This window comes from Lissotriton helveticus, unplaced genomic scaffold, assembly GCF_964261635.1.
Source record: "Lissotriton helveticus unplaced genomic scaffold, aLisHel1.1 SCAFFOLD_511, whole genome shotgun sequence".
Lineage (NCBI taxonomy): Eukaryota > Metazoa > Chordata > Amphibia > Caudata > Salamandridae > Lissotriton > Lissotriton helveticus.
In genome coordinates this window covers 24,374-168,552 of record NW_027611818.1, presented here as the reverse complement: position 1 = coordinate 168,552, position 144,179 = coordinate 24,374, and the positions used below count along the sequence as shown (strand labels likewise).

Sequence of the window (144,179 nt, the reverse complement as noted above, 5' to 3'; positions counted from 1 at the left end):
GAGCATCCCGCAGAGGGAGAATGCTTACAAGCCCCTAACTCAGTGATACTACACTCCTCTGCGACTGCATAAGATGTTCCCCAAAGTTTCCTCATTGTGCTGGAGATGTCGGTCTGCAACGGGGGATTTTGTTCACATTTGGTGGTCGTGTCCGCTCTTGACTGTATTTTGGAAGGAGGTCCTCAGCCACGTTAGGGGGGTGTAGGGGGGTGTTGGGGTTCCCCTTACCTGAAGCCATAAGCACAATCCTACTTGGCCTACCTTAAGGCACTTACCCGCAGTGACTGGGTTCTGGCACTTCAAATGCTGGGGGCGGCCAAGCAGCTTATAGCCCTATACTGGAAGAAGACTGAAGCGCCCCCCATAGCCTCTTGGTTCGTCCGGCTCTGGCATGTTTTAGCTATGGAACTACTGACTGCGCGAATACAACTGCGCGACACTCACTTTGGGACAGTTTGTAAGCCCTTGGTGCGTTATCTTTGCTCATTAGAACACGCGCGATACATGCCCACTAGACTTCGGACTTTACACCTTTTCGATGACGCTGTCCTTCCCACTGACCCCTACAGACTGCTCCCTTAGACATCCTACAGGACGCGGGAGCCCCTGCGCCACCCCTGCTGGGCACCTGCCCCCCCCTCCCCTCCCTAGAGCAACATACACGCCCAGCTTGCATGACACCCTCCCGGTCTTTCGCTTCCTACCCTTCTCTTTCTTTCCTATACTCATCTTTAACTCTCCTTCATGTTTGTTGGCCCCCGTTGGCCATGTGTGAGTGCTAGCCTTGTTACACGCCTACCTGCTCTTACTGTCCTGACGCCTGGACTTCAACCACACCACATAGGCCTTACAGTTGTTTCTATGCCACGCGGCCGGCCCTGATGGGGTTGTAGGCATGGCGCTGTGTTAATTCGTTCCTATAGGCGGGTCATATAACCTACTTGCTATTTTATACGCGGCCGGCCTCGAAAAAGAGGTTGTAGGCTTATCGCTGTGTTTCTTGTGCCCCTGTCCGGGGATTTGTTTAAAATAAAACAGACTTGGTACAAAGAAAAAAAATTTAAAAAAATGCTGCAGTTGTAAACACATATCAACTACCATTTGTTGTGTTTGAAACATTTTATTGAATAATAAAACCTAATAAACATAAGCTGATTATTAAAGCAAACAGATCAGTTGCCTTACACATAAGAAACGAAAGTTGTACATAAAAATCAACAAACTGTAACTTAGCAAAGTTAGGGAGAGCACAATTCTTAATTTCGGGCAGTCTTTGAAGTTCAACAATAGAAACGTTCATAAAGAGCAGGAAAGGAAAGAAAGAAAGTGGGATACAGTGGTTTCATTAATGTAATGCTTGCTACATATAGAAAAACAAATACTAATTATTTTCCTTAAGCAATAAAGTCCTCACATTAAAATACTAAGAGAAATATATTGAACAATGAACATTTCATGTGTAATTAGAATTCAATTTGAATATTTTAACCTTCTCAGCTTTATTTGACTCATGATTACAACCTGAATGCTTTCTGGAAAGGAACCACCTCATGGGGTTCAAAATTACATCTTTTCTAACAATAGGATTAAAATGATAAACTTGAATTTCAATTCGATTTATTGATTTAAGCCTTTTTGGAGATCAACAATTTTAATTATATACAAAATCCATACACTTTTGTAAAATTGTCACCTAAACTTGAATTCAATCCACCTTTTGATTAAACACTTCCTATTCCAGCAAGCATCACAGGACCACGTGTTGTTATCTTCCCAATTAGTGATCATGTTTCAGATGGCAACAACAATAAATATGTTTAGAATTTTACGTCCGAAAGCAAAAACATGTTATTTCTGAATCATGGTGCACAATAAAATGTAGGAACAGAAGGGCATCTTTAGGTATAGCATTCATTAAGGTTTGACCAGGCTTGAAATTAGAATTCCTGAACTTTTGGACATTTAAATGTCATATTTTAAAAGAATTCACACAGACCCAGCCTGAGCTCCGTGAAAAATTGAAGATGAGTGAATTGTACTGTCATATGGTTACTACGTTTCTATATATTGTGTTAAGTTAGCATGTGCTTATTAAATGTTTAAACGCCATATTTTCTTTCTGCTTCGGTTTGCACACGACACCTAATTGTTATTGTAGCTTTCAACCTAGACGAAAGATGTGATTTATTTGAGAATAATATGTTATTACCCTGGTATCAGTCGTGCTTGGTACACTTGGTACAACTGTCTGCACACTGAGAACTGCACACTCTAACAATAACCTAACACAAGGTTGCTGAAGGCCTGATCCTCGCACCACGTTAGTCATAACACAAATAATGTTGCTGCCAACATTGGGCTCTACGTGGGTTTAAGATAGAGTTACAGGGAATGAAAAACACACTTGATGCTTCGCATGCTGAGAGCTGATAGCGGTTGATGTGATCTCCTCCTACTGAGAATTAGAGGTATGGGTCCGACCTGCTAAGAACCCAGATGAGACCTTCTTAGATATAATATAATATGCTAATTAGGTTGCGCGAAATATAGGTGATACAGAATTCTATAGATCTTTGCATCATAACATGCTATCACCTTTTGCTTATTATGGATTAGTGACTATGCTGCTAACTCTGATTTTTATAATATGTATGTTGATATTATATAAGATACTGCGTTTGAGAATGTTGCATTGAAAAATAAACATTTCAAACTTGCACGTGTGTTCTCTGCCTCCCAGTTTCGGTTTGTAATGATTATATAACGAAAGAGTGTTCATGTGTTCCACGATACCTGAGGTATTCTAAGTTCATGTTCTGGATTGTCTAAGTCATTGGGAAGTATTTACTACCGATGAGACACTGTAGCTAGCTTGGTAAGGGGATTTCTGAAACAAAGGTGAGTTCTGGGTCACCCTGACTAACCCAGGTTCTAGATCTCTGTGCACAGTTCTGTGGGAGAACGGAAACCCTGCTACATGGCGCCCATACGTTGGTTGGCCTTATATCATGACACTCGAGTAGTATAACATTCAAACCCTAACGCCTTCATTCCCGTTTCCGGAAAACGGCGGTGTCGGAAAAACCTACCTATTTTTGAAATAGGTCTTTTTCAAGCTTGAATCTATCTGTAAACGGTTTCTTTGAATTACTACCCAGTTGTGCTACAAAGTAATCTTTGTGTTTTCACTTTCCTGTGCTGACATGGCACAAGCCGTGGACATCCCGCAGCATAGTCGCATTGCGGTGCGTGACCATTTGCGGATGTATGATGTTCCTGTGGAAGGTTTGGCTGTCGTTCTGGTAGTGAGTGCGGAACATGCTTACCCGTACGAACTGTTTTATTCGTGGGTGACGTTTCCGCCAGTGGACGCTAATTCTGGAGTGTTCCATTCATACACTGCTACAGCTGTACCGGCTGCGTATGCTCCGTACAGAGCACTGGAAGTTCCTATTGATGCATGGCAGCATGGAGTTTGGTTTGGTGGCGCCCTACCACACTCATTATCGGCTTCGAGGTTAGGTCCTTTGTCCATTCCGGGCACACCTTGGCCCGCTTTGGCTGGGTTCACTCCTCACCCTCAACGCGCCACTTGTAACGTGGCTGATCTGCGGTGGCTTCATGAAGTCGCAGTGGCAGTGATTAGAGCGCTTGTTCATTACACTAGCCGTAATGTTCAGGACGCGCCCCCACGGGGCGCACAGCTTTGTGCAGAACATGCTGGTCTGAAAATCAATCCGGTCATGGTAAATTCCGTGATGGGTAAAAAGCCCCAGGAAAAGGATGATTTTCCGTTCTGGCTTGCTGAGAAATTCGGCCAGCTGGAAGCTGTGTTTCCCAACACGAGTCCGGGTGATAAACACCGGATTCTTACTCTAAGCTTGCCGAAGGATTTGGCTCCTGAACTTGTTGACTGTGAGACCTGGGGCAAGACTGTCGCAGCGGTCTATTCGAGGTGCTATGGCTCCCCGTCTGTGACCGATCTAGGTGGGGTCCTTAAACGTGTTCAAGACGAACACGGACCGGAGTCGGCTGTTGAATTGGGTATGCGCCTGTGTGGCTCCTTTGATGTGGTTTGCGATCTGATCCTTGCGAATGTCAAGGGGGATGCAGTGAACTTTCAGGTTACTAACGCATTGGCGTTGGTTCCAGAGGCCGAACGACCCCGACGGTTAGCAATGATAATTGTAGCTGCTTACAAAATGGTTGGCCGCAATGCAATGGGGGTTAAAGCTTTTCCTGATAAGGAGAAGAAACAGCCCCAGGGTCAGACTTCGGAAACTAGTGGTCAACAAAAGTCCAAGAAGCAAAATTGGCCTAAAAAGCAGAATCAGGGTAAGCAACAACAACAACAAACACAGGTTTCTGCTCCTGCGTCTCCGTTGCCTGCGCAGTCGGATCGTGTTTATGATTTGCGCGACCGCGCGATGATTAAATCGCCTGAGAGGTTTTAGGCTTCTGACCAACGCTCTCCTCGTTCCTTTCAGGACTCATCGGCTCCGTCAACCGGTGGTGGAGGGGGCGGCAGGGGCCGGGGTGGCCAGCAAGGACGTGGTCAGCCCCGCCCGCGAAACAGTGGAGAGCAGCAGGAAGGCTCTACGCCCAAGAGACCACAGTTTGCCACGAAGAAAGTCGCCGCCCTGACAGCGCATCGTTATGCCCCAGATAGTGAGAACGCGGCTTCGGAATCTGACGTGGGCTCTGACCTTGCTGGACAGCGCAGCAGAGATTACCATAGTGAGAGAGGCCCTCCGTCCACTGTTGAAGGTGACAGCGACTGATACTTATGTTGTAATTGAAACTGCTGACACGCATGTTGCTCCCCCTGAACGTCTTTTTGAAATTGTCCTGTTAATTGAAGGCAAACTGTAAAAGGGGTATTTTGGGAAAATCTCTCGTCTACGTATGACATTTTGCTTTCGGAGGCTGACTGGCCCCCACCTTTTGTTCTCGCAGCTCCGCGAGGGGAGGAGGTAATCCTACCCAGTTTCGCGCACACTGTGCCGAGAGTGGAAGCGCTGCATTTTGCAGAAGAGTGGGCTCTGGCGCTTGCGCCAGCTGTGTACCGCAATCAGTGTGGCTGGGATAAATTATCACCGAGCCACGAGATTCCTTTACGGTCTCAGCCACAGCCTCAACCTCAATATCCCATACGGCGTGAAGCCAAAGCTTCAGTTGCGGCTATCCTTGAACAATTGGAATATCAAGGTGTAATTGAAACGTGTGTGTCACCGATGAATAACCGCCTTTTCACTGTAAACAAGCCGGACGGCTTATATCGTTTGGTTTTGGATTATAGGCATTTGAACTCGCATTGCCGTAACTGCGCAGTACAGAATACTCATGGCTCTGCGTTAGTGAATAGTCTTGAGCGTAAACGGTTCAAAACCATGCTTGACATTTCCAATGGTTTTTATGCCCATAGATTAGACGGTCTAAGTTCCCAATGGACCAGTTTTACATGCGGCGGTGTGCAAAAAATGTTTTGGCGACTCCCAATGGGCTACAAGAACAGTCCTGAAGTATTCTCCGCACGCATTGTCTCTCTTCTGGAGAGTTTCGACCCAGTTGCTTGTTCGTATGTGGATGACATTTATCTCACAGACGACGATCTTTGGGAGCATCTGTGTCGAGTAAATAGCATAATTTGTAACTTTGCTGACATAGGTTACAAGTTTAACTTTGCAAAGTCGCACATTGCAGAGTACACAGTGTTGTTTCTAGGTTACGAGCTTAACAACGAAGGAAAGGGTTTAGCACCCCACTTCCTGGAGAAATGCGCACAGTTGCGTTCTCCGACAACACTGAAAAAATTACAATCTCTGCTGGGCTTTTTGAATTTCGGGAGGACTTACATTCCGGAATATGCCCAGCGTATCAAGCCTTTGTATGCTTTGATACAACCATCTTTTTCCAAATCATGCTGGCTGCCTGAGCATTCGGCCATTCTACAGTCTTTGCAGGCTGATTTGCTCGCTTCTGAATACTTACAGACTCGTGATAACCAGACCAACCTGGTGATAAGGATTATCCCTGGGGCGGTGGGTTTCACGTACCTGACTTTTAATGAAGGAGATACAGTACCTATTGCTTACAAGTCACACTTGTACACTTCGGCTGAACTGCGATTTCCCACTGTAGAAAAAGTTTTAACGGCTGTGCAGATGGCGATTCTTAAGGAACGTGCCCTGTCACAAGGAAAGCGCATGTTGGTTGTTACCCAGTGTCCAGCCTTAGAGGCGGTTACGAAAGCCAGTGTACCTAATTCCAAAGCTTTGCACCCTCGGTGGATTCAATGGGCTGCATCCTTGACGTCACAAGATTTCACGTTTATTTTTGACGCCACTTTACGGTTGCAGGAGTATTTACAGTATGAATTTGTTCATCCTGCTCCTTTAGCAATGCGGCCGTTGGAGGATTTCCATTGCATCATTTACACTGATGATTCGGCGCAGGTTGCGCATGGCTCTAAACATGCCTACGTTTCCGCTTGCGCCATTGTGGTCGGTGCCATGGTGAACGATGAGTTCAAGTCCAGTGTCGTGCACACGCAGACGCTTGGGGACTGCACCGCACAATTAGCAGAGCTTCGTGCTCTGATGCTTGCATTGGAGTACGCAGATCCTAGTGTGACGACTTTGATCGTAAGTGACTCTTACTACTGTGTCCAGTCTTACAATGAAAACTTGTTCTTTTGGATTCAGAATGAATTTTGTGACTCCAAAGGTAGCACAATAAAACATAAAACGATCTGGGTCCGAGTGGCGGAACTTAAAGAGAAGCTGCCACTTGTGTTTGTGATTCATACTCTCGGTCATCAGCGCGTGGGGGTCCACGCTGTTGGCAATTCGCTTGCTGATGAAGCAGCGAAGTCAGCAGTATCAAAATACTTGGTTGCAGCAGTCACGAGGTCCAAAAGCAAAATAGATGATGACATCTTGGCAGCTGTTGCTGCAACAGAGAAGGGAAGTAAATATCCTGCGGGGTTCCCTTCTAAATACACATACCACTTAAGTCCCGATAAGGTTCCTTATGTGAAAATCCCTGATGTTGGCGAACGTCTAGTTCCCAACTCGGATCGCAGGGCTGCTTTGATTGCAGCGGCTCATGAAGGTGTGGCGTCTGTGCATGCGGGCGTCTCAGCCACTGTAACTCAGCTACAACAAAGATTCTGGTGGTGGGGACTGTACAAACAGACGCGCGAATATGTTCTTCTATGTGACATTTGCCAGCAGATTAAACCTTCGACTGCTGCGCGTCCGCCTCAGACACAGTTGTACATCTCGAATAAACCACTTGGATGCGTTTATTTGGATCACTGCGGTCCATTTTCCTCTGATACTGCCTACAAGTACATCTTAGTAGCAGTAGATTCATGCACACGCTTTGTGTGGGTATGGCCACATCGGAGCGCTGATTCACGTACTGTCATTAAGGATTTGCGAGTCTTTGTGGGAATTTTTGCCTGTGGTACCTTCCATTCGGATCAGGGTCCGGCTTTTGCCTCTAAGGCATATAAGGATGCTATGGTTTCGATGGGGGTCCAAGTCAAGTTTTCGAGTCCCTACAGACCTGAGGGTAACAGTGTAGTTGAACGAATGAACCGCGACTTAAAGCAATCTTTGACAGCTCGAGTTATAAGCACTGGCAGAAACTGGTTAGCCCACCTCATAGGCGTGCAGCGTGCGCTTAATAATCTCCCTAGAAGGTCTCTGGGTGGGCGGACACCATACGAAATGCTCTTTGGTATCAAGATGTATGTCCCTGACCTCGATGGGCTGGACTGCAAGGCCCAGACCACGGCCTTTGACGTAGATGAACATTGCAATGTTTTACAGAATCTACAAAAGACCAGAGACAGTCTTGCAAAGTAAATGTAAATGTAAATGTAAATGTGGGATACTTGTATAGCGCACAGTTACTCTACCCGAGTGTCCCGGCGCTGTAGACCGCTGGGGAACCCGTCCTGGTTTTCCCTGTGAGATGGTCCCTTTTGGGTATCTCCAGGGTGAAACCAGGCATCCCTGGCGTCTGTGGGGGGCCGTTGTAGAGATGAGGCAAGCTAATGCCCAGAGTTGCCGAGTGTGCTCCCTGGTCGGAGTGGGCACCGATGCGAGAATTATCAGTCCGCTGATCCTGGTCCAAGACCCTGCCGCGTCGGGAATCGAACCCTGGTCCCGGGCCGTTCTCTGCACTCGGGTCTGCCGCCTCTAACCAGTGAGCCACACCTCAAAGGAACATTTGCCCTCCACATCGGATGATGCGCTGCAGATCCCGGTAGTTGGCTGGCTACCCCAGGTTGGAGAACTGGTTCGAGAGAAGATCGATAACAAGAAAGAGTTTGGTCCCTCATATAGAGCACCGGTTCGAGTTCTTGGAGTGAAGGGCACAAGAACAGTGATTTTACCACCACTTCCAGGTCGTAAGGAAAACAGATTTATTTCTATTGACAATGTCAAGACACACAGGGTGGCCGATTCTTCATAGCATGACACCGGCTGTATCCTGTCCTTCCATGGTGAGGCACTCTGTACTAGCAATAACATCTGGCGCAGAACAGGAGGTGTCCCTCGAGATGCCTGCCATATCCAGTCCTTTATTAAATACTATTCCTGTTACTGACATTGATGAGCTGAACTACACTTATCCTGCTGATTTATCGATGCCTGATTTGCAGACCCGTTTGGCCAACCAGTCCAGATTCTCTTTTGACTCTGTTTCGGAACCTTCAAAGAAACCCTCAAACATTGCAAGATATGCCACGTTGTTTAAAAAACATTTTTTAATTCCCCCTTGGACATACATTTGGTTGATCCTATTTTCATTTTATCTTTTTATGTCAATTGGTTTTGTGTTTTATTTTTTCCGTCTGATTGATGGTCACTACGTTAAAGAAAGAACAGGAATTCGGTACCTTAATGGAACATTGGCCCCTCTTTCCTCTTCACATTCAGCGCACAGACTGAAACGAAACTTAAATACAGTTAACATTACTGCTTGGCCTGTCCTTGATGGAATTGTGTGGGATGCGGTTAGGTTTCAGATACATGGGCCCACTGAAGTGATTAATGTTCCAAATGTGCTTAGAGTAAACATGGGAGATGTAATTAAACAGAATATACGTTCTGATGATTGGGATATTCAGGCCGTAGAAGCATTATTCTCTGATTTGAAGTATTATGCTGCCTTCGATGCTGAGGATCTGTACACAGATTCTATTAATTATGGTGATTTGTTTTGTTATCAACACTATGGTAATCATTTTTTACATAAGACAAATTCCAGGAGGGTTGCTGTAAATTATACACAATGGGAACATTGCCCTGCTCCATTCGGTGGCAGCTCCAATACGTTTCTGAAAAAATACACCTATTTTACAGACTTTAATCAATCTAATCCCGAGTCATTTTATTTTAAAATGACACAAAAGTCAATGTCCAAAGTTAAACTTACCAATACAAAATTGCTGTATTCGAAGTCCTTTCTAGACAACTTGGCTGTAGATGGCTACGAGTTTTGGAAAGGAACAATTGACCTTAAATCGGTTTGGGGTACCAAAGATTGGCAGGTACAAGGCACTGAGGCTTTGCACCGTGCATGTCTCATCCCGAATCACATGTTGTTTTTAAATTCAACCATTTTCCAAACAACATGCTTTGGATTGGCTACTTCTAAAAAATTAAATACACAGGTTGGGGTAATTTTACTGATTTGTCCATTCATGAGTTGCAAACTCTTTTACACAATTCGTCCTTTAACATTTCCAGTTTGGATTCCAAGGGTTGGCTGGTGTGGCATAGGAGTGCTGATTCTTGCCACCGCCGTTTTCTGGGTTTGGCTGAGGGGTTCACAGAAGTCAGACTCGATCCCCTTTTTGAAGAAGACTATACTGTCACGACTTATTCTGTGGGGAAGCTGTGTCAGAATTGGTTACAACATTCCACATTAGCTGCAGTTAAACTACATCTGTCTCTATTAAATGATAATGTGGATTTGAACGATTTTATAAAAGGCCCAGCTAAAGGTAGATCTAAACGATGGCTGTATGCGATTTACAATGAAATTTGGAAAGTTACCCAGGTTGAGGCTGCTAAACGCCTGAGAGCTATTGATCAAGCAAATTTAGAAAAGGTGCTTGCAGTTGTTGATAACAGTATTAACACGCTTTCTTCCCGAATTTACACGTTGAACAATATAGTGTCTTCTGTTGTTGACATTGTACATGATGAAGTGTCCGTGTTATATCATGGTCAAAATCAATTGCGTTCTGTGATGCAGTTTGCTTGGACACTTCAGACTCTTAAGTCTGGTCGAGTGCCTTGGAATTTTATGAACGTCTCATCACTATTTGCCCCATTTAATTTGACTGAAAAACAGCGCATGCTATCAATGAGAGATGCGACATTTTCTATGTTACACATTGAAAAATTAGAATCCTTGCCCTTTTCTGTGGCTGAGGTGACCGCTGCTACATGGCTTATCCATGGTGTTATTACCTTACCTTTTGCTTTGTATAAATTTACAAATTGTATGAAATATATAGCCATTGGGCGATATGAACCATTAGGCAGTGCTTTCCTCCATGAGACATGGTCTTTACCATACACTTACAGATGCCTAAAAGAGGGAAATGAAGTGAATCTGAATGGTGAAGAATGTACACAGTCGCCTGACCGCTCACTAATATGCAGACACATCCAGTTGCATGGTTCTTGTAATCAGGACAAACCTAATTTGGCCTGTGTTTTGAAAGGGACACCAGTTCCTGCAATAGTTCCCACGTTCACTTTGTTGTCCAACGGTAGTTATTTACTTTTGAATAACGAATTTTGTTGTGGGTTAGAGGCCGGTATCGCTTATGTGGTTACCGTGTCAGAAAGGGTGGTTTGCTGCAAGAATGTGTTATATCCACCCACGCATGGGAATTCAGATGTTTTAATTTGGCCAAGAATACCAACCTTGAGAGCTGAGTTCAATGGTTTAGGCCGTATAAGAGCCCTATTGTCTCAAAAGCAGGTGGCCCTGAGCTCTGCCCGCGAAACTTATGTCCTTCACATAGCAAACACACGCACAGAAGTACAGGCACTTTTAAGTACTGATTTGCCGTTTCATTTCTGCGAGCTGGTTCATCAAATCTTCAATGCCTCCTCCACAACGAGCCTGGCTCATTTTTTTAAAATGGTTAGCAGTGGTCTTGTGACTACATTTGAAAGAGTATTTGGTATTATCCCTGCGTTCTTTCATTCTATATTCGCTAGCCTGTTTGGCGGATTTCCTGTTTTACTGGCTTTGGCTGCAGGTGTTCTGGTGATATTTTACTTTATAAAACATGGATGCCCACCCTGCGCAAGGAAACGCTCAGCCCCTACTGATGCAGTTTCGCAACCGGATGCTTGATTACTATGGCTCCTTGCCGCTTGCGACTTTAAGCACGGCTTTTGGATTATCCTTCAGATTTTCCTATTTCACATGTGTCCAGCCAGTGTTTCATTGCCTGAGCTGTGATTTCGACTGGGCCATTGATTTGTGTCTCTGTTTACCGACTTCTCCTGACGTCAACTTTGATCAGCTGATGAACCCCGTAGTGGCTCACGAGCTGGTCTGTTCTGGCGAAAGGGTTATGGCTGTGGCAGCGATGCATGGACTAATGGGTCAGTGGGACATATTCGCAGCGGCGCATGACTTTCTGGCACAGAGCGTTCTCGAGAACCCACTGAGTTGTCCTCTGATGTTGCTAGAGGAATCAGTGTTGGAGGAGCACGTATGTTCTTTCCCATTGCTTAATTGGATGGCTGAACTGTTTTCGGATGATGACAGTGATTTCATGTTGGAAGCTGTGGCTACCTATTTTGCATATTCATTCAACCATGAGTGACTTTGAAGACTTCCATCATTATGGCACGTGACTTTTTAGTAATTCTGAATGGTGCCTTTTTCAATACGAACATTCGATTTTTTCATATGTTCTGGGCCTATTAACTGAGAGTAGGCCTTAAGTTCGACTTTTTATATTTTGTGTGGCCACTATAGGCATTCATACATAAATTTTGTTTTTAAATTTTACATACATTTGCATACATTTAGCTTGGCTCAATATCATTGAACTCTGCTTTCATGTCTTGCCTCTCATAGAGTATTGGCTTATATTTTTTCTTTTTTAACCGTCCTCGGATCATTGGGGGGGTGTCATATGGTTACTACGTTTCTATATATTGTGTTAAGTTAGCATGTGCTTATTAAATGTTTAAACGCCATATTTTCTTTCTGCTTCGGTTTGCACACGACACCTAATTGTTATTGTAGCTTTCAACCTAGACGAAAGATGTGATTTATTTGAGAATAATATGTTATTGCCCTGGTATCAGTCGTGCTTGGTACACTTGGTACAACTGTCTGCACACTGAGAACTGCACACTCTAAGAATAACCTATCACAAGGTTGCTGAAGGCCTGATCCTCGCACCACGTTAGTCATAACACAAATAATGTTGCTGCCAACATTGGGCTCTACGTGGGTTTAAGATAGAGTTACAGGGAATGAAAAACACACTTGATGCTTCGCATGCTGAGAGCTGGTAGCGGTTGATGTGATCTCCTCCTACTGAGAATTAGAGGTATGGGTCCGCCCTGCTAAGAACCCAGATGAGACCTTCTTAGATATAATATAATATGCTAATTAGGGTGCGCGAAATATAGGTGATACAGAATTCTATAGATCTTTGCATCATAACATGCTATCACCTTTTGCTTATTATGGATTAGTGACTATGCTGCTAACTCTGATTTTTATAATATGTATGTTGATATTATATAAGATACTGCGTTTGAGAATGTTGCATTGAAAAATAAACATTTCAAACTTGCACGTGTGTTCTCTGCCTCCCAGTTTCGGTTTGTAATGATTATATAACGAAAGAGTGTTCATGTGTTCCACGATACCTGAGGTATTCTAAGTTCATGTTCTGGATTGTCTAAGTCATTGGGAAGTATTTACTACCGATGAGACACTGTAGCTAGCTTGGTAAGGGGATTTCTGAAACAAAGGTGAGTTCTGGGTCACCCTGACTCACCCAGGTTCTAGATCTCTGTGCACAGTTCTGTGGGAGAACGGAAACCCTGCTACAGTACTTAGACAACATGTGCTGATTAGTAATCTATTGATGTAAAATACAGTGGTCAGGCAATGCTTGTGGATCTAATCTATTCAGATTTTAACTCCATAGTTTGTTCAATAAATTGACTTTGAAGGTCCATCTCTCAGATCAGTTCTATTACAGTTTTATTTGCGATAACACTAAAAGAGATCAATGATAAATAGATTTTAAAAGCCATGGGTGGAATAGATCCTTGGTCTAAATCTAGATTATTGTCTGCAATAGAAACCAGTACAAACAGATCAAATCTAAAAGCATTGAAAATGTTTATTATAGTGGTTTAGAGTAAACACAGATAACACACATTGTTCCTGGAACTCAGAAAATGTATCGAAAGATTAGGATTACAACCTATTTTATGTCCAGAGACCGGTTTAGATTCTTTCCTGTTTAAGTGGCAACATTTGCAAATATATTTAACAAAACATTAAAGCTGGATGTCAGAAATTCTGTCTTTAGGTATTGTGTAAGAGTTATGTATGATGGTTTTTATTTGATCTGAAGCAACACTAACACTAAATAGGTACGTGCACCGGTTATCATTCAACTAACATTATTAGGAAACTTAATTTGGAGGGAATTGAGAACAATTGACTCATGTACCAAGAGTTTTATTGTTCAAAAATCCACTAGTTCGGTAATTCACAGAGTTTGCAAATGCTAAACCGCTTTTTGAAATTTACTAAGCCCATTTAACAATTCAGAATTTGGAAGGGGAATGTTAATAGTGTCCCTTCTAAATACGTAATACATCCTTAAGGTATGTATTAAGCTTTGAAACTATACATGGGCTGAAAAACAGTAACAGGAGGTAGTAACCCAAGGGATCATTTGTGAATCTGAAAGTAAAATGGGGTGCATTAAAAATGCCTTTATTTAAAAGCAATCGCAGACACAGTAGTGTGCTGACTCCACAAGCAACCAGTTTTACCAAATGGATTATTAATACATGAACCTCAGTATTTCCTATATTGCTGAAATGTAGTCTCTAATATTTTTGTCATGTGGTGTAAATATTTGTTTCTATTATTTTATTTCCCAATTCCATATTGTCATGAAATGTACCTATTCTTTTTGTCAAACATATTGAAATATCTTTGTCACAATTTTTGAGGCATTCTAAAAAGTGTTTTCACTCTCTAACTTAAAGCTTCCTAAGAAAAATACTGACGCGTTGTGGAAATTAGCAAAATTAATGTACCTAAGCGGCGTTCATTTGCCCCCTCCCGTCCCCCTCCCTGTAGGCACCACGTATACCCTGAAATATTGACCGTATCACTCCGCCAGTAAAAGCCCGTGCCCATATGTACATGACAGCCATTTTAGGCACCTTGGCCTCTTGCCCACTCATTAGAATCACTGGCTTCCCTCCTGCGCGCATTTGAGCACCCCCCTCCCACTCTCACATGCATAGACCATGAAACCCAGCACTCTGCGCGACCCTGCTATGAAAGGCAACCCTCCTGCTTGACCCAGGCACCCCCCCCCATTTCCCTCTTGAAGAAGCATCCTTCGCCTCAGCCGACATAGCCCCCCAGCTGTATCTGACTGCCCCTGTTCTCTCATGTACGGGTCATAAGACCTCTCTCTCTCTGTGCGACTCTGACCCTGCGCGCACCCTGACCCCCCTCCTTCTCCCTCACATGGACAAGTCATAAACCTTCCTCCTCTGCAAGACCCTGTCCTTGGGAGTCACGGCCGCGCCTGACCAACACCTCCTTTCCTTTCATGAATAACCCCTCTGTTAGCAAACCCTCCCTCCGCGATGGACTGTCCACACATGTCCGAGGCCATCGCCTAAGCCGGGAGACACTGTTTACTGCCCTTTATTGTATGGAGTCACTCCTCTTCAAAGGACCCACTATTGATCCTGGCCTCCCCACCCCCTGGGCTACGATCAGGCGCACACATCCTAATAATCAGCGGAACATTCAGCTGCGTCATTGCCCCCTCTCTTATCAGCAGGTCAAGGGTCCCTATTGTGAACACATGTGGGGTAGGATTGACACGAGGATTATGGGGTTGTCTTTTCTGTGTTTCACAATGCTGTGACTGTAATGCCAAGTGTTTTGTAAAGTATAAAAGACAGAGTCTCAGCTCACTTGTTAGAGCACCTCCCGATGGCACCTTGTTTCGTGTCTGACATGACAGGCTCTCCTCATGAGAATTAAACTCTGTTCTTGATTCCTGCTTTCAGCGCCCGTCTCTTTATTTTGGTAATTATTCAGAATGGGAACTAAGAGGCGTCTTGCGCCAGCAGCCTGCGCATCGATGGTAATATGGGCTCCTGTTCCACAATTGGCGTCCCAACGCGGGGTCCATCAGTGACATAAGGTCCAGTAAGAGAGATCCAGACGATGAGGTGAACATCTAAATGATCGGAGTATACCTGCCTTGAGAGGGCCCTCGTCCGGCTGCCGATTGAATGAACTTCACCAATTCTGAACGGACCTCTCTTGAGTGACCTACTGTCCTGACTGGAATCCCACAGGACTGCTGCGGTAAATTCATGGAGTAAGAGAACGATCGGGCGCTGGAAGGAGGAAGGCGAAGAACTGCCCACACGGTCCGGTCCGGGTAAGGTCGCATAAATGCGACAAATTGTGAAATGATCGTTTGTTGGATAATACTAGTATTACGCTTTTGTTGAAACCTCTGGAGATTCACCGTCTGCAAACGGAGAAAAACAACAGGCTCTCCCTTTGCAAGCAGTGAAGGATAGGTAACGCAGACTTTTGTCCCCGTTGTAATCCGTCGTGCCTATCTTCCTCCCCCACTGTTTCCCGAACTGTCGTTCGTGGATTATTGTCTGGAGATTCTTTGTCTGCAAACAGGGAAAGAACAAGGTCTCTCTTTGCAGGTAGAGAAAGAGTGGGTAGCGATAACTTTTCGTGCCCACTTATTCTCCCCACTGAATTGTTTGATTGGCCGATTATTCGGTATTGGTTCGTTTGAGGTATTCACCGCCGCCAAACAACGGAGAATAGAAATATTCTGCTTAGTCTTTGCCCGCCGTGATAAGATAGGTAATGCAGACTTTTGTCCCCGTTGTAATCCGTCATGCCTATCTTCTCCCCACTGGTTGGTAGCCTGTTTAGCCCGGACCGCTTATTAGAGTTGAACCATCCAGCTCCACTGGAGGGCACATCTAATAAGGACCTGTTCATTAAGTGTGGACTAGTCGCTATAGCTTATAATAGGTTATGGCATAAAAAAAAAAAAAAGAAAAATACAAGACAAAGGAGTTGAGCGAAATCAGTAGGCCACTGAGGAGTTATCAACTTCGCTAAAAATAAAATAAGAAACGTTAAGAAACAGCCCGCAATAAGAAACATAAAAATGGCGAAGGAAGACAAGCTTGACACCAAGGCAGCCACGAGGTAGCTAGGTTCCGTTGCCTATTCCTGCCCTAAACATGTTTGCCTCATTGCCCACCACGCCCAAATAACGGTCACATGAAATAGATACAAATCAATAGGTACCTACCCCTATTCCGGAAACTCCCGAAGTGCCACAGGTCCGCGGTTACGCCCATCCGGTAGGCGAGGCCTCGAGGCATGCGGGGCTCGCCTGGACGCAGTCGGAAGGGGAGGCTGTGGGGCGGACGGCCCAGAAAACCGTGATGGCCTCTCCTTCTCTCCTCTTCTGCTGCCCTGCAGGCCACGGGGGGGGGGGCTGTCTTGCCTCAGCCACCGACCACCCCCCCCTCTGTCTCTCGCCTGGTCCGACCCGCGAAGAAGGCCGAAGCCAAAAGCGAGAACGGCGGCGCTTACAGGTAGTCCCGCCACATGTCAAATTCCTGGATAGTTACAGGTAGTCCCGCCACATGTCCACTCCTGGAGAGTTGGAGGTAGTCCTGCCACATGTCAAAAGGAGGAGGGGCTGTCTTGCCTCAGCCGCCGACCACCCCCCCCATCTTCAATAGCTGGCACGGCCAATATCGAAACGACGGAGCCGAGGATCGGCGAGGGGTCGCTGGAAGGGGGAGGCGGCGCGAACGAGCCTCCCCCACCTCCCTCCAGGTGGAGGCTTCCAGCGACACCCCAACGCTCTTACTTAAAGAGGGTCCACATCGAAAAGCGGTCTTTTGCCCGGGGCGGGCACACGCCCCATGCCTTCTCTCCTCAACCTTGAAGATTCTATGAGAGCCGGGGGGGACCCCCGACCCCTCCGCATGGGTGCCCCCGTCCTCCCCACTGGAACCGCGACATCGGCGCACTCCTGCCGGCGCCAGCCTCAGTTTGGAAATGGCTAAAACACCGCCAAGGTACAGACTTGTTCAGTTCCGGTGGAACGCCAGAGTGACCCGGTAGGAAAATTGTTGTTGCCCTCCCCACTCTTTGACTGATGGTCCATATTGTTAGACTGTTACCACATTGCGAAAAACTTTTTGAACTGCCAACGGAAGGCTCTGGTCCAACCATGAGTCGCTGGAGGCATTCTGACTATACCGAAACCTGCCTGACCTCGCCCAAAATGGCGCCGATACACGAAACGAAAAACTTTCGAACTCCCTGTTCACCTGGATTGCTCGAATATTGATGCTCTGAGATATGTATGCAATGGAAGTCGATAAGATGGATAATGAGTATGTGTTTAAAGAAAGAAGCAAATGTAAGACAGATATTGACCATGTGTTTGGACAATGAACTGATTTAGGGTGGGTACTAATTATGAATGGGAACTATGGATTGGTGTAAATTAGACAGTGAACGAGCATCTGGATAATGAATTAATGAATTAATTGAAAAACTGAATTCTTGATATGCATCATGCCTGCTCTGTAGTAAAGTTCGGTACGATTTTATTGCACTGCCGCACTTTATGCAATAAACTGCCACCAACTTCTTTCTCCCTATGTACAGTTCCAATCTGCTCCGTGTTGGTCCACTGGGTTGTAGGCCTGTATTTTATACACCAGCACTTTTTATTAAAAGCATTTTTGAAAAAGAAAGCATAGTTGTAGTGGTTGCATTAATGAGTTTTGAATGTATTACTACTGAGAGCAACGAGAAAAATATGATGAAGGCTGAAGGTTAAAAAGGACCCGATATTTAGCAGCTACATTATGTGTGACAGGCAGCCGGAAAAGTGTTTTAGACGCTTTTAAACGACACCACAGAAACACCACCTGACCGCCACCCTTGCACACAACCTAAAGGGGTCGCGACCAAGTAACTCATGTAGATACGCAGATCGTCAATGATTATCTATCTGACACTACTGGTCCCTCTGGGCTTAAATGCCGAGATGGCAAAGAAATGCACCACGTGGAGATAGTTCGAGTATGTGGTAGGTAAAAACATTTCCGGATTACTGCATGCTGATGAGGTTTGAATGCTGCCCCCCCACCCCTTCTTTCTCCTCCCTTCTGCAGGTCGCGTTGGAACATCGGCTGAAGTATGGGAGAACGATGATCGAACCACCGACGAAAAAGGGAAGGAGGGAATATGAGCATAGTCCTTATGACGATAAGTTTTTAGAGACGTAGACTTAAATATGACTGCTCCTCCATTAGGGCATAGCGACTGGAAAATGGACTGACATGGAAACTCGACGGGTACTGTATGACGGAAATTGACTGGAAATTAGCACGTTAGAACGTCTGGGAGGAGGGACTAAACTTGAAACTCGACGGGTACTGTATGACGGAAATTGACTTGAGATAACACGTTAAAGAATATAACTAGACGTTTAACTAGGTAGGGAAAGGACAAAAGAAAAATGTACGGGTAAGGGTTACCAAGGCTACTGCCGTCTGGGAAGTTAGAAATGTTGCTAATGATCAAAATATACTGCTCCCCCCCCTTCTCACACTCTTATAGATCTAGCCAAGCTGTCCGACTGTTCTCCCGATCAATACTTGCCGTTGCCTCAGCCTGGAGAACTTCCCACCAAAGGAAGGAACTGAAAAATGGTTTAAAATCCAACCATGGGTAAATAGCGCGACCAGGTTAATTTCAGATCGACTGATCGAGGTGTAAGTATTGGCAATTGAGAACGCTCGCAGAAATAACAAGCGAGAGGGAAAAGGAGGGAAAGGTAAAAAGAGCTAGGCACGTAGATAAATAGGATAGTAAAAGATAAATGGGATTTAAAAAGAAGATTTTGTTGGCCAACTATTGTTTTCTGTTTTGTTATGAACGTCTTATATATGTAATACAGGTACTGTCTACCTTCGTCTGAGTTTTGTGTGTGTGTGTGTACTGTAGGGGTTTATGTTCTCCCTCTGTTTGCGTCTCTCCTTTACCTGACCCCCCTACTGTTCTGTGTTATGAACGCACTAAATGACCTATTTTTGTACACGTCTCTCCCTCTCTCTATCTCTCTCCCTTTCTCTATCTCTCTCCCTCACTCTGTCTCTCTCTCTCTCTACATGTCATACGTGTACCAAATGGCTCGTTTAGATTGCGGACGACTCTCACTCTCTGAGAGTCTCCCTATTTCCTCTTCCTTTTTATGGTAAAATTGTGCCTCGCTGGCACCAGTCTGATTGGATACTTATTGAACGCGAAGGTGTTCAGCGAAATTGACCGAAACTAAAATGATTGTATCTCGCCATATTACTACCTCTCCTTTCTACAAAATGAATGAACCCGAATTGGCTGAGAAGGAAAGGACAGGTAAGACGACTAAGGTCTCCCAATTTGGCCCTTTTTTTAGGGGGAACTGTAAGTCAATGGCACCTTATTTTTCTGTTCATTAGAGACAAGCACCAACGTCTAGATTGACCCCCAATGCCCAGATTGCCCCACCCCCTTTGCACCCAAGCGCGAACGCCCGAAGCATCCCCGCCCCATTTGATAGACCCCAGCTGCTGTTCCGGATATAAACATGATGACCATGAGTAACTGCCGTCCCTCGAGAAAAACCTGTTTTACCCTGACTCTCGATGATAGCGTCCCCGCCCTGTTTAAAAAGGTTAGCCAGCCTTGAAGGGAAATGTTCCGAAATGTTGAATATGGTGAAATGCACAGTTGATGGGAATCTTATTTATCCCTGCTTGAGTTATAAATAGGACGATGAATAAACTTGGCATGAACTCAGTAGGAATGCCGACATATGCACTGCTTGGTAATAGATCTCTGACTGTGACCGATGAGCGTATCTCCCAAGTGCATAGATTCGAGGGAGGAATTCGCCTGCATAGATGACTTCTTCTGTCAGTTCTCTAAAAACTTGTTTTGTACTTATTCAAAGATTTGCGATCACCGGAGGAGAAGGGTCGGACGTGCCTGGCTGCAGATCTTGAGACACATGCGACCTCGACCCAAGGTGGAGCTGCAGAGCAACAAGATACGGGACGAGACAGCAATTTCAAACGTGGAAAATGAAAAATGACGGGCTGCCCTGAAGCCCTCCGTCTGCTAACCCACGTGTGCCTGGAGTCTCCGTCCCCCTTCTTTGAGCCCGATTGATGGGCCTGCCTGCTTGTTATCCTTTGCTCCCTTGGTCCCTTTTGTGTGTCCCAGGAACTCTGACCCAACCCTGCTCTCTCTCCTATCGACTATTCGAACCACACCCCCTTTTCCTTATGACTTCACGCCAAAAGGAAGAACGGCATTTAGATGGGAAAAGGGTGTTGCCACGGAAATATAGGTGCCGAGCATAAGGCACCACTAAACGGATTGGTTAGGGAACAGGACTGTGGTCTAACAGCAGAGGACTGACTGCACCCTGCAACGCGTAAGGATAAGACCCGAGCTGGACCCATAGCTCCACCACCGGTGCTCAACAGCGCCAACGAAAGGACACGGACTAGAGCCTACCAGTGATGGCTCACTGCTAAAAGACACTGTGACGAAGAGATCTTGTGTATTGAACTGAATTCCGCCCTCAACTGCTTGGTCAAAATGTTCATTGGTCACATTTTTAAGTCAGAAACATTTATGCTATGTAGTGCTTTTGAAATGATAGGAACTCGACAAATGCAATTTCCTATGTGCTGCATTCTGCCCATCACATCAACTGTTCATGATTTTTATGCAATATGTTAATATTGACAAATGCTATTTCATCAACCACATGTTTATATGTACGCCCCTTAACTAGGAAGAATAGGAAAATGAACTCGCTTATGTTAAAAGCGGCGACTGTGGAAATTAGCAAAATTAATGTACCTAAGCGGCGTTCATTTGCCCCCTCCCGTCCCCCTCCCTGTAGGCACCACGTATACCCTGAAATATTGACCGTATCACTCCGCCAGTAAAAGCCCGTGCCCATATGTACATGACAGCCATTTTAGGCACCTTGGCCTCTTGCCCACTCATTAGAATCACTGGCTTCCCTCCTGCGCGCATTTGAGCACCCTCTCCCACTCTCACATGCATAGACCATGAAACCCAGCACTCTGCGCGACCCTGCTATGAAAGGCAACCCTCCTGCTTGACCCAGGCACCCCCCCCCCATTTCCCTCTTGAAGAAGCATCCTTCGCCTCAGCCGACATAGCCCCCCAGCTGTATCTGACTGCCCCTGTTCTCTCATGTACGGGTCATAAGACCTCTCTCTCTCTGTGCGACTCTGACCCTGCGCGCACCCTGACCCCCCTCCTTCTCCCTCACATGGACAAGTCATAAACCTTCCTCCTCTGCAAGACCCTGTCCTTGGGAGTCACGGCCGCGCCTGACCAACACCTCCTTTCCTTTCATGAATAACCCCTCTGTTAGCAAACCCTCCCTCCGCGATGGACTGTCCACACATGTCCGAGGCCATCGCCTAAGCCGGGAGACACTGTTTACTGCCCTTTATTGTATGGAGTCACTCCTCTTCAAAGGACCCACTATTGATCCTGGCCTCCCCACCCCCTGGGCTACGATCAGGCGCACACATCCTAATAATCAGCGGAACATTCAGCTGCGTCATTGCCCCCTCTCTTATCAGCAGGTCAAGGGTCCCTATTGTGAACACATGTGGGGTAGGATTGACACGAGGATTATGGGGTTGTCTTTTCTGTGTTTCACAATGCTGTGACTGTAATGCCAAGTGTTTTGTAAAGTATAAAAGACAGAGTCTCAGCTCACTTGTTAGAGCACCTCCCGATGGCACCTTGTTTCGTGTCTGACATGACAGGCTCTCCTCATGAGAATTAAACTCTGTTCTTGATTCCTGCTTTCAGCGCCCGTCTCTTTATTTTGGTAATTATTCAGAATGGGAACTAAGAGGCGTCTTGCGCCAGCAGCCTGGGCATCGATGGTAATATGGGCTCCTGTTCCACAATGTAGTCCTGGTTTCTCCTAGATCATTTCGCTTTCTCACTAAACCAAGCACAATTTTCCTTTGAGAGAGGTGGTTATTGTAGTTATACGCACTGGAGTTAGTTTAGAAAAGACAAATATAGAATTTCCTTTATCTTTAAAAATAATACTTGCAAAAGTATATGTGCAATAATTTTAGATAAGTTACTGATAAAGATATCAGATAAAGATCCCCTAATTTCTTATACCTTGTGGTATTAATAATCTGCTTGAATTAACAGACTTCTCTTCTAGATAAATCCAGGTATGAGAAGGTATTAAATGCAATTATCAACTTTCCGTTATTTTAACACATTTTCTCAGTTCACAGAGTATTTTTCCTACATTGATCACAACATTTCAAGCAATGGTCTGTGCTTAAACGTACAATGAAGGGGTAAAAATGTATTTCTACCACAATCAAGAAACCCTTGGGTCTATGAGGATTACTGTTGCAAATGAAGACCTAGCTAAGATGAAATATCCCTTTAAAGGGAAGATTTCCCTCACCCACCATAGTTGGCATGCTTCCTCATTCAGAACCTCCTCCCACCGTTATACCTAGTTACAGTACAGGGTACAACCCCCTCACTGAGAGGGAGGAGTTCAGGCATGTTTTATTATAGAGAATGGTATACACAATACCACAAAAATGAGCTCAGGGTAGTGGGGGCAGCAGAGTGAAAGTTAATAAGAGGTCAACATGTTTCAGCCTATTAACCCTCCAAAGAGGTGTATGCGGCTTTCTTCAGGACCTAATCAAAAGTGCTGATGCTCATTGTACTCAATCAATAACAAGCATTGGCATAGCCAATAGGTCTCGCCTATGGGACCTTATAAGTGTTTAGCCATGCAGATCCAGTAACAATGTGAAATAATTTCTCTTAAAAAAGAAGACTATAAACTAACTAAGCTAGACGTGACTTTATAACTGGTTAATCAAATGTTTCTGGAGGTTTAGTATATATAAAGAACTCCTTTTTTCTATGGCGTGTCATATAAAATTGATGCTCTAAATTTTGGTAAGAGTACACAATATCAAAAAATTCAATACTGCTTTTATTTCAATTTACTTTTGAAAGCTTGCAGTGAAAGAGAATTCTAAATGTCATTTGCTTATGAGTAGGCGCTAATGACTTTTTCCGGATGACAATGTAGTTAACATTTTTTTGTAAAAGATGTGTTAGAAGTATGGGTAGGGAAAATGGCTATTTTGGCCAAAGGCTCACCTTTCTTTATGCATGCTAGTTTTAATTTGTACACAGAATCACCATTTTTTTATGTGGTACACTATAATGTTAGATGAATTTGTTTTACCCTTTTGATAAGCAAGAGATGACAATGAATAGGTTTTTCGTCCCTGGGTTTAAATGGATTCAGGTTGGAACAGACAAGGTGTTGACTGCCTCAGAAAATAGTTGTTTCCCGCATGCTGCTTTCATGCGACTTAAATCTCTTCAGTCGAAGAGGCGGCTGCATGCCTGCAGATATGGCCAGATCAGTACTTGGCTGGTTCAGTTCACCAGTGGGGCTAGAATAGAAGCTGTTAAGGGCAGGGGCTTAGCTTCCTATTGGTGCAGCAGGTGCAGTGGCACCAGGGCCCAGACGCCTTAAAGGCCCACTGAACCCTGATAACTGCTGTTTGTCACAGTTCAAACAAAGGCCTGAGGGGCCCACTGAACAATGATTATTGCTGTTTTCCACAGTCCAAACAGAGGGCAGGTGTCACATTTCCTTTCTTGCCTTAGGGCCCAGGGCACACTGGCTAGGCCACTGGTTAAGGATTCATTGGGGAAGAGGTGGGGAGACAGGTGGATATTTAAACAGCTCGACAATGACTTCATGCCTGGGTATTAAAGTATTCATTGCAATTAAGGACTGAAGCAGGAATAGATCTCATAATATAGGGAGGCCTATGTACAAATGCAACTCGATTAGCAGCTGCCTTTAACTTCTCACTTATCACCTCTCCTAATTTACAGTTTTATTTTAGATGCAGACTTAAATCGTGACCTATGAATATGTTTTATCTATCTTTAGGTTCCAAATGGCCCATCTTTTCCATATGCAAGTATCAGACAGGTCGGGAACACCCAATGGCTTTGAACTTCATAAAGCCACATTAATCACTGGTCTTGAAATGCAAATGGCAGCATTAGGCACGCAGAGGTGTAATCTACGTAATCTCATTATGTTCCGGGTACGGGAGGGTGTTTAGGGCGTTAAGACTTTGACAAAAACATTGCTGCCACCGTAGAAATTCAATCTTCCTTGTCCTACCTTAGTATACAAGTAGTACCACATACTTTGCATACCTGAATTAAATAGGCACACAAAATAGTACAGTATTTAAAGGCCCAGTTCAGAATTACAGGGAAGGTGCACTGTCCCAGACTACACAACGGTGCAGTCTTTAGCGGGTGCTGTCATGTCACACAGGGGGAGTACACCAGATTATGCTGGAAAAAGCATGTAGTGCCCCAACGTAGGTGCAGTTGTAAACCACAAGTCTGATTACAAAGTAAACCGTCTGGCAGCTATTAAACAAGGTGGCATGTTTCTCCTGCAGGTGGTTGGGGTCTGTCACCATCCTGTCAGGTGGGGGTATACAATCAGTGCGCCTCCTAACTGCCTGTTTGCCCTTTTGCCCGTGTCAATAATACAGTGCAGTCGCAAGACAAATGGTTTTCCCACATTTGAATGTGGCCATGCCCAATACAAAGGAAAGCATGCCCGCTCAGAATCTCTCCTACGTGATCCACACTACATAAAGGGCTATGGAAGTGTCTGCAGCCTCTTCTGTAGAACAAAAGACAAAATGCCCATGGGACACAGAAAGAGGGTGCACCCCCATGCTTCCTTATGTACGAGGACCTTTGGCGTTCGTCTGTACTAAGCGAGTGACAGAGTTAGTGGAGTGTTTTTTGCCCTCTATGTCACTCTACTTCTAAGCACCTAATACAGCTTGTACAGAGGTTACTGTCATCTGTTCACCTACATTATGCTTAATATAAATAGTGCCCAATTTCAGCGTTTGTGTCTGCCTACAACGTGGACCTGATACAAATAGCAGTACCTACAAGTTGGATGGTACAATTCAACAAGAGTCTAGGATACTCAAGCACAGATGACTTTGCATCAACATTACGGGGCATCAGTCTTGATGGAAAGCCAACTTTGTATACATTATTATCAGAGACTATACTTGCCTCTTAGATACAACTTTACAACAGAATGTTATGAATTTTCGTACAGTTGAATTAATATAATAAAACAACCTACCCACAATAATTGATCTATCTATTCATCTTGTTGGGTTCTGGAGTAGCAAGCTACTCGCTGAAAAGCACTTCAACACTTCATCAGGGGTAGCAAGCGCTATATAAATTTAAAACCTTCCCTCTTCTATCCCTCCACTCTCTTCTTCAACCCAACTAACAGAACAACATGTCCAGCTCTCAAATACATTTTATATTTCCCTACACTAATTCACCACTAATCATTTTTGGATCCTGGAGTAGCGTGCTACTCGCTGAAAAAGCGCTTCAAATTGACCCTAACGCACTCTGCTGCTCGCAGAACTCTGAATTGAGCGGTTGAGTTTTTTTGACACTTTGCCGGGTTCTTCATTGCGGAACACCGCCTAGGCCTAATCTTATCATGAAAATCTAGATTTCAGTCTTATGTTAAGAAACAAGTGTGAGTAGAAACCTTTTGGGTGGAGAACATTTAAGACATTATTATTGTGAATTTTTTGTTAATTAGTTGATTTTTGCAAGTACGAACACTTCTCTGTGTCAAGTAAAGACCTTGAGAGTTTTGTAACTTTCAGATACTCAAATTGTGGATTCTGTTGCAATTAAAATATTTCCAGGAGGTTGCATGCGGGCAGCCTAAGTTATCCTGCAAGAGTTTCTTGATGAATCCTATTGCAACTACAATATGTGCTCTCTCATGTAAAGTCAGGTTGTTAGAAGCTTTTCTGCAACTCAAGATACGCCTTACTTTTCACCTTGTGTGGGTGCATTTCTCATGTTAAGTGAGATCTCATTTCTGAGTATAACGTTTCTGGCTTTCCCCTCCTGTATAAGGCTTTAGCCCAGTGTGAATTCTCTCATGTGAAATGACATTGTATTCGTGAATAAACCTTATCTAACATTCCGAACACACATAAGGCTTTTTTCTCCTGTGTCAGATTGCTCATGACAAGTGAGATGTAATTTGTGACCAAAACTTTGCTTGCATTTCGAGCACTCATAAGGTTTTTCCCCAGAGTGGGATCTCTCATGAAGCATAACTCTGTCTTTCAGATTCAAGCTTTTATGGCATAAGGATTTTCTCCAGTGTGGAGTTTCTCATGGTTTCTCTGGCATTCAGAGCACTCATAAGGTTTTTCATCAGTATGGAGTCGCTTATGGTTAGTGAGGCTGTGCCTATCAAATAGGAATTTCTGGCATTCACAGCATTGGTAATGTTTTTTCCCTGTGTGCGTCTGCTCATGTAGAGTGAGATTGCATTTAAAATTGATGCTTTTCTGACACTTGGAGCACTGAAGTATTTTTGATGGTGTGTTTTCTTATGGTGCATGTAACCATCACTACCTCTGAATCTTTTCTGACATTTAGAGCACTGATAATGTTTTTTCCCCAGTGTGGATTCTCACATGTGCAGTGAGATCAGATTTACAGCTGAAACATTTTTGGCATTAGGAGCACTGATAAGGTTTTTCCCCAGTGTGGGTTCTTATATGGTGAATGAGATTGATTTTTTCACTGAAACATTTGTGGCATTCAATGCACTGATAAGGTTTTTCCCCAGTGTGGGTTCTTGTATGCCGAGTGAGTATTCTTTTTTCACTGAAACATTTCTGACATTCAATGCACTGATAAGGTTTTTCCCCAGTGTGGGTTCTTGTATGTGTAGTGAGTATTCTTTTTTCACTGAAACATTTCTGGCATTCAATGCACTGATAAGGTTTTTCCCCAGTGTGGAATCTCATATGTGCAGTTAGAAGTGATTTACAGATGAAATGTTTTGGGCATTCAGAGCACTGATAAGGGTTTTCCCCAGTGTGGATTCTGATGTGCTTTGTGAGTCTACTTTTTAAACTGAAACATTTCTGGCATTCAGAGCACTGATAAGGTTTTTCCCCAGTGTGGATTCTTATGTGCTTTGTGAGACTACTTTTTAAACTGAAACATTTATGGCATTCAGAGCACTGATAAGGTTTTTCCCCAGTGTGGGTCATTGCATGTTGAGAAAGACTTTGTTTTTTACAAAACCTTTTCTGGCATTCAGAGCACTGATAAGGTTTTTCCCCAGTGTGGATTCTTGTATGTTCAGTGAGTCTGAATTTTACACTGAAACATTTCTGGCATTCAGAGCACTGAAAAGGTTTCTCCCTAGTGTGGGTCCTTATATGATGAGTGAGACTGTTTTTGTCAATGAAACATTTCTGGCATTCCGAGCACTGATAAGGTTTTTCTCCAGTGTGGGTTCTTCTATGCCGAGTGAGACTGTTTTTGTCAATGAAACATTTCTGGCATTCCGAGCACTGATAAGGTTTTTCCCCAGTGTGGGTTCTTATATGATTTATGAGATTGTCTTTCGTACCTAAATATTTGTGGCATTCAGAGCACTGGTAAAGTTTTTCCCCAGTGTGGGTCCTTGTATGTACAGTAAGGTCTCTTTTTTCACTGAAATATTTCTGGCATTCAGAGCACTGGTAAGGTTTTTCTAAAGAGTGGGTTAATACATGTCGATTTAGACTCCCTTTGAAACTAAACCTTTTCTGACATTCAGAGCACTGGTAAGGTTTTTCGCCAGAGTGGGTTATTACATGTCGAGAAAGACTTAGTTTGTTATAAAACCTTTCCTGGCATTCAGAGCACTGATAAGGTTTGTCCCCAGTGTGGATTCTGATATGTTCAGTGAGATGAGATTTACTGCGGAAACTTTTTTGGCATTCAGAGCACTGATAAGGGTTTTCCACAGAGTGGGTTAATGCATGTTGATAAAGTTGCGATTTGAAACTAAACCTTTTCTGGCATTCAGAGCACTGATAAGGGTTTTCCCCAGTGTGGATTCGTATGTGATGTGTGAGCCTACTTTTTAAACTGAAACATTTCTGGCATTCAGAGCACTGGTAAGGTTTTTCTACAGAGTGGGTTAATACATGTCGAGAAAGACTTTGTTTGTTACAAAACCTTTTCTGGCATTCAGTGCACTGATAAGGTTTTTCCCCAGTGTGGATTCTCATATGCTCAGTGAGATAAGATTTACTGCTGAAACTTTTTTGGCATTCAGAGCACTGAGAGAGGATTTTCCCAGTGTGCATTCTCTCAAATTCAGTGAGATGAGATTTATGGCTTAATCTTTTTTGGCACAGGTAACTTTTTCCCCAACTTGGGTTATTTTGCTTTGATTGAGGCAGGTTTGAACACTGAAATTGTTCTAACAGCCCGTGTTTTTAAAAGGTGTATTCCTAGAGTTAATATCTCTACATTTAGTTTTCTCTTGCTTATATGCCACGATAAGAGTGAACCCGATTTTAGAGTCGGGCTTGTTTAGATAATGTTCAGCATTTATCTCTAAAAGATATTGTGTTTAATCTTCTTAACACTTGCATTGAGCAAAATATGTCTGGATGCAGCCCTGTAACACCTGTCGAAATGTTTGTAGCAGATAATAGTCTTTTGGTTATAGCCTCTCCGGCAGCAACTTATTTTGTGATTGAAGTTTTTCTCAAATCTATTTGTATAGGTTCTCAGCAATGCAGTGATAAGGCGTTAGTCTGATATTTAATGATTAAACTGAGAAGTACCTTTTTGCACTGGCGTAATGGCAGTAACTGAGAGCATTAGAACATGCACAGTAATATTGTAGCTCATCAGTCACAGAACATCAGTTCCTTTTACCCGTTCTGTGTTTAGTGTACGGTTAAGGATTGTAGTTATGAAGACGAGGATTTATTTACATTAGCTATAGCGCAACGGTGCTCATTTAATCTATTTTGATATTTAACAGTTTTACATATCATTCCTGCACAACAGATAAGGTTGAGGCGATTTACATAGAATTACAGAACAGTACACAATAAAAAGGAAACAATCTGAGATGGTCATGAACAACACAATAAAGTGGTGAATTTTTAAGGTTTTCGCCAGAGTGAGCAGAGTGGGTCGAGGTGTTCTATCCCGAGGCAGATAGACTCAAACTTGCGTAACTGGTTAAAAACAGTTGTTGAACAAAGGTGATTTTTCAATCTTTTGGTTGTTGGTTGTTAGCGTGTCAGCTTCGGAGTCTTCTATCAGTGTCTTTTCTTTGATGGTTTGCAGAAGAAACCTTTTGTTATATCTTTCTTTTATGCAGTGTGTGCTTCCTCTCTGGAATTACATGATGCTTTAGATCATGCGTGCTTTAGATGAACGTTATTCTGTCATGCTGAGGCAATTTGTCTTTCTGATAATATTTCAGATGAGGATGTTGTGATTGGCTGGCACTATTTCTGATGCTGTGTGGACAGATATGACTTTGTTCTGGGTTAACGAAATGCAAAATTAGAGACTTCACTTACAGGTATAGTACTTTCCTCAGCTCCCACTTCCTCGCCACACCTAGATTTTGGAAATTGTTTAAACTTAGAATGCTGGATGTCCTTCGGTTTTTCAAAATAATCCTTCTTATGGCACTAACATTCAGTTGGCTGGTGCTAAATCTTGCTTTCTTCGTCCGTAATTTCAATCACCTATAGTATTAAAATTAAATAGTTAATACATGTAAATATCCCAAAAATAATTTACAAGCCATATCAAAGCAGAATTGCAGAATTTTGAAAGTGTTGAGCTGTTCTTCAGACAGAGCAGAGTGTAGAATGGTAGCATGAGAGTACTTGGATGTAGGAGTGAGGAATTGTAGAATGTCCAACATTTCATTAAGCTCGGAAAGGATGCATGTACCCTATGGACTTGTAACATAGTATCCCAAAAGCAGACATTAAAGTCATATGGACTGGCACCAAAAAGATATTTAAAATAGAATTCTAATAATTAATTTTTAATGTAGATTTCTAGGATGGGAATTTCCCCTCCACGGACAACAGGCATTTCGCCCTACCCTGAGTTACCACCTACTTGTATCTGGTAACCTGACTTTTGAGCTCTGGCCTCTGCCGCAAGCAAATCTATTGTGTGTTGTGAGGACTATGCCTAGACCTATCCCTCAACTATGGTCCAGAGTATGAATCAAGGGCAATGAAATTAAGGAGTACGTTCATGTGTTGATTTTATTCCACCTGATTATCAGTTGTTAGGCTTTTGTGCAGAAAAACAGGACACCATTTTTTTCCAGACAGAAAAATTAGACTGAAAAGACCCACAAGACTCTGGGTGCAGCAGAAGCAGCCAAGACTTATGCTGTTTTTCTTACTAACTGGGGGAAACACACAATTCTTCCCTCTGTTAGAAATATCTTTCCCCTTCCCTCCCCTGCTTCGCCCATCTCCCCCCCAACCAACCACATGCATAAAACAAGTGGTAAGTAAAAGCAGAAAAACACTATGAAATAGTGAATGGCATGTGGTTTGACAGGCAGAAGAATATCAGACCATTCGCTGGTGGAGGTGCAACTCGATGGTCCGGTTGGTATGAATTAGGTGACTAAAAACGGTTCTGACATTTGCAGGTGGTTCACGCTCTGCAAGGTAACATCTGGGAAGGGGGGGGGAAGTTGCCTGATGCATCCCCACTGGAGGACCAGCTGCTAACTAATCCCCTGACTGAAAAAGCAATCTCAACCATCTATAGGAAGTTGATCTACAATATGTGTAGTAGTAATGTGGCTCACTGGTTAGAGGCGGCAGACCCAGAAGCAGAGGACGGCCCGGGACCAGGGTTCAATTCCCAACGCGGCAGGGTCGTGGACAAGGGTCAGCGGACTCGATAATTCTCGCTTCGGTGCCTACTCTAACCAGGGGTCTCACTCGGCAACTCTGGGCATTAGCTTGCCTCATCTCCACAACGTCCCCATCAATGCCGGGGATGCCTGGCTTCACCTTGGGGATACCCAGGAGGGACCATCCCACAGGGAAAGCCAGGACGGGTTCCCCAGCGGTATACAGCGCCAGGACGCCGCTCGGCAACAGTGCGCTTTACAAGTATACATTACATTACATTACACCACGCTTGTGAAGGAGTACCCTGCTCACCAAAGTCTAAATCAAGACCTTCATCTTGTCTGTGCTATGCATGTATCTCTAGGTCCGCTTCATTATGTCCATCAGTCTTTCTATGATGTACCTGTTATTGCGGCGTGTGTGTTTAGTACAGGTTTAATCTTACGGTGTGTGTGGGGGTTTATTTGAACCCTGTGGTTTAATCTGCACTTGTTGCTTATGCGGTGTTATGTGGTGTTGTCACACCCTTGTAATTATAACAAGCATTTGCAATGCAATAGGTCTTGCATTAGGAAAGTTTGAGCTATTGGTATTGTAAATGACACATTTTTTATTTATGTGTTGGTTTTGAAAATAGCGAAATTAATAGCTATGTCATTTACAATGCCAATAGTTTTAACTTTCGCAAATGTGACACCTATAGCATTTGTAATGCAATATGTGTTGTATTTACGTGACTTAGATTATTGATGTTACAAATAACAATGGCTTTTAATTTTTTTAAATAATTAATACTTAAGTAAAAGTTATTGTAATTTATAATGGCAATTGCTTAAACTTTTGTAAATAATTTTATTGTGACGAAAATCCAAGAACAGAAGTGAAATATTAACATCTTTTTGTGACATTTGTAATAAAGCTTGAAACATTGAGAGAACATATTTGAACTAGTTGTTGAATTGTTGCACAGATTGCTGCTGTGGTGGCGCTGAGTGATGTTTTGGTGGCGCTGAGTGATGCTGTCGCGTTCAGTGATACTGTGGTAGCGCATAGTGATGTTGGGGTGCCCCTGAGTGATGCTGTGGTGATGCGACAGACAGACAGAGGGAGGGAGGGCGACAGACAGAGTGAGGGCGACAGACAGAGTGAGGGCGACAGTCATGTCAAAGTCATTAGATATGGTCCAAACTCCAGACAATCAGGCGACAGCACCCTCTGGAACCTTCACCTCAGAGGCTCAGGCTCTCCAATTTTTTAGCACAAGTGTGGCATAAGAGCCAAGGAGAAGAGGGGAGCCTCTGAGGGGAGGTGGGTGAGTCACATGTGAATCTATGAAAGATATCAATACTGGAGAAGCACAGTTTTCAGGTAAGTAACTTATGTTCTTCTCCAGTATTGGGGTATCTTTCATAGATTCACATGCTTGAATCAGAGAAGATAGGAGTAATTCGAGAACTGTGCATAGTAAGCCATACGTACATTGTAAACAGAGTACGAGAGAATACATATACGTATATTACAGTATAGCAGTAAACATGGGCACATCTGCAAAAAGCAGAAATATATACATGTATACAATGTGTGCAGGAGGAGGTAAGAAACAGAGGCTCACCTTACTTAAAAAGATTACGTAGCACCGCTTGCCCAACAGATGTGTCAGCATTGTTGGCAGCTTCCATACAGTAGTGCTTGGTTGCAGCTCTGCAAATCTGATGAAGAGGCACACCAGCAAAGAGAGAAGTAGAAGAGGAGACTGCTCTAGTAGAGTGCGCTTTAATCGTTGCTTGAAGTGTCTTGCCTGCTTGCTGATTGCAAAAGGAAATTGCTCTAGATATCCAACGTGCAATAGTCTGTTTAGCAACTGGAGGTTCTGTACGCATCCTGCCGTAGGCTATGAAGAGCTGATCAGTTTTACGGATACTGGTTGTTCTTTGCAAATAAAATGTCAAACATCTCTTAACATCTAGAGAATGTAAAGTCTTTCCTGCTGGCAACTGTGGATTAGGGGAAAAAGTCTTCAAGATGACTGGCTCATTCAGGTGGAAATCAGAAGGAACTTTAGGAATTAAGGCCGTATTAGTGCGGAGCACCACAGCGTCTTTGGTGAATTGAAGAAAAGGTGGTTTGATAGTAAAAGCTTGTATCTCGCTGACTTGAAGTAAGAGCTAAAAGCAGCGAGGTCTTCCAGGAGATGAATTTAAGATCAGCAATACGAATGGGCTCAAATGGGGACTTCATGAGTTGTGCCAACACAATGTTCAGATGCCAAGGAGGAGGCGGGCGTCGATTGGAGGGAACATCTGAAATAAGCCTTTGAAAAATTGTTGAATAATTCTTGAAGAATAAAGAGAATTGGAGCCATTGTGCTGGAATCTGGAAACTGCATCCAGAAAAACCTTCAGGGTAGAGTGAGAGTGGACGGATTTTGCTAATTGTAAGATAAAAGGCAGAAGCTGCTCTGGCGTAGAGGGAACAGGGTGAACATTTATTTATTTTTTAAAGTTAGCAACTGACACCCTATGGGTAACCTGGCGCTGTGATACAGGCGACTAGATTAGGGCCGAGAGACTGTGTCCCCTGTCAGGAAGGAGTTAGCAGGATGCCAAGGAGCCTACTCGAGGGTAGAGCCAGGTTTTTAACCTTTTTCTAAACTGCAGGATGTTGTCTATTTGTCTTGTATCAAATGGAAGAGTATTCCAAAGGCAGGTCTCCGACGCACTGAAGGCCCTACCTCCTGATTTGACTTTCCTAACTCTAGGCACACTCACCAGATTAGCCGATGAGGAGCGCAGTGCTCATGAAGGGACATACCATGTCAGTTTCTCCTACAGAGATTTGGGCCCTTGACCATGTGGAGCCTTAAATACTATACATAATACCTTAAATCGTATCCTCTGCAAGACTGGCAGCCAGTGTAAATCTGAGAGTGCCCGGGAGGCGGAGGAGTGGCGTGGTTGCACTAGTACCATTTTGGCCACCATGGTCTGTACTCTCTGCAATCTCTCAATCAGATATTGCGGGGATTCTAGTAACAGGGCATCACAATAGTCCAGCTTACTGAGGATGGTGCTCCGGACTATCATCGCTCTGTTCTGTAAGAGAACATCGGAAGGATTTTCTGAAATGATCTGATCAGAGTAAAACCACTTCCAGCTGTTTTGTTGACAGTTTTCTAATGTCAATTTGTTGTCAACCATGACTCCCAGATTATGTACCACGCTACTGGGAGCCAATGGAGTAGCAGGGGATGTTGGCCAAAACTCAAGCGGAAGTTTAGGAGGGATTCTATCTACTGCACAGTGTAGAATCTCTGTCTTCTCAGAGTTAAACTGAAGAATTTGAAGCTTCACACCAAAGATAGAACCGTTTCCACTTGAGTTTGTAGGTTTTGATAGTGGAGGGTGCTCTAGCGTTAGTGAGGACCTCCCTGCAGTCTGGAGGAATAATCAAATTAGAAAACTCATAGTGCTCATGCACCAGTAGGATTCGGATGGCAGATCAGGCCATGGTTCATAGTAAGAAGATTCGAAATTGGGCGCAGCCAAATTGGATTGCACTCCGACAGAAGGAGGAGCTCCGTAAAACAGAACTGGCGAGGCCATCTGGGGGCTATGAGAAGAATGCCGCAGGGTTCTTTCTGCATTTTCCAAAGTACCCTTGCGACTAGAGGAATCAGTGGAAAAGAGTGAGCATATATTTTTGACCAGTTCATCAAAAACGCATTTCTGCACGATTCTGAGTGGGGAAGCCAACTTGCATAGAATGGGCATTTGCGGTTCAGGTTGGTCACCAATAAATACAGATTGGGGTGTCCGCAAAGCTGAAAGATGCGGTCCAGCGTCGGCTGATGAAGTTCCCACTAGTGGTTTGACGAGACCGACCTGCTCAGGGAGGTCGCTAGAAGGTTGGACACCCCCGGAACATGCACTGCTGTGATCTGATGTTGAATCGCCCAATCCCAAATTTGCTGAGCTTGTAGGGATAGCAAAGTGTATCTCGTGCCCCCTTGTTTGGTCGAATAATGCATTCTTTTTTCTTTTTTTTAAACAGATTTTTATTGAGTGCATAATAAGCAAATATTCTGTAATACTCTGTCACCCAGAGTCAATCACCATCATCATGAAAGTTGAACACATATGCAGTCATTTTCTCGTGTTACATTATAAGGAGATGAAAAGAAAATGCAATGCAAGGATACAACAAACTGGTCCCTCCCCTCCATCCCCCCACCACCCGTAACTCCCTCCCCCTCCCTATGCGCTGCTGCCTGCTCAACTGGGTAATGCACTTCCAGTGCACAGTGTGGTACTGCCACGGATCATTGTTCAGTAGTGCCAAGGTAGTCCGGCTACATTCGAGGCTGCTCCGTGGTGTCATCGGGAGGCGGGTCCAGTTCCAGACCACGATAGTCCGCCCACCGCTTCCACACCCTGTAATGTTTGAGCGGGCACCCCCTGGCCACAAATACATGCTGCTCCATCCCCATGCAGAAGTCCATGCCCCGCTTCCATGCCGCCAGAGAGGGAGCCTGGGGTGCTTTCCACGAACGCGCAATGTCTCGTTTCGCCAAGGTTAAGCCCAAGAGGAGCAAGTGGCGCTTGTACCTGTTGCCTCCCACCCCGGCCATAACATGTAGCAGAGTCAGTTTAGGGTCCCTCTGAAGTACCTAGGCTAGAACCTCATCCAAGCACCGAAGCACTCCCGTCCAAAATCTCTGCAACGCTCTGCATTCCCACACTGTATGAAGCAGCGTTCCAACCTCTGTCCCACACCTGAGGCAATCCGGGGACGCAATCAGCCCCGCCTTCCATAAGCGCTGCCTAGTGTAGTATGTGCGGTGTAGGTACCTAAATTGTATGAGTCGCAGGCGCGTGGATATTGCAGCTCCCCTTGGGCTCTCCAGTGCCTCCACCCAATCCTCCTCATCCATGTCCCCAACATCCTGTTCCCATATTGTTCTAAGGTGCTGCAGGTCTGTGGTACAGTGTCGGACTACGGTCTGATAAATTCGGGACAGTTTCTTGTCAGGTAGCTCCCCCATGAATAGTTTTGCCTCTATCGGGCTAAATTCAGGCAGGTCATCCAACCCCACTATATATGGTGTCAAAGCATGTTGGAATTGAAGATATTTATAGAACTGGGTTCTCGGCATCGCGTATCCTACGCGCAGGTCATCGAAGGACTTGAGCACACCCCTTGACACAACATCGCCTAAGGTGGAGATGCCGATCGCATCCCATCCCCGAAAGCCCGGCAAGGTGTCCAACTGAGGAAAGCGGCCATTATGCAAAAGTGGGGTCTCCCGGGTTAACACATTCCACCAACCCATTCTACTTAGCGTCTGCCTCCACGTTTGAAAGACCACCTGCGTGGCTGATGGCAAAGCCTTCCTGAGCGGCGCTGAGTATAGAAGCGTATGGACGGACGCGGTACCCATCAAAGCCCTCTCCACCGCGAAGGCGGGGTCACTCCTGTCGGTATACCACCAGTCATTCAGGACCAACAGGTGGGATGCCTGGTAATAGGAAAGAACATCGGAGGTAGCCAGGCCCCCAGTATAGGTTGACCGGAAGCAGGTCCGCAGGGCAACGCGCGCCGTGCCCCCCTCCCATAGAAAGCGGCTGAGCGCCGAGTTAAGGCGCCGAAACCAACTCTGCGCAATCAGGACTGGGTGATTCGGCAGCTGGTATATCAAACGTGGGAGAGCCACCATCTTAAAAATGGCCGACCTACCATGTATGGAGAGTGGCATTCTGGACCAGACTTTAAAATCGTCTCGGGTGCGCTCCCACACCGGGGTGATGTTACGTTCCATAGCAACAATGGCGTCCTCCGACAGGAACACCCCCAAGTATTTCATGCCGTCTGAGGCTATTTGAAGCTCCCCCACCCAAGTCCCAACAGGCTGCGAGCCGCCTAGGATCCACAAGGTAGATTTCCGAGGGTTCAAGTACAATCCAGAGGTTTCACCAAAGATTTGCAGGATTCGCAGGAGCCTAGGCCCCGAGCGCTCCAGGTTGGTGAGGAAAAACAGTACGTCATCGGCGTACAGCGCTATTCTGTCAGTCACTCCCCCCGCCCACTGGAAACCCCTGAGCTGAGCGTCTATTCGCACCCACGCCGCAAGGGGCTCCATAGCAAGGGCAAACAGATATGGGGAGAGGGGGCAGCCCTGCCTCGTCCCACTTTCGAGCCGAAAGGAGCGGGAAATCTCCCCCCCCCACCCGTACCGCCGCCGTGAGGTCAGTGTATAGGAGCCTCACATAAGCCAAAAATCTAGGACCCAAGTTGAGACGTCCCAAAAGAGCGAACAAATACGTCCAGCTCAGGGAACCAAACGCCCTATCCATGTCTGCTAAGAACAGTGCAGCCCCCTCCCCCAGCTGTCGCCAGGCCGACACTGCAACCTGCGCCCGTCGTATATTATGACGAGTAGCCCGCTGTGGCTTAAAACTGGCCTGGTCTGGATGCACCAGATCGGTAATGTATGGCTTGAGTCTATTGGCGAGGGCCTTAGCTAGTATCTTGGTCTCTGTGTTGAGCAGAGATATCAGACGGTAGGACGCATGAGCCTCTGGAGGTCGCCCAGGCTTCAAAAAGACCACCACCTCTGCGTGGCTCCAGTTCGGAGGCAGCGAGCCAGTCTCACGTGCCTCCTCTATGACTGGGCGAAAGTGCGGGCCCAACTGAGTCACAAAGTGTTTGAAGAACTCGCTAGGGAACCCATTCGGCCCCGGAGCCTTGCCCGGGTTCAGTTCACCCAGCGCTGTGGCGAGCTCCTCATCCGACAGGGGGCGGTCTAGCACCTCACGAGCCTCATCGGTGACTGCCTTTGGAGGAAGGTCATCTATGAAGCGATGTACCATCTCCACCTCCAAACATTCACGTGGCGCGTAAAGAGCCTCATAATATATGGCGAAACTGTCAGCCAACGCCGCTGGCTCCATGAGGGGCTCCCCATCCATTCCCACTAATTGGGGCAGTGGCTGGGCGTGCATGACGCCCTGGCACAGGCGATGTAGCATTTTACTGGACTTATCGCCCCACTGATAGATACGACTACGCGTGGCTAGCCATGCCTGCTTGGCCTCATCTAAGATAGGGGTAGATAGACTAAAAAATAGTAAACAATTTACACCCTACAATATTTCTTTGCTAAACGTCAAGCACTTGAGAATTTGAAAAAGGATACCTCTATAATATTCAAACCAGCTGACAAGGGGGGAGGAATAGTAATACAGGAAAGGACTGATTACGAGGCTGAAGTGAATAAACAAATCTCTGAAGAAAAGCATTACAAAAAACTCCACCATAACCCTCTAAATGAAATTCGTGAAAGGATTGTGTCTATTACCAAGGAAGGATTGGATCAGGGATTTCTGACCAAAAAAGAATTTGAATTTCTAAATTCCACTAATCCTAGAACCCCTGTCCTCTATACTCTCCCTAAAGTACATAAGAGTACAACACAACCACCTGGGAGACCGATCCTATCAGGATGTGGCTCGATTTTAGAGCCTATTGGCAAGTATATTGATTTTTTTATAAGAGACTATGTGCCCCTACAAGCAAGTTATGTTCGTGACACAATGCACATGATAAACTTAATAGAAGACCGAGCGTATAACAGAGACACTGATTGGCTAGCAACTCTAGATATATCAGCACTCTACACAAACATCCCTCAAAAAGAAAGCATTGAATGCATACAAGAACTACTTGACTCTCGACAACGACCATTTGATGTTCCCACTTCTTTTATAATTTCCTTATTAGAAGTGGCACTTCAGAGAAACTACTTTGTCTCAAATGGACAATATTATGAGCAATGTGGTGGCATGAGCATGGGAGCAGTTTTTGCTCCAAATTTGGCAAATATCTATATGAACAAAGTAGAAAATGATCTTGTACTGTGTGAGAAGAATCCTTTCTATGCCAGCATTAATTGCTGGTATAGATACATAGACAACATTTTTTTCATTTGGAGAGGGAATGAAGAGGAGTTTAAGAGTTTTGTTTTATATCTGATTACCATTCAAATACATTTGACCTTCACATCTACCATACAGAAAGATACCATCCCATTTCTGGATTTAAACATCCAACATGATGAGAACAAACTATACACATCCCTTCATAGAAAACCCACTGAAAAGAACACTTTACTGTCTTATAAAAGTCAACACCCCAGGGCATTGAGAGATGGATTGCCCTTTGGACAATTCCTGAGGATCCGTCGCAATTGTGCCCGTAGAGAGGATTACCTGAAGGAAGCAGAAATATTGAAGAATAAATTACTCTTAAGAGGTTACCCCAACAAAATAGTCAAACAATCGCTCAAACGTGCCTGGTATTGTCCCCGAGAAGAACTGTTGATCACCAGACCAAAAGCCAAAATGGAGAAAATAGTATGCGTAACGACTTTCGGAACTCATACTAACAAAATCCGGAATAGCATTACGAAGAATTGGGACATCATACAAAGTATTGATCCTACAATTGAGGTGCCCTTGTTTGCGTACAAAAGAGGGAAAAATTTGAAAGATCACTTAGTTAGATCTTCCAATGAAAAGACCACTAAGACAGGGAGCACATTAGACACACTTTGGAATCTTCCACCAATTCTAGGCCACCATCCCTGTGGAAACTGTGTGATCTGTCCATTGACAGAAAAGACAAACATCTTCAAATTTGGAAACTCTGAACATACACTAAAGTTCTTTTCCAATTGCAATACACGCAATGTTGTATACTGCATTTGGTGCCCCTGTGGTCTGCCCTACATTGGACAGACGCAACAACCGGTTAAGGCGAGAATAGGACAGCACCGAAGTCGCATACGAAAGGCAGTTCTGACAGCCCCATTGGTATGCCACTTTCAAGAAAAAAATCACTCTGCAGACCAGTTGAAATGGCAAGTCATAGATATCGCTACTGTACCTGAGAGAGGTGGTGACATTTCACAAATACTGCAACGTCGTGAATGTCACTGGATTGACAGAGTCAATTCCATCAATAATGGGCTCAATTCTGCTGACGAATGGAGAGGATTTGTCTCCAGCTTGACAAATTAATTGTGACCAATTTTTCAACTATACTTCCCTGTACTAACCTGAGGTATAACTATATAATGTAGGGTGGTTTACTGTATGCATGGAAGAATCATTGTTCTGTGACGAGTACATTAATATGATTGGTATAATTTTAATTCTACATATTATGCTGATTTAATCATGCTTAAAACATCTTGTAAATGTGGTAGCACATATTACTGTTATAACTGTTTTGTGCAGCCTTATCCTACCAACAAGTGATAATGACTGTTGTAATTGTAGAAGATAAATGAAGTGGTAATCCATGTTTTTCAGGTTGATATAATTTATGCAATTGCGGTAAAACATCTTTAAATCGACACATAGCCACACTTCATTATCAATGCGTGGCGAGCTGCCTTGTATATTAGTACACATCGCACTATCTCGCGCACCCGCCTCCCATGCATAAACGCTACCTGACAACAATGACGCGCCATGATTACTCCCGCCCTCCTAGATGCGCGCGCACAATCTACGTTATAGACGCGCTGACGCACTGAACCCGGAACTCCACTGTTTACCAAACAGCCGACCGGGAAAGTGCGATCGAGCGATTCCGCGTCCATAGAGCAGGTAAGCTCTGAGACACTTTGTCCAATACCACCCTCTCCCGTTATTAGACAACATTCTTACCACATGGCCCTTTTTCACCAGGTATTATCCTGTTTCTCCAACCGCAACCTTAGTGCCAACAGACTGAAATACCACAATCAACCACAGTGGTAAGTGGCCTTACTATTCCATGACTGGCCCAATGGTAACCTTGTCCCACAGCGCTCGTGAATCTTAACCAATGTTTTACCTTTTTCCTCAACAGTGCCCGGCTGGGTACACTGTAAGTCCGATTTAATTTATTTTATCACGCATGGGTTGCGCCACGTCAAGACACTACGAGGTATTACAATCCCCATTTTTTAAGTCCACACAACACTGTAAAATACAGCAACCACACCTATTAACACCCACTCTCACCTTCTCCCTAGATGTCCCCCACTGTCTAGTCCTGACGAGACCTCCATCTAACAGGTCGAAACGCCGTCGACGCTATAGGGAAGGAACCCATTCAGCACAGTGATTTGTGATTTCATGTAGTCACTGTTAGCAATTATTGTATTATATTGCTTGGTCCTTTCCCTGTGTAAAATACCCAAAACGCAAAAACTGTATAGACCCTTTATTATTTGTGTTTGTTCTGGTTTTTTGTTCACAAAATCACTTGGGACGCACTGCACTTTTCACTGTATATACAATCTTTTGTATATGTGTTGCTGTTGTAAATATGGACACTTTTCATGAGTTGAAATATAAGAAGCCCTTCTTATAAATTTTGCATATGTGTGTTTCTTTTTCTGCCAAATCCTTCTCTGTTACAAGTGAATATTGCTTATTTAAGCTGTCAAGTATTGTATATTCTATAAATTCGTATGCCACAGGAACCATTGTTCTTTGGATATACACTTTGCCCTGGTTCCGCTGTGAGTAGGGTTCCCTTGTTTCCCCTTTTCGCATTTGGCCTCATCTAAGAGCACCGCTGAGTATTGCTGCTGAGCTAAGACCAACTGTCTCCTGGCCGCCCCTCCATCCTCCTCTATGCCCCTTCGCTCCAGCGCCTCTAAGTCCGCCTCGCGCCGCACCAGGTCCCTACGCCTCTCCTTGCGCGCAGCCGCACACCATGAGATGTCCACACCGCGCAGCGTGGGCTTCATCGCCTCCCAGAGCATCGCCGTGGTGTCCACTGTGCCCACATTCACTGACAAATAGTGTGCAATCTCACATGTCATATGGGCCCGATATGGTCCCTGCACCAGTTGCCACAGCGACAAACGCCACCTGAACGGCTGCCGGGCTCGACCAGTGTCTAGTATTACGTACACCGGCGAGTGGTCAGACAACGCCCTCGGCAGGACATCAGCGGACAACACTCTATTTACCATGCCTTGGAACAAAAATGCAATCCAGCCTGGAGAAGGAGTCGCGCGCTGCCGAAAAATAAGTATACTCCCTGCGCATGCCATGTTTATGCCTCCACGCGTCCACCCAATCCAAGCCTGTGGCCAAAGCCCGCAACCGGGACGTGTGACTGCCCCCACCCGCCGCTCCACGCTCACCATCCACACTACGCCATCTATCCATTGCAACATCCATTACGTCATTCCAATCCCCACCCACGACGGACAAGGCGTTTGGCATGTCAACCCATAGGGAAAGCAGTTTCTCTACTAGGGGCCATTGTAGCGGTGGTGGGGCATACACACTACCAATGAGGACCGGGTCACCCCTAATCTCACCATGTACAAACACAAATCTACCTTGTGGGTCTGTTCAGGTACATTTATGAATAAATGGGACCCTTCGATGGACGAGGACCGCTACCCCCGCGAACCCCTAGTGAACCCTGAGTGGTATGCATGTACGAACCCATTCCTCTGCAGACACAGGGCTTTGGTACCGAGAAGATGAGTTTCCTGCAGGAGGAGTATATCCGTCCCCCTCCTCTTGGCCCATGTAAAAACAGCCCCCCGCTTCACTTTATCCAACATGCCCCGCACATTCCAGCACAAAAGTCGTGTCCCACCCGGGCCTAACCGCACCCCCTCACCCGCCATAACCTTTGTAGTAGTGCAAATTGTCGCAGCCTCACGCTGCCCAAGCAACCCCGGCACCCACCTGGACAGTCAGCAAGCAGTAGTTTCAGCGCAACCCTACCCCCCCTTCCCTCGCAAACAAACCCCAACTTCCCCCCTCCCACCCCTCACCCCGCACCTGCCAAACGTGGAAGCACCTGTTGTGGTCGGAGCATGATCTCGGCCCCAACTGGGAGCCAAGTACCACCCCCTCCAACTGAACCCCTCGCAGCAGCCCATATAGAACTGGGCCGTCGCCCCCTCCCAACCAACCCTTGTGGGAACACCAGCCTCGACAGTTAAGTGACCGGTCTCTACACATACAGTATTTAAACAAGTTATTAGTCAGGTCTCACATAAGTCAAGGCACATCCCCCTGTGCGTCCTGGGCTCACCCGTCTCGACGCGTGGCTGATATAGATTTCGAGCTGCGGCTTGAGCGTGAACGGCCCCTGCGCTTACGTTGGCTTTCCTGGTCTCCCCCTGCCGGATTACTTGTAGAGGAATCGGACTCTCCTCCCTTTGCTCCGTTGGGCCGAATTTTCAGTCTCATCCGTCCATTGAAAGACCTCCTCTGGGGTGTTGAAGAAGAAGGTGCGAGACTGAAAGATCACCCGCAGCTTTGCAGGATAAAGTAGGGCATATTGTAGCTGCAGACCCCTTAGGCGGGCCTTAGCCGCTGCGAAGGATTGGCGTTGTTGTTGCACTTGCTTGGTGTAATCCGGAAAGATCAAGATATTGGCATTGTCATAAGTCAGCTTGCCCTTCAGCCTCGCCTGCTTTAGAATCACATCCCTGTCTGCATAGTTCAGGAGTTTAGCAATCATGGGGCGCGGGCGCTCGCCAGGCGGCGGCTTCTGAGTCAGCGCCCGATGGGCCCTCTCGATCACAAAGCAGCGTGAGAGAGCCTCAGGTGGAATCCAACTCTCCAGCCATTGTGTAAGGAAGTTTTCAGCATTCCCCTTCTCACAGCCCTCCGGGAAGCCTATAAACCTCAGATTACTACGTCTTGCCCGTCCTTCCGCCTCCTCAGCCCGTTGTACAAGGCCCTTCTGCGTCCTCTCCAGGACCATGACTCTCTTCTTCAAGGACGTAACATCATCTTCCACCTCGGTTATGCGCATTTCTGTACCCGCTATCCGCTCCACAGCATTCCGCAGGTCTTGCCGGAGGAGCGTAACATCTGAGCCCACTGACCCGATTTTGGCATCCAGGACATCCCGAGACTGCGTGATGGCCGCCATTAGCGCCGCATTGTCCGATACCTGCGCCGGAGTACCCTTCGTGCCAGCCGCCTCCGTGAACTTGTCAATGGGCTCCTGCTTACTCTTGCTGCCGTTACCCCTCGTCATGTTGGTTTTTTTTTAAAATATATTTTTATTGCGAAAGTATAAAATAGGCACAAAGTACATGGTCATCGAGACCGCTTATATGTAAAAGATGATAACACGCTGGTGCAAGGATAATACACAGCCAAATATGGCCCACATCCCGGAGGCTGGGCGGCGTAGGAGCAAAGCATGTAAAAAGGAAAGGAAAATTGCATTTGTGCTCTGAGGATACGAAACTATTATTACATTCGCTAATTTTCTTATTTTGCATTCTTATTTTATGTAACATTTTAACAATAACCAAAACCCCAAATATGGCATCATTAGTACAGAGTCGAACGAAGTAGGTCATATATGTGGGGCCCAGCTAAGGCACAGTCATTATAATGTAGTATGGACCTATGGGGATCACAGCTGTGTACAAGCATACATATCAAGGAATATCGGTGCGGCTACGGAGGGTCTTTACACTGGATCCAAGCTCCCCACATCAGCCTCCTCCCCAGCACAGTCAGACTCCGAGTCAGCGGGAGTAAATAACTCAGCACTGGTGGCATCCGAATCATCTTCCGCCAGCCCCTCCATGCACAACGCCCTCCATGCAAGCAGATCATCCTGCAGCTTCCCATCCCTGCGAGTGCCTTGCATGTGCGTCTCCTCAGCCAAGGCCCATTCTCTTGCATCCCTCAGCCAAAGGGAAATCTCGGGTGCCCTCTGACCCATCCAAGTGATATCCACGCGCCTCCTTGCCAGAACCAGCAAGAGTTGCAAGAATTTATAAGACAGCTTCTTCTTTCTGGGCTTGGGTACCAGCGCCAGGAGGCAGTGGATTGGGTCTAAAAGAAGCCTGATTTGTGTGGCCCGGGCAATGTGGGCCACCGCTTTCCGCCAAAAGTCCTGAACCAGAGGGCACACCCATGCCAAGTGCAGGAAACCCACCCTCTGCGCTCCACACCTCGGGCAAGTGTGCCGTCTATCCGCCAATATGCGATGCAGGGAGACAGGGGTCATATAGGTTCGATGGACAAAGTTAAAATGTATAAGTTTAAAACGCGCATTGCAGGAGACCTTACGGGTCAAAAGCCCGATCCGTTTCCGTTGGTCAGGTTCCAGTTCCACCCCTAAGTCCGTCTCCCAAGCCACCCAAGTTGGTGCCATCGGGGGGGTTGAGTCCCGGCGCATGGCCGAGTAGAGAAGGGAGACTAACCGTTTGCCTCTTCCACAGGATAAAATGATGTCGAGAGTATATGTGAGTGGAGGCGCCTCCGGATATTGGGGCCATGTTGTCCTGGCCACGTCTTGGAGGCTTCTGTAGTGGAGGTATTGCCCCCCTCTTAGCTCAAAGGACTCCATGGCACGTTCAAAGGACAGGAAGGAGTCGTCCGGATAGAGGTCCGCTAGTGTCTCACATCCGCCAGAGCGCCACTCCCGGTAGGACATATTCTCTTCCAACCGGAGCATCGGGGCCAAGATCCATATTGGGAGCTCCCTATGAAACGGTGCCCGTCTCTACACCCTTTCGACAAACCGCTGCCAAATTCTGGCTGTGTGGCGCACCACATATGGTAGAGTGTTATCGGCGCCGCGGCCCAGCATCAAAGCCTCCCGTAGGACCCTTTTATTTGCCGTACCAGCCAGCAGCGCCAGTTCCCAATTTTCCTCTTCAGCAAACCACCTTGCGGCTGGGAGAAGCTGCGCCGCATAATAATATAGGTCAAATCTCGGGCCTCGAGGCCTCCTTCTTCCCAAGACCGCGTTACCGTGCGCAAAGCTACCCTGCTGCGCCCACCCGCCCAGAGTAGGGAGGTGAGGAGCGAGTCCAACGTGCGAAACACTCGGAGAGGTAACGGACATAGGGTGTTCTGTAACACATATAGGATCCTAGGGAGCATCACCATTTTGGCGATCGCCAACCGTCCCATGAGAGAAAGAGGAAGTGTATTCCAAAAGGTAACAGATTTGTGGAGGGCTTTGAGTACCCTGTCTACATTGTGAGTCAGTAGGGCCTCATCAGATGTGGCCACCTGGATGCCAAGATATCGGAACGCCTCTTGCTCACAACGGAGGCCCAGATAGGGCATATCCATGCCCGGGTCCGGGACACAGCCCGTCAGCGGAAAAAACAGGGATCTGTTAAGATTAATACGCAACCCAGAGGCTGCACCAAAGCGGTCCAGAATCAGCATCAAGACGGGGAGGGCCTCAGAGGGGGAGGTCAGATAGAAGAGCGCATCATCTGCGTAGAAGGAGACCACATTAGTAGTGTCACCCACAGCTATCCCCCAGTGCTGTAGTTCAGTGTGGGCGGAAACGGCAAGGGGCTCAATTGCGAGAGCGAAGAGGAGAGGGGAGAGAGGACAACCCTGCTGGGTGCCTCTCTCCAATGACCACTCCTCCGAACGGGCCGATCCCAACCGCACTCTGGCCCGGGGAGCTCCATAGAGCACTCGGATCCAACTGCGGAATCCAGGTCCGAACCCTGTCCTCCGGAGCACCTGCATCAAATATCCCCAATGTACCGTGTCAAAGGCTTTAGCTAAATCAATCGACACCAACACGTGAGGACCCTCTCTTCCTCGTACATCATGCAGGACATGATTTAGGCGGCGTAAATTCATCGCCGTGTTACGACCCGGGATAAATCCGCACTGGTCGGAGTGTATCAGTCGAGTCATGAGTGGGGCAAGGCGAGTGGCCAACAACTTAGTGAGGATTTTTGCATCCGTAATAATCAGGGTGATAGGGCGGTACGCCGCGGGATCAGCACTATCACCGCCTGGCTTCAAAATTATGCACACTTCTCCTCGATTCATGGTCGGCGGAAGGGCGCCCGTATGCAGAGCCTCATTGTAAACTTGCAACAGGAGGGGAGCCAGGATGTGCCCGAAGGAATAATAGAACTCGGCCGGATAACCGTATCCACCAGGGGCCTTAGCACGAGGGAGAGCGGCTATCGCTGCACTAATCTCACCCAGTGTCAGCTTCGTATCTAGTTCTTTTGCCGCCGCCTCCGGCAGGGTTTGAAAGTCCAGGTCCTCGAGGTACGAGTAATAGGTATCCTCCGTAACCGATGGGTCAGCTTCATATACAGCCTGCAGATGGCACCGGAGGACCTCAAGGATATCGGACTCCGAGTGGACCATAACTCCATTCGAGTCGCGCAAAGCAACTATCCTTTCAGGTGCGAACTCACGGCGAAGTATCCAGGCCAATAAGCGGCCAGATTTATCGCCTTCGCGGTGGAGACGTTGCCGGTATTGGCCCAGCGTAAATTTGTCAAGTCGGGTGAGGATGTCATGGATCGATACCAGGGCGTCCTCCTCCGTTCGTTGATCTAATGCGTCCGGATCGTATCGTGACTGGGTGCGTTGAAGCACAACTTCTGCATCTTGCAACTCAGACAACAATTGTTTCCGGACCCCATAAGTGAGGCCCATACACGCTCCACGCACCACTGCCTTCAAGGCGTCCCACTTGATAGAGTAGGGTAGCCCATCACCCCCCCAGTTTAGGTCCAAATCCAAATAGTCCGACAGCGATGCTGCCACATGGTCCTTGCCCACCTGATCCTGGAGGAGGTCAGCGGGCATTCTCCATGTGCGGGGACGTGCAGCTCGATCAGGCCACTGCGCAACGCATGTCACTGGGGCGTGGTCCGATAAATATCGGGCCTGATGGGTAACCGTCAAGGTGAGAGACGGGGTGAGGTTAGCCGCAAGAATGCGGTCCAATCTGCTATGGGTACCATGTGTCGGGGTGTAACATGTGTAGAGCTTCTGGGCAGGATGACAAGTACGCCACACGTCTAGCGCCCCAAGATTGTGCATCACTTCCCGTAAATGCGCCGTCAATCGGGGCTTAGTGCCCGATCGGGGTGGATGACGGTCCAACTCAGGGTGCAATACGCAATTAAAATCCCCAAACCAAAGGAGGGGTGCATCCAAACTCGGGGCCACAAGATCTTGGATTCGAGGGAAAAAGGCCGGATCGTCAGTGTTTGGGGCATAGGTGTTAAGAAGCAGGAGTTCCTTGTCGTCTAATCTAAGTCTCACTAATAGATACCTACCGTCCACATCCGCGTCAATATACTGAACAGCACAAGGAATACCCGGGGCCACCCAGATGAGGACCCCCCCTAGCATACGTAGAGAAGGAGGAATGGAAAATCTGGCCCCTCCATTTCCTGGACAGCCGCTGCGCGCCGTCGTCATCTAGATGGGTCTCTTGTAGACAAGCTACTGAGACCCCATGTCGTTTAAGGAAGGTGAGGACTCTATGTCTCTTGGTGCAAGTACCCAAACCACGCACATTCCACGTTAAAAATGTAAAACCCATGGCCAATGATTACGTCCATTCAGGCCACAGTATAGGTACAACATGACCTGCCACCACTCGGTCCCCACTGTAGTAGCCCTGTCAGTGAGCCATCCACAAATCGGATTCAATATACACATGATGCCAGCAATACCTTCTTCACAAACCCCAACCCACCCTCCAGAAACCCCAAAACACGGAACATTTGCAAAAACAGATTCCCCACCCCACCCACGAGCAAGAGGATAGCAACAAAGAAAAACGCCACCCCGCCCTTCCCCTGCCAGTGCCAGGACGTACACAGCCACCCCATACAACTCACTCAACACACACTCACACACAACAAATCAACCCCATCCACCCTCCCTCCCAGCTCCCTGAAAGACCCAATGATCCTAAGATAGTACCCGGGCATGTCTTTTCACCTCTATTAGCAGTTCGGGCAAGATGTTACTCAAGACGAAAGTTGGCCCCATTCCCCCCCCCCCCGCTCCGCAGGCCATAAGGGCGCAAGTCCTCTATCGCGGTCCGTTATCCAAAACCCTCAGTGATAATGAGGAGCCGTGGTAGCTTACCAATGTGTCAATATGAGGTCCCCCAATCGGTGGACATCCGCACATACAGGAACATTCAACTCAAGTCAATTTATTCCAACCTTGGCTCAGGGAGGGCCGTCTCCGGGACCACCGGAGCTGTAGAGTCTGTGTCCAGCGGCGTTTCCTGCAGAGTGTCTGGAACCAAAATCTCACCAGGGGTAGGACCCCCCGACGATCTCGGTCCCGCTCTCAACGGTGATACCTCCATATGAATAGCTCCATCCGCCCCCACTGTAGGTCGAGTCTCAGGAGAACCACGGGATCCAGACCGGCGTCTTCCCCTACCTCGGCGCTTCTTCTGCGGTCTGGTCCCCCAAGTTTCACGGGGGCCACCTCGCTCACCCGGGGGTAGGTCATCTCCTCTGATCTCAAGCCACTCCCACACCTCCGCTGGTGTCTCAAAGAAGTGCGCTTGGCCCTGGGAGAGCACCTTGAGTTTGGCCGGATATAAAAGCATATATTGGAGTTTCATTTCACGGAGTTTCTGCTTAACTCCCAAGTAGGATTTTCTTTGTTCCTGAACTTGTTGGGTGTAGTCAGGGTAAATTGACACGCGGCTGTTCTCAATCATGAGGGACTCCGTCTCCCTTGCAGCTCTGAAAATACAGTCACGGTCCTTATAGTTCAGGATCTTTGCGATGAGGGCTCTAGGAGTCTCGCCTGGGCGCGGAGGGGGCACAAGGGCTCTATGCGCTCGTTCCACAATGAATACACTCGACAAACCAGACGGGCACAGATGCGTGCAGATCCAAGTTTCTAGGAAGCGATCAGGGTTTCCCGCCTCCAATCGTTCCGGCACTCCCAGGACCCTTATGTTGCTTCGACGGGCCGTCCCCTCCGCGTCCTCAGCACGTCTCTCCAACGCACGGGTGGTAGATGCAAGTTGCGCGACTGTTTTTTGTAAAGAGGCCTCCTCACCCTGTAATCGTGTAATATTGCCCTCCGCATCCGAAACTTTGTCTGCCACTTTGCGGAGATCGGTCCGGAGTAGGTTCACATCTATAGAAACAGTCTCTATCTGTCGCTCCAGGGCACAATGAGAACCTTGAATAGCTTTCAAGATTTCGGCCCTAGATGGTTCCGCAGGGCCCTCGCTCCCGTCCTCGGGGCCCGTCTGACGCGTGATCCTCTGCGATGGCAGGCGTGGGGTAGTATATTGCACAATAGTATTAGGTTGGGAGCCTTTTGAGGACCGATCTTTGCGTGCCGCCATCTTACAAGGTAGATGCTGCACCTATCTAGCGTGTGCTAAAGGACTCTCCCTAGGCTTCGCCGGTCTGAGAAGGCAAGTGCGAGGAGGCCCAGGCCAGGGGCAGGTAGCGATAAGGTCGCGGTAAGACTCGCGACAATCAGAGTACAGGCAGCGTCCAACGCAAGCCAGGCGACCCCACAGCTATGATAGTACGGTGGTAGCAGGTTCCCGACCCCCTGACAATGTGACGAGTCCAGCAGTGATCAGAGCACTGCGCCTGTCAAAGGAGCAAAGAGGGGGCGGTCGGTCTGCTCATCAATGCACCCCACTAAGAACCTCACACCTTCAGTTGGCAGCAGTTCGGTCTCAAGGACTCCAGGAGCACCCAACCGGACGGGCACTCAATTGCAGGTCAAGCTGCATCAAGGATCTCCCCCCCGCAGGCGTCCACAGTGTAGGAGAGTAGGGTCTGCAATCCTATGATCACCCAGATTTTTTGCTTTTGTTTCACTGGTTTACGACTTTCTCTGGCTGTGGGCCTGCCAATCAGACCCACAGCCTAGCTGTTCTCTCACTAAATTGACATGTGTACCTTAGGTGCATTATCCAATTGGTACTGGGCCACCTTATCAGACCCTGTAACTCAGGGCATAGGTGTGCCCAGGGCCTACCAGGGGCTGAAGCATGTATTATGCCACCCCTGGATGGCCATCTAAATCTGACACAACTGGCTGCACGACAGCTGGGGCAAGGTGGTGTAATCACCCTTTGCTTTAGATATAGTATACCTATATCTAACCCTAAAAAATGGACACACAGATTCCTATCAGTCACTCCTATGGCAGGCCTTGACAGTCCTGAAGGCAGAGTGCGGGAATCGTGTGAAATGGTGCTCTGGCATGAGCTGAGCCCGTTTGCAGCTTGCGGAACCAAGTCCTAATAGCTGTTCCAGGATAACGCATACCATATACTCTTAAGTGCATTATAATCCTCGCGGTTATATGCTATCTCTGGTATTGCTTTATCAAAACATGTCGAGTAAGGTGTCATACGAATTGGAATACTAACCCCTCGCCAATTCTGGCGACGGGGTTAGCATTCCACCCTTCTAGAGGGACATGACATGTATGTAACTGTGAACCCCGGTTAAAGTTAACTGAAGCCTTAGCTCCACAAAATGGATGCTGCCACCACAGACACGAGTCTGACCTCCTGCTGCTGGGAGTCCTTCCAGCGAGGAGAGCTTGGACTAAGGGTTTCCTGTCAGGAGCGGTGCTAGCACCATCCCAGACAGGGTTTTGTGTATCCTGGGTAGGCAGGGCTTTACAGGAAGGTGACTGCAGAGTGGCACCCCGGTGCTCACTACGCATCTTCCGGCTAGAACCAGTTCCAGGGGCACACCAGCCCCTGGCCTGGGGAAAGTCCGGCATGGGAGAGGGGTGTAACCACCCCCCTTCCTGGTCCCACCCCTAGGGCAGGACCTAGTCGAGTACCCACCCCTTTCTTTAGGATAAAGGCAGGAGTGGGGACCCTTTCAAATTAGATCATCTTTGAATCAAGAACTACTTTCTACGAAAGGAAACTCAAGACTCTTCTCAAGATTTCTCCCTTGTGGCTAAGGAGTAGTCACCCTGCATCCGCAGGCACCATCTAAGAACTCTGCGGTTTGCTGCACGTCCTTCCTCAGGAATCCGACCGACCAGCACGACGAGACCCGGCTTCCCTGGCACCTCTGACCTCTACCTACCTCTACAGCTAAGCTGAGAACCATAGGTGCGACGAGACCTCGAGGGACCGGCCATCATCTGAACTGCACGACTCTTATCCAGCACGACCGCCGAGGGATCCTCTGGTGAGTGCTTTGGGGTCCGAGAAGCCCCGACCCTGAGCAGCTCCAGCACCGAAGTCCAGCCTCCCAGCATCTCCACGATCTGCGTGGGGCCCTTCTGCTTTTTGCTGCTCACCGCGTTGTTTGGCTACTAGCCCGCTGGCTTGTGGCCTTCTTAACGACACCCGACGACATCACTGCTGCTGGTCTGGTTGCTCCAGACTGGCCCTTGCTCCCTTCCAAAAGAGGAGAACCCCGGACCCTCCTGGTCCACTCCAGACGCCATTTTGAGTCCACCGCGTGGGCTTGAATTTGCCAAGGCTTTGTTGCCCAATCCTGGGTCCAGCGACGTCGACAGCATCATCCATCGTGGGACAGCTCGCACCTCCATCCTGGTCGCCGACAACGCCTCCTGGTCCGTGAGACTGCAGAGCCCAGCGTCGCCCACTCACCTAGTCGAGGTAACTACCATCCGGTGCCCTCCTGGTGCCACCTGACTACCGGCTAGTAGTCACGAACTTGATCCCCTCTGCTTTCAGGTGTCATCCATCTTCGATCCAGGCTTGGATCACTCGAACTATCTTCACTGGTTGCCTGCCAGCAACTTCTTTCTTCAGGCTCCTGGTCCGTCTACGAGGATTCGCGACGTCTTTTGAGACATATGCAGCTGCAGCCCCTGGGCTAGGTAACTTCGGCATTTCGGTGCCCCAGCATAGCCTCACTATCCAAGGGTCAGGATCCACTTTCGTTTTCCTCCTACCAGGTCGGGTTCGCCCGAGAATACTAACTTTGTCTTTTCTAGCTACCATAGACTTTGTCCCGCATCCCGCGTGAGAGTGCACACTCTGCACCCGAGTCCCCTAGGCCTCCTATTAGTAATCTGAAGGTTCAGTAGTCAAGTCCTAGCGATTCCAAAGCCTATTAGTACAGTACTTACCTGCTAGTAATTTCGCATTCCACTTTTAGAGTATATGGTTTTTCGTGCCCCTCGGGCATTTGTGTAAATTGTGCAACTCAAAGTATTTTCCAAAGAGTTTTGTTGTGTGCTTAGTACCCTGTCCTCATAAAGAGTACAGGGCTGTTGTGATCTAAATAAATACACTGTTTATTTTCATAACACTTGTGTGGTGTCCTTTCACTTGGTGTTCAAGGGGTATATGTGATGGTATAACAGCTGGCTTAACACGCCCTCTAGAGTTTAGCCCGAAGACTGCTCGTATCCACGCTACTAGGATAGCTGGTCTATAGGTTGACTTACAACCAATCACCATAAGGGTCGTTTGGACTGATACAAAGTGCTCACTAGAATAGTGAACATTATATATCAGGCCAACTTCTCACATTGGTGAGCAGCGGTTGGGATTTGAGCTTGCTGTTGTTTTACCACACGTATCCTAAGAATATCTTGTGAAAGATCACATAAGTACTTCAGGTACATTTAACTTAGTTTAGAATACTCTGAGTTCTACTGAACCAGCTGTTGTAGCTCCTCAAGGCTTAGCACACCTTGGCTACAACTCTTAGCAAGGGAAGGACTTGTGGATGAAGTTCCCATTCGTGTATTTGTTTAGTCTGACGACTTAACAGATCCGCTATCTGATTGTTTACTCCTGGAAGATGTTCTGCCATTTAGACAAGGCCACCCAGCGTAATAACCCACCAAGGCCCCCTAATTCCTATGGGAGTTCAATCTTTGGGATCACAACGCACAACAGATACCAGGCACTGAGTTCGATAGATCAGAATGATTGACTCCCATTGATTGACAGAAATTGTTTGGGAACCAATCTAAGTAATAAAGTAGGTAAACCTAATATGACTAGTCTAGAAGCTGAATATTCACAGGAGCGGGTAGTGGTGCACACACTTAATACCAATGACAGGTTAACACACAGGCCTGTTCAAAGGGCTGTTGAAATGGATAAGATTACTAACTGTGTTGGTGACATTTGTGATACCCCAGACGAGGGGATCACATGCCAGTTTGATAGGAGTGTGCTTGAGGGCCTTAATAGAGCAAACAATACTGTGAATGAAATATGTAGTCAAACACAACCCCTGGCCGCTAAAATCACACAAGACCCACTGTTGGATGTACCCTCACCCAGTCCCAGTGACAAGTTATTTTTAAAATTAATATCATGGAATATAGCGGGCTAGCTAAGAATCTTCGGGACCTTGACTGGTGTACTTACACTGAGGACTACGATATCATCCTCCTTCAGGAGACTTGGTCTCTAATAGCTCCACACAGGCTTGGGTTTAAAACCTTTAGTTGTGACGCAATTCCCTCAACAAGAGGAAGACCATCAGGGGGCCTAGTGATCTGGGTTAAAGTTAATCTAGAAATAGAAGTTACCCCATTAAATATCCCTTCCCCAGATCTGTTAGGAGTAAAGATGGTTACAAGGGGGAATGATACTATATATCTAATAAACATATATAATAGGCCACAGGCACCAAATAAAGATTCTAAGGTAATAGAATTATTAGATACCTTCTTAGATACCTTAGGACCCAACGCCCAAGTAATAGTAGGAGGGGATTTTAATTGTAAATATGAACCGGTACTGGGCCTAGACAACTTACTTGAAGAGCAGGACACTGCAAATGATATTCCAAACTTGGATGTTAATGGGCCAGTTAAATGCACTGTAGCGGTAACCCAAATCTACCAGGTAACTGTAGGTCATGAATTAAGAGCTTGTAATGGCCGCTTGCAGTCAGACAGACCGGCAGCCCCAACTTTCTGCAAAACAAATTGCAAGACCCATATAGACTTTATATTGGTGTCTCTGAACTTATGGCACCTACTCATTGATCTAAAAATAGACACCAGAACCGTGAGTGATCACCTCCCACTCCAATTATGGGTAAATTCACAACCTTTTATATCCAATCGAGATGAGGAGGTTGCACAAAATAGCTTCTCAGGGGAACCACAGATATCTAACAATAGACGTGCACTAAGATGGCCCAATATCCTGTCTAAAGAAGATGTAATGACAAATATCTATAATACTTTTTCTGATATTGTTGCATCTTGTAAGGATCCCTTATTGGGTAGCCAGGGAGTCTTAGACCTTCACTATAAATTGGTTGATGCTCTAGGCCCCCTCTTGAGCAAAGCTTGCAAAGGAGAAAAGACCCCAAACCATTTAGAGTTGGTCAACCCTTGGTTGACCAACTCTTCAACCCCAACGCCGGAAACAACGACATCACCCCTTCGCAAGACCTCTGCAACTCCCTCGCCTCCTACTTCCACAACAAGATCGCGGACATACACAACAGCTTCAGCACTCAACCGACGCACGCCACGACCGAACCACCGCCCCCCACCACCACCCTCCGCGCCAGGACCCCGATCAGCACCGAGGATACCGTCCGCACGATGAACTCCATCCACTCCGGATCTCCGACCGACCCCTGCCCTCACCACGTCTTCAACAAGGCCGACGCTGTCATCGCACCCCACCTGCGGGACATAATCAACACCTCCTTCGACACCGCGACCTTCTCAAGAAGCCATCAGCCGACCCCACCGACCTCAAGAACTACCGCCCCATCTCGCTGCTCCCGTTCCCTGCAAAAGTCATCGAGAAGACCGTCAACAAGCAGCTGGCCGCCTTCCTCGAGACGAACGGATCCCTCGACCTCTCGCAGTCTGGCTTCCGAGCCAACCACAGCACCGAGACCGCCCTGATCGCAGCCACCGATGACATCCGAGCACTGCTTGACAACGGAGAAACAGCGGCCCTCATCCTCCTAGAACTCTCCGCGGCCTTCGACACTGTCTGCCACCGTACACTAGTGCAGCGACTCAGCAACGTCGGAATCCAGGAGAAGGCACTGGAATGGATCATCTCCTTCCTCGCCGGAAGGACACAGAGAGTCCGCCTCCCCCCGTTCAGATCTGAAGCCACCGAAGTCATCTGCGGCGTTCCTCAAGGGTCCCCGCTCAGCCCAACCCTCTTCAACGTCTACATGAGCCCCCTCGCAGACATCCCACGCCAGCACAACCTCAACATCATCTCCCACGCCGACGACACCCAGCTGATCCTCTCCCTCACCAACGACCCGCCACCGCCAGAGCCAACCTTCATGAAGGGATGAAAGAGGTAGCCGAATGGATGAAGAACAGTCGCCTGAAACTGAACTCGGACAAGACGGAAGTCCTCATCCTGGGATCCTCACCCTCCGCCTGGGACGACTCCTGGTGGCCCCCCGCCCTAGGCAGCGCACCCCAACCAACAGACCACTCACGCAACCTGGGCTTCATCCTGGACTCCTCCCTCTCCATGACCAGACAAGTCAACGCCGTCTGCTCGTCGTGCTTCAACATCCTGCGCATGCTACGTAAGATCTTCCGGTGGATCCCCACCGAGACCAGGAAGACGGTCACCCAGGCCCTCGTCACCAGCCGTCTGGACTACGGCAACTCCCTCTCCGCCGGAACCACGGCCAAACTCCAGAAGAGACTCCAGCGGATACAGAACGCCTCAGCATGACTCATCCTGGACATCCCCCGTCGCAGCCACATCTCCGGACACCTGAGAGACCTGCACTGGCTCCCGGTCAACAAGAGAATCACCTTCCGTCTCCTCACCCACGCACACAAAGCCCTACACAACCAAGGCCCGGGATACCTCAACAGCCGCCTCAACTTCTACGCTCCCAAACGCCAGCTTCGATCGACCGGCCACGCCCTCGCCACCGTCCCCCGCATCCGAAGAGCCACCACAGGGGGACGGTCCTTCTCCTACCTCGCCGCCAAGACATGGAACTCCCTCCCGGCCCACCTCCGCCTGACCCAGGACCACCTCGCCTTCAGGAAACAACTCAAGACCTGGCTGTTCGAGCAGTAGCGGACCCCCCTCCCCTAGCGCCTTGAGACCCTCTGGGTGAGTAGTGCGCTATATAAATGCCTTGATTGATTGATTGATTGGTACAACAAGGAATGTCGCACAGCAAAATCTAATCTCATTCAGGCTGTTAAAACTAAAAATTCCCATTCTATAAGAGAATGCAGACATGTCTATAATAAAATTTTGTCCCAAACGAAAAAAACCTGGGATGATGCATTATGGGAAGATTTACTAATAGCAGCCAAACTAAGAGATGAAGGTACCTTTTGGAGCTTATTATTCAAAGGGAACAGAAAGGGTAGATCACCCAAGGACGTCTATTTAGACGAAAAAAGTTCCCATTCGTGTATTTGTTGAGTCTGACGACTTAACAGATCCGCTATCTGATTGTTTACTCCTGGAAGATGTTCTGCCAGGAGATATATGTTTTGTGTAATGGCCCACCTCCATATATTTTGCGCTAGGTGAGACAGCTGCAAATTCTATGTTCCTCCTTGCTTTTGTATGAAGTACATTGCTGTCATATTGTCCATCCGGACTAAGGCAGCCTTGTTGAGAAGATGTACTTGGAACTAGAAATATTGCCAGTGGTTCTAGGTGATTGATGTGGAGCGCTTTTTGTTGAGTGGTCCACTTGCCCTGAATTGTGTAATTTAGGAGATTGGCTCCCCAGCTGGTGAGTGATGCGTCTGTTGTTAGCACTATTTGTGAAACTGGCTCTAGGAACGGCCGTCCTTTGGAAAGGTTTTGTGTGTTCCATCACTGCAGAGAGCGATGTGCTTGGCTGTCTGCCAACATCAGATCTGTAAGTTGTCCCTGAGCCTGATTCCACTGACATGCCAAACATGCTTGTAAAGGGCGTATCTGAAGTCTTGCGTGAGGTACAATGAAAATGCAAGACCCATCATCCCTATTAGCTGCATAAACACCTGTGCTTAGAGAGAGTGCTGAGGCTGAAACTGGGTGATGAGGATTTGCATGCTGGCTATCCAGGCTGGATTGGGGTATGCTAGAGCTTTGCAAGTGTCTATTGTAGCTCCTAGATACTGATGTACGTAGGAGGGTTGAAGGTGTGACTTGGTGTAGTTTAGTGTAATCCCTAAGTCGTGTAATAGCTGGATCATTTGATAAGTGTGATGAACACACTGACGTATGACTTGGCTTTTAAGAGCCAGTCGTCCAGGTATGGAAATGCGTGGATTTTCTGCCTTCTTAAGTGCGCTGCTACTACTGCAAGGCACTTTGTGAACACCCTGAGTGCTGTGGTCACCCTAAATGGATGGACCTTGAACTGATAATGCTGGCCGTCCACTGTGAATCCTGTGAGCAGGGTGAATGGGAATTTGGAAGTAGGAGTCCTTGAGATCTAGTGTGGCAAGGAAGTCGCCTCTTTGAAGCAGTGGAAGGATCTGCTGAAGAGTGATCATATGAAAATGATCTGATTGAACGTAGAAATTGAGAGGTCTGAGGTCCAGTATTGGTCTTAGAGTCCCGTCTTCTTTGTGGATTAGGAAATACAGGGAGTAAACCCCTGTTCCTTGATGTTTTATGGGAATGGTTCTATTGCGTGCTTTTGAAGCAGTGAAAGAACTTCTTGTTTGAGGAGTGTTAGATGTTCCCCGGACATTGGACGCTGTTTGGGTGGTATGTTGGGGAGAGTAGCAGAAAGTTCCAGGCAGTAACCATACTGGATAATATGTCTTACCCACTTGTCCATAGTGATTGAATTCCAGACAGGTAGCAACTGTGATAATCTGCCTCCGACCGGAGTGGAATGGGCTGGAGGGAAGTCACTGCTTACTAGCGGGGGAGGTGCGAGTGTTGTTACCTCAACCTCTCCCTTTGTTGTTACTTTCCCTGTATCAACCTCTAAAATATCCCCTACTGGTATATGTTTGTGTGGTGTTTTTGTATGACGAGGACGTAGTGTCTGTACCAATGTTCTTGGATTATCCTCTGTAGAAGGAGCGGCGAAAGGAACCACGTGTGGATGGAGACTGTAATGCTCCCATGGATTTAGCAGTCTCCGTGTCCTTTTTAATTTTTTGGTGTCTACAGGCGGTCCAAAAAGGTGTTGCTGATTGAACACCTGGTTGAGGATAGTTGTTTGTACCTCCTGTTTGAAGCCAGAAATGTGCAACTAAGCATGTTGTCTGAGTAACATGCTAGTGTTAAAGGTCCTAGAGGCGGTGTCTGCTGCATCAAGGGCACACTTGATTGATGCATTGGTTATTAATTTACCCTCTTGGATGAGATCATTGGCCTTGGTCTTGTATTGATCTGATAAATGTTGCAATAGGGTTTCTAGTTGGTCATAGTGAGCCCTATCATACCTAGCAAGTAATGCTTGTGTGTCGACTATCCACCAGTGATTAGCTGCTTGAGCAGCAACTCGTTTGCCGGAAGCATCTAATAATTTATACTTCTTTCCGGAGGTGGTACCTCACCAGAGGTCTGAGAATTAGCCCGTTTTCTAGCATTAGCTACCACCAGGGAATCTTAAGGGAGTTGACTTTGATGTAGGCGGGATCATTGAGAGGAGGTTTATTATTTTTGAATAGTGTGTTGAATGCTAATATCATCTTATCACCTGTATTAATAATATTTGGAATTCAAATGGAACTTACAGAGTTATCGGCAGCTGAAGAAGGTTTTCTATTTATTGCAATGGCAGTATTACGATCTTGCATAACTTCCCGTTGGCTCGACACGGATTCGCCAACGTTTTATCATTGGCAATCTAAATTATTAAATATTTATAGGCTGGAGAATGCTGTTTACAAATTTAAGGGTCGGAAAAGGAAGATCTTTGGCCAAAAATTATGGTCACCAATCGCAAATTGGATATGAGAATTCTGTCTAGTTTTTCTTTTTCTTTTAGGGTGTTTCTTCTTTCTGTAGTTTTATTGTCATGAATAATTGTGCCTTCTTCTGTTATATGTATTGTATGCTATATGTGCTGTATATGCAATTTACCACTGCCCAAAAAACTCAATAAAAAATATTTTTAAAAAAAAGAGAGGAGGTTTATATTTTTTGTCAATTCTCACATTGAGAATTCTAGCCCTAACAGGGTCTTTAAATATGTCAGGGGCATGTTTAATGACACCTTTTAACATTGGCAGGGTTTGTACAGTCTTCAGTGACTGCTCAAAAGTGTCTGAATGCATTGAAACACCATGGTATGTAGCTGCCCTATTTACCAACTGACTAAAACCAATATTGTCATCTGGGGAGTTGGCTTTGTTGGGTATGCCTGGGTATGCCTGTTGGGTATGCCTGGGGATCAGGGAGGTCTGGAGGGTCGACCGGGTCATCATAATCGTCCCAGTCGTCCTGTGGTACGTCTGTTGGTATCAGGGTCTGTAAAAGGGTCATTGTTGCCTCCCCCATCCCCTAAATCATCATCGACCTGTGGTAATGGTAAGTTTGGTGGAAGTATAGGAGAGTGTGGAGGAGAGATAGGATTGGTAGGAAGAAAAGGAGAAGAGGGTTGTATAGGTTTAGTAACACCGTTTTTTTCCTTAACAGGCACTGCAGGAATGTGGAGTGTTTTTTTATTCGGATCGATAGGATCCGGTTGAAAAAGTTCTTCCTCTTCGGTAGACGCTTTCGGTGCCGATCTTTTCAGGTCCAAGCGAGGTTTGGATTTCTGCTCCGGAGCCTTGGAAGGTATTTTTGGATTCTTAGGCTTCGATGTGGAGGCGGAAATCTTTTTCGGTTCCAAATGTGTGGATTTCGGATCAAATGCCTTTTCTTTCGGCGTCGGGGTGGTCGATGTAAATTTCTTTCTGGGAGTAGGCTGTGCTCCTGACTTCGGTGGCGATGGAGCCTGTGGGACACTAACATGCGGCTTGCTCGGTCACGAGCTGCCTGAAGACTTGTCCTTGGCTTTGGAGCCGAGCCCGGGTGCGGGGCTTCTGAATATTGTTTTCAGTCAACAGGCAAAGTCTTGACCAGGGCCTTCTTTTTTGCAGGTGGGGTTGAGGTTGCGGCAGTGGTACTCACTCGTTGATCTGGAGGGATGGAGTGGTCTAAGTTGGAGTCGTCTGCTTCGGACACGATTTCCAGTTCCTCCGAATCTTCCTCCGGGACATTGGGCCTTCATCAAAAATGTCCACCGGTACCAGAGCTGCTTGCTGCGCCATGATGTGTCATCGGGCCCGGCAATCACAGATGGTCTTTTTGGATCGAAAGGAGGCGCAGGTATGGCAATTATTCTCGTCGTGCTCTGTCGAGAGACCCAGATTACAGACCTTGTGGTGGTCACTGTGTGGGATCCTTTCCATGAGCCATAGGCCCAAATGGCGTCGATAGGCCCAGCGGACCGTGTCGACGACCGGAATGGGATATTTGAGGAGCGCGTCGAAGGTCACATGATCGAGAAACAATACCGTCGAATTTTACGATGGTTTGCGCGTCGAAAAGGTTTGGAGATAGGGTGCCGAACCGGAGCGCAGAAGTTACATCCGAACCCGATGGCGGAAAATGCACACTATCGTCCAAGGGAGGAGTCACCTATCTCGTGACTACAAAAGACTTCTTCAAAGTCAACAAGGTGCAAGTATCCAAACCAAACACCAGATGGCGATCTATGTACAAAGTGTGAATTCTGCAGCTCATATGCCTCGAACAGTGGGTTTCTGTTGCAGTAACTTGGTGCAGAACAAAGTGAAGAGTCGACATGGCACACATCCTTGTGTGCCATGCCCACAAACCACTGCCCTGGCATACATCAGTCACCTCTCTAGCTGGGTGCCCTATGCCAGTGGTGAGTGTACAGGTGCATGCGCCCTATATCCCTACCATGCCCAAGTCTATTTCTGCGCATTGTAAGTGCAGTGCTGCCATTAAGAATATATGGTGCTGGGAGCTTGTCATTACGAACTCCACAGCACCATTATGGCTACACTGAAGACTGTGAAGTTTGGTATCAAACTTCTCAGCACATTAAACCCACACTGATGCCAGTATGGTATTTAATGTAAAAGGAGGGCATCTTAGAGATGCCCCCTGAAACTCGACCAACTCCTAGTGACCTGACTGAGTGGCTGCTAAGGCTGCCACCACCAGACATGTTTATGGACGCCTAGGTCAAGAGCTTGCTGCTCTCGGGGGCCTGAAACAATGCACATCCTGGGAAGAGGTGCCAAGCTTCCTCCCCCAGGATAGGCAGGGTTCAAGAAGGGGAAGCTTCAAAGGCATGCCACCTTTGTGAGACTCTCCAGACCATTTTCCGCTTTCAGCAATGGGTCCCCAGTGGTTCTACCCCCCACTTTGGGTGGGAGAACCGGCGGAAAAAACAAGTGCGGAAGAGAGGTGTGCCCACCTCTGCCAACTCCACCCCTAAGGTGGGGGAGGCGAGGTGAAGCACAACCTCGAGTTCCTACCATCTTGAGGATGGGGGACCCAGCCAACCAGGGACAGGCTCCTGCCCCCCTCCCACTGGAGAGTGACAGAATAAGGGGTGTACCCACCCCAGGGAAGGGACCCATTTGTCCCTGCCCTTCACCTACCTGTAACGCCCCTAAATATAGTATTTAGTGGCAGCCTGAACCTTCCTTCCTCAGGTCCAGCAACAACAAGAAACGAAGAGAAGAAGGATGAGAAGCCGTGCAGAGCTAACAAGAGGACGAAGTAATTGTAATTGTAATTGTAAAAATTATTTATAGAGCGCTCGGACACCACTGGTTTCATGGCGCTGTAGGACAAGGAACTCAGAAGGAGGAGACAGGGAGAAGGAGCATGTGATCAGTCCTTATATGCTTGTCAGAACAGGTGGGGTTTTAGTAGTTTCCTGAAGGGCATGTAATAGGTGGTTGATCGAATTTCGTGAGGGAAGGTATTCCAAGTTTTAGGGGCCAGAAAAGAAAACCCGAGGCCGCCGTGTTTTTTCCGCTTAAAGGAAGGGACTGACAGGAGGTTGTGATGCAAGGAGCGCAAGTTACGAGAGGGAACATAGCGATGGATCCTGGAAGTTATAAAGCCCGGACCATGGCTAGTCAAGGATTTGAAGACGGTGCAACCAAGTTTGGAAAGACCACGTTTCATCACTGGTAACCAATGGAGCTTTTTCAGTATAGGGGAGACATGTTAATGTCTAGGTTGACGAAATACGAGTCTCGCCGCTTGATTCTGCACCAGTTGTAATTGGCGGAAGTCCACTGACTTGGCCCCAGCCCTACAGGCCTGTCTCCCCTTGAACCTTCTCCTGCGAAACCCCAGCCTTTCCAGCAGCCAGCACCCTCACAGACCCCAGAGGACCTGCCTGCCTTCACTTTCAAGACTGTTTCTCCTGTGAACACCTGACGTATTTAAACTGCAGCTTCTGGTGCCAGCCAGAAACCGAGAATCCAGCCCACTCCACACCCGCCGAACCCGACCCAAGCTCGAGTGGAAAAACACCACAAGGAGGTCCCCCCGGCGGTCCTGACCCGAGATCCGGCGACCCATGACTTGCTTCAAGCCTCCAGAAGACGTCTGTAGCCTCAATCCAGAGGGCTCCCTCTACCGTGACCGGAGCGGGTAAGAAAATCCGACGTCCAAAGGCACCCCTACATCCGACGCCCCACGGCCTTGTGTGCCCAACCCAGTGGTGCCTAACCAACCTACAAGATCCCAACTTACCACTCGAAGTGGTGGTCGCTCCTGAAAGATCCTCGTCCACAAGCCTGCAGTGTTTCTTTGTCCCGGAGAATCTCCATTGAAATCAACAGGGCACCCGACCTCAAAACAGCCCCTGCCCCCGGCCGCCCTAATGCCGCTGAGGGTGCACCTTTGGTCCCCAACTTGCCCCGAGCTAAACCCCAGGAGCTTTGCTCCCACAATCCTGTGGCCTGCTTGCCAGCGGCCACCAAACGAAGCCCCCCTATACTCCATAGGATAACATTGGGCCTCAACACTCTGCACCCGTCCGTCCTAGTGCCGCTGAGGGTGCAACAACAGTGCATCACTGACCCTGGGAGACCCCCTGAGTCTAACCCCAGAACCTTAACTCCGACAGTCAATTACTTACCTGAGAACCGTTAACCTGTTTTCCCTCCTTTGGATAACATGGACACTTTTTCTCCAAAATGTTTTGAAGTGTGGAGTTTTGAAATCTAAAAATATTTTTTTAAATTGCACAAATAACTAAAACGTGTTTACTTACCTGTTCCAAGGGAATGTCCCAGTGCTGAATCTAGGTATCCAAAGCGATACAAAAGGGGATGATGGATGGAGCGTTTGAGCAAATCAAACACTCATCCCCAGTCAACTGATCTGGTTTTAATCCATCACCATTCTTTAGCTCACTCCGCCACCCCAGTTCAGATATGGCCATATGCAAATCAGTCTGACTCTGTGCCTCATGGGAACAGTCCAGCCCGAACTGCCAAGCCATGTCTTTCCTGGACCGGAAACAAGCATCCTGGGACCGGTTTCGGGTTCATAACCCTCATCAATGAGGCTAACTTGAATCCAGTGGCAAAGTGAGCAAGGGACTCACGTCTGAGCATACCCTGCCAACTTAGGGTGAACAACGCGATACAAAAGGGGATGATGGAGGGAGCATTTGAGCAAACCAAACACTCACCCCCAGTCAACTGATCTGGGTGTAATCCATCACCATTCTTTAGCTCACTCCGCTACCCCAGTTCAGACATGGCCATATGCAAATCAGTCTAACCCTGTGCCTCATGGAAACAGTCCAGACCGAACTGCCAAGCCATGTCTTCCCTGGACCGGAAACAAGTATCCTGGGACCGGTTTCGGGTTCATAACCCTCATCAGCCAGGCTATCTTGAATCAAGTGGCAAAGTGAGCAAGTGATTCACATCTGAGCATACCCTGCCAACTTAGGGTGAACAACGCGATACAAAAGGGGATGATGGAGGGAGCATTTGAGCAAACCAAACACTCACCCCCAGTCAACTGATCTGGGTGTAATCCATCACCATTCTTTAGCTCACTCTGCTACCCCAGTTCAGACATGGCCTTATGCAAATTAGTCTGACCCTGTGCCTCATGGGAACAGTCCAGCCCGAACTGCCAAGCCATGTCTTCCCTGGACCGGAAACAAGTATCCTGGGACCGGTTTCGGGTTCATAACCCTCATCAGCCAGGCTATCTTGAATCAAGTGGCAAAGTGAGCAAGGGACTCACGTCTGAGCATACCCTGCCAACTTAGGGCAAACAAAGCGATACAAAAGGGGATGATGGACGGAATCAAGGTATCCAGCACTGAGTTATAAAAGTAACACGAAAAGTAACTTACCTGCAATTTATTGTAGAAGCCCATTCATTTCAATGTACTGCTCCAAAAAGTTTCCAAGTGTGGAGTTTTGAAAACTGGAAATATTCTTTAAAAATCATGCGAATAACCAAAACGTAATTACTTGGCTGTTTCTAGGAAATGTACCAGTGCTGAGTCTAGGTATCCAGCACTGAGTTAGAAAAGTAAAGCAAAAAGTTACTTACCTGCAATTTAGTGAAAAAGCCTATTCATTTCAATGTACTGTATTTGCTAAGTGTTGCATACTACTGCTTCCCTGTAAATCAAACAAAGTACAATTTCTACTGCCTACTTGAATTGTGTTGATACAAGTAAATGATTACCGCAAAGTATTTTTATGCTTACCTGTGCCAGGCTTGCTTGGTTCTAGAAATAAAACAACAATTTATTTTTTTATACAAAAACAATTGGCCTAGAGTTCAGTTCTTGAGTGTGTGAATTCATTTGCTGACTGAGTGTGAACATCAAATGCTTAACACTGTCCTCTGATACTGCCTTACTGCTCGACCAAGCTACCACTTTAGAGAGTAAGGTTCTATCTAACTTTAACCTCTGCCTACCTCTGGAGACCCTTGGACTCTATACACACTGTACCTCACTTTGGTGCAGTATACAGAGCCAGTTTCTTACAATACCTCACTGTATGTCTCTCTCAATTTACATTGATGTTGTTGCCCAGTGGAAGGAGCAAGCTGCTCTGGTAACTTTTTCAACGCTGGCGTTAAACACCCGGATGAGGGAAATATAACTCTGCTGGGGTCTGTACTTCAGCATAGCATCTTGAAAGGTCAGAGTTATCACTACATTTTTTTAACAGGGGATTTTAACACTCATGTGTATGGACATCATGCAAGGAGGAGTGAAAGCTATGGGCTGTGCACGAGAAGCAGGCTTACACATGGAACATACTCCCCAGGGTATTGAGCTTAACTCCATCTTGCTTGAATTTGATCTAACATCTGTAATAAATAAGCTGCCTCCGGGGAAAACAGACATTACTCCCACCTTTATTGGGAGAGGGTGTGAGACCGTTATTGGTTTCACCTTTGTATATACCCCCTTTTACTCTCTGTGCAGGCGAGTGAATGCAGTGACCACAACCCCATTTGTGTCTCAACTGGCTGGACCCTAACACTCGGACACACCAAGGTGGGCGGGGGGTTGGTGACGATGAGGCAAGTGCTCCGGACAGCATGGGTGCATTTGGATCCATGTCTACTGTCATAAGGAACTTTCTACGGGGTCTGTTGGCAACCAGGTCCACAATAGATTTATTCGGCGTGCTCCCAGGCTTCCAGGAACCTGAGACAGGCCTTGGGTGTTAAGCCCCGAGACCGGGTGTCGGTCAAAGGACTACGAAGAGCATATAAGGCTGCTCTAGCAACTCGCAAGTCTGCCCTGAAGGAGGAGGCCTGGATCGATTTAGTGAAGGCTAGTACACTGCGTAATAGCTCAAAGTTCTGGGGTATTATTAACAGCCCATTTTTATCTGGAAATATAGCTAATTTACTGGATGCCCAAATCACACAGGACGGTTCGGTACATCATTTTGAGGGTATCTTCCAGTCTGATACCCTGCCAACTGAAGGGCAGAAAAGAGTGGAAGGCAAGTCGGAACTTATTTTCACCACGCCAGAGGTGAGAGCCGGTATTCTGGGTCTATCTAAAAACAAGGCCCCCGCGCCAGATGGGATCCCGCCAGATCTCTACATCGCCCACATAGAAACCTGGGTGCCTGGCCTCACAGATGTTAGCAATGCTGCAGTCCAGGTTGGCCGCCCAGATTCTTGGGCTTTATCGATTATAGTCCCGGTATTTAAAAAGGGATAACAGGACAGTACCTATTGTTATAGGCCCATTTCTCTGCTGCACTCTGTGGTGAAGGTGGTGGGCCGCATGGTACTTGACACACTTTTATCATGGGTTGATGAAAAAAACTTTTTATCCGATATCCAAATCGGCTTTCAACCAGGTCGTTCCACTGTGGAACAGTGTTTAAACCTGTACATGGTCCTGAACAAATACACTGTGGCTCGTTCCAGCCCCATATACCTAGCGGTTGTCCGCTATTCAAAGGACCTGAACGTGTCCTGTCAGCTTGACATCAAGAGAGGGGTGCATCAGGGGTGCATTTTAGCAACTTTTCTTTCTAACCTATATAATAATTCCATAGAGAAGGCCCTTTTGGCGACAAACGCGGATTGTCGCCAGGTAGGCAAGCGTAGACTGCCAGACTCCTATACGTGGACGGCGCAGTCCTCTTGGCGAGGACAGCTAGGGGCCTACATCTGCTTCTGAATTCTTTTGCCATTTTTATGGAGGACTTGGACCTGTTGTTTCATCATGCCAAGTCGTAATTGCTTGTTGTTTCCCTCTGAGGCGGAAGCCGGAGGTTTGTTTTGCTTACTTGCACCTTTTGCTACTAGAAACGCTAATAAACGATTGAGACACGAATTGTTTTTTAAAGCCTTGTAAAATATTTTAATTGGTGCGCTTTTAGATCCCTGTCAGCCCCTAAGGCGAGATTACTTCGCCGAGGCTCGAACAAACTCCCTTCCCACAGCGCCGCTGTATTGAGGCGCAGGGAAGCTATCTACATTACTTTGGCCGCCATCTTCAATTGGGAAGACTGGCCGATAGCTCTGCGCCCCTCCCACCCTCCTCCCGTCCCGCCCAAATCATGTACTTTAACAACAGGACCGCCCGTCCGCGCAGCGGGCGGGCGCAGCGGGCGCGCCAAAGGCGAGCCCGTCTGCGCCCGTCTGCGCCCGTCCGCGCCGGGACCGGGCCCAGGGCCACAACCCCTGCCCCTCCTCTCTCATACAGCCGTAGTACGCTTCTGGAGATCTGTCCCTCTCACGCCCCGCTCTGCTCAAAATACGATTTATCTATCTTGCCTCTGGAGAAACAAACACAATGCCCACAGTGTAACATCGTGCCCGTGTTTGTTAACCCCACTATCGCTGCTAAATCCTCAGCTTTTGAGAGTGACACGCACGTATCCATGGCACTCATTAATGCGCGCTCCCTGAGCAAACATTGCCAGGAAATAGCCGATCTCATCAGCGACCTCAACTTAGATGTTCTCTACATCACAGAGACATGGACCGACGAGGCGTCTGCCCCTGACTATGTAACGGCAGTTCCCTCAGGCTATAGCGCCTATCGGCAGGACAGGCCCAAAGGGAAAGGAGGTGGGATAGCCATCATAGCACGAGACCAATTTGAGGTCCGCTTCTACCAGATTCCCACTATCTCATGCGAAGCTATGCACTTTAATATAAAATTGTCTTCCACCTATAACTTCAAGGGAATACTTCTTTACAGACCCCCTGGGACCAGATCTGCGTTCCTTGCTAATCTAAGCAATATCACTGAGTCTATAGTCACAGAAGACTCCATTACTATTATGGGCGACTTCAACTTCTATCTGGAGCAACTCAGTGATAGGGATACTACTACCCTCATGTCAGATTTAGAAATAATGGGCCTCAGACAATTGGTCACAACCCCTACCCATCAGGCAGGCCACACGCTGGATGGAATTTTTTCAAATGTGGAAGGACTATGCATAACCTCGGTTCTCCCCATGACATGGACAGACCACTCAGTCATTCTTAGCAGCCTCACCATTAAAAGCCCGCGGAAAAAAAGGCTGCTCTTTCGAAAACCGGCACGTTTAAAGCATGGAAGGACATTAACCCCAATGACCTATCATTGCTTCTAAATAACACCAGCCCGGAACTGTCCACCGATCCCAACATCGCAACCAACCAATTCCAGACCTGGCTGGGCGAAGCTACGACTCAGCTGGCACCTACCAAATCCCTCTCAAGAAATAGAAATTCGCCTAAAGCTCAGTGGTATACAAAAGAATTAAAAATCCAAAAACAACTAACTAGGAATAGGGAAAGGCACTGGCGAAGAACCTACGACAGCGAAAATAAGGAAAAATACAAAAAAGCCCTCGCCACTTATAAAGCAATGATAATAGCAGCAAAAAAACATTTTTTCACACTCCACATAGAGACTGCGAAAAACTCCAGTAAACAGTTATATAACCTCGCCAAAACTCTCTCTGGAAATACCCCGGATCTTAATCCACCCCCATCACAAGCACTATGTGATGCCTTATCGGATTTTTTCTTCGCAAAGGTCAATGATATTTACCAAACCTTTAACTCAGACCCGTCCAGTAGTAGTGCTACTATCCCCATGATCACTCCAAAAATTACCACGACCAGTTTTAAACCCCTCACCACTGACCAAATCAAGAGCATAGTAACCTCGATTAAAGCTGGCTCAGCTCTGGATCCATGCCCGACCTCTGTGATCGCTACGGTGCCAGACACAGTAATCCCCATTATCACCTGTGTCTGTAACACTATATTGACATCTGGAAGTTATCCCGATTCATTAAAAAACACACTGATCAAACCCCTGCTCAAAAATCCCGGTCTAGATAAAGGTGAACTAAAAAACTACCGCCCCATAGCGACCTCCCTCTTCTAGCCAAAGTCACAGAAAAGGCTATGAATCAGCAGCTATCGGCCTACATCGAAAGTCACAACCTGCTGGATGACACTCAGTTCGGTTTCCGTAAGCATCATGGTACGGAAACCGCTCTCATCAAAGCAGCTGATGACATAAAAGTCATCCGCGATCAAGGAGGAACAGCTTTGCTTGTTCTCCTTGATCTATCAGCAGCCTTCGACACGGTTGACCACAAGATCTTGGTCGACCGTGTCGAAAGGATGGGTATTCAGCTTACTGCTAGGGACCTACTTGCTTCCTTCCTAGCCAACAGAACCCAGGCGGTTACACTGGGCCCCTTCCAATCAGCTGATCTGTCGCTACCGTGTGGGGTTCCCCAAGGCTCATCCCTAAGTCCGACACTATTTAATATATATGTGTCGGACATTGCCAGTGTCATCAAAGCATACGGGATGAGCCTAACCTCATACGCCGACGACACTCAACTGGTGGTGGCCATAAAGGGTGATGGACAGGAGGTGGCAGAGAGATTCCAAAGAGGGATGACTGCTATCGGTGAGTGGATGGCAAAAAATTGCCTTAAGCTCAACTCCGATAAAACGGAGGTAGTTATCTTCGGTAACCTGCTGCCAGTCTGGTCTGCAGCCTGGTGGCCTTCGGCCCTAGGTACTCCTCCTTGCCCCACGGTCAAAGTCCGAAACCTAGGGGTAACATTCGATGACCAGCTTAATCTCATGGCCCACGCAAATAAGGTGGCGACCAACGCCCATTTTAAGCTCAGAATGGTGAGAAAAATCCTGCCTTATCTACCAGACTCAGCAGCCAAAACGCTAGTCACCTCCCTGGTATTGACATCGTTGGACTACTGTAACGGTCTTTTGCTCAACGCACAAAACAGAGTTACCAAAAAGTTGCAGACCGTGCAGAACGGGGCGGCACGCGTACTGTCCAAAAAACCCAAATTTGCACCTATCTCGGATACGCTGAAAAGCTACCACTGGCTAACCATCCACAACAGGGTAAAATTTAAATCGTTGTGCATAGTCTACAAGACATTACAGGACCAAGGACCCCGTTTCCTCAAAGAGCAACTGATTCCCTATAACCCGCCTAGAACACTTCGATCTACCTCACTCAATCAACTAGTGGTTCAACGCAGTAGAACAGTTTCTTGGGGTGACCGCCGCTTTTCAATTGCGGCCCCTAAACTCTGGAATACCCTACCAAACCACATAAAAACAAGCCCCTCACTTCTTCAGTTTAGAAAAAAACTGAAGACCTGGTTATTCAATCAGTAAATCATGCCTCTGGACAATCGGATCAGGTAGAGACATCATTGCATTTTAGCGCCGAGACGCCCACGGGTAATTGTACGCGCTCTATAAATGTTACTAATAAATAAATAAATAAATAAATTATGCAAGTGGGACCTCGTAAAGCTAAGCAGTTTACTTTTAAACTCGGACTATCATCAATACCGAAGACCAATGTTTTCTCCTGTTTGGGAGTTGAATTTGACGATTCCTTTGAGTTGGTGCCCTTTGCTTACTTGGAAGAAAGGGGATCTATTGAAAGCTTTTGCAGCTGTTTTTAACTTTGCCAGCAGAGTGGGAGGGAAGCCAATAGAGGCTTTTTTGAAGACATATGAAGCCAAATACATCTCAAAGGTTATTTATGGGAGTGAGATATCGGGCCACATTGGGGTAGGGGCAGTGCAAAGTGCTGAAAACTTTTTCCTGCGAAGGGCCCTTTCTGCCCCACAAAGCACTCTGTTTTATGTTGTGCACGAAGAGTTGGGAATGCCTTTTGTCTCAGATGTACTGGCATTCCGTCCCCTGGCTTTGTGGCTTAATATTTGGGCTAAACAAGAAAATACACTTAGCAAACACATCCTACAGGAATGCCTTTCACTTGACCGTGTCTCACGCATCTGATGGCTCCAGTATATAAGAGTTGGCCTCTCCAGGGTAGGTAGGAACTATTCGATAACCCTGAGAGCATATGTAAGAGGGACCTTTCTTTGGTCAAAGAGTGCTTTTTAAGAATGAGCCACTGTGATAGCGAGGGAAATAAGATGTGTAAGCCTAGTGTGTGTAAGTGCAACATGTTAAAAACTGTACAAACTCCCGAACCTTATCATCTAGAGCTTAAAAGCATCCATGATCGTTTTCTATTGACTCGGTTTTGGCTCAACCTCGCCCATTACCTCATGGCACATCCTTGTGGCTTCCACAGAGGCCAGTGCCTCATGCCCTGTGGCTGCAACGGTGAGTCTCCTCAGGACATGATGCACTTTACAATGTTTTGTAGTTTTTATGCTGTCACTAGAAAGGTATTTATAATTCCCATTCTCAAGACAGCGGGTTTTAGGAGGGTGAGACCAGCTCTTATCTTTTTACAACTCCTCTCTAATGACACTGTTTTGCATACGCTTAACTTTTTACGGTACGCTGCTAGACTCAGATCAAGCTGCCATTAACTAATGTATTGTAATTCATGAATTTGTATCTTGTGTTTTGATTAACTTGGACATATTATATATGTCAATCTGTAACTTGGAAGATGTTTTCTCATTTTATGTATGACTTTTATTGTTTTCATTTTATAAAACCGAATAAAGTTTGTTGATAATAATCACTAGTGGATTCATTTAGAGGGTAGCATGGTATCACTCAAAATAACTCCAGGAGTCACAGTCCACACAATGTACATGCGTTGTTCCCCCTACTTCCAACCTTACATGTACCCCTAATCACCTGCCCAAACCTCTCTCTGCTCATGCCAATGTGGTCCTCCGTCAACCCGCAGACCATATTTTTTGGCCACTTTGAAACTGCCCATACAATAAAAATGCTGCAGTTGTAAATACATATCAACTACCATTTGTTGTGTTTGAAACATTTTATTGAATAATAAAACCTAATAAACATAAACTGATTATTAAAGCAAAACAAAACATCAGTTGCCATACACATAAGAGACACAAGTTGTACATAAAAATCAACATACTATAACACAGCAAAGTTATGTAGAGCACAATTCTTAATTCCAGGCAATCTTTAAAGTTCAACAATAGAAACGTTCATAAAGAACAGAAAAGGAAAGAAAGACGGTGAGATGCAGTGATTTCATTAATGTAATACTTCCTACATATAGAAAAACAAATACTAATTATTTTCTTTAAGCAATAAAGTCCTTAAATTAAAAAACTAAGAGAAATATATTGAACAATGAACATTTCATGTGTAATTTGAATTCAATTTGAATATTTTAACCTCCTCAGCATTATTTGACTCATGATTACAACCTGAATGTTTTCTGGAAAGGAACCGCCACATGGGGTTCGAAACCCATCTTTTCCAACAATATGATTAAAATGATAAACTTGAATTTCAATTCAATTTATTGATTCAGGCCTTTTTGAAGATCAACAATTTTAAATATATACAAAATCCATACACATTTTTAAAATGATCACCTAAACTTGAATTCAATCCACCTTTTGATTAAACACTTCCCATTCCAGCAAGCTTGTACAGTGGTTATTGTCATCTGCTCACCTACATTATGCTTAATATAAATAGTGCACAATGTCGGCGTTTGTGTCTGCCTACAACGTGGACCTGATACAAATAGCAGTACCTACAAGGTGGATGTTACAATTCAACAAGAGTCTAAGATAGTCTAGCGCAACTGACTTTGCATCAACATTACGGGGCATCAGTCTTGATGGCAAGCCAACTTAAAACTTATCAGTATTGTATATATTATTATCAGAGACTATACTTGCCTCTTGGATACAACTTTACAACAGAATTTTTTTAATTTTCATTCAGTTGTGTGTATATAATAAAACAACCTACCTACCATAATCGATCTATCTATTCATCTTTTTGGGTTCTGGAGTAGCATGCTACTTGCCGAAAAGCGCTTCAACACTTCATCAGGGGTAGCAAGCACTATATAAATGCAAAACCTTCCATCTTCTATCCCTCCACTATCTTTTTCAACCCAACATGTCCAGCTCCCAAAATATTTTCTATATTTCCCTATACTAATTCACCACTAATCATTTTTGGATCCCAGAGTAGCGTGCTACTCGCCGAAAGAGCGCTTCAAAGTTCGTCTGGGGTAGTAAGCGTTATATAAATGCAAATACATTACAATTACTGTTTACATCGGGCTGCACTAACACGAGGATAGCAGTAGAGTGGGGCTTAGAGTTTATCTGCCCAGAACGAATCATACTACAGAAAGTGTGTGAACAGTCTATATATTGTGTGCCAGGCAGATAAAAAACTGCATACAATATTTATCTTAGAGTCTATTGGCTCAGTCAAGGCTTCTATTTTTAATACAATTCATGTTTGCAAGCACAAGGGTAGGAAAAAAGCTTTCTAAATACACAAAAGAAAATTTAATGTGTTTGAAAAACGTTCCGGCCCACACCCATCAACCATATAGCAGGAAGGATACACTGTGAATGCAATATCCTCTGTGGAAATGTGTGCCTTTACAGGACTTACATTTGAATTATCAAAAACATACCTCCTCCCAAAAAGAAAATGTTACAAGGCCAACTGGAAAGTAAATGTAAAGGAATAAATAGGCACTGTATCAATACTGAAGGCATTTTTCACAAACAGGGGTTAAATGTTTCAAAAGGCAACAATTCGATGAACCAGACTACCAAAGCACAGGAATGCGGTCTCCAGCTCTGGGTAGGATTCCTGTAATGATGCACGCGCCGCAGGGAACAGATACAAGGGGCACGCAGCGTTCTCGTAAACTACCTTGACCTATATGGTGCAAAAATCTAGGCGCTTTCATTATTTGTTATTAAAACACATAGATATAGAAGACAGACCCCACGCTTCGGACCTCAAAAGAATGGATTCTTAGGCATTCTGAAATTTTTTTGTGCATGGAGGGATTTAAAATTAACTACATTGACTGCAAAAGGTCAGAGGGCACGACATGCTCCGGAGTGTGCATGACTTGGTTCCCAGAACTCCTTGCAAGGAGCTTCTGAATTTGAGTCTCCACAGAGCTGCTGCGGGATCTCTGATGGGTCAGTTCATGTGTCCAAGCTATTATGCAATTCATTTCTCCTTAGTTAATGCTCAGAAACCAGCAGACGAGGTCCATTTTTCATGGGTTCGTCGTACTCCAATCTGCCATAATTTACTAGGAACAGGGTGATAAAAAAAAGAACAACGATCGGTCAGCAGGTTTTACAGCTTTTTGTTAAACACTGAAAAGGTCCCAAAGAAAGAGAGGGAAAGGCAGAAAAGAGGAAGGTGACAAAGAGAGGCAGCAAGGATGAACAAGCGAGGCCGCGAGCGCCAGGTCGGCGGCGAAAGTGAAAGTGCCACATTTGGAGCAAAAGTGCACCAGGGCCAGCGCGACCTCCATCTGTTTCCAATTACCGCGACAGCGAGACGCGGGCATGATAACTGGAAAAAGATGGCACTGCTGCTCGCTCCCGAGCTGCCTAGTCCAGGGGTGAGAGAAGGCGGGACATGCACCCCCCTTTGGCCAATTGCATGCTGTCTTTCTTAGAAAGACAAATGTAAAGGCCGATAGCTAGTGATAAAAAACAAAAAGCACACGCATGGGCGTGTGTTCAGAATTTAAAGCACTTACTAAAAGCCTTGCAGAGCAGCGCATGCACGCTGGCTCAGGCGAGACCGAAAAATGGTGTACGAACGAATATAAGTATACAGAAGGGTTTTAATGTACAAAACCATCCATTGATCATATTAATCTACATAGAGTGGTGAATTTACTGGTGGTACCTAAAAGAATACATACATAGGAAATATAAGAATAGTTTGAAAAAATCTAGGTCAGGCATTTGAACATCTGTGCAAGCGTTACATATCAAAGCTATTCAGTCCAGGACATACAAAACCATCTGAACGGGACTACCGTAAACTGTATAGTCAATGTCTGTTATTCTTCGTATATGTGAAAAATAAAATCATTTTTAGACAACAAGATTCACTACAATAACAATATACTGTAGAAGGGTTAATCATCTGACGTTGGGAAATGTGCCTCAACTCACCGTGGCATGCGGCTCAGGGTGACTCTCCGCCCTATCAAATAATTATAGGAAGGGGAGCATGGTAAGAAAATAAGTCTTTTGGAAGGCTGTAAGTGTTCTAGGCATTTCACAAACAAGTGCAAAGATAAAGTGTGCCCATGTAGATTAAAAACCATCCAAATACTCATAGGCGGTGTCTGCAATAGTGAATTATGTATTTTCGTATGGCTGTGAAGTCCCTAATAGGTTCCCCAAGCATGTATTCAAATGTCACTAAGGTCTACCGAGACAAGCGGGCAGCGTAATGGTGTTGAACACTAGGGGGAGACACACCAAGACCATAGAGGCAGTCGTGTGTCTGCCTTGAAGTTTGTGTATCAATGCATTTGATGGCTTGTGCTTCATAACAGGCGTGTGTTAAGGTGGCGCAGGGTGAACAAAGGCAGAACCTAGTGCAGTATCTTCCATAGCAAACGTGGTGTTATAGGGAAAAAAAAGACTCTTAGAGCTAGTTGGCCTAACACACAAGTACAGTGTGCTTAAATTTCAGAAGCAACTGCCCCATCAAAATATGCAGCGGTAAGGCACATGATAACACTGCCTAGTTTAAACATAGATGCAACATTCTTCAAGTAAAAACAGCGGACGTGTTTGATGTGCACTGCAATAACAAGGCTGCGATGCAAAGGAGGAAATGCGCTTAAAATTGTTGACCTCAGCACGGGTGCAGCATGCTTTGTTTTCAAGACAAAACACCTGCCACATATGTACTGAGAGCTTTCCTATGACATGAGATAGTGTGCTTTGAAACCTCCATATCTTCAACACAAATGCAACATTCTTTACGTTTTCATAACAAGAAAAAAAAGAAAAGACGCGCTCAAGGCACAAAAGATTCAAGTAAAACAAAAAGGTAGGTTCAGGGACCCATTTCTGCATACAAGGAACAAGCTGCTTCGGTGCAGAAACAATTACAGATATAACAAACGTAGGGTCAGAGACCCATACCTATATACGGGGAGCCAGCAATCCGTTATACCACTGCAGATGAAGGACGGTGCCCAGAGTAATTGTTTTTTGCTTGAATAGAGGATCCGGGGCTAGCTAAAGCCGAATTTGGTGTGTGGCTACTCACTCAGGTTGTATAATCGAATCACTCTGATGCAGTCACGTGACCATGTGTACTTGGGAAATGTAGTCCCAGGCCAGCAGCATGAATCTGAATGAACACGCACTAAATGCTGAAGGCTTTCGTGCCTCTGTCACATGCAGCAGGGTTCTTCTTGTGGAATAGAATCACTAACGATGGGCCTCCATCGAAGTTAAATGCAAATGCCACGATGTACTGGCATGTGTTTTTAATGGGTCAGCGCCATAAACCCAAGGGCAGAAGACCCATTAGGAAATTCAGCACACCCGAAAATCAGATTGCTCATAGTAGAAATGAGTGATGGGTGTGTAAACCATGTCCCTTGTGCTACGCATGTATCCTGTTGCAAGCGGTCAGCCCCATATGTCTAAGGGTATAGAGAAGTCAGTGCACCCGACTCAGAGTGCCCAGGCTTGTATGGATAGGTGTATGATGCCCAACGGACAGTCTGTTACAGGTATCTGGTGGTGGTAATCTTCTTCTGAGCTTATGAGAGGACAATAAAAAAAAATATATATGAAAATATAGGAAAGAACAGGCAGTGTCCCTGGCACATATTCTATGGGACCTGGTTATCAGGAGCCATAGTTCTATATGGTTAGCCATACGTATTCTCTTGTATGTTAGGTGACCTGTGGCACTGCACCACACACCCTGAAGAATTGCTCACGTGGAAAAGGTCAAGTCTAATGGGGCCGCCTCCGCCAGAGAAGGGACAACTCCCTTGTTCCTATAGCAACCAATCGAGATTTGGTACCATCCTACATGGACAAGGGAAAATGGTGTTCAGGCCCGGTCCTATCCCAATCACTGCTTTTGTTACCATGGTTTGTCTGTGCCAATTGGGATTTCAGTTATATGTGTATATCAACGGTATTTTGGTCATCTGTCGAGGTGAAGATCAATCTATCACTACCATCGAAAAATCGATTTGCAAAAACAAAGAGTGTGGCATGCCAATGACTGCTTCCACAACAACTTCAAGAAATTATTGTCCTACCTTATGGTCCCTATTAACTGGCACAAATAAAATTTTCCTAAAGTAAACAATTGGTTTAATAAGGAATTCAGACTATCAAATAGATATCTGGGTAAGGCACTTTGCACAAAGGACATCACAGAAATCAGTCTGGGTGGAGAGAGGTACAAAAGGGCCCATGCTCGGGCTACGAAAGAATGGGAGGAAGAAAGATGGCAGGAACTCAAATTGGCTTGCTCTCTTAAGAACTCCACCAGGTTTTGGGCACTTGTAAAGTGGAGGGGAGAGATGTCTCTGCTTCACCTCTGCAAAATAACATGTATCCCCAGACCTGGGTTGATCATTTCAACAATCTTTATTCAGTAAGTCCATTTAATGAGCCGGACACTGTGCTGGGGACTGTGTAAACAGACAACTCTATAGCTATACCTGGCTCTTTCCTTGACCTGGCCGACATCCTCAGCTCTGGATGCAATAACCAGAGGTAGGGCTCCAGGATTAGTCAGCATTCCAGCTTATATCCTTCTGCTAGAAATTCGGAGCACTGAATTATTTTGATGGTGTGTTTTCTTATGTCGCTTGAAACCATCTCTACCGCTGAATCTTTTCTGACATTTAGAGCACTGATAATTATTTTACCAAGTGTGGATTCTCATATGTTTAGTGAGAGTAGATTTACAGCTGAAACATTTTTGGCATTCGGAGCACTGATAAGGTTTTTCCCCAGTGTGGGTTCTTATATGCAGAGTGAGACTTCTTTTTTCAATGAAACATTTCTGGCATTCAGAGCACCTATAAGGTTTTTCCCCAGTGTGGGTTCTTATATGGTGAGTGAGACTGATTCTTTCACTGAAACATTTGTGGCATTCAGAGCACTGATAAGGTTTTTCCCCAGTGTGGGTTCTTATATGCTGAGTGAGACTGCTTTTTTCACTGAAACATTTGTCGCATTCAATGCACTGATAAGGTTTTTCCCCAGTGTGGGTCCTTGTATGTTTAGTGAGTTTGCTTTTTTCACTGAAACATTTCTGGCATTCAGAGCACTGATAAGGTTTTTCCCCAGTGTGGAATCGCATATGTGCAGTTAGAAGTGATTTAAGTTTGAAATCTTTTGGGCATTCAGAGCACTGATAAGGTTTTTCCCCAGTGTGGAATCTCACATGTGCAGTTAGAAGTGATTTAAGTTTAAAATCTTTTGGCCATTCAGAGCACTGATAAGGTTTTTCCCCAGTGTGGGTTCTTATATGCTGAGTGAGACTGGGTTTGTTTCTGAAACATTTCTGACATTCAGAGCATGGATAAGGTTTTTCCCCAGTGTGGGTTATTGTATGTCGAGAAAGACTTCCTTTGTCGCTGAAACATTTCTGGCATTCAGAGCACTGATAAGGTTTGTCCCCAGTGTGGGTTTTTATATGCAGCGTGAGATGGCACTTTTCACTGAAACATTTCTGGCATTCAGAGCACTGATAAGGTTTTTCCCCAGTGTGGGTTCTTGTATGCCGAGTGAGCCAGCTTTTTTCACTGAAACATTTGTGGCATTCAGAGCATTGATAACGTTTTTCCCTAGCGTGGATCTTTGTATGCCGTGTGAGACTACTTTTTACAATGAAACATTTCTGGCATTCAGAGCACTGATAAGGTTGTTCCACAGAATGGGTTATTGCATGTCGAGAAAGACTTTGTTTGTTACAAAACCTTTCTTGGCATTTAGAGCACTGATAAGGTTTTTCCCCAGTGTGGAATCTCACATGTGCAGTTAGAAGTGATTTAAGTTTGAAATGTTTTGGGCATTCAGAGCACTGATAAGGGTTTTTCCCACAGTGGATTCTTGTATGTTCAGTGAGTCTGATTTTGTAACTGAAACATTTCTGGCATTCAGAGCACTGAAAAGGCTTCTCTCCAGTGTGGGTTCTTCTATGATGAGTGAGACTGTTTTTGTAAATGAAACATTTCTGGCAATCGGTGCACTGATAAGGTTTATCCCCAGTGTGGATTCTTCTATGCCGTGTGAGAATGAATTTGTCAATGAAACATTTCTGGCAATCCGTGCACTGATAAGGTTTTTCCCCAGAGTGGGTCCTTGTATGATGAGTGAGTCCTCTTTTGTCACTGAAACATTTCTGGCATTCAGCGCACTGGTAAGGTTTTTCAACAGAGTGGGTTAATACATGTTGAGAAAGACTTTGTTTGTTACAAAACCTTTTCTGGCATTCAGAGCACTGATAAGGGGTTTCCCCAGAGTGGATTCTCATATGTTCAGTGAAATAAGATTTACGGCTGAAACTTTTTTGGAATTCAGAGCACTGATAAGGTTTTTCCACAGAGTGGGATAATGCATGTCGAAGTAGACTCGGTTTGATACTAAACCTTTTCTGGCATTCAGAGCACTGATAAGGTTTTTCCCCAGTGTGGATTCTCATATGCTCAGTGAGATAAGATTTACGGCTGAAACTTTTGTGGCATTCAGAGCACTGAGAGAGGTTTTTCACAGTGTGCATTCTCTCAAATTCAATGAGATGAGATTTATGGCTGAATCTTTTTTGGCACGGGTAACTTTTTTCCTCAAATTGGGATATTTTGCTTTGATTGAGGCGGGTTTGAACACTGAATTTGTTCTCACAGCCCGTGTTTTTATAAGGTGTATTCATAAAGTTAATATCTCTACATTTAGTTTTCTCTTGCTTATATGCCACGGTAAGAGTGAACCCGATGTTAGATTCGGGCTTGTTTAGATAATGTTCAGCATTTATCGCTAAAAGAAATTGTGTGTAATCTTCTTAACACTTGAATTGAGCAAAATATGTCTGGAAGCAGCCCTGTAACACCTGTTGAAATGTTTCTAGCAGATAATAGTCTTTTGGTTATAGCCTCTCCGGCAGCAACTTATTTGTGCCTGAAGTTTTTCTCACATCTATTGTATAGGTTCTTAGCAATGCAGTGATATGGTGTTAGTCTGATATTTAATGATTAAACTGAGAGATACCTGTTTGCACTGACGTAATGGCAGTAACTGAGAACATTAGAACATGCACAGTATTGTAGATCATCAGTTGCAGAACATCAGTTCCTTCTACCCTCTCTATGTTTGGTGTAAGGTTAAGGTTTGTAGTGCTGTAGACGAGGATTTATGTACATTAGCTATAGCGCAACAGTGCTTACTTAATCAGCTTTTACAAATCACTCCTGCACAACAGATTATGTTGAAGCGATTTACATAGAATTACAGAACAGTACACAATAAAAAGGAAAGAATCTGAGAAGGTCATGAACACAATAAAGTGGTAAATTTTTAAGGTTTTCGTAAGAGTGAGCAGAGTGGGTCGAGGTGTAATATCCCGAGGCAGATAGTCTAAAACTTGTGTAACTGGTTAAAAATGGTTGTTGAACAAAGGTGATTTTCCAATCTTTTGGTTGGTAGCATGTCAGCTTCGGAGTCTTCTTTCAGCGTCTTTTCTTTGATTGGCTGCAGAAGAAACCTTTTGTTATAACTTTCTTTTATGCAGTGTGTGCTTCCTCTCTGGAATTACATGATGCTTTAGATTGACGTTATTCTGTCATGCTGAGACAATTTGTCTTTCTGATAATATTTCAGATGAGGATGCTGTGATTGGTCGTTCTGGGATTATTTCTGAAGCTGTGTGCACAGATATGACTTTGCTCTGGGTTAATGAAATGCAAAATTAGAGACTTCACTTACAGTTATAGTACTTTCCTCAGCTCCCATTTCCTCGCCACACCGAGATTTTGGAAATTGTGTTTAAACTTAGAATGCTGGATGTCCATCAGTTTTTCAAAATAATCCTTCTTATGGCACTAAAATTCAGTTGCCTGGTGCTAAATCTTGCTTGCTTTCTTCGTCCGTAATTTCAATCACCTATAGTATTAAAATTAAATAGTCAAAACATGTAAATTTCCCCCAAAAATAATTTCCAAGCCATATCAACGCAGCATTGCAGAATTTTGAAAATGTTGAGCTGTTCTACAGACAGAGAAGAGTGAAGAATGGTAGCCTGAGAGTACTTGAATGTAGGAGTGAGGATTTGTAGAATTTTCAACATTTTATTAAGCTCACAAAGGATACCTGTACCCTATGGACTTGTAATATAGAATCCCAAAGGCAGAAATTAAGGTCATATGGACTGGCACCAAACAGGCATTTAAAAAAGAATACTATTAATTAATTTTTAAAGTAGATTTCTGGGACGGGAATTTCCCCTCCACGGACAACAGGCGTATTCCCCTGCCCTGAGTTACCACCTACTTGTATCTGGTGTTCTGACTTTTGAGTTTGGCCTCTGCTGCACGCAAATCTATTGTGTGTTTTGAGGACTATGCCTAGACCTATCTCTCAACTATGGTCCAGAGTATGAATCAAGGGCAATGAAATTAAGGAGTACTTTCATGTGTTCATTTTATTCCACCTGATTATCAGTCGTTAGGCTTTTCTGCACCTGGATTTAGAGAAACAGGACACCATTTTTTTCCAGACAGAAAAATTAGACTGAAAAGACCCACAAGACTCGGTGCAGTAGAAGCAGCCAAGACTCATGCTGTTTTTTACAAACTGGGGGAAACACACAATTCTTCCCTCTGTTAGAAATATCTTTCCCCTTCCCTCCCCTGCTTCGCCCATCTCCCCCCCCAACCAACCAACCACATGCATATATCTACCTCCTGCTTAAAACAAGTGGTAAATGAAAGCAGAAAAACAGTATGAAATAGTGAATGGCATGTGGTTTGAAAGGCAGAAGAATCTGTTCCTCGTGGCAACTCCCCAGTACATTGCGTCAAAACTGTAACTGCACGTTACTGGGATAAATCTACCACAAAACAATTACATGAGATTTTTCTGCCACCCCAGTACTGTGCAACTTCTAACAAGGGACTATAAGAGATCTTGGACCGGTCCTGTGACCTGGAGGGTCACACCAAGTGTGCCCTCATTTAAGGCAGAGGACTGTCATGTGTTTAACAGCTAGAGCGGTGGTGGCAATGCACCCTGTTGTAAGGATCAATAGCCTGATTAGATCTTTGCATCATGGTCAGTGGAGTGGCTTTCTACTGACACACCCATGTAATGCTCCATTTCTATACCTGTGCCCAGACTTTGCAATAACATCAAGTGCATGTTTACGGTGTTGGTGTGCGTAGCATAAATGCAATGTGAGAGTGTGACAGAGTAAACACCATCTCCTGCCTGCCAGTTGTGTATACAAGTGGGACCATCTTTCCCTCATTTATACCAGAGTTCAAAGTCCTCTGTTACCAAGGAATAATGTGCTCTACAAAGTAAGCAGGTGCCTGCTGTGGCACCAGGGATGGTGTCAGCCTGACAGTTTATCTAAATTGAATGGACATCACCTGTAGGCTGAATTACTTAATGGAAAAGCTGTGTAACTGTCCACAAGAGCCTAGAAGTCTGCCTAGAAGCCTGCCTGTCTGGTGAGAAAAGGAAGGGAGTTTCACTATCCAGCAGGAGGACAAGGCTGTCCTGGAAAAAGCAAGGTCCGACACATCCTCGTTATCTGTAGGGCGAGCCGGAAAGCCATCCAGCAAGACCAGCTAGTCTGAGGGATGCCAAGACTCTCCCAACAGTTCAAGGTAGAAAATAAAACTCTACGACAACATGATTGTTGAGGCCCAGTAGGACGATTGTGTGCTGCCAACGGGCCCATTCAAGGTTGCATTTGCCAAATTCCTAACACAACAAAGTCTGAATCTACTGACTTGAATGTGGGCTCAATTGCTGATGGTCAGGCCTCCAGAGGGGGCTGCACTTACAGACAGGCCAGGTGTGACTTGCTACCTTGGGACTGCTGATCTACAGGCAACTGCAAAGAAAAGAGAGTGGGTGCCCTACTGAATGCAGCACTATATCCAGGACAAAAGCGCTCCACAAAACCTGCTGGTGGGTCACTGCTCTCGCGAGTCTTCGGAGGTGCCATTCAAATGTCGGGAAACAGGAAAGAGACCCAGACAAGACTGACTCATCCTGTGAAAGGGTAAGACACTTACGACAGAGCATACACGCATTGGGGGTAACTGGAGTGACAGAACTGACCCTATACTATATTCATGATACTCATAAATGCCCCTAGAGCGCAAGAGGGTATCAGAACTGGACGCACCTGTCTGCAGCACATGGTAGTCTGGCATGCCTGCACTATCTTTTCACCCGGACTGTCCATAAAGATGACTTTAGGGCCGCTACACACATAGAAGGGGGAATCTCAGACCATTTGCTGGTGGAGGTGCAACTCGATGGTCCGGTTGGTATGAATTAGGCGACTAAAAACGGTTCTGACATTTGCAGGTGGGTCACGCTCTGCAGGGTAACATCTGGGAAGGGGGGGGAAGTTGCCTGAGGCATCCCCACTGGAGGACCAGCTGCTAACTAATCCCCTGACCGAAAAAGCAATCTCAACCATCTATAGGAAGTTGATCTACAATTCTCTGGATCCCTTGGGACTATGCTGTTACCACCTTGCATACAATTGTAGAAACAGCACGCATTAGGAAGAATTCAGCCCAAGCAGCTGAATTGATAGCTCTGACTAGAGCTTGTGTATTGGCTAAAGGAAAAAGAGTGAATGTGTTCACCGATAGCCAATACGCATTCGGGGTAGTCAATAGTTTTGGCCGCCTCTGGAAGGAAAGAGGATTCTTTACCTCACACGGTACTAAAATACAGCATGGCCAGCTAGTAAATGACCTCTTAGAATAACTTGCCTTGCCCACTCAGATAGCGATTGTGAAGTGTAGTGCACATAAGAGGATCACTGATGACGTAGGTGAAGGAAATGCTTTCGCGGATCAGATAGCAAAAGAGACAGCTAGAGATGTGACAAGTCGTATGTATTTTGCTGGACCTGCCAGATGGGTCAGTCAAGGAGGAATGTGTGAGGACACAATAGAAAGTGTGAAAATGATTCAGGAAGAGGCTACAGAGAAAGAATTAAGTAAGTGGAAAGATGGTACGGGAATGTTAGATGTGACGGGGTGTTGGATAGAATTGTCGGAACATCAGCGTTGGCTGCTAACAGACGCCTATGTACTTCCAGTAGTGACTATGGCGCATTGTCCAGTCCACATCAGAGCGAAAGGAATATGCAAGCTTTTGGCTATGGTATGGCAGAATGCGGGAATCCCTAAATGTGCAGACAATCTAGTTAAGCATTGCATTGTTTAATGCATAACCCAGGAAGAGGGACACCAACTCCAGCAGGCCATTTTGCTCCCCCAACATATCCTTTTGAGGTGTTGCAGATAGACTACATTCATATGGAGAGATGCAATAACCTAAAGGATGTCCTTGTGGTGGTGTGCGCCTTTTTCTAGATGGATAGAGGCCTACCCCCTAAAGGATAATACTGCTTTGTCTACAGCAAAGGTCCTTCTGAAGGAATACTTCCAGAGGTTTGGTTTACCTCGAATTGTCTGGAGTGACAATAGAAGTGAATTTGTGGGCCAAATCATGCAGAAAGTATGTACAGGTCTTGGTATTAAGCAGAAATTCCATGCGGCAAATGACCCTCAGTCAGCGGGTTTGGTAGAGTGCTATAATGGCACTCTCAAGCTTAAACTTGCAAAGATACAGGCCAGCACGGGTCTTGCCTGGGCCGATGCTTTACCTTTGGCTCTCTTGTCCACCCGAACAGCTGTTCATTCTCGTGTGGGACTTCGCCAATATGAAATTGTGTTCAGATGCCAGGCTAATGTCTGGGGTGTCCCTAGGCCCAAAAAGTACTCGGATATAGAGTATCCAATGTTGGTTGATTATTTGCATGACATCACCACTAAATTGCGTGTTCTCCATCAGCAGGTACAAGACGCTTTTGCCTCAGGCCTCTTCTGATCCCGGGCACACCATCCAACCTGGGGACTGGGTGTGTCTGAAGAATTTCCAAAGAAAAAAGAATATGGAGCCCCGCTGGGGACCGCCAAGACAGGTCCTGCTGACGACACGTACAGCCGTGAAGGTTGTTGGGAAAAAGAACTGAACTGCATTCATGGTGTGCACTGCAAAAAGGTACCCTTGCCTTTGCCTTTTGACCAGTGGGTCCGCGATGGTATAGGTGATTTTGAAGGAGAAAGGGTCCCCCGGTTTGTACCTTGAATGAACTCGGACTGAGAAGGAAGACGATGATGTTTTGCAAGAAGCTGTACCATCGCATCTCAAAATAGATACAACTGATCCAGAGACACTTTTTCAGGACCAGACTGCGCCGAACAAAAACAAATACAATCTTTGGCCTAGAAAGACAAGAGACATTTGAAAACTTTTCCTTTTTCTGAACTTACATTTCAAATTTTGAATTGCATATATATTTTTTTCTCTCCTTTCCTGTGTGATACTGGAATCATCCAATTTAAGTTGCAGGGTCGTGGTAGGAGACTTGGTTTGTGACCAGAGTAGTGGAAATAGGCCTGCAGGACCTGTAGTGTCATAGGACGGCTAATAACCACAACTAAGTGAGATAGGAAGATTGCCACGAGCAACACTTTAGAGGATGAATTCTGGTGAATCGGAAAATGATAAAAGAGCAGAAATGAAAAAGAAATATTGTAAAATATTGTTTAGTAGATGTGGCGTAGTATTATGTGTTTTGATTTTTCTATGTGTTTTATTAGCTTGTGTGGGTTGGGTTACTCACACTTTGCAGCCAATACCTGTACCTATACCCACCTCTCACCCTATATCTTTTCACACTACTGTCTCCCCGCACCAGCTACGTACCCTCTCTGAACATGAACAGACCAGGAGAACGGAATACTTTAACAATTCATTCATACAGTTGTTGCATCAGCATCAACTGGTCACTAACACCACCGATTGTTGGGTCTGTGGGCTCATGCCTCACAGCACGGATAAGGGGATGCTATTTTTAGTCTTGCCGTTTTCTTATGAAGGATCCTCCTGGGCATTTCTGGCCATGCTTTCCAACGCATATGAGCACCAACCTCGATACCCTGTTAATACTGATGTTTGGTCACGAACCCTTGATGAAGGGAATAGTAGACCATGACAAAGAATACTGGTGAAGGTGGGAAGATCCCACCTGACGAGAAGCAAGCATATGATGGTTGGAACTTGACCCGATACAAAAACAGCCTTACAGATAGGGCTGGACGAAAAAGATCTCCACCCGTTTGGACTCTACCCCGTCGAGGCCATTACTGTTTGCAAGGGAATGGTCAGAATGTCAAAGCCCAATTAGGAAAGAGCACTTGTAACCATACTTATACTTTTTCATCTCAGACTTCTGCTCTGTTAATACCAGCTCAAGGTACATATTTTGTCTGTCACATGGTTGCCGATACATTTTTCGGGATCGTGTTATGTGGCTTTCCTCCTTCCTCCAACATATACAGCCCCACACGGCAGGACAAGAGGGAGGGGACTTTATCAAAGGACTCCTCCAATTTTGGGGCCCTATGGCTAATAGCGGAGACATCAGACACCTTATTCGCGTTGTCGAGGCTACAGTAAACAATACGGTGGGGGCATTGAGACCTCACCGCTGAGCTTCTGGCGGACTGTCTCGTAACTTTACAGAACAGAATGGTGTTGGATGTTATTCTTGCAGATAGAGGCGGAGTATGCAAATTGATTGGGCCTAGCTGTTGTATTTACATACCAGACAACGCCCCTACAGTATACCTAGCCACTTTGTGAATAGGTCTGCTTTTCCCTGGAGACCTTGGTTTTGATCGAAGGCAGGCAGTCCTCCCAAGGTTCTGGAGGTAGCTGGGCTGCAAGACGAGTTGACTTTTGGTTCAGGATCATCCAGGGATGCAGGCAGGCCAGTAGGGCTGGGACCATGTCCGGCTTTCGAGCTGGGTACTCGACAGAATCCGCGCTGCTTCTTGCCACTGAATCCATCAGGCAATTTGTGGATGCAGGTCAAACGGTGGCCTTGATCCTGTTGGATCTAAGTGCCGCCTTTGACACTGTAGCCCATCACACGTTGGTAGTGTCTGAGGAAGGGTGGGGTATCTGGCAATGCCCTGAATTGCCTACAATCTTTTCTGTCGGGTCACTGCTTCCAGGTGAGACCGGGCAAACACTACTCCAGGGTCATCATGCTGAACCAGGGAGTGCTGCAGGGCTCGACCCTGAGCCCGACCCCGTTTAATCTCTATGTAGCTCCCGTAGCGGAGACTGCTGAGGGGTCGGGATCAGGGTGGTATCCTATGCCGATTAAACGCACCTGGTGGTCTCCCTGACCCAGGCACAGGAGTTGGCTGCCTCCAACTTCATGGCATGCATGCAAGAATTGGCTGCATGGATAGCTAAGAACTGCCTGAAGTTGAATAGCAACAAGACAGAGGTGCTTGTGGTGGGTAAGGCCCCGACTGTGTTGTCATCGGCATGGTGGCCCCCAGGACTTGGGGGGTCACCTACGCCCTGTGTGCAGGCAAAGAACTTGGGAGTTTGGTTAGATCCCAGTCTTTCCTAAGACTATAAAACAAGACGGGTAGCAGGCGCCTGTTTTGGGATCCTGAAGGTCCTGCGTTAAACCTTGGACCTACTCCCTGTAGCGTCTAGGAAGACTCTGGTTCATGCCCTGGTGACGTTGCGCCTGGACTATGGTAATGTCCTTTATCTAGGCGCAACAACCAAGTGTATGCTCCGTCTGTAGGGAGTGCAGAATGTGGCAGCCCGCCTTATTTTGAGGCGTCCGAGAAGGGCATCGGCTAGGGCAGCCCTGGCCGCGTTACACTGACTCCCAATTAAAGAAAGAGTCACTTTCAAGGCACTTTGTGTCTGTCATCGGATCCTGCAGGGAAGGGCCCCTCCGTCGCGGTCGGATCTCCTGACCCCCCTATGTCCCCACACGTCAGCTGAGGTCAGGTGGGGTAGGATTGGTGTGCGTACCCGCCATTAAGAAAGCCAGTAGTGTACTGCCAGTGTCAATGGAACAAGCTAAGAAAAAACGGTGCAGAAAACCACAATAAGTGTAAATAATGCACGAGTAGTGTACTGCCAGTGTCAATGCAACAAGCTAAGAAAAAACGATGCAAAAAAGGCTGGCGACGAGTAGACGGACCATGTCGCGGGAATAGAGGCCAACGCTATCGGAACGAGAACGGAGATTCAAGCAGCCAAGATCAAAGGCAATCAGACCGGGAATGTTCACAGCGGACAGAAGTGGACGACCTCGACCACGGATAAAACTGGAAAGCGGGCCGATCAATAGACACCCAAACATAGATAACGCTGCAGACGCGCCGGCTTTGGACACTGGGCTGATGCGGGCCATGGAGGGAAGGGAAGGTCTGCGCTTCTCCATGGACTTTCTACCCCCTTCACGCAAGTACACTGTTCTGGGTTGGGATGAAGCCCTCTGCTGAGTTGGGGTAGCGGGAAGTTCAGAGTCCGTCGGGCAGGGAGGCAGGGTGGGAGGGTTTGACAAGGGGTTGGGAAGTATGGGTTCCGAGTTTTTTTGTTCTAGTTTGTAACGGCAATGATAACATGGTGGAATATCCCCTGGCTGACAGGTTTCCACATAACATGGTTGGATTACGGCTCACGCTCATCAACTACCGCATCACACACCCCAGTTGATTGTACCCAGGACACAGCCCCTGAAGCTGAGGTGACCCCGTCACACTACTCACTTGGAATGTACACAGGCTAGGAGACAAGATTAAGAGAGGACTGGTGCTACAGGCCCTGAAACGTCAAGCTCCCACATTGGCACTCCTGCAGGAAACACACCTCACAGTCACTGAGTGTAAGGCATTAGATAGATGGGGTATAAGATGGTGGTACACTCGGAGTTCTCGTCGGACTCCAGGGGAACGGGTATCCTGGTGCGGAAAAACTCTTCCTTCATAGTAATCCAAACCAGAAAAGATGATCAGGGGAGATTTGCAGCAATACAGGGTCAATGGGAAGGTAAGCTTATTAATGTGAGATCAGTATACATCCCCCCGGCGCTCCACACAGTGGCATTCCCAGCTCTTAGTGAATTTCTGCCTGCCCTGCCGGAAGGAGACCTTATTATCGGGGGGGGGGGGGAGTTTAATGACACAATGAATGCTAACTTAGACAGATATCCAATGGTGACGCGGGCACCTGGAGTGTCTCGCTTGTAGAGTTTCGCAGAGGCACTGGGGCTGGTTGACGTATGGAGGCATACCATCACACAACGCGACAATACACGTTTCATTCAAATGTACACATCAGTCTATCTAGAATAGACTATTTTTTGACATCGGAACCAGTCCGCAGAAAGTTGATGACATTACGATCAAACCCAGAGGTATATCAGACCACTCACCAGTAGTGTTAACCTTCTCCTACCACCACATGTCCCGTAAGAGGCTTTACTTTATCTATCCCGGATACTTACAAGTCCCGAAAATTTTAAAAGAAATCCGCAAAGCCACGAAATACTTCTTTGGGGAAAACACTGCATCTGTTGGTTCCCCGTCAGTTTTATGGGAAGCTTACAAGACTGTAATTAGGGGGCAGGCAATAGTCTCCAATACGGGACACAAACGAGAAAAAAAGAAAGAACTAATGGATCTAGAGCTAGAATTACACTCAGCCGAAACAGACCACTCGACGGACCCCACACCTGACTCGACGCACACTCTGCACCTCAAACAACAACAGTATAGGGATCATCTGCGAAGAGAGACGATGTCCAACCTCACAGCAACCAGACATAAGGTATATGATGTAGGGGACAAGGACGGGAAGCTCCTGGCTTGGCTTGATCGGTAAGAGCAGAGCACTAAGGGAATAGCGCACCTACAGGCAGCAGAGGGACAGTTCACAACAGACCCGTGGGCCATTATACGCACATTGGCAGGGCATTTCCGAGATGTTTATACATCGGCATCGGGCATGTCCGAGGCCGAGGCAGCAGCCTCCATAAAAGGTATAGAAATGCATAAAACTAACGCAGGAGGCTTCCTTGGAGCTGGAGGCGGATCTCACAGAGGACGAGTTGCAAGCCGCAATCTTCTCGCTGCAGTCAGGCAAAGCGCTGGGACCCAAAGGGATCCCGATAGAATTATATAAACAGATGGCGGACACTATCAGTTCACACTTACTGCGAATGTACACCGACAGCTTAGATAGAGGCGAACTGCTGCTTGACCAGCGACTGGCCACAATAGTGGCTATCCAGAAACCTGGTAAACCTCTGTCAGAGTGTACCTCTTATCGCCCAATATACCTGCTCAATGCGGAGGCAAAAATGTTTGCTAAAGTACTGGCAAAAAGACTGATGGCACACCTCCCGCATTTAGTTCACCCGGACCAATCAGGCTTCATGCCAAATAGAAACACTGCGCTAAACCTCAGACGCTTGCATGGAGCGATGGCTCAAGCACCAGCCCTGTCAGATCCGGCGGTTGTCATATCCCTAAATGCGAGGATGGCTTTTTATATGGTGGAGTGGAGTTACCTTTTCGCTGTCCTTCCTCATTTGGGATTTGTCCCTAAGTTTTGTGTGTGGATCCGCCTACTGTACACCGGACCACTGGCGTATGTAACGGACAATGGGCACATATCGAACGCTATACCACTGGCGAGAGGAGACCTGCCGGAAGGAGACCTTATTATCGGGGGGATTTAATACCACAATGGATGCTAAGTTAGACAGATATCCGGTGAGGACGCAGGCACCTGGATTCTCTCGCTTGCAGAGTTTCGCGGAGGCACTGGGGCTGGTTGAATTTGGAGGCATACCCATCACACAACACAACAATACACGTTTCATTCAAATGCACACAACAGTCTATCTAGAATAGACAATTTTTTGACATCGGAAACCAGTCTGCAGAACGTTGATGACATTACGATCAAACCCAGAGGTATATCAGACCACTCACCAGTAGTGTTAACCTACTCCTACCACCAAATGTCCCGTAAGAGGCTTTACCCTATTTACCCCAGATACTTACAAGTCCCGTAAATTTGGAAAGAAATCCGCAAAGCCTCAAAATACTTCTTTGCGGAAAACACTGCATCTGTTGGTTCCCCGTCAGTTTTATGGGAAGCTTACAAGACGGTCATTACTTTGGCACCGCATCGTGTACATTGGGAGTTTGTTGCATCTTTTGAGTTTCACTCACGCTTGTTAAGCGGCACTGCAGAATTCCAACACCGACGAACGTCCATGGCAACTGAGTCTTGGCAATGATTTCAGCGCGTTGATCTTCGTCAAGACGTTACACAAGTCAGCGCGTTGATCTTCGTCAGGACATAGCACGCTTACGTCTGATGTCATCAGCAGGCATTTTTATCACCGGGGCAACTGTTCTTAAACAAAACACGAACAAATACGGTGATTTACATCTAAAGACTACACGACATTAAATGCTTCGTTTTTCTTGTTTTCTACAGTTTAACACTACGCAGCAATTTATTCTTCATTTTCTGGTAAACTACAAATAAACACTACGCAACCATTTATTCCTCAAAGTTAGCCAGCTTCTCTTCCTGGTGTTCTACGAAGAAATACTACACGGTGATTACTCTTCATTTCAACGCAAAGGACAACTAATGTGGTGTTTCTTTACAATGTGGTATTTAATTTTTTTTTAAATGATAGGGTATTTTCAAATGATATTAATATGTTAAGAGTCATAGTATAAAAATTATCATTCTATTACCACACAATATATAGTTACACATTTAAAACTTAGTTGATGCATATATACTGTATTTAATTCTGCTAGTTACATTTTCTTAATACAACGTGTAACTATGCAATTTGACCCCCAGCAAAGTTTTTGCAGTCCAAGGGTGATCCTCCCATGCCTTGGGCGAGATGGAAGGAAGAATTTATCACAAACATGAAGGCTATAGATGGCGAACACATGGGGGCAGAAAGAAAGAAAAGTATTTTTTTGCATTGTTTAGGTTCGGAGGGCAAGTTATTTTTAGATCATTGCCTCAAATTACTTCCCAGAGCTATGGAAGCGGTGATAATTTGAATGTGTATAATGAGGCTTTATTAAGAACAGAAAAAAGATTTAAGCCTGTTACAAGTATTGCTTTAAACAGATTCAAGTTCTATACTAGAGAGCAAAAATATGATGAAAGTTTCGATGACTTCCTCACAGGATTGAGATCTTTATCTTTGCATTGTAATTTTGGGTTGTTAACAGATGAAATGATAAGAGATCAAATCATAGTACATGTTAAAAATAAAACAATACAGGAAAGATTATGGGTTTTAGGAAATCCTAGTTTGGCTGAGGCAATTTCAGAAGCAAAGGCATTAGAACAGTCGGAAAAATGGATGGAGGTTGTCAAAGACAATGCAAATAAAAAATGGCAGAGGAGGAGGTTTGTTATATTAAACCAAAAAATGAGAACCAAATGCAACGACAACCCACACGTTTCCAACACAACTATCGAGGAAGTTCGAACACTAATATGTACAGGAATGTTCAAGGGTCAACACGGAACAATGCGGTTTGTTTTAGATGTGGCAATAAGTCTCATTTAGCATCATTTCCGGGTTGTCCTGCAATCAACAAGGAATGTAGGAACTGTGGTAGAGTAGGGCACTTCACAAGTGTATGTCGGGACATTAGACATAATGTCACACCCTCCAGAGGTGCAGTGTCATGTGTTGCGAATAATGAAGTAAACAGGCCTAATCTTGTACATGAAACAGACAAAGTAGATAGATGTTTTGTTGTTTCTATTATTGATGGAGTTCCTGATTATATTAGGAAATAACCTAATGGTGATTTTAGAGTTTGTGGAGTGAACATAGTGTTAATGGTAGATTCAGGGTCCCAGTAGACAATTATCACACATCAATATTTTGTAGAGCAGTTGAACAATTGTGTTTAGAGAATTTAGTACCATCTCACTTTTTGGCTGAAAGTTTTGAAGGCAATCAGATTGAAGTTGAGGGTTACTTTGGAGTGAGAATCTGTTTTAAGCATAGGAGTACTGATATTAAACTGTACATTGCAAGGAAAGGGGTTAATGTCCTGGGATGGCGTGATCAATATAAACTAGGAATTATATTGAATCCAAGAGCAAAAGAACCAGTCACTTTATAGTTCAAGTTCAAGTTCAGGAATTTGTATAGCGCACTACTCACCCAGAGGGTCTCAAGGCGCTTGAGGGAGGGTGGGTGCATTACTTATCGAATAGACAGGTTTTAAGCTGCTTTCTGAAGGAGAGGTGGTTCTGTGTAAGGCGGAGGTGAGTGGGGAGAGAATTCCAGGTTTTGGCCGCTAAGTAGGAGAAGGATCTTCCTCCAGCGGTGGATCTATGGACGCCTGGAATTACGGCGAGGGCTTGATTGGATGATCGTAGTTGGCGGGTGGGTGTGTAGAAGGACAGTCTTGTGTTGAGGCATTCGGGTCCTAGGTCCTAGAGGGCCTTGTGTGCGTGGGTGAGGAGACGGAACATTATTCTCTTGTTGACGGGGAGCCAGTGGAGGTCTTTCAGGTGACCGGAAATGTGAGCTTGACGGGGGATGTCCAGTATGAGTCTGGCTGAGGCGTTTTGGATGCGTTGGAGTTTTTTCTGTAGTTTGGCTGTGGTTCCGGCGTAAAGGGTATTTCCATAATCCAGTCGGCTAGTGACCAGTGCGTGGGTGACTGTCTTTCTTGTTTCGGTGGGGATCCAACAGAAGATTTTTTTGAGCATGCGTAGGATGTTGAAGCATGAAGATGAGACGGCGTTGACTTGTCTGGTCATCGAGAGGGAGGAGTCTAGTATGAAGCCCAGTGAACGTGCGTGATCTGTAGGTATGGGTGCTGTGCCCAGGGCCGGTGGCCACCATAAGTCGTCCCAGGAAGAGGGGGATGATCCTAAAATGAGTACTTCTGTTTTGTACGAGTTTAGCTTTAAACGTCTGTTCTTCATCCATTCGGCTACTTCGTGTAGATTGGATTTGGCGGTGTTTGGGTCTTTGGTGAGGGAGAGGATCAGCTGGGTGTCGTCTGCGTAGGAGATGATGTTGAGGTTGTGTTGTCGCGCGATGGATGTTGGACTCATGTAAACGTTGAAGAGGGTGGGACTGAGAGATGATCCTTGTGGAACGCCGCAGATGACTTCGGTGGCCTCTGATTTGAATGGGGGGAGGCGTACTCTCTGAGTCCTTCCGGCGAGGAACGAGATGATCCAGTCCAGAGCTTTTCCTTGTATTCCGACATTGCTGAGGCGTTGTATGAGGGTGCTATGACAGACTGTGTCGAAGGCGGCGGAGAGGTCGAGTAGGATGAGGGCAACTGTTTCTCCGTTGTCCAGTAGCGTTCGGATGTTGTCTGTAGCTGAGATGAGGGCGGTTTCGGTACTGTGATTGGCTCGGAAGCCAGACTGTGAGGGGTCGAGGGAATTGTTGGATTCAAGGAAGGCGGCGAGCTGATTATTGACGGCTTTCTCAATGACTTTGGCAGGGAATGGAGGAGTGAGATGGGGCGGTAGTTCTTTAAGTTCTTTATGTGATGATACACTATATAATCAGATTGCCACCATTGGTAACAACGATAACTGTAATGATAAAGAGAAGCAATTGGTAAACAGTTACAAGAATGTGTTTTGTGACAAGTTAGGGAAATTAAAGGATTTCTCTCATAGAATAGTTTTAAAGGAAAATGCCACACCTATCAAACAAAAAATTAGGGGAGTTCCAATTAGTGTAGGACAAGAATTGAAGGATATGTTAAAGAATTATCAGATGAGGGCATTATTGAAACTATTGAATCGGCTGAGTGGGTTTCCCCCATAGTTTTGGTCCGCAAACCGGATCAAAAATGGAGAGTATGTGTTGACCTTAGAGCTCTCAACTCTAATATTGTCATAGATTGTCACCCAATGCCAAATATTAACGAAGTTGTATCAATGTTTGAGGGAGCCCAGATATTTTCAATGTTAGATTTGCGATCAGCATACCACCAAATAGAACTTGAGGAGGAGTCAAAGAAACTCACAGCGTTAATTACGCCTTTTGGCCTATACCAATATACGAGAATGCCATTTGGCCTGGCGTCGGCGCGTCAGTGTTCCAAAGAGTGATGTTCCAGATATTTAGAGATTTGGATGAATTTGTCAAATGCTTCCAGGATGATATTTTAATTTTCTCAAGGAACGAAACTCAGCATGTATTTCATTTAGATGAAGTGTTGCAAAAGGTTAGAGAGCCATGGTCTCACATTGAGGGCACACAAATGTTATCTTTTCAAACGTACAGTCGAGTATTTGGGTCACACATTGTCTGGAAATGGAATTGTTCCAAAGAAGACTAATGTAGATGCAATTGTTAAAGCCCCATAATCTATTAATAAGGATCAGTTGTTATCGTTCACGGGTATGTGTGAATATTACAGTAAGTTTGTGGAAAATTTTGCGACTAAAATGGAACCATTGCGGGTTTTATTAAGACAAAATGTGTGGTCAAATGAACAACAGGAGGCTTTTGAATGTATAAAGATGGATATAATTAATGCTCCTACATTGAAACCCATTAGAATGAAGAAAGAGTGCATAATCACGGTGGATGCCAGTTTATATGGTTTAGGGGGCATTCTGTCCCAAAGAGAAGGAAAAGAGAAGTTGTGCGTGGCTTTTGCCTCACCCACATTGAACGAGTGTGAACGGAAATATGCAGCAATTGAGAGAGAATTGCTCGCGTGTGTGTGGGCGGTGGAACATTTTAGGTTATATGTGTGGGGTTGTAGATTTATCCTTAGGACAGACCATAAACCGCTAGTTAATATATTGTCCACAGGTGGCGGTTGGTATTCTTCTGCCAGGATTGCGAGGTTATCATCAAGATTGCAGGAGTACAATTTTAGCACAGAGTATGTTCCAGGAAAGAAAAATGTCACTGCCGATTTTCTATCTCGTCTGCTGTGTGAACAGGACAAGGTGGATGTGGTTAAGGAAGGAGAATTTATTGTGACTATAGCTGATGTGATGGGTGACCATTTTCAAGAGATTACAGAGGAGAAGTGGGACAGTTGTGTCAGGATAGAGGATAGGTGGAGTACTCTTAAAAAATATATAATGGAAGGATGGCCTAAAAAAAATTTAATTAAAGAAGAGCTCTTACCATTTGCAAGGGTGACGGATGAATTGGAATGGGAAAATGGTTTCTTGTTTAAGTCAGGCAAATGTGTTCCACCACAAGGTATGCAGGATGTCATACTCAAGTTGTCTCATAAGACACATCCGGGTATATCTTCTATGAAGAGGTTGATTAGGAGTTTCTTTTGGTGGCCTGGAATGGATGCATTTATAGATAGGACAGTAAGAGAATGTAAGAGTGTGTGTCGAGTAAGAAAATTCTAAAAACTAATGTTCCACCTTTAAAGGTTGTTAAGTGGCCAGACATGCCGAGGCAAAAGTTAGCCTTTGATATTTCAGGCCCATTTAAGAATTTACCAGAAAATTCACAATATGCGCTAGTGTTGATTGATTTCCACTTAAAATGGCCAGAAGTAAAATTTGTACCCAATGCCACTACCAATGCGGTGATTGTTTTTTCAAAGAGATATTTGCTCGAGAAGGTTGTCCTTCTGTGTTAGTTACGGTCAATGGGGTGCAATTGAAATCATTAAAGATGGAGAATTTCTTAAAGGAACATGGTATTACACACAAGTGTATATCAGTATATGAACCACATGAGAATGGCCAGGTGGAACGGTTTAATAGGGTGTTGAAGTCTTATATAACAGATGTGGTGAGAACGCGTGGTGAATGGATGAATGAGTTAAGAGAGAGATTGTGGGTGTATCAAATTACACCCCATACAACAACAGAGCTTAGTCCATTTAAACTACTCAAAGGAAGAGATCCAGCTTCAAAAATGTGTCCATGGTGGTTTAAGAATAAGTGTCAAGGTAAACTGGACATTAAAGAATGTGTACATGATACAGCTAAGAGAGTAGAAGCGAAGCAACACAAGACCATGAGTTGGTACTGTAAAAAATGGAAGGTCAAAACTCATAATTTTGTTGTGGGGGATTGGGTAAGGATTATGAGACCAGGTCTGATGATGAAAGGGTCATGTAAGTTTGGTAAACCTATACAAATCAAAAAAGTGTTTAGTAATTCTGTAATTACTCAAGATGGAAAATTGTGGAATGTAAGAAGAATTGCTAAGTGTAATAATGTTGTTTCTGATTCTAGTTATAGATATAAACCCAAAACAGATGTATATATACAGATATAAACCCAACACAGATGTTTTGGCAATTTAAATACCTCAAACACTAATAATGTGCAGAATAAGAGATGATCCTTGCGATGTTTGCAGGAACCTGGGAAACTGAAACATGAATCAGACGGCACACAATGGGATGTCACAGTCAATGGTCCCAGCCCAACTGGCCTTTGTGACGAGCATGCAGAATCAAAGGCAGATATATTGGAACATGCCTTCAGTCCTGATGGCCCCACAGCCCAATACAGAATAGAATGCCAAATTCTCAACAAATTCAGGATTTCAACAAAATTCTTCAGTGATTAATAAGGATTTTTCACAACTTGCATCTACACTAGGAGTTTCTACTGGACTGAATCAGACTCAATGACTGTGCCTGAGACGGGAGAAGGATTGCATGCTTGGTGCAGTCCTAGAGGTCACCCAGAGCGGCCCTTTTGTTGAAGAAGTAAATGGTAATCCAGCATCTCTTTTAATCAATAAATGTCCTACACGTTCCACAGTCAGACTGACGGGAGCTCCCAACCCACCCCTATTGGGAAAGTAGTGCAGGTTTAATTTGATTTGATTTGATTTATTATTTTATAGAGCGCGCGAATGCCCGAGGGCATCTTGGCGCTAAGACATAAGAAGGTTTTCTGGCCTGATCAAGCCCTCTAGCAGACTACCGTGAAAAGCCAGGTTTTCACTGCTTTTCTAAAAGAAAGCAGGGATGGACTGTTTTTTATAGAAATTGGAAGCAGGTTCCAAACTTTTGCTGTATGTAGAAGGAAACTTCTGCCTCCCCATCTGGCTCTTTTGAATCTGGGCACCAGGATCAATTTGGCTTGACTGGAAAAAAAGAAGCCTGGAGGGTTCATACTGTTTCAGACGGGTCTTTAAGAACTGAGCGCCAGACCCCTGGAGTGCCTCGTAGGCCAGACACAGTAATTTAAATTGAATCCTTTTGACGATAGGGAGCCAGTGCAGGGATTTTAAATTTATGGGTAATTGGCTCGTGTTTAGGAATGTCTAGCACCAGCCTTGCAGCTGCATTCTGCAGGCGCTGAAGTTTTGATAGAATTTGCAGCTTAGCTCCGGCATACAGGGCATTCCCATAGTCTATCCTAGACAGGGCAAGGGCAGTTACCATCTTTTTCCTGGCATCCTTTGGGATGAAGGGCAATAGTTTTTTAATCATTTTTAAAATGAACCAGACTGCCGAAGCCAATTTACTGGCCTGGGCGTCGAAGGAAAGATTGATATCTAAGGTCATACCCAGATTTTTGACCTTCTCTGCTGGAACCGAACAGCTGCCCAGGCTATCAGGCCACCACTCCGGGGACCAGATGTTTGAATCACCCCCTAGCACCAGAACCTCACTTTTATCTCCATTCAATTTCAGACAATTGGTGAGCATCCATTGACTGACTTGTACCATGCAGGATCTGAATTTCTCCGCTGTCTCTTTCACATCCTTGCTAATAGACACCACAATCTGGGTGTCGTCGGCGTAAGACACCGGTGTGAAGCCAGCTGCCCTAATGATTTCAGCTAATGTGGCTACATACAAATTAAAAAGGGTTGGACTTAAAGAGGACCCCTGGGGCACTCCGCAAGGGGAACTGAAAGTTTTTGAACTAGCTTCCCCCAGCTCGACTGAACAAATTCTGTTGCACAGATACGAGGCTAGCAGAGCCCGTGCCGAGCTGTTAACTCTAGCCTCGGTTATTTCTAATAAACAACTAATGAGCTGTCAGCAAATGTTCCCGTACAAATTGGGTCAATTATGAATGGCCAGAAACTTAAACTGTGATTAAGATCCAGTTATTATGTTAGGGAATAACCTTGTAAAATGACTTGTGGCTTTTAGGGGAAAAGTCACAATTAATTATTCATTTTGTAGGTGTGGTTTACTTAACTACATTTTGTTGTGCCATGTTTTCATGAACATTCATTGGTTGCTGTCATTTTTACCTCATCATGAACCATGTCAATAATGTGTTCTCTCTGTCTTAAAACTTATAAAATGTACTGTTTTGGGATATTTCCTGGAATTGTTTTATTTTACAGTTTTCCTATAGTCAAACTACATGTCAGTCCTCTTACTGATTTTGTACTTAAGAACTTTTCCTTGATTTTTACTTAAGCAAATTCTATGCCAGTTTGCTATTTGATATTATAGAAACAGTTTTTCTTATTTCGTAGCACACATTTGTTGTGGTGGTCTGTCTATTGACTTTACAGATAGAGTTATTTCTGAGTCTGGCTTTTGATATACTTTAGAGGATACCTTTATGTGATCCTCCTGCAAATATTATGATAATTATTTCTCTGACTGAGTAACCATGTTTATGCTTTCAGTAATTATTTGAAACCTTTAATATAGCTTTGAAGCTTGTTGTAGCTCCAAAGGCAATGGCCTTTATCAAGGGAGCGATCCTTTAATGGGCAGTATTGCCTGCTACGGCTAACTATAAGGTCATTACACTGTTTGCCCCATGAGGGCAGAATGTGTTCATTAATAAAACAACGGTGTCCCAGAGACCGAGGGGGTTGAAACACCGCCGGTACTCTGAAACCTTTGTTTCATAGCTGTTGCTGTGAATGTTCAACAGTTAACAGCTGCATGCAGGACCATGGCGGTTAATTGTTGAAAATTTACAGCAATAGCTGTGAAAAGAGGCTGAAGTCAGCCCCTGGTTCTCCCTGGGCTCGGCTAAACTGCTTGTCATCATTCAGGTGAGCCGGAGAGATGCAAGAGATGAGCAGAACCCCACCTCCTTCCTAGACGCCAGTGACACTGCGAGGAGGAAGGGGGGGAGGCTCTTGTGTGCCCTGCTGCAGGCTCTATCCTCTGCCTTCTCCTGCCCAATCCATATATTTTGGAGAGGCAGGGGAAAGAGAAAGGCAGAGGCTGTGTTTTAGGACATTGTGATGTTGAGAGCAGCGGGCCTATATCCGTTTTTAGAGGCTGCTGCTGCTCCGTTGACTTCAATGGAGGTCTCAACATTTCAATATTCTAAGCTTTGTCTTGCGAAGGATTTATTCCAAATTAAAGTCCTTGGGTCGCCGTCCTGTAGGGCTCACAAGACACTGACCCTCCGCATCACACCTTTAAATAATTTATAAATTCAAAGCGCCAACACATTGATGCCTTGTTGCTCCCATTGGTCAGCATTCAGTGAGCCACTACTCGCACATAAACGTTGCGATGAATTAGCACATTATTTTGCTACTAAAGTGGCCAAAATCTACTCCTTGTTTCAGCAGGTTGACCCGGTACCACTCCTCCCTCCCCCTCTTGTGATGACTAGGCTTGAGGAGTTTAATCCGCTCGACTGCTCGACACTGCAGTTACTGCAGGGAAATCTTAAGTCCGGGTCCCCCGCCGATGCTGCTCCCCGTACCATTCTTAAGAGGGTATCAGAGACGGTGGCGCCAGTCATTCAGGAGGTAATTCATTCTTCCATGGCATCGGGTCTTGTTCCACCTCCTTGGAAGCAGGCGAGTGGAAGGCTATTTTAAAAAAAAAACGAATCTAGACCCGGAGGACTGGACAAATTATCGCCCCATTTCCTTGCTGCAGGGCATTAGTAAGCTGGTGGAAAAACATGCGAACGCTATACTTTCCACCTTCCTGGAAAACCACAAATCCTTACACCCCACCCAGACGGGCTTTAGGCGCAAACAGGGCACAGAGACCGCCCTCATTGCAGTGGTCAAAGAAGCCAGGAAAACTGTGGATGCTGGAAGCTGTGCAGCCATCATCCTATTAGACCTAAGCGCAGCCTTCGACACTGTCAATCATACAGTCATGATTCAAACGTTAAGTGACATAGGGGTATCTGGTGTGGCCCTGAAATGGCTTCATTCCTTTCTCACGGACAGAACTTTTGCTGTCTTTGAGGAGGAGGTAATTTCAACCCAGATGCCCCTGCACTGCGGCGTCCCCCAGGGAGCCTCCCTCAGTCCCACCAGTTTAACATCTACATGAGGCCGTTGGCTGAGGTGGTTTTGCCCAGGGGGGTGCAACTGGTCACCTATGCCGATGACACCCAGTTAGTAATTTCACTCTGGTCAGGGCTCTGCTTGTAATAATCTCTCTGCATGCCTAAGTGAAGTACTCGATTGGATGGACGAGTCCTTCCTGAAGCTTATGGTACAAAAACCGAGGTCATGATGTTGGGGCACAATGCACCCACTACTGTGGATGCTTGGTGGCCTAGCAGCTTTGGCCAGCCCCCTTCCCACAAGAAACAAATTAAGAGTTTAGGTGTCTGGCTAGACCCACCTCTTAGTTTCCTGGTTCAATCTCGTAAGGTGGCAACCACCTGTTACGCCCTAATAAGATTAATAAGAAAGATTCTTAAGCTTTGAAGCCAGGCGCCTCCTGGTGCAGGCCCTGATCCTATTGCGGCTGGATTACGCGAATGCAGTTTATCTGGGTGCCCCTCTGTGAGAAGTTGGCCTGGTAGGGGATGTTTCCAATTCTGGAACCACCTACTACCTGACCAAACAATCCCCTTATGGTGTCTGGTTGTAAGTCAACCTTATTAGACAAGCTATCCTAGGGGTAGCATGGACTAAGCAGCCTAAAGGCTTAACTTAAGAGGTCGTGTTAAGCGAGCTGTTTTACCACATACAATCCTGTAATACCAAATGAAAGGACACCACACAAGTATATATTATAAAAATATATGTGTTTATTACTAAAAACAATCCCCAGTATTCTTTATGAATAAAGGGGCACAAGCGTTAAATCAAAAGCACTGTTTAAACATACAAAGTTGCACAATTATGGATGAGGGCAGGGGGCCACTCGAACCATATACTAAACAAGTGGTATAAGAGAGGCCACTCGAACAGTGGTTAGGCCTAGGGCCTAGGGAATCGCTGGGAGCAGTCAGGACAAGCAATGCTGAAGTCGGGAATGGCCCTCGGGATTCGGGAGATGTGCGGAAAGCGCACGCATGCACCAATGTTAACCAATGGTGCGTAAAAGTCAAATAGTTAAAGTTTAAGGACACTTCCGCTGAACCTAGAGGAACAAAACTTAACACACAGACCCTAGAGGTGTGCACCAGTGTGGGAACACCGGCGGAGCAAAGTTACCTCACCCACAGGAAGTGGGTGCACAGGGTCGAAGTGGCGTCGGGTTTTGACACGCAGGCTCTTGGTGCTTGAAGCTGAAAGGGCTGCAGGCAGGGTGAAGACGAAGTGTCCGGTGGAGTCCAAGGGTGGACTCAAGTTGTAGAGTACCTGAAAGCAGAGGGGACAGAGTCTGGGTCACTCAGCAGTGACCAGGGTGGAACCAGGACGGAACCAGGCAATGTCGGGCGCAATCAGGTGGTCGTCGAGGCGCTTCTCTTCGCTGTCACGTGGGCTCTGGGGCATCTGCGACGTCCAGGAGCAGGTCACGATCTGTCCCACGCAGGCTCTCACCGTCGGTGCAGTCGGCTTCCGGTTTGGAGCAAACAAGCCTTGGTAAGAGCAATCCACGCGGGATTGGAAGATGGCGTCTTACTCGGACCAGGAAGGTCAGAGTCGGGGCTCCCTTTCAGGGGAGCTGGTGTGGATCTGGAGCAACCAGAATCACGAGTCTTCTTTTGTAGTTCGTCGGCACAGGGACCACAAGCCAGCTGGCAAGTGACCGGGCCAACGCGTTGAGCCAAATCGTGCCAAAGGGCCCCACGCAGCACTCGTCGAGTGTGGAGGGCTGAACTTCGGCTCAGGAGTAGCTCAGGGTGGGGGCTTCTCAAACCCCGGTGTACAGCTTCGAGGGTCACTCGTGGGCTGCACGGTCAGCGTCTCGTGGTCACTTCAAGATGGCGTGCCCCACGCTTCCGGTCGCCTCCACGGGTCTCAGCTTTGCAGGGACTGTGGATCGGGCTGTTAGAAGCTGGGCAGGCTTGATCTCGTCGATCTCAGTCGCTCGAGTTCCGGCGGGAACTGCAACCAAGTAGACGTCGAGGGCTGGATGGTGCCTGCTGCTGCAGGGTGGTCACTCCTTGACCACAAGGGAGATTCTTCGGGCTTCCACGTTGAGATGGAGGGCGAAGGGTCCAGAATATCGTTTCAAATGTTTCTTCCAGGAAATCTGATGTGCATTGGCACTGCTCCCACTCTTATTCGAATCTGGTGGGCGTGATTACCTGCTAGGTCCCCTCCTATGGGTGGGACCCAGGAAGTGGGTGGATACACCCCCTTCCTTTGATCCAGGCCGCCCTGGCACGAGGGCTGGAGTGCCCCAGAACCGGTTTGGCCGGATTATGCAAGGGGCAGCCTTGTGCGCCCCAGGCAGTGTCTGGTTTCTTTCAAACCTCCCTGCTACAATACACTATCTCCTGTCTGGAGGGCGGTGACACCCTCCTGTGACAGGAAACCCTTTGTCCAGGACCCCCTTGACTGGGTTTCGGTCAGCTCCAGGGGTCCAGACATTTGTCTGTGGCAGAGGCATCCATTTTGTGGATCTTAAGGCCTTTGGAGAAATCAACCGCATTAAAGTGAAGTAACATGTCTTACCCCTCTAGAGGGGTGGAATGCCATCCCCGTCGCCAGAACTGGCGAGGGGATGGTATTCCAAAGCGTATGACACCTTACACGACATGTTTTGATAAAGCCAAACCAGAGTTGCTAAATAACCGCGAGGATTATAAGGCACTTAATAGTATATGGTATGGCATTATCCTGAAACAGCTTAGGGATTTGTTCCCGACGGCTGCAGACAGGCTCAGCTCATGCTAGAGCTCCATCTCACATAAAAACCAAGCACCCAGCCTCCAGGATTGGTGAGGCCTGTCTATAGGAGTGGCTCACAGGTTTACATGTGTCCAGATATAGGTTTTAGACATAGGTATACTATATCTAAGCAAGGGGTGTGTACACCACCTTACCCCAGCTGAGTGATCAGCCAGTTGTGTCAATTTAAGAACCAGCCAGGGGTGGCAAAAGATATGCTGCAGCCCCTGGTAGGCCTTAGTGGCTCCTGTGCCCTGTGCACCTATAGTGCATTCTACAGGGGCTGACAAGGAGTCCATTTCCAATTGGTATGTGCCTATAGCACATGTGTCCATTTTACAGAGAGAGCAGATGGCCTGGGGCCCTGATTAGCAGGGAACCAGGTCAACTAAGTCAAAAAACCAGCTAAACACAGGCAAAAAATCTGGGGTAACCATAGTCAGGTAGCCACCTTCCTACATAACCCCCCCCCAAACGAAAGGAGATAAGGCTATCCTTGGCCAGGTAAGCCTATATTGCCTGAGTGGCCATATAAGGAAGTACCTGCACTAGCATGGGTACCCCCTGTCTCATGGTCCACTAAGCAGTCCCTCACCCTTTGGGTATTAGAGGGTCTCCACCATAGGGAATCACTACCTTGGGTGTGTTTATGCAAAGTTAAAGGCTGGTTTGGATATGGAGTATTGAAGTGAGGCTCTACTAATTTAGGGCTTAGCTTCCTCCAATTATCTTCCACCATGTGTGCCTTTCTTTCTTTAACTGAGTTGCACTGTGCTCTCAGGGTCAACCTCTGGCTACCTAAAGCTGGAGGCTGGGCCCCTCTGTTTGGCTTGCTGGAGGGACAGTTCAGGTTTGGGCCCTTTGGGTCCCAGGTTTGGCTGTGCCCAACAGAATCCATCTGGGGGAGGTCCCTAACTGTTTTTAAGGGGGCTCCCTCAGGAGTTTTTAAAGTTTTCACCTTACTAGGGCTACTAGTTTTGGTGCACCTAATCTTTTGATGGGGGTGCTTTATTTGACAGGGGGCCCTCTGGGTCTCACTGTCCTTCTTGTCCTCTGCAGCCCTGGGCTGGCTAAGGCAAGGGAGAGAGGGGCAGGTTACCTGCTCCAGACTGGGTCCCACCTGAGAAGGGTCCACTGACATCAGAGGTTCTGTCAGGCTAGGCCCAACCACCTCTGGGGCAGTTCCTTCATCAGGGGTAAGATCAGTTCCCTGAGGAGGCTGATCCTGTCCTAAAGTCTGGTGAGGGGGAGATTTCTCTTCCTCCTCCATGCTCTCAGTTTGTGTGGAGTTATCCATCATTTCAGGTTTCACAACACACGTGTCAGTTTGAGTTTGGGCTGTGGCCATCACAGCCCCACCAACCTTTTCAGGAGGAGACTCAGTTTGGGTTTCTGCTGTTATCATAACAGCTTTGCTATTCTGTTCAGGAAGAGCTTTTGCTAAAGATGGGGCAGGGAGTATCTCCGCCCTACCAACCTTTTCAGGAAGGACATCTTGAATTGGGGCTGTAGCCATTACAGCCCCACTAACCTTTCCATTGGAATTTACCATTCTAGAATGGATTTCCTGTTCAACCCCAGCCCAGGCTGAGATTTCTAAATCATTACCCAGTAGACAGTCTACAGGCAAGTTTGGGGACACTGCCACTCTCTTTGGGCCAGTGACACCTCCCCAGCTGAGACTTACTACTGCCATGGGATGATTTGTTTGGATGCCATCAATGTTTATTACCTGGTATGTGGCACCAGGTAAAAGTTGCTTAGAGGGGACTATGCCATCAGCCACCATGGTGATGCTAGCCCCTGTGTCTCTAAAAGCTTCAACTCTTAAACCATTGATGATGGGTTCTTGTCTATACTTGCTCAAAGTATTTGGGCAAGCAGAGAAGTTGGCAAACCCCATGCCAGCCTCATAAACAAGATCATTGGGTGATGGGGACCTGGATAGGCCAGGGTCCACCTGATTTCCAAAAGTAAACCCACCCAGATTCCTGGGTGTGCTTCCACTTCCTGGGGGATTACTGCTGACAGTAACAGGAGGTGTTGAAGCTGGCTTTGGAGGTATATTTTCTTTATTGTTATTCTTGGGACAACAGCTGTCTGTTTTGTAATGCCCCACCTGTTTACAGGGATAACAATAGGGTTTTTTCTCAGTTGAAGAAGTGTCTTGGGACCCACCCCCATCCTTGGAGTTTTGGGGCCCTGGGGAAGTCTTTTCTTTACTTTTATCCCCACCCTTATCTTGAGGCTTGGTAGACTCCTTCTTCTGGTTACTGTCCTGATTCTTAGGCCTAATCCTGGTTCTGACCCATTTGTCTGCCTTCTTTCCCAATTCTTGGGGAGAGGTCAGATCAGAGTCTACCAGGTGCTGGTGTAAGAGCTGGTTCTGACAATTACTTAGGATCTGCTCCCTCATAATCAAATTATACAACCCTGTAAAGTCATGTACTTTGCTGCCATGTAGCCAACCCTCCAGAGCCTTAGTAGCACAATCTACAAAATCAGTCCAGTCCTGAGTCTGTGTCTTCTGGGTGTCTCTGAACTTGAACCTGTACTGTTCAGTGGTTAAGCCAAACCCATCTATCAGAACACTCTTCAGGACTTTGTAATTGTTTGCATCCTCATGTCTGACAGTGAGGAGCTTGTCCCTCCCTTTCTCTGAAAAGGAGTACCATAAGATTGCTGCCCACTGTTCCTCAGGAACCTGCTGTACCATGCAGGCTCTCTCAAGAGCAGTCATCCATTTGTGGATGTCATCCCCTTCTTTGAAGGGGGGCACAATCTTTGTCAGGTTTCTACTATCATAGGACCTGGGTTTCTCTTTAGGAATATTGCTGCCACCAGTGGCACCTAAGCCACACAATTTTTGCTCTCTTGCCAAGGCAAGTCTAGCTTGAGCCAAGGCTACCTCCTCCCTCTCTATCTGGAGTTTGACAGCCCTCATTCTGGCCCTATGTTCTAGCTTTTGAGAAGCACCCATGCTTCTCTGTGATTCTCTGGAGGCACTAGAAATATGAGAGTCCCCTGAGGGGGATCTCACTCTTCTGTTGCCTGGGAGAATAACATGTTGGGTTCTGGGGAGGTGCTGGCCCTCTCCATTCCCCAGTAGGTCCAAGTTGGCCTGGCTAAGCCTACCAACTGGAACCTGGCTACCCTGATCCTGTACTTCTAAGTCCTCAACCTCTGAGTCCTCATCCAAGTCATCATCATCCTCCTCTTCAGGGGGATCAACTGCAGGGGGGTTCCCTCCAGTTCCTGTATCTAGGGAAGCTGCTTTTGCCTTCTCTAAGTCATCCTGTTCTAGGAGTTCTATCAGGATTAGGCAGGTGGGGCTTCTGCCCCTTTTTAACCCTCTTGCTTTGCACAAGACAATCAAGTCTCTGCGGGTTAGTTTGTCATATCCAGAAGTTGCCTGGGTAGGGTCAACTGTCACAGGACTAGACCCTGAGGCCTTTCCTGTGTCGGACATGGTTACTAGTGAGGTGTAAGTGGTGCACTTACCTACACTAAGTGTTTTCCTACTGGACCTTGCTAGTGAGTTGTAGTCAGGGGTGTGCTACTCCCTTCAACCTACAACTACTAAGTTCAGTAGAACTTAATATGCTAAGCTTTTGATTTTATATGTACCTAGAGGTACTTGATGTGATCTTTCAATTTGATATAAAGATTGCAATGGTAAAACAACAGCAAGCTCAAATCCGCACCGCTGCTCACCAATGTGAGAAGTTGGCCTGGTAGGGGATGTTTCCAATTCTGGAACCACCTACTACCTGACCAAACAATCCCCTTATGGTGTCTGGTTGTAAGTCAACCTTATTAGACAAGCTATCCTAGGGGTAGCATGGACTAAGCAGCCTAAAGGCTTAACTTAAGAGGTCGTGTTAAGCGAGCTGTTTTACCACATACAATCCTGTAATAACAAATGAAAGGACACCACACAAGTATATATTATAAAAATATATGTGTTTATTACTAAAAACAATCCCCAGTATTCTTTATGAATAAAGGGGCACAAGCGTTAAATCAAAAGCACTGTTTAAACATACAAAGTTGCACAATTATGGATGAGGGCAGGGGGCCACTCGAACCATATACTAAACAAGTGGTATAAGAGAGGCCACTCGAACAGTGGTTAGGCCTAGGGCCTAGGGAATCGCTGGGAGCAGTCAGGACAAGCAATGCTGAAGTCGGGAATGGCCCTCGGGATTCGGGAGATGTGCGGAAAGCGCACGCATGCACCAATGTTAACCAATGGTGCGTAAAAGTCAAATAGTTAAAGTTTAAGGACACTTCCGCTGAACCTAGAGGAACAAAACTTAACACACAGACCCTAGAGGTGTGCACCAGTGTGGGAACACCGGCGGAGCAAAGTTACCTCACCCACAGGAAGTGGGTGCACAGGGTCGAAGTGGCGTCGGGTTTTGACACGCAGGCTCTTGGTGCTTGAAGCTGAAAGGGCTGCAGGCAGGGTGAAGACGAAGTGTCCGGTGGAGTCCAAGGGTGGACTCAAGTTGTAGAGTACCTGAAAGCAGAGGGGACAGAGTCTGGGTCACTCAGCAGTGACCAGGGTGGAACCAGGACGGAACCAGGCAATGTCGGGCGCAATCAGGTGGTCGTCGAGGCGCTTCTCTTCGCTGTCACGTGGGCTCTGGGGCATCTGCGACGTCCAGGAGCAGGTCACGATCTGTCCCACGCAGGCTCTCACCGTCGGTGCAGTCGGCTTCCGGTTTGGAGCAAACAAGCCTTGGTAAGAGCAATCCACGCGGGATTGGAAGATGGCGTCTTACTCGGACCAGGAAGGTCAGAGTCGGGGCTCCCTTTCAGGGGAGCTGGTGTGGATCTGGAGCAACCAGAATCACGAGTCTTCTTTTGTAGTTCGTCGGCACAGGGACCACAAGCCAGCTGGCAAGTGACCGGGCCAACGCGTTGAGCCAAATCGTGCCAAAGGGCCCCACGCAGCACTCGTCGAGTGTGGAGGGCTGAACTTCGGCTCAGGAGTAGCTCAGGGTGGGGGCTTCTCAAACCCCGGTGTACAGCTTCGAGGGTCACTCGTGGGCTGCACGGTCAGCGTCTCGTGGTCACTTCAAGATGGCGTGCCCCACGCTTCCGGTCGCCTCCACGGGTCTCAGCTTTGCAGGGACTGTGGATCGGGCTGTTAGAAGCTGGGCAGGCTTGATCTCGTCGATCTCAGTCGCTCGAGTTCCGGCGGGAACTGCAACCAAGTAGACGTCGAGGGCTGGATGGTGCCTGCTGCTGCAGGGTGGTCACTCCTTGACCACAAGGGAGATTCTTCGGGCTTCCACGTTGAGATGGAGGGCGAAGGGTCCAGAATATCGTTTCAAATGTTTCTTCCAGGAAATCTGATGTGCATTGGCACTGCTCCCACTCTTATTCGAATCTGGTGGGCGTGATTACCTGCTAGGTCCCCTCCTATGGGTGGGACCCAGGAAGTGGGTGGATACACCCCCTTCCTTTGATCCAGGCCGCCCTGGCACGAGGGCTGGAGTGCCCCAGAACCGGTTTGGCCGGATTATGCAAGGGGCAGCCTTGTGCGCCCCAGGCAGTGTCTGGTTTCTTTCAAACCTCCCTGCTACAATACACTATCTCCTGTCTGGAGGGCGGTGACACCCTCCTGTGACAGGAAACCCTTTGTCCAGGACCCCCTTGACTGGGTTTCGGTCAGCTCCAGGGGTCCAGACATTTGTCTGTGGCAGAGGCATCCATTTTGTGGATCTTAAGGCCTTTGGAGAAATCAACCGCATTAAAGTGAAGTAACATGTCTTACCCCTCTAGAGGGGTGGAATGCCATCCCCGTCGCCAGAACTGGCGAGGGGATGGTATTCCAAAGCGTATGACACCTTACACGACATGTTTTGATAAAGCCAAACCAGAGTTGCTAAATAACCGCGAGGATTATAAGGCACTTAATAGTATATGGTATGGCATTATCCTGAAACAGCTTAGGGATTTGTTCCCGACGGCTGCAGACAGGCTCAGCTCATGCTAGAGCTCCATCTCACATAAAAACCAAGCACCCAGCCTCCAGGATTGGTGAGGCCTGTCTATAGGAGTGGCTCACAGGTTTACATGTGTCCAGATATAGGTTTTAGACATAGGTATACTATATCTAAGCAAGGGGTGTGTACACCACCTTACCCCAGCTGAGTGATCAGCCAGTTGTGTCAATTTAAGAACCAGCCAGGGGTGGCAAAAGATATGCTGCAGCCCCTGGTAGGCCTTAGTGGCTCCTGTGCCCTGTGCACCTATAGTGCATTCTACAGGGGCTGACAAGGAGTCCATTTCCAATTGGTATGTGCCTATAGCACATGTGTCCATTTTACAGAGAGAGCAGATGGCCTGGGGCCCTGATTAGCAGGGAACCAGGTCAACTAAGTCAAAAAACCAGCTAAACACAGGCAAAAAATCTGGGGTAACCATAGTCAGGTAGCCACCTTCCTACACCCTCAGGGAACGATTAAAATCCTGCAGACAGTCCAAAACTGTGCGGCTCGTCTGCTGTTGGACATCCCTAGGAGGAGCTTGACTAAGCCAGCATTACGTCAACTGCACTGGTTGCCAGTGCGACAAAGGATTTGGTTCAAGGCTATGACTATTGTGCATAAGTCGATGATAGATTCCGGACCTGCCTTGATACAACCTATGTTCAAACTCCATCAAACTCCACGGACTTTAAGGTCCAGCAATAAGAAATTTCTGAATGTCCCTAGGATCAAAAGGACCCGTATGGGCGGCAGACGTTTTTCCCTACAGGCTGCGAAATTTTGGAACCAGCTTCCCGATGCCATCCGATTGGAAGTTAACCATCTGAGGTTCAGGAAACTTTTAAAGACCTTTTTGTTTTCCTGAACCGTTGAGTAATGACTAGGTTGTCTAATGCGCTGGGATGCCTCCGGGTAGTCATGCGCTATATAAGTGCGTATTCATTCATTCATTCATTCGAACTCTGCATCAGCTTGAGCTAGAATTGCAGTTGCTCAGAGAACATGGTTTGGAAAAATCTAAGAGTCTGGTTGAATTATTTATGAATGGTGGACAGAATTATGTACAAGGACTTTAACATGCCTTTTGTGAACCAGATTGTTTTGATATGCAAGTTTCATGGGATCTAAATGGAAAGATGGGGGTTATGAAAACGTGGACTGGGTTGTTAGGGTTTGTTCTCTGACACTGTGGGTGCACTCCATATTCACAGAGACATTTCCCAGCAAAGGATCGTGGTTCTTGAACCAAAAAAAGTATTTATTCATAACCAGAGTTGCTTGGCAATGGCGTCCAGAGAACAAGAGATTCTTTTGTTTTGGAAGTTCAGGACGGTTATTTGGAAGATGGGATGAAATGTGATCGTCTGAAGCAAAACTATTTCTTTACTTCCTTTCAAGATATTCTGGTGATGACCAGGCAGTGCAGCGTGGCTGCCACCCTCGGAGGAACAAAATATAATATAACTGTCAGGTAAGGATTCCTATAACTCTAAGTTTCCTTTTCCCCTGTTTCTTCTTTCTCTATTCCCTTTCTTAATCTCAGTTTTTTTTGTCTCTTCAACTTCAACATTTGACTCCCTCTGTGCACTATTCTTGTTGTTATCAAACTTCTGATAATCACCTGATGGAGCAACATTCCTCCTGGAACATGTTGGGAGTGTAGTGCAGGTCCTGTTCCTTTTTAGGTCTCGCTGAGCTAACGCACATGCGTTGCTCTGTGAGAGTTTAGTAAGGGGTTTTCAAAAGTGCTCCCAAAGGCTGCAGGCGGATGAGATACAGTGCATGTGCGCTATGCGCGTGCACCATTCGTCAGCCTGCTGCCATTGGGAGCACTTTCACGGCCGCTTTGTTGTTCTCAGTGAGCCGCGTGGCACTGAGAACATTAAAGTGGCCGCGACAGTGCTCACCATTTGCCACCCCCTCCCTTATACCACTTCCTGCTTGTGCTGTTCTCGTCTCTGTCCTCGTATGCTGTTCCTTCACCACCCTTTTTCGACGATCCCTCCCTTCCGAGTGAACTGACCGTTTCTTTCACCCTCGCCAGCCCCTTTTCTCGCTCGTTTCTGTGCTTCTCCCTCCTTCCTCACCAGCATATTTCCTCTTGTGGCCTGCCGCCCCTCTGCCCTCCTTCCTCGTATTCTGTTACCCGTCCTTCCCTCATCCATTGTTACTCTGCCCCGCTTTCTTATGATGCCCTGGTACGCCTCTTAGGATTTCGATCAGCGCTGGGCTTTTTTCAACAGCCGAGTTCGCATCTCTTAAGACCCATCTTCTACGGCACTCTCTTTCTGCACCCCAAGCTGTCATGTTCTTATCTAGGTCCCTAATCTAAATTGCCCGATTCATGCCCGATAACGGATTCAATCATTCAAACCCCTATGTGGACATTAGAATCAAGCCCATATTAGAGTAAGAGTTGACGCACTCCTTACATGGCATTTCCTCTTCCACCAAGCCCCTAGAAAGTACAAAACTGGCTCTGAGACAAAATCAGCCCACTGTAAGTCCCGGGGAATTTTACCCACGTCTTCAGTATTGATTTGTACCCGACCCATGGAGAGATAGACGCACTTCGTGCATATAGTGACGTTAATATGTCCACCCTTGACATTAATATGTCTACCTTGATGTTAACCTGTCTACATTGACGTTAACATGTCTACATTGACGATAACTTGTCCACCTCTTGACATCAAGCCAGGCACCTGTACAGTATAAATATGCCCAGGTTTTTCCAGTAAAACACACGGTGGTATTCATGGAGCAGATCGACCGTCTTCACGCCCGATGTCCTACTGAAGCTGAAGGAAGGCGACGCTCCTGTCCGACGCACTGGGATAGACGCTGTCTTTTCTCCAGCCGAGAAATCCAGCTCCGGTGTTTCCCGACTGCTCTCGCGGGAAGCCGGGAGATCGAGTTCCGAGTGAGATACAAGTCCTCTCGCATTCTAGATAAGGTATGGAGCTGATTAGACGCTGAGAGAATTCTTGGTTTTATAAATTTTTAGCAAAACGATTTAACTTAAAGTACTTCTCACTTACTTCAACCCAGTACTAGACTTAGGTTAGGTACACCGGGGTAGGCGTAACTTAGAAGCACCAGTTGAGGAAGTTTCGTATTTTATTACAGTATATATTTTAAACCGTCTTAGATGCATCATATGGCTTAGAAACTATATTATGCTTTTACAATATTATTTTATGCTACTCTTTGTACTGTACGCACTTTACTTTATGACAAGTATTGCGATCGTAGCAATTCACTTCTCATGTACGAGAAAACAGACTGTTTAATAAATAGCATCTTTTATTGAAAACGCCCGTCTCTCTTTCTCTAATATTCTGGTGAAACTAAGCATGCACGAACTTACTGAGTGAAACATCCCCTCTATTGTTTTTCACGACTCTGGAGATTCCCTCATAACTCATGGAGATTGTGAGAAGTTGGCCTGGTAGGGGATGTTTCCAATTCTGGAACCACCTACTACCTGACCAAACAATCCCCTTATGGTGTCTGGTTGTAAGTCAACCTTATTAGACAAGCTATCCTAGTGGTAGCATGGACTAAGCAGCCTAAAGGCTTAACTTAAGAGGTCGTGTTAAGCGAGCTGTTTTACCACATACAATCCTGTAATACCAAATGAAAGGACACCACACAAGTATATATTATAAAAATATATGTGTTTATTACTAAAAATAATCCCCAGTATTCTTTATGAATAAAGGGGCACAAGCGTTAAATCAAAAGCACTGTTTAAACATACAAGTTGCACAATTATGGATGAGGGCGGGGGGCCACTCAAACCATATACTAAACAAGTGGTATAAGAGAGGCCACTCGAACAGTGGTTAGGCCTAGGGCCTAGGGAATCGCTGGGAGCAGTCAGGACAAGCAATGCTGAAGTCGGGAATGGCCCTCGGGATTCGGGAGATGTGCGGAAAGCGCACGCATGCCCCAATGTTAACCAATGGTGCGTAAAAGTCAAATAGTTAAAGTTTAAGGACACTTCCGCTGAACCTAGAGGAACAAAACTTAACACACAGACCCTAGAGGTGTGCACCAGTGTGGGAACACCGGCGGAGCAAAGTTACCTCACCCACAGGAAGTGGGTGCACAGGGTCGAAGTGGCGTCGGGTTTTGACACGCAGGCTCTTGGTGCTTGAAGCTGAAAGGGCTGCAGGCAGGGTGAAGACGAAGTGTCCGGTGGAGTCCAAGGGTGGACTCAAGTTGTAGAGTACCTGAAAGCAGAGGGGACAGAGTCTGGGTCACTCAGCAGTGACCAGGGTGGAACCAGGACGGAACCAGGCAATGTCGGGCGCAATCAGGTGGTCGTCGAGGCGCTTCTCTTCGCTGTCACGTGGGCTCTGGGGCATCTGCGACGTCCAGGAGCAGGTCACGATCTGTCCCACGCAGGCTCTCACCGTCGGTGCAGTCGGCTTCCGGTTTGGAGCAAACAAGCCTTGGTAAGAGCAATCCACGCGGGATTGGAAGATGGCGTCTTACTCGGACCAGGAAGGTCAGAGTCGGGGCTCCCTTTCAGGGGAGCTGGTGTGGATCTGGAGCAACCAGAATCACGAATCTTCTTTTGTAGTTCGTCGGCACAGGGACCACAAGCCAGCTGGCAAGTGACCGGGCCAACGCGTTGAGCCAAATCGTGCCAAAGGGCCCCACGCAGCACTCGTCGAGTGTGGAGGGCTGAACTTCGGCTCAGGAGTAGCTCAGGGTGGGGGCTTCTCAAACCCCGGTGTACAGCTTCGAGGGTCACTCGTGGGCTGCACGGTCAGCGTCTCGTGGTCACTTCAAGATGGCGTGCCCCACGCTTCCGGTCGCCTCCACGGGTCTCAGCTTTGCAGGGACTGTGGATCGGGCTGTTAGAAGCTGGGCAGGCTTGATCTCGTCGATCTCAGTCGCTCGAGTTCCGGCGGGAACTGCAACCAAGTAGACGTCGAGGGCTGGATGGTGCCTGCTGCTGCAGGGTGGTCACTCCTTGACCACAAGGGAGATTCTTCGGGCTTCCACGTTGAGATGGAGGGCGAAGGGTCCAGAATATCGTTTCAAATGTTTCTTCCAGGAAATCTGATGTGCATTGGCACTGCTCCCACTCTTATTCGAATCTGGTGGGCGTGATTACCTGCTAGGTCCCCTCCTATGGGTGGGACCCAGGAAGTGGGTGGATACACCCCCTTCCTTTGATCCAGGCCGCCCTGGCACGAGGGCTGGAGTGCCCCAGAACCGGTTTGGCCGGATTATGCAAGGGGCAGCCTTGTGCGCCCCAGGCAGTGTCTGGTTTCTTTCAAACCTCCCTGCTACAATACACTATCTCCTGTCTGGAGGGCGGTGACACCCTCCTGTGACAGGAAACCCTTTGTCCAGGACCCCCTTGACTGGGTTTCGGTCAGCTCCAGGGGTCCAGACATTTGTCTGTGGCAGAGGCATCCATTTTGGGGATCTTAAGGCCTTTGGAGAAATCAACCGCATTAAAGTGAAGTAACATGTCTTACCCCTCTAGAGGGGTGGAATGCCATCCCCGTCGCCAGAACTGGCGAGGGGATGGTATTCCAAAGCGTATGACACCTTACACGACATGTTTTGATAAAGCCAAACCAGAGTTGCTAAATAACCGCGAGGATTATAAGGCACTTAATAGTATATGGTATGGCATTATCCTGAAACAGCTTAGGGATTTGTTCCCGACGGCTGCAGACAGGCTCAGCTCATGCTAGAGCTCCATCTCACATAAAAACCATGCACCCAGCCTCCAGGATTGGTGAGGCCTGTCTATAGGAGTGGCTCACAGGTTTACATGTGTCCAGATATAGGTTTAGACATAGGTATACTATATCTAAGCAAGGGGTGTGTACACCACCTTACCCCAGCTGAGTGATCAGCCAGTTGTGTCAATTTAAGAACCAGCCAGGGGTGGCAAAAGATATGCTGCAGCCCCTGGTAGGCCTTAGTGGCTCCTGTGCCCTGTGCACCTATAGTGCATTCTACAGGGGCTGACAAGGAGTCCATTTCCAATTGGTATGTACCTAGGGTACATGGAATCCATTTTACAGAGAGAGCAGATGGCCTGGGGCCCTGATTAGCAGGGAACCAGGTCAACTAAGTCAAAAAACCAGCTAAACACAGGCAAAAAATCTGGGGTAACCATAGTCAGGTAGCCACCTTCCTACATAACCCCCCCCCAAACGAAAGGAGATAAGGCTATCCTTGGCCAGGTAAGCCTATATTGCCTGAGTGGCCATATAAGGAAGTACCTGCACTAGCATGGGTACCCCCTGTCTCATGGTCCACTAAGCAGTCCCTCACCCTTTGGGTATTAGAGGGTCTCCACCATAGGGAATCACTACCTTGGGTGTGTTTATGCAAGGTTAAAGGCTGGTTTGGATATGGAGTATTGAAGTGAGGCTCTACTAATTTAGGGCTTAGCTTCCTCCAATTATCTTCCACCATGTGTGCCTTTCTTTCTTTAACTGAGTTGCACTGTGCTCTCAGGGTCAACCTCTGGCTGCCTAAAGCTGGAGGCTGGGTCCCTCTGTTTGGCTTGCTGGAGGGACAGTTCAGGTTTGGGCCCCTTGGGTCCCAGGTTTGGCTGTGCCCAACAGAATCCATCTGTGGGAGGTCCCTAACTGTTTTTAAGGGGGCTCCCTCAGGAGTTTTTAAAGTTTTCACCTTACTAGGGCTACTAGTTTTGGTGCACCTAATCTTTTGATGGGGGTGCTTTATTTGACAGGGGGCCCTCTGGGTCTCACTGTCCTTCTTGTCCTCTGCAGCCCTGGGCTGGCTAAGGCAAGGTAGAGAGGGGCAGGTTACCTGCTCCAGACTGGGTCCCACCTGAGAAGGGTCCACTGACATCAGAGGTTCTGTTAGGCTAGGCCCAACCACCTCTGGGGCAGCTCCTTCATCAGGGGTAAGATCAGTTCCCTGAGGAGGCTGATCCTGTCCTAAAGTCTGGTGAGGGGGAGATTTCTCTTCCTCCTCCATGCTCTCAGTTTGTGTGGAGTTATCCATCATTTCAGGTTTCACAACACACATGTCAGTTTGAGTTTGGGCTGTGGCCATCACAGCCCCACCAACCTTTTCAGGAGGAGACTCAGTTTGGGTTTCTGCTGTTATCATAACAGCTTTGCTATTCTGTTCAGGAAGAGCTTTTACTAAAGATGGGGCAGAGAGTTTCTCAGCCCTACCAACCTTTTCAGGAAGGACATCTTGGATTGGGGCTGTAGCCAGTACAGCCTCACTAACCTTTCCATGGGAATTCACCATTCTAGAATGGATTTCCTGTTCAACCCCAGCCCAGGCTGAGATTTCTAAATCATTACCCAGTAGACAGTCTACAGGCAAGTTTGGGGACACTGCCACTCTCTTTGGGCCAGTGACACCTCCCCAGCTGAGACTTACTACTGCCATGGGATGATTTGTTTGGATGCCATCAATGTTTATTACCTGGTATGTGGCACCAGGTAAAAGTTGCTTAGAGGGGACTATGCCATCAGCCACCATGGTGATGCTAGCCCCTGTGTCTCTAAAAGCTTCAACTCTTAAACCATTGATGATGGGTTCTTGTCTATACTTGCTCAAAGTATTTGGGCAAGCAGAGAAGTTGGCAAACCCCATGCCAGCCTCATAAACAAGATCATTGGGTGATGGGGACCTGGATAGGCCAGGGTCCACCTGATTTCCAAAAGTAAACCCACCCAGATTCCTGGGTGTGCTTCCACTTCCTGGGGGATTACTGCTGACAGTAACAGGAGGTGTTGAAGCTGGCTTTGGAGGTATATTTTCTTTATTGTTATTCTTGGGACAACAGCTGTCTGTTTTGTAATGCCCCACCTGTTTACAGGGATAACAATAGGGTTTTTTCTCAGTTGAAGAAGTGTCTTGGGACCCACCCCCATCCTTGGAGTTTTGGGGCCCTGGGGAAGTCTTTTCTTTACTTTTATCCCCACCCTTATCTTGAGGCTTGGTAGACTCCTTCTTCTGGTTACTGTCCTGATTCTTAGGCCTAATCCTGGTTCTGACCCATTTGTCTGCCTTCTTTCCCAATTCTTGGGGAGAGGTCAGATCAGAGTCTACCAGGTGCTGGTGTAAGAGCTGGTTCTGACAGTTACTTAGGATCTGCTCCCTCATAATCAAATTATACAATCCTGTAAAGTCATGTACTTTGCTGCCATGTAGCCAACCCTCCAGAGCCTTAGTAGCACAATCTACAAAATCAGTCCAGTCCTGAGTCTGTGTCTTCTGGGTGTCTCTGAACTTGAACCTGTACTGTTCAGTGGTTAAGCCAAACCCATCTATCAGAACACTCTTCAGGACTTTGTAATTGTTTGCATCCTCATGTCTGACAGTGAGGAGCTTGTCCCTCCCTTTCTCTGAAAAGGAGTACCATAAGATTGCTGCCCACTGTTCCTCAGGAACCTGCTGTACCATGCAGGCTCTCTCAAGAGCAGTCATCCATTTGTGGATGTCATCCCCTTCTTTGAAGGGGGGCACAATCTTTGTCAGGTTTCTACTATCATAGGACCTGGGTTTCTCTTTAGGAATATTGCTGCCACCAGTGGCACCTAAGCCACACAATTTTTGCTCTCTTGCCAAGGCAAGTCTAGCTTGAGCCAAGGCTACCTCCTCCCTCTCTATCTGGAGTTTGACAGCCCTCATTCTGGCCCTATGTTCTAGCTTTTGAGAAGCACCCATGCTTCTCTGTGATTCTCTGGAGGCACTAGAAATATGAGAGTCCCCTGAGGGGGATCTCACTCTTCTGTTGCCTGGGAGAATAACATGTTGGGTTCTGGGGAGGTGCTGGCCCTCTCCATTCCCCAGTAGGTCCAAGTTGGCCTGGCTAAGCCTACCAACTGGAACCTGGCTACCCTGATCCTGTACTTCTAAGTCCTCAACCTCTGAGTCCTCATCCAAGTCATCATCATCCTCCTCTTCAGGGGGATCAACTGCAGGGGGGTTCCCTCCAGTTCCTGTATCTAGGGAAGCTGCTTTTGCCCTCTCTAAGTCATCCTGTTCTAGGAGTCCTATCAGGATTAGGCAGGTGGGGCTTCTGCCCCTTTTTAACCCTCTTGCTTTGCACAAGACAATCAAGTCTCTGCGGGTTAGTTTGTCATATCCAGAAGTTGCCTGGGTAGGGTCAACTGTCACAGGACTAGACCCTGAGGCCTTTCCCGTGTCGGACATGGTTACTAGTGAGGTGTAAGTGGTGCACTTACCTACACTAAGTGTTTTCCTACTGGACCTTGCTAGTGAGTTGTAGTCAGGGGTGTGCTACTCCCTTCAACCTACAACTACTAAGTTCAGTAGAACTTAATATGCTAAGCTTTTGATTTTATATGTACCTAGAGGTACTTGATGTGATCTTTCAATTTGATATAAAGATTGCAATGGTAAAACAACAGCAAGCTCAAATCCGCACCGCTGCTCACCAATGTGAGAAGTTGGCCTGGTAGGGGATGTTTCCAATTCTGGAACCACCTACTACCTGACCAAACAATCCCCTTATGGTGTCTGGTTGTAAGTCAACCTTATTAGACAAGCTATCCTAGTGGTAGCATGGACTAAGCAGCCTAAAGGCTTAACTTAAGAGGTCGTGTTAAGCGAGCTGTTTTACCACATACAATCCTGTAATACCAAATGAAAGGACACCACACAAGTATATATTATAAAAATATATGTGTTTATTACTAAAAATAATCCCCAGTATTCTTTATGAATAAAGGGGCACAAGCGTTAAATCAAAAGCACTGTTTAAACATACAAGTTGCACAATTATGGATGAGGGCGGGGGGCCACTCAAACCATATACTAAACAAGTGGTATAAGAGAGGCCACTCGAACAGTGGTTAGGCCTAGGGCCTAGGGAATCGCTGGGAGCAGTCAGGACAAGCAATGCTGAAGTCGGGAATGGCCCTCGGGATTCGGGAGATGTGCGGAAAGCGCACGCATGCCCCAATGTTAACCAATGGTGCGTAAAAGTCAAATAGTTAAAGTTTAAGGACACTTCCGCTGAACCTAGAGGAACAAAACTTAACACACAGACCCTAGAGGTGTGCACCAGTGTGGGAACACCGGCGGAGCAAAGTTACCTCACCCACAGGAAGTGGGTGCACAGGGTCGAAGTGGCGTCGGGTTTTGACACGCAGGCTCTTGGTGCTTGAAGCTGAAAGGGCTGCAGGCAGGGTGAAGACGAAGTGTCCGGTGGAGTCCAAGGGTGGACTCAAGTTGTAGAGTACCTGAAAGCAGAGGGGACAGAGTCTGGGTCACTCAGCAGTGACCAGGGTGGAACCAGGACGGAACCAGGCAATGTCGGGCGCAATCAGGTGGTCGTCGAGGCGCTTCTCTTCGCTGTCACGTGGGCTCTGGGGCATCTGCGACGTCCAGGAGCAGGTCACGATCTGTCCCACGCAGGCTCTCACCGTCGGTGCAGTCGGCTTCCGGTTTGGAGCAAACAAGCCTTGGTAAGAGCAATCCACGCGGGATTGGAAGATGGCGTCTTACTCGGACCAGGAAGGTCAGAGTCGGGGCTCCCTTTCAGGGGAGCTGGTGTGGATCTGGAGCAACCAGAATCACGAATCTTCTTTTGTAGTTCGTCGGCACAGGGACCACAAGCCAGCTGGCAAGTGACCGGGCCAACGCGTTGAGCCAAATCGTGCCAAAGGGCCCCACGCAGCACTCGTCGAGTGTGGAGGGCTGAACTTCGGCTCAGGAGTAGCTCAGGGTGGGGGCTTCTCAAACCCCGGTGTACAGCTTCGAGGGTCACTCGTGGGCTGCACGGTCAGCGTCTCGTGGTCACTTCAAGATGGCGTGCCCCACGCTTCCGGTCGCCTCCACGGGTCTCAGCTTTGCAGGGACTGTGGATCGGGCTGTTAGAAGCTGGGCAGGCTTGATCTCGTCGATCTCAGTCGCTCGAGTTCCGGCGGGAACTGCAACCAAGTAGACGTCGAGGGCTGGATGGTGCCTGCTGCTGCAGGGTGGTCACTCCTTGACCACAAGGGAGATTCTTCGGGCTTCCACGTTGAGATGGAGGGCGAAGGGTCCAGAATATCGTTTCAAATGTTTCTTCCAGGAAATCTGATGTGCATTGGCACTGCTCCCACTCTTATTCGAATCTGGTGGGCGTGATTACCTGCTAGGTCCCCTCCTATGGGTGGGACCCAGGAAGTGGGTGGATACACCCCCTTCCTTTGATCCAGGCCGCCCTGGCACGAGGGCTGGAGTGCCCCAGAACCGGTTTGGCCGGATTATGCAAGGGGCAGCCTTGTGCGCCCCAGGCAGTGTCTGGTTTCTTTCAAACCTCCCTGCTACAATACACTATCTCCTGTCTGGAGGGCGGTGACACCCTCCTGTGACAGGAAACCCTTTGTCCAGGACCCCCTTGACTGGGTTTCGGTCAGCTCCAGGGGTCCAGACATTTGTCTGTGGCAGAGGCATCCATTTTGGGGATCTTAAGGCCTTTGGAGAAATCAACCGCATTAAAGTGAAGTAACATGTCTTACCCCTCTAGAGGGGTGGAATGCCATCCCCGTCGCCAGAACTGGCGAGGGGATGGTATTCCAAAGCGTATGACACCTTACACGACATGTTTTGATAAAGCCAAACCAGAGTTGCTAAATAACCGCGAGGATTATAAGGCACTTAATAGTATATGGTATGGCATTATCCTGAAACAGCTTAGGGATTTGTTCCCGACGGCTGCAGACAGGCTCAGCTCATGCTAGAGCTCCATCTCACATAAAAACCATGCACCCAGCCTCCAGGATTGGTGAGGCCTGTCTATAGGAGTGGCTCACAGGTTTACATGTGTCCAGATATAGGTTTAGACATAGGTATACTATATCTAAGCAAGGGGTGTGTACACCACCTTACCCCAGCTGAGTGATCAGCCAGTTGTGTCAATTTAAGAACCAGCCAGGGGTGGCAAAAGATATGCTGCAGCCCCTGGTAGGCCTTAGTGGCTCCTGTGCCCTGTGCACCTATAGTGCATTCTACAGGGGCTGACAAGGAGTCCATTTCCAATTGGTATGTACCTAGGGTACATGGAATCCATTTTACAGAGAGAGCAGATGGCCTGGGGCCCTGATTAGCAGGGAACCAGGTCAACTAAGTCAAAAAACCAGCTAAACACAGGCAAAAAATCTGGGGTAACCATAGTCAGGTAGCCACCTTCCTACAGAGATGCAAAGTTGTCATGTTGTATGGTTGTCAGAAACTAATTCCTTCCTGTCTAAGTAGGAGGCGTAAAACCCTCTTGCACATTCGAGAAAGTTTCTAGTGACCTCTGAGCTAGCTGGTAAACACTTAAGTCTAATATAGTCAGCAGAGACCTAGGTGACCTCAGTTCCAGGTCTACACTGGTGTCTATATTATTCCAATGCGCAGATGCCTATTGGGAATATAGGAACTACACTACAAAGCTACCCACGTAGTGTTATTTAGCGCTCCCTCCTCTGCCCACTAGTCTGTGAGCTACCAGCATTCCACCGCCCTCCGTAGGCGGGGCTGTCTCTGTGCCCGACTCTCTCTACTGCTGCCAGTTTCTCTGGTATTTTGTGGCCACAGGGCGTGTGCGCCGCTACCCAGTGAGCTGTCTCTGTGCTTGGCAGTCTGTCCCTCAAACCCCTCTTAACTCTGCCTCTTCGTGGTCACGGGATTGTTTACCCTCTCCAACCGTCCTGTCTCCGTCTCTAACTATCTCTAAAAGCCCCGCCTCCCCCTCCGCTTTCATGCTACCCACAGTTGGGACATTATTCATGTCCAGGACGCTTGGCTGAAATATCCCCCCTCGTGACATCAGCGTGTTGTGTTCTTCAACCCGCCCCCTCCCGAAACACACACAGTCCCTTTCACACTCCTCCCACACCAATCCCCTCCCGTGGTATTGAAATAGATAAAGAAGCCCCACCTCTAAAGCCTCCTGTAAAAAGAAATGACATTTGCTATGCGTGACTGCGTTGTTACCCAGCTCTTATTCCAAATTATATGACGTTGAGTGGAATCGTGTGGCATTGTGTAGTATGGATTGGACTTGCATTACTTTAGGCGGGCAAGGGTCCATTGGACTGCCTGAATTAGTGGTAAGCACCTCTTGCCGAATTTACCTGCTGTAGGAGGGATGAAATGGAACAGTGTGAATTGGGCTGATTGTTCCGCTAGATTTGTTAGGTGTGAGAGAGCCTGGGCTGCGTTATCTGGGTGGTGACTTTTAAAGGAATCATAAACTTAGGATACCTTGTTGACAAAGAGTTCACCCAATGTGTTACGACATTGCTTCCGAACTATTGTTTCCAATTTTTGATAGTTTTTTTTACAGTGGCAAAGAGAGCTTTACTAGAATTTTTTGACTCATTGATTTTTTGCACAAAGTATTTGCTTTTTTCCGTCATTGTTAATTTTTTATAGCTAGCTAGGACTGCTTTATATTCCTGTTTGAGCTTGGTGTCGTGATTGGTTCTCCACTTTTTCTCTGCCCTTCTGCACGTCTGTTTCTGTGCCTTCAGTGCTTCTGAGAACCATGGATGTGAGGGGGTTTTCCCTTTGAAAGTCACTCTCCTTTGTGGGAAGTGACCTGAACTGCGGCATCCAACCACCCATTAAATTGCTTACAGGCTGTATTGCTGTCCGCATCAAGAACTGGGTAGGATGAGCGGAGTGTGTCAAGAAGAGCCTGAGGGTTGACTTTTGACCAGTCGGGATATGTAGTGTTCCTAAAAATTTCAGCGGGCCTCCCTGTGTCTTCTTTAATTTCTAATAGGAAGAAGACCAGCTTGTGGTCTGACCATGGAACCTGGAGAGTGCCAATTTTGTTTAGGCTCATGAGGTGAAAATACCATCTAAGGTATGGCCAGCACAATGAGTGTCGGGTATACCTTTTGGTCCAAGGCAAAGTTTGCCAATGCATCCTTGAATGAAGCTACCTTGGGATCAGAAGTTTTCTCCAAGTGTAGGTTAAAGTCTCCTAGAATTGTGTAGTCAGGGCCTATCACACTAGATTCTAAGAACGGACTTCGTAGCTCAATTAGAGGCGTTTTGGCACTGGGTGGTCTGTAAATTAATAGGCCATTGAACGTGTAATTGTTTGTGATCTTAATCTGAAAGATCAGGGTTTCACAGTCCGGGTTACTCCCTTTTTCTGAACTCTTGATTCTAAGCCCCTCTTTTGCTATGATTGCTAAACCTCCCCCGCGTTTCATTTTCCTGTTGGCTCTATAAATGGAGAAGCCCTCGGGGATAGCCAAGGTCAGATCAGCATCCGAGGCTTCATCTGCCCAGGTTTCCGTAACAAATAGTAGGTCAATTTTTTGGCTTTCAATCAGTTCCGCTGTGTGGATGTTGTGTTTAACCAAGAACCTGACATTGATTAAGCCAGCCTTGATAGTGGTGTTTCTATGATTTGGTATCTTGGACTGGTTTTGGGGCAGGTTTGGGTCCCCGATAGATGCGAATGCAAAAGCGCGCGAGCAGGATGGACAGTTTTTAACTTCCTTCTGTAACTCGATAATGGGACATTTAGCACTGGGCCTTAGCGATAGGAGCTCCTGGCTGGAGTAAGTCAGCTGCCCTCTGTCAGGAAGATTTTGGGCAGGGAGTGTGGCCCTTGGCCCGGACGGGCGCAGACGGGCTTGCCTTAGGCGCGCCTTTGGCGCGCCCGCTGCGATCGTCCGCTGCGCGGTCGAGAGTGTGATGTCATTTTTTGCTGTTCAGGGTGGGATCGTCCGGCCAAATGCACCGTCACCCAGCACCTTCCCTAAGATGGCGGCAAAACTATCAATCAGTTTCCCCTCCCAGTGCCTGATAGGCTGCAGAGGGCAAGGCCACTAAATTAAATGGGTAAGGGTAAGTGGGATGTGCAAAATGAGCAATGTGAGCAATATTACAACAACAATTTTAAATTTTTAAAAAAAAAATCTTTGAGCTGCTCCCGGCTTCCGCCTCAGGAGACAAGCGCTCTGTCAATGAAATGCGCTGCTGAGGAGGCGCCTTAAGAACTGACTGGGGGTGGGATCGTCCGGCCAAATGCACCGTCACCCAGCACCTTCCCTAAGATGGCGGCAAAACTAGCAACGAGCATAATGATGGATTCAACCCAGATCTCTTGACTGGGGGTGAATGTTTTGATTTGTTCTGCATTCCGTCCATCAATTGTGTGTCTTTTGCTCTATTATCATTGCAGCACATAAATTCTATACAAGAATTCCGATGGTTCAATTAATAGTGAAACTGCTAATGATATGTTTTTTTAATTTGATATCGCACACAAGGTACCCCTAAGCAGAAACTACTTTAAGGAGAAATTTAGGATTGGTACGTAGAACCCCTCTGTCTTTGTGAAGTTGAAAGAAAGGCTCTTGTATAGGTAATGCCTGAAGTTCATCAACTCTCCTTAGTGAGGTTATCGTTATGAGGAAAGTAACTTTCCATGATAGGAATTGTAACGGACATTTGTGCATTGGTTCAAAAGGCGGGCCCATTAGCCTGGTAAGGACTATGTTTAAGTTCCACTCTGGAGCAGGGGGAATACTTGGCGGTATAACCCTTTCTAATCCTTCCATGAAGGCTTACATCACTGGTACTCTGAAGAGAGATAGGTGTTGTCTATTTTGCAAGTATGCAGCTACGACTCCCAGGTGTAAACAAATGGATGTGTAAGTGAATCCACATTGCTGTAAATGCAACAGTTAACAAATGATGTTCTGCACAAACGCATCAAGATGATTGATATTGTTGTTGTTACAATATGCAACAAAACGTTTCCATTTGCTGCATAACATGCTCTAGTAGTAGGCTTTCTAGCTTCCTTTAGAATATTCATACAGTCTGATGGTAGTTGTAAATAACCAAACTCTATGACTTCAGGAGCCAAATCGCTAGGTTGAGTTCTCTGTGAATTGGATGTCTGATTTCTCAATGGCTCTGAGTAAGGAGACTAGATGTGAGATGTAGCTTTTGATGTGGAACCACTGAGAGTTCTAAGGATGAGAGTACCACGGTTGACGAGAACATGTGGGGGCTATTAAGATCAATGTGAGGGACGTTTGTCTGAGCTTCCGAACTAGTAATGGAATTAGCAGGAAAGGCGGAAAAGCATAAGCAAATATCCCTGACCAAATCGTCCATAGGGCATTGCCCTTGGATGCTGGGTGTGGGAACCTGGATGCAGAGTTTGGGTATTTTGTGTTGTGCACTGTGGCAAACAGATCTATCTGTGGAAAATGTAAGTTTTGAACGTAGGGAAGAAGAACTTGGGGATGAAGTTCCCACTCGTGGACTTGCTACCTGTGTCTGCTGAGCAGGTCTGCAATCTGATGGTCTACCCCTGGGAGGTGTTCTGCTAGGAGATAGATATTTTGGTGAATCGCCCAATCCCAAATGCTTTGTGCAAAGTGCGACAGCTGGAGAGAGAGAGTCCCTCCCTATTTCTGTAGGTAGTACATTGCTGTCATGTTGTCTGTGCGAACTAAGATAGTCTTGCCTACAAGTTGGGTGAGAAAAGCTGAGTGCTAGGAACACTGCTAGAAGTTCCAGGTAGTTGATGTGGAGACGTTTGTGTTTGTCCGACCGCAGCCCCTGGACTTTGTAATGTTGAAGATGGGCACCCCAACCGGTTACTGTGGAATCGGGTCTATGAAAGGCCGCCCTTTTACTAAGTTTTGAGGGTTCCACCACTGCAGCGAGCGATGGTTGCCACTGCCTACCAACACTAGGTCGGGGTCGCAAATTGCAAGCCCATTGGGAATGCCAACCCAACCAGGGATGGTGGCCTGCTGAGCTCAGCAGACCACCATGTCTGGGATTGTTTTTTAATAAAGCAGCTTTTATTTCTTTCTTTTTTTTAAATGCAGCCTGTTTTTCTTAAAGAAAACGGGATGCATTTTTTAAAAAAATGAAACGTTCTTGTTTCATTCTTTAACGGCCCTTAAAAATATTTTTAGACAGTCACAAAGTGGAAGGGGTACCCTGGGGACCCCTTCGAAATTGCGACTGCAATGTCACCCTCTTAAAGAGGGTGGTCATTTGCAAGTGTTTTGCGACCGCAATTGTGGTCACAAAGCATTCACACATAGCATTGTGGACGGAAATAGGAAGGGAATACCCCTTCCTAATTGCGACTTGCAATTCTTAAATAGAGAGTCGCAAATAAACTGCAACTCGCTATTTTGGAATTGTACATGGCCAACAGTGATTTTGCATGTGCAAACGGGTTCGCAAATCCGTTTGCCCATGCAAAATCACGTCGTACATTTGGCCCCCTGTGATTGATTCCACTGACTCGCTAGACATAGTGGCAGAGGACGCATGTGAAGCCTTGCATGAGGTACGATTGCAATGCACAATGCCATCATTCCAAGCAGTTGCATGAGGACTTTGGCTGGTAATGATTGGTGGGGTTGAAATTGTAATAGTGTGGCCTGGATATTGTGACTCCTGGCTATATTTGGAGTGGCAAGAGCTTTGAGAGTGTTGATGGAAGCTCCCAGATAAGATTGCACTTGTGCCGGACACAGGTGAGATTTTTGTGCAATTATTGTAAAACCCAATTGGTGAAGTAGATGTACTATTGTCTGATTGTGTCCTTGGTGAGAGAGAGGATGACGTGGATGTCGTGGGGGTAGGATACTATACTGAGTCCGTACTGTTTGACGATGGTGGCGAGGAGGGCCATGCAGATGTTGAAGAGCGTGTGGCAGAGCGACGATCCTTGTGGTACTCCGCAGTTGATTTCTGTGGGTTCGGAGAGGAAGGGTGGCAGTCTGATTCTTTGGGTTCTGCCGGTGAGGAAGGAGCGGATCCAGTAAAGGGCGGTTCCCTGTATGCCGGCGTCGTGGAGTCTGCCGGTGAGGGTGCACTGGGAGACGGTGTTGAATGCCGCAGAGAGATCGAGTAGGATCAGAGCTGCAGTGTGCCCTTGGTCGAGCAGGGTGTGGATGTTGTCTATGGCAGCGAGGAGAGCTGTCTCGGTGCTGTGGTTGCTGCGGAATCTGGATTGGGAGGGGTCGAGATGGAGATTTCTTTGATGAATTTTGTTAGCTGGGCATGGACGATCTTCTCTGTGACTTTGGTCACGAAGGGGAGGAGGGAGATGGGTCGGTAGTTCTTGAGGTCGGTGGGGGCGCTGAGGGCTTCATGAGCAGGGGTCTGCCTTTGGAATGGTTTCCTCTATATCCTCCTCTGTAGAAACCTCTAGAGGAAATGGATTGGATGTTACCTTTGTAAGAGGAAGCATTTGAGTCGGAGGGTGTTGTTTTGGACCCTGCTATGTAAAAGGAGTGGTGAAAGGAGCCTCTATTGGATGGGGACTGGGGTGCTCCAATGGATTTTGCTACTTCAGTGTCCTTTTCTTCTTTTCTAAGGTTTGGTCAACTACAGGAACAAACAGGTGTTCTTTGTCAAAAGGAGTGTTCAAAACGGGCTGTTGATCCTTAGGCTTAAACCCTGAGATCCTAAGCCATGCACGCCTTCTGAGGAGAATGCTGGTATTGATCTCTCGAGCTGAGACCCTAAGCCATACACGCCTTCTAAGGAGAATGCTGGTATTGATCTCCCTAGCTGAGATCCTAAGCCATGCACGCCTTCTGAGGAGAATGCTGGTATTGATCTCCCGAGCTGAGATCCTAAGCCATGCACGCCTTCGGAGGAGAATCCTGGAATTGATCTCCCGAGCTGAGATCCTAAGCCATACACGCCTTCTGAGGGGAATGCTGGTATTGATCTCCCGAGCTGAGACCCTAAGCCATACACGCCTTCTGAGGGGAATGCTGGTATTGATCTCCGGAGCTGAGATCCTAAGCCATGCCGCCTTCTAAGGAGAATGCTGGTATTGATCTCCAGGGCTGAGATCGTAAGCCATACACGCCTTCTGAGGGGAATGCTGGTATTGATCTCCCGAGCTGAGACCCTCAGCCATGCACGCCTTCTGAGGAGAATGCTATTATTGATTTCCCGAGCTGAGACCCTAAGCCATGCATGCCTTCTAAGGAGAATTCTGGTATTGATCTCCCGAGCTGAGACCCTAAGCCATACACGCCTTCTGAGGAGAATGCTATTGTTGATCTCCCGAGCTGAGACCCTAAGCCATACACGCCTTCTAAGGAGAATTCTGGTATTGATCTCCCGAGCTGAGATCCTAAGCCATGCACGCCTTCTGAGGAGAATGCTGGTATTGATCTCCCTAGCTGAGATCCTAAGCCATGCACGCCTTCTGAGGAGAATGCTGTTATTGATCTCCCGAGCTGAGACCCTAAGCCATACACGCCTTCTGAGGGGAATGTTGGAATTGATCTCCCGAGCTGAGACACTAAGCCATACACGCCTTCTGAGGAGAATGCTGGTATTGATCTCCCGAGCTGAGATCCTAAGCTGTGCATGCCTTCTATGGAGAATTCTGGTATTGATCTCCCGAACTGAGACCCTAAGCCATCCACGCCTTCTGAGAAGAATGCTGGTATTGATCTCCGGAGCTGAGATCCTAAGCCATGCACGCCTTCGGAGGAGAATGCTGGTATTGATCTCCGGAGCTGAGATCCTAAGCCATGCACACCTTCTAAGGAGAATGCTGGTATTGATCTCCCGAGCTGAGACCCTAAGCCATACACGCCTTCTGAGGGGAATGTTGGAATTGATCTCCCGAGCTGAGATCATAAGCCATGCACGCATTCTGAGGAGAATGCTGGTATTGATCTCCCGAGCTGAGACCCTAAGCCATGCATGCCTTCTGAGGAGAATGCTGGTATTGATCTCCCGAGCTGAGACCCTAAGCCATGCATGCCTTCTAAGGAGAATGCTGGAATTGATCTCCCAAGCTGAGATCCTAAGCCATGCACGCCTTCTGAGGAGAATGCTTGTATTGATCTCCCGAGCTGAGACCCTAAGCCATGCACGCCTTCTGAGGAGAATGCTGTTATTGATCTCCTGAGCTGAGACCCTAAGCCATACACGCCTTCTGAGGGGAATGTTGGAATTGATCTCCCGAGCTGAGACACTAAGCCATACACGCCTTCTGAGGAGAATGCTATTATTGATCTCCCGAGCTGAGACCCTAAGCCATGCACGCCTTCTGAGGAGAATGCTGGTATTGATCTCCCGAGCTGAGATCCTAAGCCAAGCATGCCTTCTAAGGAGAATTCTGGTATTGATCTCCCGAGCTGAGATCCTAAGCCATGCACGCCTTCTGAGGAGAATGCTGGTATTGATCTCCCGAGCTGAGACCCTAAGCCATGCACGCCTTCTGTGGAGAATGCTGGTATTGATCTCCCGTGCTGAGATCCTAAGCCATGCACGCCTTCTGAGGAGAATGCTGGTATTGATCTCCCGAGCTGAGATCATAAGCCATGCACACCTTCTGAGGAGAATGCTGGTATTGATCTCCGGAGCTGAGATCCTAAGCCATGCACGCCTTCGGAGGAGAATGCTGGTATTGATCTCCGGAACTGAGATCCTAAGCCATGCACGCCTTCTGAGGAGAATGCTATTATTGATCTCCCGAGCTGAGACCCTAAGCCATGCACGCCTTCTGTGGAGAATGCTGGTATTGATCTCCCGTGCTGAGATCCTAAGCCATGCACGCCTTCTGAGGAGAATGCTGGTATTGATCTCCCGAGCTGAGATCATAAGCCATGCACACCTTCTGAGGAGAATGCTGGTATTGATCTCCGGAGCTGAGATCCTAAGCCATGCACGCCTTCGGAGGAGAATGCTGGTATTGATCTCCGGAACTGAGATCCTAAGCCATGCACGCCTTCTGAGGAGAATGCTGGTATTGATCTCCCGAGCTGAGATCCTAAGCTGTGCATGCCTTCTATGGAAAATTCTGGTATTGATCTCCCGAGCTGAGACCCTAAGCCATCCACGCCTTCTGAGAAGAATGCTGGAATTGATTTCTTGAGCTGAGACCCTAAGCCATGCACGCCTTCTGAGGAGAATGCTGGTATTGATCTCCCGAGCTGAGATCCTAAGCCGTGCATGCCTTCTATGGAGAATTCTGGTATTGATCTCCCGAGCTGAGACCCTAAGCCATCCACGCCTTCTGAGAAGAATGCTGGAATTGTTTTCTTGAGCTCAGATCCTAAGCCATGCACGCCTTCTGAGAAGAATGCTGGTATTGATCTCCCGAGCTGAGACCCTAAGCCATGCACGCCTTCTAAGGAGAATGCTGGAATTGATCTCCCGAGCTGAGATCCTAAGCCATGCACGCCTTCTGAGGAGAATGCTGGTATTGATCTCCCGAGCTGAGATCATAAGCCATGCACGCCTTCTGAGGAGAATGCTGGTATTGATCTCCCGAGCTGAGACCCTAAGCCATGCATGCCTTCTGAGGAGAATGCTGGTATTGATCTCCCGAGCTGAGACCCTAAGCCATGCATGCCTTCTAAGGAGAATGCTGGAATTGATCTCCCGAGCTGAGATCCTAAGCCATGCACGCCTTCTGAGGAGAATGCTTGTATTGATCTCCCGAGCTGAGACCCTAAGCCATGCACGCCTTCTGAGGAGAATGCTGTTATTGATCTCCCGAGCTGAGACCCTAAGCCATACACGCCTTCTGAGGGGAATGTTGGAATTGATCTCCCGAGCTGAGACACTAAGCCATACACGCCTTCTGAGGAGAATGCTATTATTGATCTCCCGAGCTGAGACCCTAAGCCATGCACGCCTTCTGAGGAGAATGCTGGTATTGATCTCCCGAGCTGAGATCCTAAGCCATGCATGCCTTCTAAGTAGAATTCTGGTATTGATCTCCCGAGCTGAGATCCTAAGCCATGCACGCCTTCTGAGGAGAATGCTGGTATTGATCTCCCGAGCTGAGACCCTAAGCCATGCACGCCTTCTGAGGAGAATGCTATTATTGATCTCCCGAGCTGAGACCCTAAGCCATGCACGCCTTCTGTGGAGAATGCTGGTATTGATCTCCCGTGCTGAGATCCTAAGCCATGCACGCCTTCTGAGGAGAATGCTGGTATTGATCTCCCGAGCTGAGATCATAAGCCATGCACACCTTCTGAGGAGAATGCTGGTATTGATCTCCGGAGCTGAGATCCTAAGCCATGCACGCCTTCGGAGGAGAATGCTGGTATTGATCTCCGGAACTGAGATCCTAAGCCATGCACGCTGTCGTAATTGGCATGGCCGCGTTAGCGATTAGCTGAAACTACACGTTTTCCTCCTTAACTTGGCTATATATGAAAACACCATTTTGAATGTTACGGCGGCCATCTTAGACCATAAGCGGCCTCGTGGCTAGCGTGCCCTTTAGTCCGTTGTCCGTACCACTGACCACTACAGTTTGCCCAGCAACAGGCTATTTTTAGTACTGGTCAAGCTTGTACATGCGCAGTCCCCACTGACCAGTCACCCCTCAGGAATGTGCCGCCAAACTGACCAGCGGAGTTGTACCCCCTCCAATGAGCTAGCTGTGTTCCAAAACATGACCATATATGTACATAATGTCTTGTAACTTGTGCCGCCTATCTTTATTACCTCAAAAGTGTATAAAAGACGGGGTCACACCGGTGTTCGGTGTGATACCTCTTGCATTACCGAAGGGTGCTGTATGAGTGTACCACCACCCCATGGGGTCTTAATAAACTTGCTCTTTGAATTTTACAGTTTCCGTGCCAACAGTTCTTGAGTGTAAGTGGGTTATCTACGGAGCATGTAGGCCTTGGGAACCCTGATTACTTCAAATTGGCGACCACGACCAGGGACTCATCGGCGACTCGGATGCCCGAAGGAGAGGTCGTGACGAAGGCTTGGAAACTCGCCATGGACGCGCGCTGCCACTGAGTGACCCGAGTCTTGGCACCCACGGTGTTTCTTCCTTTCCTTCTGATCTGACCTTCCAGGTGGCGCCGGTCTCCGACTGAGTTTTCGATTGTCTGCGTTGCTGGGAAAGTGCCGTTTGGCTGATTTGATTACAAGACCTTGGCAGTTGGAATCTGGACATTTGAGATTTTGGGTAAGATTTGTGTTCGGTAAGGTAGTCTTCGGACGCTTACTGAAGTTCTATGATTTGTGTTCGGTAAGGTAGTCTTCGGACGCTTACTGAATTTCTATGATTTGTGTTCGGTAAGGTAGTCTTCGGACGCTTACTGAAGTTCTATGATTTGTGATCGGTAAGGTAGTCTTCGGACGCTTGCTGAAGTCCCATGATCTATGATTTGATTTGAGTTAGCTAACGTTTGTGAATTTGTGACCTTTGAATCTATATGTGTAGTGCACTTCACATAGGCAGGCATGTAGAGATGTTTCTCTAACTTTGTTTTTTCCTCTGAGCGGCACATTTGTGTGAAGTACTGTAAGTGCCATTTTATACGGTGTCACGCTTTCGTGATACTTCTTGAACATGCCTGTTTTCAGCACACTCCGAGGGATGTGCTGTCTTGGGAATGGTACCACAATTAGGTTAGCAGAAGCACAGCCGGCTCCCCCAGAAGGAACACCAAACCGTGAGATGTACATCAAATTTGGTCTTCCCCCTATTATGTACAGCAAATTATGGCATAAATATACAAAATCCGATCCTGAATTGCAATGGCCTCTACATGGGTCGTTCGATTTACGTAAAGTACAGTTTGTGGAACAATGTTTGTTTCAACGCAGGTCTAGACAAAACATGTTTGATTGTGTGCGAATGTGGGAGAAAGCGGTGCGCGAGCGAATGAAACGTGAAGTTGCCTTGGCGGACAAAGAGCAGCGCAAGGCTGCTCGGATAAGGCTTTACAGCTTGAGGAGAAAGAGGCTCAGGAGAAAAGAGAGAGGGAGGAACGGGAACGTAAATTGCAAACGACTGGTCAATTTCCTATTCGCCGACCGCTTTATCCTGTCCTTAATAATGAAATTGATGATTTTTCATTGCTAGATCGGTCACCGCCTCCGTACGTTTCGCCTACGGCTCCAGCTGCAGATTCGGAAGATGATGGACAGGATAAGCCGGAAAAGAAGGGTGTATCCGCTCTCAGGTTTACTGCGGAGAGGTCCGCACATTTACGTAGTTGGGCTCGTAAAGTGAATAAGAATTGTGTTTCTCAGTCTGAGGTGATTGCGGAAAGGAGTAGTTGGACGGATCATGAATTACTGTATTTTCTGTCTAATTTGGCGGAAGAAGTTGTTGCCGCGTATCGTCTACTTTCAGATACGTTAGAATCTAAAGTTGTGTCAGTTCATCGTGAGAATCTGGATAAAGGTTTATTTGCTCTTACAGATGTCGATGACTTTTACAAGCAACTGGTCCAGCTGCGAGATGAGACTACCGGATTGCGGGAGGAGCGGAAAAGGAAACAAAAGGAGTCCGGGCCGGAGTCTAACGAGCGGTCTAAGGAGTGTTCTCTCCGGGGTTCAGATAAGAGTTCTGCACTGCATGTTATGCCTATGCGTGAAGCCGCACCTTTGTATGTCCCTCCTAAAGGGCAAGGTACAGATGATGATAAATTGTCAAAGGATGCGAAGGGATATTTTATATATGACTGGGTGTATACGCCTTGGAATAGAGCAGATGTTATGGCATTGAAAAATTCTTTACCTGACCTCCGGAAAAATCCGGCGGCGTTTTATGAAGGGGTGGAAGGGGCCATTTCGTCTTGTGTGATGACTCTTGTTGACATAGATTTGTTTTTTGGGTTAATTCTTCCACCTGATATGTGGAGGCAAATTCGTAAAAATAATGATGAAACAATACTTGGGGGGACATGGAAAGAAATAAATGCTGCCGATTTAGATAGGGAACCGGCATGTAAGCCTTGTCAGTTGATTTTAGACCTTCCGGCGGCTGTCTTGATTAAATTAAAAACGCTTGTTCCTTCTAAAAAGATCGATTGGACCATGTTAGCTTCGTGTAAACAAAAGCCTGATGAAACGGTTTCAGATTTCTTTACACGCTTCGAGGAGGCGTTCCATGATTACAGTGGTCAATCTTTAACAGACGATACGGGTCGGCATTTGTTCGTAGATAAGTATGTGGCTAATCTCCTACCGGAGATTGCAAAGCGATTGAAATCGAGTGAAAGTTCCTGGGCCACGGCGACCCCTGCGTCTTTGTTAACTATGGCTCAGTATTATGAGCGGCAGGAGTTGGAGGCTAAGGAAAGTGTTGATAAGAAGGCGAAAGAATTGAAAACGAAGGTGATGTTGGCGCAGGTTCGGGGAACACAGGGTAGAGGGAATGATAGAGGTAGACGAGGTGGAGGAAATACGTCGTATGGTCGTACGGATATAGCGGAGGATCAATGTGCCTATTGTAAGGAGTTTGGGCATTGGGCTGATGATTGTCCGGTACTTCGTGAGCAGCGTAGCCAGCGTGGTCGAGGAGGTGGTAGGTCGAGAGGCAGTTATACGGGAGTGAGAGGTGGCGGAGGTGATCGTGGAAGGGTTGAGGAAAGGGGCCGTGGCCAGGATGAACGAAACACGTTTGATAGACGGAATCAATATCAAATATCGGAGGGTGAGAATGTGGAGCACCAGGATTATGTGCATGCATAGGACTGCGTAGGATGGGGTAAGGAATCAATTGAAGTGCCGGTAGATCAGAAGGGTCCATATGTAACAGCGGGTATTCTGGGTTCTACTGATCAATTTCTAGTCGACAGGGGCTACTCGTAGCGCTTTGTCGAAAAATTTGGTTCCGAGGGCTCCCCTGTCTGGCGAAATGATAACATGTGTAGGGTTCGATGGCACACCCTCCCCTAGCCCATTGTCAAAACCCCTTGCACTATGTCTTGACAAATTTTTCAGTTTTGGTCAATTTTTGTTATCGCCCCATACACCAGACAATATCCTGGGCATTGATTTGCTTAAATATTTTCGAGCAACGATAAGGTGCGCTCCTGAGGGAGTGCGGGTTATCCTGAATGACAATTATCCTGACCCAGATAGGTTTTGCACTATATTAGACATTCCAGCTTTGGCCTCTCTACCGCACACGTTATGGGCGACCTCAGATACGGATGTGGGAGAGATGCGTATTCCACCTATACACATTACTGTTAAGGAGGGGGCCCCTCTACCACGAGTGCCACAGTATAAGATTTCGAGAGAAGGTGAAATTGCATTGACACATATTGTTCAGGATTTGATCTCTGCAGGAGTGGTGGAGGAGGTTCCTTATAATGTTTGTAACAGCCCTATTCTTCCGATCCTTAAGAGAGATACTGACGACAAAGTCTATCGGTTTATTATTGACTTGAGATAGATCAACAAAATTGTCATTCCCCAATACCCGGTGGTGTCCGACATTACGACCTTGCTTACATTGGTGCCACCAACGGCCACAACCTTTAGTGTTATTGATTTGAAAAACGCGTTCTTTTCCATTCCTGTCCATCCTGATAGCAGATATTTGTTTGGCTTCACGTTAAATAATAAATCGTATAGATTTTGTCGTGTTCCCCAAGGTTATACTGAGAGCCCGAGCATCTACAGCCAGGCTTTGAAAAGACAGCTAGATTCCTTTGAGTTGCAGACTGGCGTTGTTCTCATCCAGTACGTGGATGACCTTCTGCTTGCTGCAGACTCTTATGCACAATGTGAAGAAAGTACAATTGCGTTGCTTTCCTTTCTGGCACAGAACAATCATAAGGTTTCGAAGAAAAAGCTCCAATACTGTAGACCTCAGGTGACCTACCTCGGTCATCTTTTGTCTAAGGAGGGGCGTGCATTAACATCTGATCGAATTCAAGCAATTTTAGACACACCAGTCCCCCGCACGCAGAGAGATGTACGTGCCTTCATAGGGTTGACGTCCTTTTGTAGACAGTGGATCATGGGGTTTTCACACATTATAAAGCCTTTGCTAGCGTTACTGTCCAAAGCTACACCAATGCCCCTTGAATGGACAGATGAATGTCAGAATGCTTTTGAACAGTTGAGACAGGCTCTTTGTTCTGCACCCGTGTTAGGCACACCAGACTACACGAAACTTTTCACATTGTACGTGCACGAGAATGATGGGTGCGCGTTGTCAGTGTTAGTGCAAGTACACGGGGACAAGCAGAGACCATGTGCGTATTTCTCTGCCATTCTTGATCCTGTAGCACGAGGGTTGCCTGGGTATTTCCGAGCGGTAGCAGCAACAGCAGTAGCCATACGGCAGAGTGAGGGAATAGTGTTATCACACAAACTGCTGGTGTTAGTTCCTCACGCAGTAGATGCTCTGCTAAATCAAACAAAGACCCAATACCTTACGAGTGCACGGCTAACAGGATATGAGCTTACACTTTTGGCGCCACATATCACACTGAAAAGATGCGCTACCCTGAACCCTGCCACTTTATTGCCCTATCCGGTCGAGGAGGGTCAGGAAGAAAAACATCACGACTGTGTTTTCCTGACCGAGGAACAGACAAAGGGTCGTGTTGACCTACAGGATATGCCACTTCCAGATGTGGATGGGGAACTGTGGGTTGATGGATCGTGTTTGAGGCTGCCAGATGGTACGACTTCCGCAGCCTATGCGATCACGACACTTAAGACAGTGGTAGAAACAGCACGAATACCACAGAAATCGGCTCAGGCAGCAGAGCTGATAGCCTTAACAAGAGCCAGCGAATTGAGTGCTGGCCTATGTGTGAACATATACACAGACAGCCGGTACGCCTTCGGAGTAGCACATACTTCGGGCTACTCTGGAGAGAGCGTGGGTTTTTAACGTCTCATGGAGAACACATTATGCACGGAGAACTGGTGCGTGATCTCCTAAACGCGTTGCTTTGCCCAAAGAAAGTAGCGATAATAAAATGTAGTGCCCACAAAAAGATTACGGATAAAGTGGGCCAAGGAAATGCCTTCGCAGACAGCATAGCGAGACAAACGGCTATGTCCCGGACTAACTCCCCCATGTATGTGACACAATCACAGGCTGAGCGATGGAGCGATGCTAGAGCGGAAATCTTGGATATTCAGAAATCGGCTACTGAATCAGAACTTGCGGCATGGGCAGCAGATGGGGTACTAGATGACGAGGGTTGTTGGAGAAGCAAGGACATGGAGAAATGGAAATTGCCTGCAGCTTATTTGCAGGCGATGGTCCAGATGACACATGGATTGGCGCATGTCGGAGCTCTTGCAATCACTCGACTGTTAACACGAGTCTGGGAACATCCCGAGATTGCTAATACTGCCAAGAGAGTAGTGCAGACCTGCCTGGTATGTTTACAACACAATCCTGGAAAGGGGACCCATACTCCGAAAGGAAGGTTCGTTCCACCCTCTGCACCATTTGAGGTACTCCAAATGGATTATATCCAACTAGAGCGCTGCAACAACCTGAAGTACGTCCTAGTGGTGGTATGTGCCTTTAGCAAATGGGTTGAGGCCTTCCCCACGAAAGACAATACAGCCCTAACAACGGCTAAGGTGTTGCTTAAGGAATTCTTTCCTCGCTTTGGAGTTTGCAAATTTTTGTGGAGCGATAATGGGCCTCATTTTGTTGGGAAGATTGTGGAGTATGTACTGAAGGGGTTAGGGATTCAGCAGAAGTTCCACGCTGTGTTCCACCCTCAGTCGGCAGGTCTGGTTGAGCGGTACAATGCTACGTTGAAACTTAAACTGGCCAAAATTGTGGCATCCACGTCGTTGAAGTGGCCAGATGCTTTGCCGCTAGCACTGCTCTCTCTTAGATCAGTACCCCATTCACGAACTGGCCTCACACCATATGAGGTGGTGTTTGGTCGCCCCATGAATATCTGGGGGGTGCCCAAGCCGCGATTAATACATGATGTGCCTTGTGTTATGATGAACGACTATTTGGCACGATTAACAAATGATTTGCTTTCTATTCATCAACAGGTTCGAGAAGCGCTCCTGACAACTCTACTGGAGAGGGCCATGATCTCCGCCCCGGCGACCATGTGATGATTCGGTCGTTTGAGAGAGCGAGCAGTTTGGAGCCGAGGTGGAAGGGCCCCGAGCAGGTCCTCCTGGCGACCCGGACCGCTGTACGAGTGACCAACAGGAAGCGGTGGGTGCACTCGACACACTGCCGTCGTGTCTCTCCAAATCTGGTGACTCCTGCTGTGTTGACTGACTACAAAGAGATTCTGGAGAAAGAAAAGAGCCCAGCTGTGACGTCGGCCGAAGTTGAGGGAGCCTTCCCGGACCACGCTGTTGCCGGACGAGAGCACTACAATCTGCGTCCCCGATAAGAAGATTTTTTTTTTTTTTTTACGTGACTGGTTGGTTACCGCTCTGGGGTTTGTGAAACAGAGACCGGGAATTCCAAGGGGGGGGGATCAGTTCTGCCCAGTGTAACGACACCCGTCTTGGCCCGGAGAAGAAAACAACGGCTACCTCGGAGCTCAGCACTATATTTTTCTTTTTTTAGGTATACACACATGTGTATTTGAGACTTTGTGAACAATTCGAACTATTTGAGACTTTGCAAGAACTTTTTCTGAACTATGGCGTCATCAGCATCACGAGACAAACGAATATTAGGTGCCATTCTCTTTGTCTTGACTATTGTGGTGATAGCTGTAATAGCCTGGGTAGTTGAACTTGTGGTACCTGCACGTGAACATTTGCTGCCGACTACCCCGGCTCCATCTGAACATTTTCACTTTACCTTACCCTACCATGAAGAACGGCATTGGCAAACTTATCTGAATAATAGCTTTATCCAGATTCTCCATCACACGCATAATATGACCAATACTTCCAATTGCTGGGTGTGTGGGATGTTACCGGGGCACCAGAAGAGAGGGGGCACCCCACTCATTCCACTCCCGTTCTCGCATAATGGATCCTGCAATGCCTGGTACACCCTCCTCTTTACTCTGAGATGGCCAACGAAAGGGGGGGTGCTTTTCCGCTTGAATAAAATATGTTCCCATGACAAGGATGGGTTTCCACGGGCTGAGGGTACTCGATTTGAATGGGAGGAGTACCGGCCCGATAACATATCTGCCCCGCGTGTGTACAGCAATCAACGAAATATCAATGTATCCAGCTCACATGTCATTAATGTTATTGCTACTAAAGCCGATTTGTGTATAAGGAATAAAGGTTCGATTCCGGTAGGGAAAAGTGAATGCAACACCACACTTACTTTTGATAGCCCGAATGGCATCTCGTTTGTAGCATCTCGAAACACGTATTTCATTTGTGGAACGAAGGGTTATCATCAGCTTCCATTGGGATGGTTAGGCACGTGTTATGTATCGTTTGTGCTACCTCCTGTATTCATTGCCCCACCAATGTATCATAATGACTACGTCTTGTATCACGATTTTGTCCTGAATAGAGTCAAGCGGACTGTTGTTCTGGATGACATAGATCAGACTGATACTGCCTTACAACAGTATGTGGACTTCAATTTGGGACTGTTTTCCTTCGTGGGGGCCACGTTGAACAGTCGGAAAATAAGACGATTGACACGTGTTGTTGAGGCTGTAGCAAATGACACTGCCATTGCCCTTGGAAATATTACTGAGGAACTCCAGATTTCTAGGATCGTTACACTCCAAAATAGGATGGTGTTGGATGTAGTTCTAGCTGACCGTGGGGGGGCATGCAGAATTATCGGAAGTAGCTGCTGTGTATACATACCTGACAATTCACCATCTGTTTATGATGCCATATTAAAGCTACATAAAATAGCAGCTGAAATACACCCGGACAATGGAACTTGGACACTTTCAGGATGGTTCTGGTCAATGCTTACTGCTTGGGGCTGGAAACTGTTAACGATTCTATGTATAATTGTAGGGGCACTGTTCTTTGTGTGCTTATGTATCCAATGTGGCCCAGCTTTATGTTCTATGTGCCTATCAGCTTGTGTACCATCAAGACGAGCTCTTGCCCATGACAAAATGATGCTTCATAAAGAAGTGACAAAAATAATGTTAATAGACATCGAGGAGAATGCTGGTATTGATCTTCCGAGCTGAGACCCTAAGCCATGCATGCCTTCTGAGGAGAATGCTGGTATTGATCTCCCGAGCTGAGACCCTAAGCCATGCATGCCTTCTAAGGAGAATGCTGGAATTGATCTCCCGAGCTGAGATCCTAAGCCATGCACGCCTTCTGAGGAAAATGATTGTATTGATCTCCCGAGCTGAGACCCTAAGCCATGCACGCCTTCTGAGGAGAATGCTGTTATTGATCTCCCGAGCTGAGACCCTAAGCCATACACGCCTTCTGAGGGGAATGTTGGCATTGATCTCCCGAGCTGAGACACTAAGCCATACACGCCTTCTGAGGAGAATGCTATTATTGATCTCCCGAGCTGAGACCCTAAGCCATGCACGCCTTCTGAGGAGAATGCTGGTATTGATCTCCCGAGCTGAGATCCTAAGCCATGCATGCCTTCTAAGGAGAATTCTGGTATTGATCTCCCGAGCTGAGATCCTAAGCCATGCACGCCTTCTGAGGAGAATGCTGGTATTGATCTCCCGAGCTGAGACCCTAAGCCATGCACGCCTTCTGAGGAGAATGCTATTATTGATCTCCCGAGCTGAGATCCTAAGCCATGCACGCCTTCTGAGGAGAATGCTGGTATTGATCTCCCGAGCTGAGATCATAAGCCATGCACACCTTCTGAGGAGAATGCTGGTATTGATCTCCGGAGCTGAGATCCTAAGCCATGCACGCCTTCGGAGGAGAATGCTGGTATTGATCTCCGGAACTGAGATCCTAAGCCATGCACGCCTTCTGAGGAGAATGCTGGTATTGATCTCCCGAGCTGAGATCCTAAGCCGTGCATGCCTTCTATGGAAAATTCTGGTATTGATCTCCCGAGCTGAGACCATAAGCCATCCACGCCTTCTGAGAAGAATGCTGGAATTGATTTCTTGAGCTGAGACCATAAGCCATGCACGCCTTCTGAGGAGAATGCTGGTATTGATCTCCCGAGCTGAGATCCTAAGCCGTGCATGCCTTCTATGGAGAATTCTGGTATTGATCTCCCGAGCTGAGACCCTAAGCCATCCACGCCTTCTGAGAAGAATGCTGGAATTGATTTCTTGAGCTCAGATCCTAAGCCATGCACGCCTTCTGAGGAGAATGCTGGTATTGATCTCCCGAGCTGAGACCCTAAGCCATGCACGCCTTCTAAGGAGAATGCTGGAATTGATCTCCCGAGCTGAGATCCTAAGCCATGCACGCCTTCTGAGGAGAATGCTGGTATTGATCTCCCGAGCTGAGACCCTAAGCCATGCACGCCTTCTGAGGAGAATGCTGTTATTGATCTCCCGAGCTGAGACCCTAAGCCATACACGCCTTCTGAGGGGAATGTTGGAATTGATCTCCCGAGCTGAGACACTAAGCCATACACGCCTTCTGAGGAGAATGCTATTATTGATCTCCCGAGCTGAGACCCTAAGCCATGCACCCCTTCTTAGAAAAATGCTGGTATTGATCTCCCGAGCTGAGATCCTAAGCCATGCATGCCTTCTAAGGAGAATTCTGGTATTGATCTCCCGAGCTGAGATCCTAAGCCATGCAAACCTTCTGAGGAGAATGCTGGTATTGATCTCCCGAGCTGAGACCCTAAGCCATGCACGCCTTCTGAGGAGAATGCTATTATAGATCTCCCGAGCTGAGACCCTAAGCCATGCACGCCTTCTGTGGAGAATGCTGGTATTGATCTCCCGTGCTGAGATCCTAAGCCATGCACGCCTTCTGAGGAGAATGCTGGTATTGATCTCCCGAGCTGAGATCATAAGCCATGCACACCTTCCGAGGAGAATGCTGGTATTGATCTCCGGAGCTGAGATCCTAAGCCATGCACGCCTTCGGAGGAGAATGCTGGTATTGATCTCCGGAGCTGAGATCCTAAGCCATGCACACCTTCTAAGGAGAATGCTGGTATTGATCTCCCGAGCTGAGACCCTAAGCCATACACGCCTTCTGAGGGGAATGTTGGAATTGATCTCCCGAGCTGAGATCCTAAGCCAAGCACGCCTTCTGAGGAGAATGCTGGTATTGATCTCCTGAGCTGAGACCCTAAGCCATGCATGCCTTCTGAGGAGAATGATGGTATTGATCTCCCGAGCCTCATTCCCAAGCCATGCACGCCTTCTGAGGAGAATGCTGGTATTGATCTCCCGAGCTGAGACCCTAAGCCATGCATGCCTTCTAAGGAGAATGCTGGAATTGATCTCCCGAGCTGAGATCCTAAGCCATGCACGCCTTCTGAGGAAAATGATTGTATTGATCTCCCGAGCTGAGACCCTAAGCCATGCACGCCTTCTGAGGAGAATGCTGTTATTGATCTCCCGAGCTGAGACCCTAAGCCATACACGCC

General features: G+C 46.8%; 1 long non-coding RNA gene across 2 annotated transcripts; it reads right to left on the bottom strand.

Moving 5' to 3' along the window:
* Window positions 1-29,393: 29,393 nt before the first annotated feature.
* LOC144806685 (uncharacterized) lies at window positions 29,394-92,278 on the bottom strand. Of its 2 annotated transcripts, none has more exons than XR_013605880.1 (3): window positions 92,164-92,278; window positions 81,767-81,943; window positions 29,394-30,134 (listed from the first exon to the last, which is right to left on the bottom strand). It is a non-coding gene; the product is annotated as an uncharacterized LOC144806685 (long non-coding RNA). The 2 variants fall into 2 exon arrangements; XR_013605881.1 differs by lacking the exon at window positions 29,394-30,134 and adding an exon at window positions 74,965-75,078.
* Window positions 92,279-144,179: the final 51,901 nt, after the last annotated feature.